Raw genomic sequence first — 121,896 nt, 5'->3', positions numbered from 1 at the left:
GCCCCAAAGACCCTCAGGTTGTTTCCCCTTTCAGGAGAATCAACTTCCCTTTAGAACCTCCTGGTAAGAGGTGGCATGCCCCAGGGTTGCAGATTCCGGACTCTGCTGTTTCACCTGTACAGGTGAGTGTTTGGGGGACTTCCGGTCTAGATGACTGTCCCTTTCTGTGACGTCGTCACCTTCCCCAGTCCCTCCTGGCCACGCCCAGTCCCTCACCCCTTCCACTCCCCCCTCCCTCAGGGTCCTATAAACAGGTGCTCAAACTGCACCTGTCCCATCCTCCTCGGAGCTTAGCTGCTATTCTGGACTGGATTGCTCTTGGAAGTGGATTGTGGCTCGGCAGCATTTCGAACTGACTGAAGGCTGGGGGCAGCTGTGGGAACTGCGCTTTTAGGGGGGCTAGTTTACGGGCTGGGTGACCTGAATTGGCCACTCCAGCCTGAATTCTCTAGAGATCTAGGATCCAACCCCAGGGTGCGGGCGGGATAGATTTGCCCACCTTTTGTTTGGTGGAGTAGGCTGCTGCTAGAACGCCCCTAGGAGCGCTAGGAGGCCCCTAAAACCAAAGTGTGGGCGGTGCAAGAGTTCCATCTTTTACCTTACAGTATCTTCTCTTTTGTCTGACCCGGGGTGGGGGGGGTCTGGGGAGGAAAGAGGAGCATTGACCTTTCTTTGTCTCCAGGTCTCTCCTCTCCACCTCCCCTGCTCACTTAGGGCCCCAGATCTGCCCCCCCCAGGGAGAAATCCCTTCTGAAAATTGTAAAAGTTGACCACAGAAGTACTTTTTCAGGGTTCTCTCAGAAAACGCGGCCAAGCAAGGGGGGGATTGAGTTGTACTTTTTAATAGAGTTGTCCCCAAGATTTTTTTTTTTATTGTAGGATCTACTTTTTTGGGGGGCAGAATGGCAAACTCAGGTCTTCAGCTGTTGGGGTTCACCATGGCTGCTCTGGGTTGGGTGGGACTGATTGCGTGCACCGCGATCCCGCAGTGGCAGGTCAGCTCCTATGCGGGGGACAACATCATTACAGCCCAGGCGATGTACAGGGGGCTATGGATGGAATGCATAAGCCAGAGCACGGGCCTCATCAGCTGCAAGATGTACGACTCGGTCCTCGCTCTGCCGGGTGAGGCTGGGGGGCACTGGTCTCTTGGGTCTCGATGGGAGATGAGGGGAGGGAAGGGCGGGAACTGCTGGAGCTGGGCTTGAGGGTGGCGGGATCCAGGTTCTGGGGGAGAGTCACAATGGGAGTTTACCAGTCCAGGGGGCGAAAGGCTCCCTAGGGGTCTTTGAGGAAGGAGTTGGAGGGAAGTTCAGAGTTATGTGAAGGAGGCAAATGGCTGAGGTGAGGAGGGAAGAAGCTGAGGCTGGTAGGGGTGGAAACCCTAGGTGGGCCTGGGTGGAGGCAAGTTCGGAAGCTCCTGTGTTCGAGGAGGAAATGAAATTATGTGAAATTATGAACAAAAGATATTTTTAATATACTCTCCCTTTCACTTCCGATTTCTCTTCATTCTGCTTACCTGCTATAAAACTTTAATTAGAGCTCGATACCCCTCCAATTCCTCACCTATCCAACCTCTAGTCTGTCTTCTCGGCTCTTTTCTCTTACCCTGAATTAGGGCCTTAGAAGGCACTGAGAGGAGTCAGAAAGTAGAGGGCTGAGGGTGGTTTAGGGCATGGGAAGCTCGGGTCCTTAAACATGGACGTGTGCTTGTGCGAGCCCTAGGTGGAAGCAGAAGGACGAAGGTGCAGGGGCCCAAAGTCTCGGTCCCCTGGGGCCTTCGGCGAATTCGAGAGCAACGGGAAAACCGGGGCCGAAATACTTGGGTTTCTGAGGGATTTGGCGCCCGTTGGCTGTGGCCTCTAATCTTATCTCCCCGATTAGCTATAGTAACTAGCACCCCAGGTTGGTGATAGCGAGGCCGGCGGGAGGTCACCGGGTGGGGCTCGGCACGCGGAGCCCGGGGCTTCGGGGGACCAGCTCTGCCCCCCGTAGCCGCTCCCCGGGGCAGTTTCACCGAAACTTGGGCGCCCCGGGCGTTGTCCGGGAGCTGAGGCGAGGCTGGCGGGCGGGGCGAGGCCGGGGCCCACGGGAAGGCTCAGGTGCGGGAGGAGGGAGCAGGGCTGCAGGGGGAGGGGAGGGGAAGGAGCCAGGCGCTGCTGGCCCAGCCCCAGCCAGCCAGGAGACTGGGGCCCGGGCCGAGTCTGAACACAACTGGGATGGCCCGGCCGCAGAGGATGGTTCAGCTATTGAAGTCAGGGCTAGGTGTGCGGGATTGCTGAAAGATGAGCCCCTCCCGGAGGGTCCGGGGGTCAGTGGGAGGGAAATGACTGACTGCTCGCTATGGCTATGGCGGAAGCCGGGACACTCACTTGGATCCCGAGAAGGTGCCCTTAGACTCCAAAGCCTTCGTCCTACTCGGTACAGCTCCTTAACTTGGGAGTAGTAAGGTCCAATAATAAGTCCAAGAAATAGAATTACAAAGACCTGTGAGAGATCTTGCCTTCGAAAACTTTGCATTAGGAACCTCAGGTAGTTGCTGTAAAATCAGTATTATATAAACTATAAATGTGAACTATTCAGTATAACCCAACAGGGAGGGGAAGACATGAACTCGATTCAAATTACACAACAGAGAACATATGTGTAAATAAAGAGATCTGGAAAAAGTGCTGTTGTGTAGGGAGAGCTTGCTTGAGGCCTTCTGAGCCACTATTGAAGAAAAATCTTTTTTTGAAGGGAAAAGAGGACAAATGGGAATCTATTTCAAATGTTGTCAAGGCAGTAGGGAGGAAAGCAAAGGTTCAGTCAGAAGACAGGGCAAAACTAAATGAATAAATGTACCTTTGGCAGTACATTTAGCATATATGAAATGTAATAAAGATTGGAGTCAGATATTACAGGTAATCTTGCATGGAAACAAGAATTTATTCAGTAGACAGAATAACTGATAATTTTTGAGGAGACAGGTAATGTGATCAGACTGGGTCATGAAAAATATTATTTTGGCATCTCAAAGAGGAAAAGATTAAAAGCAAAGACACTAGTAAGGCAGTAGATTACTAAATTGTCCAGGTGAAAGGTGAAGACTGCCTAAGACTGAGTGGGAGAAATATTGAAGAACTGTCAGAATTTGGCATGTTTGGGATGACAGAGTAAAATCTAAGATGACTATGGTTTGGGCAATGAGGATGCAGTAGACAAATAGGAAAGGGTCTTTTTAGGGGGGAAGGGGAGCATTTTAGGGGAAAGATGATGAATTTCAGTTTAAGTAGTTGCCAGTATTAATATCAGGTATAACTATCCAATAGATAGTTAGAAATGAGGAACTAGATCTCAAGGGAGCAATGAGTCTAGAGAAAACGTGAGACTCAAAAGTGTTAAGGTACAACATGTAGACATAACATAGACAATGGAAGCACTGGTCCTGGAGTCAGGAGTACCTGGGTTCAAATCTGGTCTCAGACACTTAATAATTACCTAACTACCTAGCTGTGTGGCCTTGGGCAAGCCAATTAACTCCATTTGCCTTGCAAAAAACCTAAAAAACTAAACAAAACAAAACAGACAATGGAACTTTGAGGAACTGGCTTTAAGATGTCTCTGGCATACCTAAAGAACTTAGAAAACTCATTTAAAGTTCTCAATGCTCTGGGAAACTCACTAAGAATGTTAGGTACAGAGAAGGCTAAATATTAGTACCTAGAATTTCCTTATGTGAGGAGTCCCTTCCCCTAACTGAAGGCAATAACAATAAAACTCCTTGCCCTTCCAGCTTTCTCGCAGGCCACCCGGGCCCTAATGGTGGTATCATTGGTTTTGGGCTTTCTGGCCATGTTGGTGGCTACCATGGGCATGAAGTGTACACAATGTGGGGGTGATGACAAGGTGAAGAAGGCACGAATTGCCATGACAGGCGGTATAATCTTCATTGTGGCTGGTGAGTAGTTCTCTTTCCCCATACCCCAAGACTCTTGCCTGAAGCCCTATCTCCCCTTTTCTATCTTGGTGAATTTAGTAATATTGCTTTAGACCTGGGACTTTGTCCAGGCTTCCCTTGGACAAATAACCTGCTTTTTAGACTCTTAAGGATTTGTAAAGTGTGGTTATAGGGATTCATAGGTTCTCTCTCTCTTTTTTTTTTTGCAAGGCAAATGGGGTTAAGTGGCTTGCCCAAGGCCACACAGCTAGGTAATTATTAAGTGTCTGAGACCAGATTTGAACCCAGGTACTCCTGATTCCAGAGTTGGTGCTTTATCCACTGCACCACCTAGCCATCCCCTTAGGTTCTCTTAACACATTATTCATTTCCTCTTTAGGTCTTGCTGCCCTCATTGCTTGTTCCTGGTATGGCCACCAGATTGTAACAGATTTTTATGATCCAATGGTCCCTATGAATATTAAGTAAGTATTGGATTCTATATGGGTACCTGAGGTCACAAATGGGAGCTGGGATTCATGGAGTGTTGCAGAAAGAATGCCAGAGAACTTAGGGCTTTTAGGCCAAATAATTGGGTACTTTTGATCATAACCTCCTGGATCTCTCTCCACAGGTATGAATTTGGCTCTGCTATTTTCATCGGCTGGGCAGGCTCTGCACTGGTTATTTTGGGAGGTGCACTCCTCTCTTGCTCTTGCCCAGGTAGTGAGGGCAAAGCAGGGTACAGGGCCCCACGCTCTTACCCCAAGCCCAATTCTGCCAAGGAATATGTGTGAAAGAGCTGGGTTTCCTATGCATCCCCCCTCATCCCAGCTCCAAAACATCAGGAGTTGGGGTGAGATGACCAGAAGTGAAATCTGAGCCATTGGGGAAGGGGGGAGGGCAGAGTTCTCCAGGCCCTTCTATTTACTTCTGATGTAGTCTACTGGAAGGCCAAGGGAATAGGGAAGGGGAGGTGGGAGATAAAGGGTAAGAGGTATTCTTTTTTGTATAATAAAGAAATTTGTGTTTTGGACTTGGCTGTTCTCTCCTGAGTCAGACTTCTGACACCTGCTCTCTCTCATTCACATCTTGATTTTCATCTGAGGTTCTTTACCTGTTTGCGTCCACTTCTTAAAATATGTATCTTACTTCCCAGTTATTTCAGTGCTTGCCTCATTTTTTTTTTAGGTTTTTGCAAGGCAAATGGGTTAAGTGGCTTGTCCAAGGCCACACAGCTAGGTAATTATTAAGTGTCTGAGGCCAGATTTGAACTCGGGAACTCCTGACTCCAGGGTCTGTGCTCTATCCACTGCGCCACCTAGCCACCCCTACTTGCCTCATTTTTACGTTGCCTTAGTGTACCTAATTCTTCCTAAGTTCTCCTTAGTTTTGTTTGACCCAGTTCCAATCCTAGGCTCTCATCTTCTCTGCAAGGGACAAGAGATTTAGCTCTATCTATCTATCTATCTATCTATCTATCTATCTATCTATCCATCCATCCTTGTTTCCTAGCTTTCCATAAAAATGCATTTTTAAATGAAATTTCCCACCATAAAAACAGCCCATTCTACCTCTCTCCCTATGGAAGAATTGTCTTACTGATGCAGGTCTGTGATATTTGAAAAAAGTAGATAATAAAAAGATGAGGGTAAAAAGCTATTAGAATGAGTATCTTTCAGTCTTAACAGGTCCCATGCAAATAGGCAGGTGCTATATGAGTTTCATCATATACAATTCTGTTTCAATTCAACTGTACTTTCTGGGGCCAAAAATGGGGTGAGAAGTAATTTAAATGGTACAGGTAGAATCTGTCATTCCACTTAGTGTACAAGCCATGGAATAAGGGTGACTTGTGGTTAATCATAACCACAGTCCCTTCTCTTGAACCTGGTAGAGCCAACCACACTTTTAATCTTTCCTAGATTTCTGGTCATTATTCCCTTGGGCTTCCTTGTGAAGAAGGAAAAGGCCCACCTTTATTAGAATAACACATATATACCCTTTCAAAAGTATGTCTTTCCCTCGTCACTGGTTTTCATTTTTTTAAATTTATTTTTATTAAAGATAATATTTGAGTTTTACAATTTCCCCCCAATCTTGCTTCCCTCCCCCCACCCCCACCCCCACCCCACAGATAGCACTGTCAGTCTTTACTTTGTTTCCATGTTGTACCTTGATCCAAATTGGGTGTGATGAGAGAGAAATCATATCCTTAAAGAGAACAGAATTCTCAGAGGTAACAAGATCAGACAATAAGATATCTGTTTTTTTTCTAAATTAAAGGGAATAGTCCTTCAACTTTGTTCAAACTCCACGGCCCTTTATCTGGATACAGATGGTACTCTCCTTTGCAGACAGCCCAGAATTGTTCCCAATTGTTGCACTGATGGAATGAGCAAGTCCTTCAAGGTTGAACATCACTCCCATGTTGCTGTTAGGGTATACAGTGTTTTTCTGGTTCTGCTCATCTCACTCAGCATCAGTTCATGCAAATCCCTCCAGGTTTCCCTGAAATCCCGTCCCTCCTGGTTTCTAATAGAACAATAGTGTTCCATGACATACATATACCACAGTTTGCTAAGCCATTCCCAATTGAAGGACATTTACTGGATTTCCAATTCTTTGCCACCACAAACAGGGCTACTATAAATATTTTTGTACAAGTAATGTTTTTACCCTTTTTTCTCATCTCTTCAGGGTATAGACCCAGTAGTGGTATTGCTGAGTCAAAGGGTATGCACATTTTTGTTGCCCTTTGGGCATAGTTCCAAATAGCTCTCCAGAAGGGTTGGATGAGTTCACAGCTCCACCAACAGTGTAATAGTGTCCCAGATTTTCCACATCCCTTCCAACAATGATCATTATCCTTCCTGGTCATACTGGCCAATCTGAGAGGTGTGAGGTGGTACCTCAGAGAAGCTTTAATTTGCATTTCTTTAATAATTAATGATTTAGAGCACTTTTTCATATGGCTATGGATTGCTTTGATCTCCTCATCTGTAAATTGCCTTTGCATATCCTTTGACCATTTGTCAATTGGGGAATGGCTTTTTGTTTTAAAAATATGACTCAGTTCTTTGTATATTTTAGAAACGAGTCCTTTGTCAGAATCATTAGTTGTAAAGATTGTTTCCCAATTTACTACATTTCTTTTGATCTTGATTACATTGGTTTTATCTGTGCAAAAGCTTTTTAATTTAATGTAATCGAAATCATCTAATTGGTTTTTGCACTGGTTTTCATTAAGAATTTTTTTTCTCTTTGGGAAGACTAGTTACTCTCCTGATCAATAGTGAAGTTTAGTATAATGAAAAATAAATTTTATTTTCAATTATTTCTATGGTAACAACTGCAGTTTCATCACTCATACAAGACTGCCTTCCTTCAAAGAGATCTTAGTCCTTTTCCAACTACAACTGTTTAAAGATATGAGTCACTTTGAGTCATTTCAAGGATAATTTTAAATATCATTTTGTGGCTTACATACTGATTTTAGAGCGTAATTTACAAGATGAAGTATGACTGTATACTATATAGCTAACAGGTTGTAGGTCAAGGTTAGTTAGGTCTCATTCAGTCCCTCAGTACCATCAGATATGCAGGTCATTGTCTGAATCTTCCAGGTAGGTAGTCATCAAAATTAGAGTCATAAAATATATGTATATATGGTTTGTAGAAGAGTCTAGGGCAGGATAAAGCAAGGATTGTTGCTTAGAGGAAAAAAGGCAGTGTTAGAATGAAGGGATGTCTTTACATAGTGTTCTCCTCCAAGGCTATTCCTTCAGTCCTTTCCAATCTGGTGGTACATGTGATATTTTTATGGGTATGTTTTATTCCCAAATATGAGTGGAGTAGTGGTTTTGCTAAAGCTTTTTTTCCTCTAATGGTCACATAATGCTACAGGTATTTATTTAATAAACACCTGTCAGTTTATTCAATCTCCACTCTACCTGGAGCTTCCCAAGAAGGTGGTCTAAGTGTTGTTATTGTATTTCTTTCCATGTGTCCCAGCCCAGGTTGCATTCCAAGAATTCTATGGTGGTGGGAGTGGGGGGTGGGTGGGGATGTTCAGAACAATGGAATTCTCATAAACACTGTAATCTTTTCCTCAGTTCTTGCTTACCCATCTCTGGACACTGAGGGAGCCACTCCCCAGACATGTCATCAGCTAGGGAAGGACTTTAGTCCCTACAGAAGCCTGAGAAGTTAATCAGTAACTTTTACTTTAGGGAGCTAGGTGGTTTCAATGGAGAATGTTGGATTTAGAAACAGGAAAGCCCGAGTTCAAGTAAGACTCTTGTGTCTTGTGTGATCTGGGCAAGTTACTTAACTCTCTCATCCTCATTGGGGATTATAATAGCACCCACCTAACAGGGTTGTTTTGAAGATCAAAGGAGCTAACAAATGAAAAGAATGTTGCAAAATGTAAAGTACTAGAGATGCTAGTAATTATTAATTTAATTCCTCCACCACTTGAGACCATATATCTATTCCTAACAGCCTCAATCTTACTTCCATGTTCTAATTATTAAAGAGCCTTACTTTTCCAAACTAAAGTGAAAGGGTAGGGCAGGATATCCCAGGTTTCCAGTTTCTTTTGGGACAGGCAGAGGTCAAAGGGCAAATCTTATGAAGTCCATACCTACAGAAGTAGAGGATAATGAAAACTTGTCCCATCCTTTAGATCCTTAGTTTAATGGAGCAGCTAGGTGGCATAGTGGATGTAGCACCTGCCCTGGAGTCAGGAGGACCTGAGTTCAAATCCGAACTCAAGACAACTTAATAATTGCCTACCCTGTGTGGGCCTTGGGCAAGTCACTTAAACCCATTGCCTAAAATAAACGAAATTAAAAAACAAAAACAAAAACTACACTAGATCCTTAGTTTAACTTGCCATCTCAAATTCTTTAATTCTCCAATTACTAGGACTTTACCCCTTAGCTCTCCAACTACCAGTCAAGGCTTTAAATTCTCCCAGATCAATTATATGAACTCGGATCAACATCCCATAGCTCCGTGGGGTGAGGCAGTTCTTCAAGAGGACTGAAGATTTCTATACTGAATAGCAGGATGGAGAAGGAATCTAAATGAAAAGAATTAGGAAAAAAAGGATTAAAAAGGAAGAGGGGAGGTATTTAGAACCAAAGTTTGACTGGCTGATTTCTAGCTCTGCCCTCTATCCTTTCTCAAGTTCACTAAATTCCCTTTATAACTACATGATTTCTAACACCTTTTCCATCTTTTATTCCTATTCCTAATAAACATTGGATTAACTTTTATCCTCATCCCCAGCTATCAGCTCCTCATCCCTTTTTCCTGTATTATCCTAAATATATTCTTTCTGGGGGCAGCTAGGTGGCGTAGTGGATAAAGCACTGGCCTTGGAGTCAGGAGTACCTGGGTTCAAATCCGGTCTCAGACACTTAATAATTAGCTAGCTGTGTGGCCTTGGGCAAGCCACTTAACCACATTTGCCTTGCCAAAAACCTAAAAAAAAAAATCTTTCTGCAGATACTGTTTTCCAGTTTTTCTCTTTTTGGTAAGCCTACGAAAGGCTGACCTTTATCTTGTCACTTCAAAGTAGGCCAGAATATTCTACCTAGTAGATCTGACTCACACATGTCCTCATGCAGCAGTCCTATCACACAAACTTGGCATATTTTGCAGAAAGGCAGGGGGAAAGGCAAACACAATAAGAGTGAACTGAGGGCATTATGTAAAGTAGACCATGTTAAGGCAAGGATTGGACTGAGAATAGGAGTAGAGAAAAACAGGGTGGACCAAGGCAGAAGAGGTTAAGAGGAAGAAACAGAAGAATCAACAAAAGAATGCAAAAAGTCTGTTGTACATGAAGAAAAGAGAACCTTTTCCAATATTGTTTTATTTCTTTAAATATTTTCCAATTACATTAAAGAGGTACCATTTTCATAGAAAACTGATAAAGTATATAAAGGACAAAGTATGGAGCGGTTTCTTACCCAAATGAGTATGAAGTTCCCATGGCCCAGAGACCACAGAATCTAGAAGAGAAATGAAGCTGCAAGAGAACAAGAAGCATAGCTGAATGCAGAGAGGTCCTTCAAAAAAATGCTCTTCATGTCTTATTCCCTGCTCAGCACAAGGGGTCTCTGAAGACATGTTGTAAAGAAGCTTTAAAAGGCAAGAGTAGAAAAGAACAAAAACCACTAAATTCTGAACTTAAACACTTAATGAGTATTTCAATACACAAGAAGATAGAATAATTCTTTATGAAACCCTGAATCTCCATTTAAACTTCTTGCTTAAAAAGAAAGCACATAAATACAATAATTTATTTTCAAAATTGTCCTGTGCTTTTTATAATAAACTTTTTTTTTTTGCAAGGCAATGGGGTTAAGTGATCTGCCCAGGTCACATAACTAGATAATTATTAAGTGTCTGAGGTCACATCTGAACTCAGGTCCTCTTGACTCTAAGGACTGGTCCTTTATCCCACTGTACTATCGAGCTGCCCTCTGAACTTTTTAATGATCTTTTTAATGTATTTTTAAAGTGTTACCATGGCCCTCTTTTGCATAGGCCCACTGTCTTCCAACCTAAAAAAATTTTAAGGAAAAAGCAAAAGAAAACAAAAGCAATCTATATATGCAGGGCCATGTGTGGAAAAAAAACATATCTTTGAACTCTGTATCCATCACCTCTCTCAGGAAGTAGGTAAAATATGCCTTAGTTTCTCTAGAAATGATTGACCATTGCTTTAATCAGAATTCTTAAGCATTTCAAAATTTTCTTTATAATTCTGTTGTCCTTGTAATGCTCACTCTGCAATCCTGCATAACCAGGATTAACTGAAATAATCTCAAAATTTCTTAGAATGTATTAAGATTCTCTTACATTTATGTATAATTTGTTCAGTCAGTTCCCAATTAATTGTCTAAGAGGCGATCTGAGATACTCTCTTATACTCTAATTCTCTTATCTATTCATTCTCTTTTATTCTCCCTTTAAGTATAACAATGTTAGTTATGCTTGTGACTGACTATTCTCCACCCTAGTCCCCACAGCCAATTGTAACTAGTCTGGAATCACCTTTCTATTTTACTCTTCCATACTTCTGTTAATCAAATCATAAATACCATGGCAGATTAAAAAAAAAGCTAACAACTAGAATTTGGTACGTACTATTAATGCAACAGAATGAAAAAGAGAGATCAGTGTAGGCTGGAAGCAACTTCATGGAAGGGGGTGCTTACTTGAAAAGACAGAATTTACCTCAACTTTTCTATATGTGTCTAGCAAGATACAGCAGGAAGAGCTAGAAAGAGAAATCTTATTCAAAGTATTCTCAGACAATACAAAATACCTGGGAGTCTATTTGCCAAGACAGACTCAGAAACTTTTTGAAAACAATTATAAAACACTTCTCACAACAAATTATATCAGATTTAAATAACTGGGCAAATATCAACTGCTCATGGATAGGTAGAGCTAATATAATAAAAATAACAATTCTACCAAAACTAAACTACCTTTTCAAAATTTCAAAAAATTATTTAATGAGTTAGAAAAAATTGTAAGTAAATTCATATTGAGAAATAAAAAGAATTTCCAGGAACTTAATGAAAAAAAGTACAAAAGAAGGGGGCTTAGCCCTACCTGATCTAAAATTATATTATAAAGCATCAGTCATCAAAACTGTTTGGTATTGGCTAAGAAATAGAATGGTGGACCAGTGGAATAGACTAGGTGTAAAAGCAGGGGCCAATTATAGTAATCTGCTGTTTGATAAACCCAAAGAATCCAGCTATTGGGATAAAAACTCTCTGTTTGATAAAACCTGCTGGGAAAATTGGAAGTTAGCATGGAAGAAACTTAGATTAGACCAACACCTAACACCCTATACCAAGATAAGATCCAAATGGTTACAATACTTAGACATAAAAAACAATACTACAAGCAAATCAGAAGATCAAGGACTAGTTTACCTGTCTGATCTATGGAAAGGGGAGCAATTTATGACTAAGGAAGAGTTGGAGAAGATCACCAAAAGCCAACTAGATGATTTCAATTACATTAAATTAAAAAGCTTTTGCACAGATAAAACCACTGTAACCAAGATCAAAAGGAATGTAGTAAACTGGGAAACAATCTTTACAACTAATGATTTTGACAAAGGACTCATTTGTAAAATATACAGAGAACTGAGTCATATTTTTAAAACAAAAAGCCATTCCCCAATTGACAAATGGTCAAAGGATATCCAAAGGCAATTTACAGATGAGATCAAAGCAATCCATAGCCATATGAAAAAATGCTCTAAATCATTATTAGAGAAATGCAAATTAAAGCTTCTCTGAGGTACCACCTCACACCTCTCAGACTGGACAATATGACCAGAAAGGATAATGATAATTGTTGGAAGGGTTGTGGGAAATCTGGGACACTACTACACTGTTGGTGGAGCTGTGAACTCATCCAACCCTTCTGGAGAGCTATTTGGAACTACACCCAAAGGGCAACAAAAATGTGCATACCCTTTGACCCAGCAATACCGCTACTGGGTCTATACCCCGAAGAGATCATGAAAAAGGGTAAACACATCACTTGTACAAAAATATTTATAGTAGCCCTGTTTGTGGTGGCAAAGAATTGGAAATCATGTAAATGCCCTTCAATTGGGGAATGGCTTAGCAAACTGTGGTATATGTATGTCACAGAACACTATCGTTCTATGAGAAACCAGGAGGCACAGGATTTCAGGGAAGCCTGGAGGGATTTGCAGGAACTGATGCTGAGTGAGATGAGCGGAACTAGAAAAACACTTATACCCTAACAGCAACATGGGAGTGATGATCAACCTTGAAGGACTTGCTCATTCCATCAGTGCAACAATGGGGAACAATTTTGGGCTGTCTGCAAAGGAGAGTGCCATCTGTATACAGATAAAGGGCCGTGGAGTTTGAACAAAGTTGAAGGAGTATTCCCTCTAATTTAGGAAAAAAACCAGATATCTTATTGCCGCATCTTGTTATTTCTTAGACTTTTTGTCTCTTCCTTAAGGCTACGATTTCTCTCTCATCACACTCAATCTGGATCAATGTACAACATGGAAACAAAGTAAAGACTGACAGATTGCTTTCAGTGGGGGGGGTGAGGGGAGGGAAATAAGATTGGGGGGAAAATTGTAAAACTCAAATAATATCTTTAATAAAAATAAATTAAAAAAAGAGATAGGCTTTAGACAGGGATTCCAGTGTGATCATGATTGAACTTTATGGGCATGGGGGAAATGGGGAAAAGAAGAGATGGAAAAGAACATTTACTAAGCATATCTACTCTGTTAGGCCCTGCAGTAAGTACTTTACAAATATAATCTCATTTGATTCTCACAACTCATTACGCAATGCTCTTATTGTCTCTTTTATAAACTGAATAAAATGAGGCAGACAGGAATTAATTGGGAATAATGCATAATATAAAATAAGAATACGAATATTAAATTGAATGAAATTGAGATTATCTGTCAGGGTACATAAGGTGAAGTCAATTATGCAGGAGTCAAAAGATCTGGGCATTGGGAGACTTAATTCAATGGATCCAATATAAATGTTTTAGTTGTTTGGTTTTGGTGTACAGATAGATTTTTAAAATTTGTCTCGGGGTACCTGTCAGATTCTACGTGCCTCTTATTGTTTTCCTCCTTCCTTGAATCGGATTTTTTTTTCAAATTCTCCTTTAATGAATGAACGGGAGGAGGGAGGGAGGAACAATGAATGAGAGGAGCATTACTCCCTCCACTTATGTACTGCTTTTTCTTTCATCGGCCAGTACCCGAGCCCAAATCCTTTCCCATCACCTCTCAGCCCAGGACATAAACCTAACTTTCCTCAGAAAAAGAGCCAGGGTGAGCGTTAGAGAGTTCCTTAAGCTGTCGGTGTGGAAGTCCAGGATCCTAAGTCCCCTCTCAAGTGGGTGAGGATGCGGGGACCGGAGGTCTTAACTATGTTTAGCTAAGCTGCAATTTCAAAGCTGCTTCCTAAAGCCTGCCCCCACAACCACACACTGCCCCGAATCCCCGATTTCTGGGCCCACTTTACCACTCCTTCCATCTCACTTCCTCATTGCTCTTTCGTCTGCACTAAGAGCCGGTGGAGGCCCCGGGGCGGCTGGCCGGGATCAGCCTCGGCATTTCTGTCTCCTCCTTGGCGTCCTTCCAGCGGGCCGGTCGCGCGTTGATGGCGTCACCCAATTCGGACTCCCGGAGGAACTCCCGTATTTCCTCCTTCCGCGCAGTGGCGAGGGGCCCGACTTCAGCCCGCATTGTGACGTCACCGGCGAGCCTCGGCGCCGGGGGCGCTGCCCTGGCAAGACTAGGCTCCGGAGCCGCGTTCAGGGATTCTTTTTAGCAATCTGAAATGGGGCTCAAGAATTAAAACTCAAGAGTGCAAGGTAGTGTTGGAGGGATCCTTGAGCCTCCTCCCGAATGTTCACGAACGGAAGTTACTACGCGATGGAGGAAAACCATAGAGAGACACAGACCGAAGGCGCCTAACTTTGCATAGACCTAGTTGCTTTTCTTGGGGGGAGGGTCACAGAGCAGTAGGTCACGCGGAAGGGCGTGAAATGTCGTTAGGGGCAGTTGAGGTTAAGGATGGGAGGAGGGCCGGCGCGTGCGCACCGCACTATTTTATGATTAAAAAAGCAAAGCTCTAGGCCACAGTCGGGCAATACGTCACTCCTCCAGTTCCGCGCGTTTCTCTGATTTCCAGCTCACTCCGGGACCAGGGTGGACGGGGGTGGGGAGGTGGTCGAGAAGGAGCCAATCCCCTTCCACCGGGATCCACACCCCACCCCCAGTTCCTTTCCGGGGCGTGACTTTGAAGCTTCCTTCTGGAGCTTGCGCAGTACCCCCGGATGGGAGGAGAGGCTAGAGGAGTCCGGATGTAGCCTAGACCACCGGAGCAGGACGTGGGTGGGTCGCCGGAAGTGATGTCAGAAGGGGAGGAAAGGGGGAGAGGGAGGACTCTCTGGGCGGTAAAATGGCGCCTGTCAGGCTGGGGGATGTGGCGGCAGAGGCAGCGGCCCTGCTTCCGAGCGGTTAAGGCATCCCCCGAGTGTGGGGGGGGGGAGACCAGCTTCAGGCCCGCGCCTCAGACTCCGTGGCTCCCCCTCCCCTCTTTCCGCCTTTTCGCTTTATCCTTCCTCATTCCCAGCCCCTCGCGCCCCACTCTCCTAGCGCTTCCCTTCCTCCCGCCGGCTTCCCTGCACTCAGCCACCTAGTGCGCCTGCGCCGCGGGCTTCCCTCCCCCCTTTCTGAACCCTCCCCCCCATCTGCCCCCTTCTCTCTCCGTCCAAGGACCCTACCCTGAAATCTCCGGCCCCCATTTAGGCGTATTTTCTTCTCTTTCAGGGTGCACTAACCGCAGGTCCCTTAGGACTTGCCCCATCTTCTTGCTTCCTTAGAGACATTTCTCCCTTTTGGGGGGGGGACCTTTTTTGAGCCGCACCCCCCCCCCCGCCCCTGTCCCAGCTGTAACTTTCTAGTGCTTGAACCCCGTACCTTTCCCCTCCCTATTGCGGGAGGGGGAAGGGGAGGCACTGCCCCCTGGGGGCCTGGCTGAGCCGGGCCCCGAGGCCCCCAGGGCCATAAGGGCCAGGGGCGTCGGGATGATGAGGACTCAATGTCTCCTGGGTCTGCGCACCTTCGTGGCCTTTGCTGCCAAGCTCTGGAGCTTCTGCCTGTACCTTCTGCGGAGACAGGTCCGAACGGTGAGACTGGGGTGTCAGCAAGCGGCTGGAGCTCTCTCCCCCCCTCGTTGGATTTGGGGGGGATCGGGAGAAGCAATCCGGAGTAATTGGTGGGCTACTCTCGTTGGGTCTAGGACAGGAGTTGGGTAAGCATGTATATTGTGAGATGTGGCCTGCTGGGGGAACCTCCACCCTTGAGCTGGTTGAGACTTTAGTAGGGCAGAGAGTTGAAGAAAGGGTTCTTCATAAGAAGTCCTGTTGACAAGGTCCCGAAATTTTGCTAAGGGGTAGGACTTGTTGGCCTGGGGGGAGGGTTTCTATAAACAAACTGATTAAGTTTTACTTAGGAATCTGAGTTGGTAGAAAAACTCTTCTGGGGACATTTTGTGTATATGTGTCCTTAAATTTCTACTAACCTTTTGTAGCAAGAATTGAGTCAGGTCTGCAAAGGGGTTAGATTTGAAGGAGACTGCTCTGGGAAAAGGCCTGGAGTTTAGGCAAGAATATGAGAGTATAAGAGAATTTAGATTAATGGGGGTTCTTGCCAGGAAAGACTTAAAAAACCTTTAGGAAAAATTTGAGATATGGAGTGTTAGTTTGTTTTATGTGGAAATCATATTTGGACAGAGTGATACTTAGAGTTGGATGTCTACTTGGTAAAGCATGAATGATCCGTGTGTGTGTGTGTGTGTTAGTGTTAGGAGATCCTAGTGATGCCCTATACTTCTATAGCCTTTCTCCTAAGGAGAGAATATTTTAACTTTTACTTTAGCTTATTATCTTCATGGGAGACAAATCCTCTTAATAAGGAACAATTTAGTTGCACAGAAGGCTGATGTAGAAAATTCCCAAAGTTCATCCACAACTTTAAATTAAATTCCAAGTAAAACAAAATATAGACTATTAGGGATGCCCCATTAATGAGAGGAAGATCAGATCCCCTGGATTGTAGGGAGTATTGATTACTTCTGTTTGACACTGTGGACTTCACCTTTGATTTCTTTTTTCTATCACAAGGTACTGACAGGGCTTCCACTATTATCCTTAAGGAAATAGAGGGCCTGAGCCCTTGATCTCTGAGAGGGAGAACTAAAATTGGGAAAATGAAGTAAGAGACAGGGAATTTTAGACTGGAGGAATTTCTGACTGACAAGTAATAGCTATATGGCTTCTCAGTATATCACTGTGCCTCAATTTCTATATCCTCTAAAATGGGGAGTTTTAAGACCCACCTCAAAAAATAGTGAAGTTATTTTCAAATAGGTGCTAGATAAATGTGAATTCTTACTAATTGTACTAGCACTAGATTTATTACCTGAGATGCCTTTCTGCTTGATCTTGCCTATATAATCGCTTTTTTTCTAAACTCATTCTTCATTCATTTTATCCCAGATATAGGAGAAAGAATTCCAGTCTCTTTTGGTACTGGGGATAGGGATCTTCTAAATTATCTCTTCTATTGGTCTATATCCAGAGTCAAACTTAGATTCTCAAGTCCTCCCATTTCCAGTTTCCTTCTCTTGGCAACTGCTTAGAGCATTTCCCTGCATGCTTAGCATATGAAGTCCAAGATACTGTAGGGAACCTTAACTGTCCTCTGCCCAATCAGACCTTTTCCTGGGGTAGGAGAATGAAAAGATACCATGGAAATAGGATAGTACACTTTGATTTTTAGAAAAGACCTCTTTGTTAAAAAGTCTAGGTTCCTGGGGTCAGGTAAATCTCACACTAGTTCTGTGAAGCAAGTCACTCAGGACCTTTGTTTCTGTTTTCTTTATATCTCTAAATCTATGGTCCTATGAGGACTAGGAATGAGAATAATTCTGAACAGGGGAGGGATAAAGATCAGGAAATTTGGGATTGGAGGGGGAGAAGAAATGTATCTGTCTCAACTTTCCTTGAAAAGTAATTCTTTGGACTTTCAGATAATCAGTCAAATTTTCCTAAAAGCTTGAGGCTTTAAGCAGTTAGACCGAACATCTAGGGAGAGTTGCTTTGGGGGCCAAGGTCCTATGTAACCCATGACTGCTAGTGATGATGGAAGTAGACAGGTGGCTGGTTAAAATAGGCTTCATGGCCCTTGGCCTGGAGAACTTAACTGACCTGACAGTCTGTGAATATGCATAGACCCAGGTGAGACAGACCCTAGGGACTGATCCTTCAGACCCCCACTCCCCCTCAGAGACCCAGGAATTTCTCCCAGTTCTCAGTTCTTTCACCTGACATTCAGAGATCAGAGACCCAAATAAATTAGTTCTATTGCAGTCTGCAAAAAGATAATGTTAAGAGCTGCTATAAAATATATTTGGGATATAGTGAGGGCTAGGGTAGAATTTTATAGGTGCCTGTCTCTTATTAGGAAAAGACTAATTCTAGTCAGAAGTCCTAATACTTCCTTCTTGTTGCCTCCAGATAATTCAGTATCAGACAGTTCGATATGACATCCTTCCTCTATCCCCTGTGTCCCGAAACCGGCTTGGTGAGTACCTAGAATCTTGGGAAACCATCAAAGGCTAAAAGTGAGAGTAGGATGGATGGAGCCTGAAGGTCAGCCACTAGTAAATGCCTTGGAGAAGCCAACAGACTCTGGAACAAGGTTCTCATCTCTTCATTTATTTATTTTTTCCTCTACATCTAGGCCAGGTGAAGCGAAAGATACTAGTGTTAGATTTGGATGAAACTCTTATTCACTCCCACCATGACGGGGTCCTGAGGCCTACTGTTCGACCAGGAACACCTCCTGATTTCATTCTCAAGGTCTGAGGGTGAATGGGATGGATGCATGTGCCACTACTCTACCCTCACCTCTCCATGTCCCTGTCACCCTTTATTCTCCTCCTTCTCCTGTGGTTTTCTGTTCCCTGCCCCTTGGGACTGGGGTAAAAGTGGGGCAAAAGTCTTTAGGGAGGGGATGATAGTAGGGATTCCCCCCCAGCCCCTCCTTGTCCCCCCCACAGGTCGTAATAGACAAACATCCTGTCCGTTTTTTTGTACATAAGAGGCCCCATGTGGACTTCTTCTTAGAAGTGGTAAGTTTTGGGGAGTTCAAGGGTATTGGGAGGGTATTTTAGAAAAGAAAAGTAATTTATGGAATCTAGGAGCTCTGTGAGGGATTGGGATTATGGAGTATATGTTGAGATTGGGGGGGAGTTTAGCTATATGTAGGAGACTTGAAAGAAGGGCACTGTAAGAGTGATGGGAAGAAGCACACTAGGAATGATGAGAATTAGCAAGGGTAGTTTTAATGTGATCTTATTCAACTCTAGCTTTGCCATAAGCATCTGTTTATTTTTGAGCCTTCTGTCCTTACTCTTGAATTTAGAGCCAGGATATATTAATGCTCAAAAAGAATGAAAAGTATAACAAGGGATTATGGGTTTGGTACCTGGTTCATAGAAGAGATGTGAGTCTCTCAGTCTATGATAACTTTCCATTTCCTTTTCCTTCAGGTGAGCCAGTGGTATGAGCTGGTTGTATTTACAGCAAGCATGGAGATTTACGGTTCAGCTGTGGCTGACAAGTTGGACAATAGCCGGAGCATACTTAAAAGACGATACTATAGACAGGTAAGGAGCCTGGATTCTGGATTTTTTGAAGAAAATAGGGGTTGGGAAGCCCAGATGTCTTAAAGGGGTGGGGGCACATTAAAGGTTTTCCGGCAAGGAGATAACATTGGTAACACAGCTCCTTTCATTAGGTTAAAGAACTAGGGAAGGTGGCTTCCTTTACTTTCTTTTTCCCTGTCCTTCCTTGTCATCTCTCTCATCTAAGAATATGAGAATAAGAGATTTGGGGCAGGTTGGGATTTGAGGAACCAGCCCCAGAGGGGATCTGTCTGCTTTTAGCTAATGCCTTTGTGTACACCATCTCCCAGCACTGCACTTTGGAGTTGGGCAGCTACATCAAGGACCTCTCTGTGGTCCACAGTGACCTTTCCAGCATTGTGATCCTGGATAACTCCCCAGGAGCGTATAGGAGCCATCCAGGTAGGGGTTGTTGAGGGAAGCCTAGAAAGTGGCCAAGGGAGGTGTGTGGGTGCTGTTTTCAGTCACTGATTGACTTGGGTGTGTGTAACCTTTGTAAAATGGGAAGACTTGTTCCTCCCTGCCTTTTTTCTCAGACTGCTGTTTTAGGAATAATTTAGAGTTGTGTGATATCTTTTTCTAAATATGGTATGTATTCTTACAAAGTTCCCAAGTCAAAATATTCTAAATGCAATCGAGGAGAACACTTTAAAAGAATACCATGACAAATTGTGTAAAATTTGTTTTACAAAGCTGGAATTTCAAGTATTGCAATTTAATAATTCATAATTATTCAATGACTTTCTATGATCACATTAAACTGAGCTATAAAATATATATTAATTTTTCTGTAGAGGAATATCGGATGTTCAGGAAAGAGGTATATTGGAAAGACTATTTGATTTGGAATATTAGACAACTCAATAGTTGAACAAAGCTAACCTTGGGTAAATCACTAAATTATTTGAGCCCTTTTTCTTATTTATAAAATATGTTGTAAGGTGAGTTCTTGGTAGTTATAGTTTATTTTTTCAGACTTGCTCAGTACTATTTTTTGATCCCTATTTTCCAGATAATGCTATTCCAATCAAGTCCTGGTTTAGTGACCCCAGTGACACAGCACTCCTCAACCTACTCCCTATGCTGGATGCTCTCAGGTGAGAAGGCTGGGATTGAATACTTGGGTCTGGATACTGGAGAGGTGTGTGTGGAATAAATTGCTGGGCTTAGAGTCAAGCAGATTTGGGTTTAAATCCTACCTCCATCACTTCTAGCTTTGTGACTTAAGGCAAATCCCTTAACCTGCCATCTGTAAAGTGAGGATATTATCTGTGGTACTTACATCACAGCATTGTTCTGTCATAATCAAATGAGAATATGTAAAACATTTTTGTAGACATTTAACATTATATATAAAATGTCTTTTGTTATTGCTGTTATGTTCTTGAGGAAATTAGGGGCTGGAGGAAAAGGAGACCTAGGGATCCTGGATCCTGTGTCAGTGGGTGAATGTTTATCCCCTACTATTCCCTTCTTCCCCTACCCCAGGTTCACTGCCGACGTCCGCTCTGTGCTGAGCCGAAATCTTCACCAACATCGGCTTTGGTGACATCCACTCCCCCTGCCCCCCCCCCCCCCCCACGCACACAAATGGAGCAGGGGAAGGGAGGGAGAGCCCTTGGGCTGCTTTCTCCATCCTCAGCCCATTTCTGAGGACTGCCTGGCCTGGGCCATCTACACTCCACTTGGAGGCCAGATGGACATACAAGCCCAGATACTGAAACAGCCTCACCATGTTCACACACTCCTGGAAACTCCAGGTTGGGATACAGACTGTGGCCTGGGAGGGCCAAAACAGCCCCCATGTCAGGGGTGAAAGACTGGTCAGAGAGGTAGGGAGAGACTGACCTGGGAGGGTCAGACAGATGCTAAACCAGCTCTGTTGTGATTTGATTTTTTTTTTTAAAAACTCTTGTAAAAAACAGATCTAATTCTTCACTGCTGCTCTAAGGGGTGGGTTTGGGAGGGGAACCTAGGGCTTCATATAGCCCACTGATTTCAATCCTCCCAACATCTTGCCAGCTCTTCCTCTCTTCCCTTTTTCCACTTGTAACCATCTTTTGCCTCTTCCCAAGTCAGGTCTTCTATCCCCATTGAACCATGCATTATAACTATGAAATTGAATCTGCCCAGGCCCATCTCTGGGATCTTGGGAAAGAGGGTGGGTGGGTCGCTGGGAAAGCTGTATTTATTGACCCATCCTCCCCTGCTTTCGGGAGAGGAAGTATAGATTTAGTGAAGACTAGTGATGAAGGGCAATGAGAAGGGAGATTTGCTTATCTGAGGGAGGCGCAAGGGTGCATCTGCGTTAGGAAGAGAGGCTGGTCAGATTTATAAATGGTGGAAAGGAAGGGGTAGTTACCGCTTATAAATGCCCTGCTTCCACTAAGAGAGTAAAAGGCGGACGGGGTCGGCACCACAGGTGGTAGGTGGGCCTCCAGTGTCTGACTTCTCCCTTCTTTTCGCTCTCATTGGCTCCCTTCCACATCAGTTCTGCACCGGATCTACTTCCACTTCCTTGTCACGTGATGCCCCACCATTTTTTTATGACGCCTCACGTAACCCTTATATTGACGTACTTCGCTTCCTTCCCTCTTCTACCTTTTGGGAACCTAGAGCCCCACCCGCTCAGAGATTATGCATTGTTTGCACTCCATGTTCACATCAGGTGCCTTTCTGGTTTCCGACCTCCATTTCCCTTTCCCACCTTGGCACTATTTTGTTTTGATGTCAGCAAAATGCCCTGTGTAGCAGCACGCTTTGTGAATCCGCTCGTCGTAATTGTCTCCATTTCCTTTCGGGATCCCTAGTGGTTAAAAAGTCTGCATCTGCTCACACCCCCATGGCGTCTGAAATCTGAAATATAGTCTGAGTCGCCTTCACCGTGCGCATCGGGACAGCGAATCCGTTGCCGTAATTTCGTAAATCCGTTCTGAAGCAGTTACTCCAGTGGCGTAAGAGGGAGGCCAGGTGGGCGGTTCTTGCGTCCGCCGCGTAGCAGGCCCCGCCCCCTGCGCCGTTGGCTCCTGCAGGGCGACTGGGCGGCTCCCGCCGGGGCCGGGGAAGCGGGGCGGAGTTGGTGAATAGGGAAGTGGCGCAGGTCGCAGAGATCGCTCCGCCGAGTGAGCTCACCCGGCCGCCCGTCTCCGTCGCCGCCGCCCCCCGCCCCGGCCCCGTCCGCCCCCCCTCCCCCGCTCCCCTCAGCCCATCCCGACCCGGTCCCTGGGAGGATGAAGTTCGTTTACAAGGAGGAGCACCCGTTCGAGAAGCGCCGCTCTGAAGGCGAGAAGATCCGAAAGAAGTATCCCGACCGGGTCCCGGTGAGGCGGGGCAGGGCGGACGTTACACTCCCCGCGGCGGAGCCAGCCTGTGCATGTGGGGACTGCGGCCGGAGCGGGGCACCCCGCAACTGCGTGGGCACCCCGCAACTGCGCAGGCTTCGGCTGCGGGGCCTTCCCGGGTCGGGAAGGGAATCCCCCCATCTGGAGAGCTGGGCACGGGGGCGGGGATGGCGTTAGTTTTGGGGTGTGGTTTAGGAGTCCAGAATGGGAATCGGAGGGATGAAAGCCGAGGTTTTGAGTCGGAAGCTAGCTATCAGGGAGACGCTGAAAGTCGGAGCTCCCCACTCTCAGTGCCAGCGGATGAGTTGAGGTCCTTAGCTATTTCCCAACAAATTTCCAGCCTGGGCTTGTGGACCACCGGGAATAGGAATGTCAGGATTTCTATTCATAGTTATACTTTATCGTAAGACAAATTGTTCTAGAGAGGATCTAGGTTCTAATAGTATTACCACAAGGGTTCCTGAAGAAGATTATTGGTATTGGACGGACATCTGGGATACAGAATCTCAGAGCTTAAAAGGGACCTCTTGTCTAATTTGCCCAGAAATTCCATTTCCAATCATATTTCTTACACATCTGTCATTTCCGACACTTGGTCATTTAACTCTTGCTCCTTCAAAGGGAGACTCACTAATTCCATTTCACTTTTGGTCGCTAAGCACTGGGAATTGTACAGAAAAAATGAGGTTAGAGAGTGTCCTTTTTAATTGGTAAGGCACCCCCCCCCCCATGTCAGGGTCTCTTAAGAATATAGCTCTTAGGGGAGGCAAGATCAGACTGCAGAATCAGTTTGTGCTAAAGCTGTGGAGCGAGGTCATATATAACCTACATACCCTCTTTTCCCCAGGTGATTGTGGAGAAGGCTCCTAAGGCCCGAATAGGTGACTTGGACAAGAAGAAGTACTTGGTGCCTTCTGATCTCACAGGTGAGAATGAGCAGATTCACAGTGACGGCATTGGTGGATGGGAAGATTGGTAGACTGGAGTGAATTTCGGTTGGAGGCACCAAGTAATCAGCACTTTTCTGTGATCTCTAGTGATTTTACATTTCTACAACTTCTCCCAACATTCCTTGCAGTTGGTCAGTTCTACTTCTTGATCCGGAAGCGAATTCACCTCCGAGCTGAGGATGCCCTATTTTTCTTTGTCAACAATGTCATTCCACCCACCAGCGCCACCATGGGTCAGCTTTACCAGGTATGAAATGGAGGTTAGTGGGAGGAAAAGCCCTGGAAGGACTTTGAATAGGTAAATGTGGTTCCTTGGGTTGGTAAAATTGCAGAGAAAGTACCAGCCTTGGTTGAGTAACTAACCTCTCACTTAGTTTGAGTGCCAAAAGGGTGGGCAAGAAAAGTTAATAGCTGGGGGCAGCCATTAGCTACCATTTTCCTGAGTCCTATATTTCAAGCAACTGTTATTATGACCAACTTTGCTGAAGCAAACTGTGATGAATGGGTCTCTTAACGAATTTGACCCACTGGTGGACAGGTTACCTCCAAATGCCAACTTTGTACCCCTATCCCTAGGAACATCATGAAGAAGACTTCTTTCTATACATTGCCTACAGCGATGAAAGTGTCTATGGTCTGTGAAGCTGCCTGCCCCCCCCAAGTGGGGGGGGCACCCTTCTCTAAGAAGAGTGAGGGTTCCCCTGTCTCCTCTCTCCTTATCCCCTACCTACCCCATTCTCCTTAGTTTCTTCACTCTGCTGGAAGACAAAACAACCAACCACTTCTTGTCAGGACCTGCAGTTTGCAATGTTTAAGACTCTTTCCCTCAGTCCATTCTGGCTGGAGTTGGGGAGGGCAAGGGTAGAGGAGACCCCCAATGTCTCTTTTGTTTTTTTCTCCCTTGGACCTAAACCTTTTTCTGCCCCTTCCCCTCTTCCCTTTCCCCCTTCCCCAATCTCTTCCTGGCTCTCAATTTCCTTTTTCTTTTTGTCTCACTCACTGATTGTTTTGGTTTCTGTTCCTTCCCGGACTTCAGTTCCTCCCCTCTCCTCTACCCCCTTCGTCTTCCCTCCCACAGGGTTGGAGTGGGTTGGAGTGGTTTGGAGTGGATTGGGGGTGGAGAAGATCAATAAAGAAACCACCAACTTAACTACTTTGCTTTCTGCCTTTTTATCTGCTCTTTTTCGTTGTCATGGGGTCCCTGAAGGGAGAAATGGGACTATCTTCGCCTGTTACAGTGGGATGGAAGGGTCAATTACAGTGGAATTGGTTCAGGGACGATATCGTCATTTACACATTTAATACAATTAGAATATCTCTCTGTGTGGAAAGGGGCCGTTGCCAATTTTACCTGAGCAAATGGGAAAGCGCTTTTAACTCGAGCTGAGACGGGAATCATGTCTCCCGGCAGTCTCTGCTTCCGCCCCATCTAAAGCGCCCTTGACTAGTGGTGAAGAAGTAGCTAAGAGGCGGTAAGGTGGCCGGAAGCTACGTTTCTCTCCTCCTTTCTCTTTGCGGTCCCGCCCAGCCTACAGTTCCCGGCAATCCATGCGGTCTTCCCTACTTTCCACCCCCTGGCTCCTCCTCTCCCCGCCACTGGAGGGGGAGGAGAAAGCGATGCGCCTGCGCAGAGACTAGGGCTGCAGGGAGTTGTAGTATCACTGGTCTTTGCGGTCCACGCACAGCTACTTAAACTAGGACTACGCGCCCCGTGGTGCATTGCGCGCTGGAGGCGGAGGGCGGAGAGGAAGGGGGGAGGGGAGGAGTAGGGAGCAGGCGGCAGGCGGCAGGCGACGCGGGGGGGGGGGGGGGGGGGTCCGGTCCGGGAGTGCGGGAGGCGGCAGGAGCCAGGCGGTTCAACCCCAGGGGAAAGAGGAGCTCGGGAGAAGACAGGAGAGTGGGACGGAACCCGAACTTGGGCTAGGGTTAGGGCTAAAACAGTCTCGGGAGGGTGGAAGATTGTAGAGGCACCGGAGACAGCACCGGGAGTCTGGGGGTGGGGGGTGGGGGGAGGGGCGGTGCGGTGGCGATGCTGGAAGCCATGGCGGAGCCCAGCCCCGAAGGTAAGCCTGGGGGCCCGGAGTTGGTGATTGGGAAACTTGGGGGGCGGGGAGCCCCGTGGGGGCCCGGGGGAGGGGGTGATGAGTTGGGATACCGGGACCGGGACGCGGAGGCTGAAGGGACTGGAGGGAGAGGGGTCGTACGTTCCGAGGGGGCGAGGGAGGGCCCGTGAACGGGGCCGGGACCGGAGAGCTGGGCAGCCTGTGGGGAACGGCCTTGCGGAGCTGCTTTTCGGGCAGGGAGGGGACCTGCTACGGATCTGAGTGCAGTGTGGGGTTCAAGAATGGGAAGTGTCTGCGGAACGGGGTAAAATTGGGGGAGCGGAGCCTGGTAATTTGGGGGGCCTTGTGGATCCAGGTTAGTTGGAGGGACGGCTGGGGAGAGAAAGGATGGGGAACTGCTGCGGGGGAGGGGTGCTTTGGAACTGGGTAACTGCTGGGGGGGTGTGGAGTCAGGGAGCTGCTGGGGGAGGGGAAGGGTGGCTGGAGAGTTGGAGCCGGGGAGTCGGTGGGAGCTGGAAGAGCCCTGAGCCCCAGCAACGGGAGACTTGGCCAGGACTTAGCAGAAAGGGGGCATTTTGGCCCGGAGAAAATGGGCTGGAGGGAGCGGTAGAAGAGGCTGGAAACCGAGGGGACTATCTCCCCACACCCCCCGACTGAGAAACCAGAGCCTGGGAGATGGTCGGAGGGAGTAGAGAGTTTTAGGCTATGAGGTATTCTGTTTGGGGCAAGTGGTCGAGTGTGAATCGAACAACTAAGCACAAGGTCTGCACATTAGAGAATAGGACCTGGGGAACCATCTGAGTTGGGGAGGTGAGCCACATGTCCAGGCCTGAGAACAAGGTCTTTGAGGACTGATGATGAGAAAGGAGTGGGAACAAGGGGATTATACAGGAACTGGTGTGAAAAGAGAACCCAGAGAACATAGTGGGGCTTGGGATTTAATGGTGTGTGCCCTAACCAAAGAACGGTGAGAGGGAGTTCAATGTAAAGGGAACCACGCAGGGTAAGGGGGAAGAAAATAAGGTAAAACCAGGAGAAATATCAACATGGGAGGGCAGATGCAAGCCAGTGCACTCTTAGAAGACTTGGGCAACGGAATAGGGAAGATTAGTTAGGAAGAAATTGGAAGCAGAATCACCCAGGTCTCCCTCCTGAGGGAGACAGGAAAGAGATGGGTTCTTTAAAGACTAATAATAATACAGAAAAGTTCTTGACTCAGCTGTGTTGTCAATTTTTCAGATCTTCCTCCAAACCTGAAGCCAGAGGCCCAGGTAAGCTTTTCCTTCCTACTCCAGACTAAGCTTCCCTTAGGGAACCAGACATAGAAGATTTTCCCAGATTTCCACCCAGTTCTTCCTCTCTTTAGGGGAACTTGGCTTCTGGTCCTGTTCCCTTTGACAATCAGACAAGTGTCTGATTCCTGCATTTACCCTGAAACCTTATTTTCTTTTTCTTTAGCCCCCTGAAAAACGAAGGCGAACAATTGAAGATTTCAACAAATTTTGCAGTTTTGTCTTGGCATATGCTGGCTACATTCCCTCCAGCAAAGAGGTAGGGGCAATGGTTTTATGGATGGGTATGGTTTGGATGTGGGGAAGAGAGAGAACGGGATCACGGGGAGTTAAGGGGTAGTTATAGAAATAAATCTGGAAGATTATAAGGAGTAAAAAAAATCTGGAATTGGGAGGTGTGGGAATTGAAGATGTTGAAAATGGAGAAGTCATGGAGGATTCAAAAGAATTAGAATTATTGGAGATAATGCTAATGTAGATAGTTGGGGGAGTGGGGACAGAAATACAGATTTAGGGAAGTAAGTCAGTTGATGAATGGTAGATTTGTTTGGGATTTGGGGTTTACCAGAAAAGTTTTGGAGGACCTTGGGGGGTGGGGTGGGGTGGAAGATACACTCTTGGAATCTCATGGAAGTGTAGGTAGGAAGTATATCCAGTGTTGCATTAAGTGTCTTGAGACCTTGGCTCAAATCTTGTCTTAGAAAACTTTTTAACATCAATCACACATATCTAAAAAATTGGGTTGATACTTAAACTTTTACTTGTAAGGTTATAAGGATGCAAGTCTTAAAGTTCTGTTTATTGTACATGGTTATTATTGCCATTATGATAGGGGATCAGGATAATGGATCATGGGGGAAGATAGGAGTTCTAGAGACAAAAAAGATTTCATAGTGTTTGAGGACTGAGGGTTTAGGGTCTGAATTGTTGGCATTTGCAGAGAAGGTAGATTAGATATGTGAATTGGTTGGAGAAGTTAACTGTACAAGAGGCCCAGGTTATTAGAAGGATGATCTAGGACCTGGTTATGGTTAAGTCTGATATCTGCTGGTGTGGGGAATGGAGCTGGAACTTTGTTGAAAAGGTGCACCAACAACTTATCCTCCCTTCCCACCCATCCCTAGGAAAGTGACTGGCCAGCCTCTGGCTCTAGTTCACCATTTCGGGGAGAGAGTGCTGCAGATAGTGATGGCTGGGATTCAGCCCCTTCAGACCTCCGAACCATCCAGACTTTTGTCAAAAAGGCTAAATCTTCCAAGAGGCGGGCTGCTCAAGCAGGTCCCCCTCCACCAGGTCCCACCTTTCCTCGACTGCAGGCCTCTGACAATGCTACACTCCTTGAGAAGATGAAGCTTAAGGACTCTCTCTTTGATCTGGATGGACCCAAAGTGGCACCCCCTCTGGTCCCCGCACCCCCAACACATGCCCCTCGGCCCCCTACTACCCTCACCCCTGTCATTGCTTCCCAGGAGGATCTCCCTCAACCCTCCCGGAAAAAGGACCGAAAGAACCGAAAGTTGGGGCCAGGTGGGGGAGGAAGCTTTGGAGTGCTTCGGAGACCCCGGTCAGCTCCTGCAGATGGTGAGAAGAGGTCGAGAATAAAGAAGAGTAAGAAACGAAAGTTGAAAAAACCAGAGAGGGGGGATCGACCCCCCCCTTCTGGGCCTCCTCGAGCTCTTCCCAGTGACACAGACTCTGAGGAAGAGGAAGAGGAAGAGGAGGAAGAAGAAGATGAAATGGTAGCAGTGACAACAGGAGTATCAAGCAGTTGTGGGGGTGAGGCCCCAGCTTCTGTACTTCCTTCACCCCCTGAGGCTCCCCGGCCCCTCACCTCAACCCCCCCAGGAAGTATCCCTACTGAGAATGAATCCAAGGAAGTGGGGAGCACAGAAACGAGCCAGGATGGGGATGGGAGCTCCAGTGAGGGTGAAATGCGGGTAATGGATGAGGACATCATGGTAGAATCAGGTAAGAAGGGTGAATGAGGGAAGTACACTGGGGAGAATGGGTGGGAATAGAGAAGGACATACACTTTTGTCCCTGAAGGGAGTGGGTTCTTTGGGATGGGGAAATAATTGAATTTCTGTAGAGGGAGTCCTCAGCAGAACCTGATCACAACCATCCCTTCTCCCAGGCGATGACTCATGGGACTTGATCACCTGTTATTGCCAGAAGCCCTTTGCAGGGAGGCCCATGATTGAGTGCAGTTTGTGTGGAACATGGATCCACCTTTCATGTGCTAAGATTAAGAAGACCAACGTCCCTGACATATTTTACTGCCAGAAGTGCAAGGAATTGCGGCCAGAGGCTCGTCGGTCTGGTGGTCTCTCGAAGCCTGGAGAGCCCTAGGACCCAACCAAACCTCTCCTAATTCAAGTTGGAATTCTTCACGGCGGCATCATCACTGAGATGGGGTCCCTATGTTGCCACTGATCCACTGGGATTTGAAAACTGTCCCATTATGGGGTGGGGATTCTCAAGGAAGGCTTGCTTGGGAATGAATGGGTCTTTCCCTAAAGCCTTTAGGACTTGAATTTTGACCCATTGAACAGGAAGGTGTCTCCCTATTCCCAAGATTCCCTATTTCATCCCTTCACTGTTCTGCCAGTTGACCCTGCTTACTCCCATATCCACCAGCCTAGACTAGGGTTGGAATCAGGGTGGGGTGAGGCAGTTGTCTATACCTCTAGTGTAATATAGCATTGTCCACCCCTTTCTTCCATCATTTGTTTGGACTCTTACCTTTTATTTTCTTGAACACCCTCTCCCATTTCTTTCCTTTTGAAACCCTTTTGGCTCAGGTGGCCTAAAGGAAGGTAACACATGGGTCTCTGTCTTTTGTGTGGGACAGGTGATATTTCTATCATCTACCCACTTCTTTGTTTTAATAATATTGGCCAGCTGCTTGTACATACAGCGTGTTTGTAAATAAAACCAAGTGGGCTCTTTTGTGTTTATAGCCCTGTGACCCTCGTCTTTCCTTTTTGGAAGATTTGTGTCTGATATAGAAGAGAAGGGAAACAGGGCAAGGGGTTCCTCCCTCCCTCCCCCCTCAGTACTGAGAGCTATATAAAATGAAAGCACTTAGATGCTCTCTTAAGGTTTCCTGGTGTGGACATTCACGTGAAATTCGGCGGACTGTTAAGTGGGCAAGTCCCTAGCAGCTGGCCTTCCAGGCGGAGCCGGGCGGGGGGTGTGCGGAGGGGCTGTGCGGTGGGCTGTAGGGGGAGATCCAAGTTGACTCGGTCCCTGGACTTTAATAGAGCTGAAGGTAATTTTAGGGGCGGACTCCTGACTGGGGATTGGGAGGCTGAAGATGAGGGAAGAGAGGGGGTGGGAGCTGGGAGGGGAAGGCACGGCCGCGCCGTGGGTGGGCAGAAGCTGGGGAGCACTCACGTGACTGGAGGGGAAACGGAGAAGCCGGAAGTGAGGTGCGCCGCGTCACGTGAGGGGGCGGCCGGTGGGAAGTGTGTGGCGTGGGGCTGGGCCGGGAGCGCCTCAGTGGGAGGGAGAAGAGGCCGGAGGGCGTCCGCGCCGAAGGTGTGAGCGGGGCCCGCGGTGGGGAGCGGGCCCGGGCTCCGCCCACTCCCCCCACTCCCCCCCTTCCCCTAGCCCGCTTGGGATCGCTCGGCTCGGCCCCGCGCCCGTGTGCGCAGGCGCAGCGGCCGCGGCTGGGCTCGGGCCGGGGAAGAGGGGAGAGACGAGGGGCTCCTGGAGGCGGGGAGGGCGGCGCGGGCGGGACCATGGCGGGCAGCGGCGCCGCTGGGCTCGGCGGGGCCGGCGAGACGAAGGTGATTTACCATCTGGACGAGGAGGAGACGCCGTACCTGGTCAAGATCCCGGTCCCGGCCGAGCGCATCACCTTGGGAGACTTTAAGAGCGTCCTGCAGCGCCCCGCCGGGGCCAAGTACTACTTCAAGTCAATGGACCAGGACTTCGGGTGAGCGCGGGGCCCAGGGCCCGCCTGAGCGGCCGGGAGGCGTGGCGGCGGGGCTGGCGCGGGGTCCGAGGGGCCGCTGCCTTGCCCTGGCGGGACGGGTCCTGTCCTTTCATCGCGGCTTTCCGCTTGGTCAAAATGGGGTTGGATTTAGCGCTTGGATTCCTGGGAGATGAGATCTAGAAATAATAGAGCGTGTCCCTGAAGTCTTAGTGCTATTCTGAAGGCTCTTAAAAGCAAATTAAACCTTCTTTTGCAAATGAGGAAACTGAGACAGTGAGAGGTGCCTTTGTCCAGAGTTACACAGACATTACATGTCAGAGCTGGAATTAGAACCCAGTTCTTTAGACTTGGAGTGTAATTCTCTTTCCACACTGGCTTCCTAGGTGATGATGTTTGCACTACTTGCACTTACTGCCCGGATCCTACTAGATCGTTTAAAACAAAATAAAAAACTATTTAAAGCTAAGGGATTATTCTGATGGAGAGTATGGGGTCATACTAGGGGTTATGCCAGAGAATGGCTCCTTATCCTGGTAGGAGACTAGACTTCAATGGGAGTTCCCTGGGGAGAGAATAGTCAAAAAAGGTAGTAGGGCTGTGAGTGAGGCTCCCAGAACGCAGCAGAAAGGCAAGTCGTGGAGGATATGCTGTGAGGAGACAAAGTTAGTGATGACCATTTAGGAGGTATGGTTCTCGGATCGTAGAGATCTTTGGAAGGAAGATAAAGAAAATTGGGCATTGTGATTAGGGGGTCTTACTCTGTTTGCTTAGGATCTTATAATGGGGAAAGCAAAAAAGGGAGAGTTGTCTTTCTTTTGGAGTTTAGATTCTAATGAGGAGATAGCTCCCATGTTGAAAGGAGAGACACCGTGTCCACCTTTGGGCGGTTTTGATAGGGTGCACTCCCACAGACAGAAAATCCACATATAGATGATATACATTTGGAAAGATTTCTAGACATGGGTCAGATGGGAAAAAAGGGAAAATATTCATTGACTGACATACAAGTGCCAGTAAGAAAATGGTGGAACAATAGATGAGGGTAAAAGGGATCAGTCAAGACTCCCATTGGAGCAGAACTAGGAAATTAGGGAGACTTGTAGATTTGGGAAGTAAGGGGGACACCTCTCTGCAAATGCTTGGTGTCTGAGGAGAGGACCAAAGGAAGAGGGACCATATTTATCTGACTGGGGTAGGCCAAACCTTGAGGCTAGGCAAAATTTAAGAAGATAGGGTGAACTTGGATTTGTGACCCTTAAAGGTTAAGCTAATGAGTTTCAAGTAGGCATAAGAAACATTTAGAACTCTTGCCACGTTCCTGACTGGTTAAAAAGAAAAGGAAGGTGGCGAAGAGGATAGAACAACCCAGTTCTGGAGTTGGGAGGACTGAGTTCAAATGTGGCCTCAGATACTTAATAATTACTTAGCTCTGTGACCTTGGACAAGTCACTTAACTCCATTGTCTTGCGTGTGGGGGTGTGGGGAGAAAAGAAAAGGAAAAGGAAGTAGGTAGGACAAATTACTAGGTAGGGGGATTCCTAGAAGGAGATGGGAAACTGAGCTGTTGTCAACTTGAGGGAATGGGGAAGAGAAATGACCACAGTCTTTAAAAGACTCCATCCCCAATTAAGAGGGGCTTAGAAAGAAATGTTGAGAGGTTGAATCTTGGAAAAGGCTGTTTCATTTCCCACTTTTGATTATTCCCATCTCCTTTCAGAGTGGTGAAGGAAGAGATTTCAGATGACAATGCCCGATTGCCCTGCTTCAATGGGAGGGTGGTCTCTTGGGTAAGGTGACTTGGATTGTGAGACGACTCTCTTGTTCTTTATATTACCAGCCCCACCAATTTCCTTAATGGGACCTCCTGCTCACCAATCTGCTTTTTTCCCCTGCCCTGCCTAGGGGGCTTTCAGACTTTCTTATTCCCTTCCCTCAAAACAACTTTTCAGTCTCACAAATCCTAGTTTACCATTCTGTGTGACTCAAGATTCTCTTTGTAAAGCTTCCAGGTTTTGTTTTTTACATCTTAGGTCTCCTTTCAGGTTCTCCCTGATCTTATCCCCCTCTCCCTCCTGCCTGTCATTTCCCCACCCGAACTTTTATCCTGTTCTTATCAAGCCCTTTTCATTCCTCTTCCCCACCTTTGTAGCTTGTGTCCTCAGATAACCCACAGCCAGAAAATGCCCCCCCAGCCCCTGAAGCTCGGGCAGAACCCTCATCTCCACCCCCACCATTGCCTCCCCTCCCTCCTGAGAGGACTAGCGGCATTGGGGACTCAAGACCTCCATCCTTCCAGTAAGTCCTGGGGAGTCTTGGTGATGGAAGTGGGAAGGAGGGAAAGAACAGATTGGTTTCTAATCAGATTCTGGGGCTTTTAGGAGATATCCTATCATCATTACCTTTCTCCCTGACCCCATTCCTTTTGTAGCCCTAATGTATCTAGCAGTCGAGAGAACCTGGAACCTGAGACAGAGACAGAGTCAGTGATATCTTTAAGGCGAGAGCGTTCCAGGAGGAGAGAGAGCATTGATCATGTTGGTGAGGATAATCACACTCCTAAATTCCAAGAAAAAAAGAAGACATAATATGTGATGTCTGCACATCTGGGTTCCTAAGGGGGATGAAAGATGAAAAATAGGGACCTGGAGACATAGGAAGCTAGACTTTGGACCTCCTGGAAACAGATTCCTAAATTCCTGTATCCCTCTAGGTGGAGGCCATCGACCTAGTGGTTCTTCCCGCCTGGAGCGACACCTGGCTGGTTATGAGAGTTCCTCTACTCTCCTAACTAGTGAGCTGGAGAACACCAGCCTGGGAGATTCAGATGAGGATGATACCATGAGCAGGTATGGCATATATCTCCCTTTCCTATTCTGTTCCCACATCTTAGGTCCCCTTCTCAACTTGCTTCCCTCCTCAACTGAGGCTGATGTGATTCCTCTCACTGCTTCCTTAGACCCCTGATCATTTTGCCCATGTTATCCCTATTAGATTCAGTAGCTCCACAGAACAGAGCAGTGCCTCCCGACTCCTCAAGAGACACCGTCGAAGGAGGAAACAGCGCCCACCTCGACTGGAGAGGGTGATGTGACCAAGACACCTGAGAGAGTCTCTGGGGAAAACTGATGGGTGGAACTGGGAAATACAGAAATTGGGTCTGCATAAAACTTGGTTGAAATGGAAGGGGAACAGAACATAGGGTTAAGGATTTTAGAGCTGGACACCTTAGTTCCAGAAAGGAATGAAACTTCCTCACTTCCTTCCTTATTTCCTCCCTACTACAGACTTCATCCTTCAGCAGTGTAACAGATTCTACCATGTCTCTCAACATCATCACAGTCACACTGAACATGGGTATGGGGGCATTGGAAGCCTGGGACCCTAGAATGGGAGGAGGTTGTGTATGAGAGGTAGATTGCTGGGACTTAAGTAGTGGCTGTTTATTGGGGTTTGTCTCTAGGGCGTGGGAAATCAAACTGCCAAACAAAATGCCTCCACAGAGAAGTACAATTTCCTGGGCATCTCCATTGTGGGCCAAAGCAATGAACGTGGCGATGGCGGCATCTACATTGGCTCCATCATGAAGGGTGGTGCTGTGGCTGCAGATGGGCGAATTGAACCAGGGGACATGCTACTGCAGGTGTGCATAGTAGCACAGGTTTTCCCCCTTCCTTGGGGCCCTCAGCCTCCCTCTCACCTTGATTCTCTTGACCTCCCCCCTTCCCCCAGGTGAATGACATGAACTTTGAGAACATGAGTAATGATGATGCTGTACGGGTGCTGAGAGAGATTGTGCACAAGCCTGGGTGAGGCGAAGAACCAGACTTCTCACTGTTTGTAGTCTCCTCAGCTCTTTTCTTGTGGTACTTCTTTTAGCTCTGACTCCATTCCCCTTTCTGCCTTCCTGGCCTTTTGCCCTCCCCCCCCTTCTGCTTTCTAGATCCCATTTGCCCTAAAGCCCTCCTTTCCTCCTTTACCCTTTTATTCTAATTTCCCATTCTAGCACCTCTCTCAACTGCCTTTTCCCATATTCTGTCTTTCCATGACGTTATCATCTAGTTTGCTGTTGACCAACCCTTCCTCCCTTACAGACCTATTGTGTTAACAGTGGCCAAGTGCTGGGATCCCTCTCCTCAGGCCTACTTCACACTCCCTCGAAGTGAGTGATCTCTTTTGTTTTGGGGGAAGGGGAGGGAATAAAAACCAGGGAGATATTTGGAGAAAAGGAAGCTGAGTTGTGGGATGCGTATGTGTGTACATACGTGTGTGTGTACATACATGTGTGTACATACGTGTGTGTATATATATATATAAAATCAAAGGAGAGGTGGGTCAAATGCCTGGGTTTGGAGAATGAAGTGATTCAATTCTGATCTTCTGTTGTTTTCTTCATTCTCTCCCCCTTCTCCCTAGATGAACCAATCCAGCCAATTGACCCTGCTGCCTGGGTGTCTCATTCAGCAGCTCTTACTGGTGCCTTCCCCGCCTACCCAGGTTCTTCTTCCATGAGCACCATAACCTCAGGCTCCTCCCTGCCGGATGGTAAGGCTCTACTCTGTGGTTCTGTCCTCCTCAGCAAGGGAGGACAAGGCCCTGATCCCAGAACTTCCTGAAGGATAGATGGCTCTTGGTTTAACAAGGCCATCTTATGTTCTTCTGACTCTTTTCTCCTCAGGTTGTGAAGGGCGTAGCCTCTCTATACACACAGACATGGCATCTGTGACCAAGGCCATGGCAGCCCCTGAGTCTGGGTTGGAGGTCCGGGACCGTATGTGGCTCAAGATAACTATCCCCAATGCCTTTCTGGGTAAGGAGGGCTAACCCAAGATGGTAAAACTGAGAACAGTTGTGGTCTGTGTAGCCCTGTGTGATACCCTTTTACATCTTTGTCTGCAACAGGCTCAGATGTAGTGGACTGGCTTTATCACCATGTGGAGGGATTCCCTGAGCGTCGGGAGGCAAGGAAATATGCCAGTGGGTTACTCAAGGCAGGCCTCATCCGACACACAGTCAACAAGATCACCTTTTCTGAACAGTGTTACTATGTCTTCGGGGACCTCAGTGGGGGCTGTGAAAGTTGTAAGACATTTCTTCCTTTCCCACTTCCCAACTTGGGAACCTTTAAACCTCCTTGATGGAGAAGTCCTGACTCAACTTTTATCCCTCACAGACCACAATCCTCACTCTCTGATTCAAGGTTGGGAGGAGATAATACAATGTATAGGGCAAATGGAATAATAGACATCCCAGTTCTGCTAAGTCAAACCTGTCTTGACTGTGGGTAAATTTTATTAGACCAGTTTACTTGTTTCTAAAAATAAGATCCTTTCCAGCTCTAAACCCTATGAAAACTGTTTCTTCTCCTGGTTGACAAACTTGGACGTGCAAAACAGTCCTTCTTCCTTGGTCCCAACCATCCCATTTCTAAGATGCCCCTGAAAAAATATCTCTCCCTAGCACAGAGGCTGAAGATCTTAAATTGTTGAACCAGAGTGTTCTCTCCCTCCCTTTAGACCTTGTGAACCTGTCTCTGAATGATAATGATGGATCAAGTGGAGCTTCTGACCAAGACACACTGGCTCCCCTGCCTGGGGCCACACCCTGGCCTCTGTTGCCTACATTCTCCTACCAGTACCCAGCCCCACATCCCTACAGTCCCCAGCCTCCCCCTTATCATGAACTCTCATCCTACAGCTATGGAGGGGGCAGTGCTGGTAGCCAGCATAGTGAGGGTAAGTTGCATGTCAGGTGGATTTGGGGTGGCTGGGCAGATAGAACCAAGGAAACTAGGTAGCAAGTTTACATGGGACTAGAATGGAAACAGCCCACAGTATTTTCTGTGATTGTTCCAAGTACTCCCACCCTCTCTTCCCAGGAAGCCGGAGCAGTGGGTCTACACGAAGTGATGGGGGAATAGGACGGACTGGGAGACCGGAAGAACGGGGCCCGGAGTCCAAGTCAGGCAGTGGTAGTGAATCAGAGCCATCCAGTCGTGGTGGCAGCCTCCACTGGGGTGGAGATTCTGGTGATGCCACCCCTCCTCCACCCAGGGGATTAGGGGGGGGTGGAAGTAGCCTTCGTTCCCATCCTAATCTCCATCCCTATGGGCCACCTCCTGGTGGCCACCCCCTCCCTTATAACCCCATGATGGTGGTTATGATGCCTCCTCCACCGCCCCCAGCAATTCAGCCTCCTGGGGCACCTCCTGTTCGTGACCTGGGCTCTGTACCACCTGAGTTAACTGCTAGTCGACAGAGCTTCCACCTGGCCATGGGCAACCCCAGTGAGTTTTTTGTGGATGTCATGTAGGACTTTTTCTATCACTTGACCAGAGTTTTCTTGTATTATTTGTGTCTTGATTTTAATTCCTAGCATGTGAGTAGCCCTTCCCCCTCACATTTCTGTAGCCAAGACTCATTTTTACACCATCAGTCCAACGTGTTTTTTTTTTGTTTGTTTTTTTTTGGTGACTTAATCCAGCCAAGAAATTGCTACTACCTTTAGTGCCTGATTTGACTCTTTTCATTAGGGTTACAGGAGATTTTATATAATAAACGTTTTTTAGGGGAGGAAAGGGGAAAAGATACATTTTTCTTATACTTTTTGGTACTTAAAAAAGATATTTTTCTCAAATGAAGTAGCCCTGTAACAGTCCCTTCCCATCTTCTTTGTCTTTACACAAATGGTTGGGGAGTAATAAAGGGTTGGGGATGATGTTGTGGGGACCCTTATTTCCACCTGGCTTTAGAATTCAAGAGCCCCAAAGCAAGGGCTTCATAGCTGCCTATATTGCTATTTATTTTAGATTTTTGTGTATAAAACCCTAAATAAAGCAATAGATGGGAATTTCCTATTGAGTCTGGCTATTTTCTTGGTAAGAAAGATCTCTACCTCTAAGAAGGCAATGGAATTTAGAGAGACATTTCACACAAGATAGTCCATGTTAAAAATCTTTATTTTTTTGTGGCAGAGAAACCCATTGACAAGGCAGAAGTAAAGATATTTAAGCCTGTCCCCAATAAGAGGAGATAAATAGTCCTGGCCACTTCAGGTTCCTCAAAGCCATCCCCCTCTCAAGAGCTAGAGTGAGCTAAGCATGAAATAAGAACCCTGACTTTGGCCAAAAAAAAGGCACATGGGGTAGTAGCAAGAGAATACTCAGAAGCCAAGGGGGTTATTGGTAACCACACCTCCTTTTTCCACCATTGCCTGAGAGATGCCCTTAAAGTTTCTAAAGAGCTGGTGCTGTTGGGGGTCTGACTGCAGGCTGGCCATGGTCTCCCGAATCCGGGCTGCTGCCTAAAGGAAAACATAGCAATGAAGAGGAAGGGTTATTGTATCTTCCCTAACCCATTCCCTTGCAACACTCAACCCATACCTCTATACACCAAGTGTCACAGAGCATCTTCTCATGTTGGGCTGTGGGGTGGCCCTCACTCAGAGATCGGGAAGCCCTGAAATGTGAGAAAGATGATAAGAAAAAATGAAATTAGGTCCATCTTACACCATGCCTCAGACCTGACTGGCCTCTTCTTACCTGGAAAGTACTACTACCATGGCATAGAGGTCAATGGCGCTGTCTGCCAATCGATGTAGGAGGAACTGCTCATCTATAGGAGACAGAGGGAGTCTGCTCATGGAAATATAAAGGCAATTAGAGGGGTTGGGGAAATAGTCTTGGTGTCTTACTTACTGACAATCTCCTTCTTGTACTTTATCAACTTGGCCTCTACTACTGTGGCAAACTGTTCCAGAGCTCCTATTGCCTAGAGGAGGGGGAGGAGACATAAGGAATGAAAGGGGTCCACACATATCCCCAAACTCCCCACCATCCCTCGACCTTAGGTCCCTTACCAGTTCACCACTCCGATTTAGATCTGGGTGGACAATTCCTTTCAGGCTCAGGCCCCTGCCTAGACCTGTCCGGCTGGAGAAGAGATGCTGTAAGGCAACTTAACCTCTCAAAAGTCCCTAATCTCCCCTATTTCCTTCAGCCGAGTCCCACCTCCTTACCGCCTGAGCTGCTTTCCTGCTTCTCCTAGCAGAAGGCCAGCATTTTCAAAAGGATTTTTCAGAGCCTTACCAAGACCAGTGAGTTCCTTTCCCTTGTCCTGTTTGGGGTGGAGGGGGAAATAAAATATCAAGATCCTACATTCACACCACTGTCTCCTTCCCAATTCTTCCCTCTCTTACCATACAGCCCTGAAGGGCCACAAACAGCCTCAAAATGTCATTTGTCCCTTCAAAGATTCGGAAGATACGAAGATCTCGAAGCACCTTTTCCACACCTGGTTCCTAGGGGCAAGAAAAGGGGCAGTATCAGAACATGGGACCATTCCCTCACACTTGTAGAATCATCTTATTTGTCCAGAATCAGGGCCTGGTCATGGTTTCAGGCCATCTCCACCCATAGACCCCCTATGGCATGAGGGGATGTCCACCTTCATAAAGCCCATGCCACCCATGATCTGGATACACTCATCTGTCACTGTCCATGCTGCTTCCTGAGGAAAGAGAGAGGACAGAGATGGGGTCAGAGCCAGTTAGAGTCTACTCAGGTTCATTCTATTCTTTAGCCCTAATTAACCCATCCTCTAAACCCATCTCAGCCCTTACACCCTAGTGAACCCGCTTTTGCCCTCCCATTTCTCCTCAACCAGCACATCTTAGAGCCTCACCGAGCCAAAGATTTTGCTGATGGCCGCCTCTATCTGGAAGTCCTTAAATCCCTGGTCCATGTTGGAGCTCACCATATAAGCCATAGACTGAGACACAAGGTTGGGGACAAGGAAGAGACTAAGTTCCTTTCTGAAATCTCCCTAACCAAAGAATATTTAACCCACTTACTCCCCTCAAAAAAAAAATAAGTCTTTCCCATGTCTGGGGATGTCAAATTATAATTCCCAGGGAATAGTAAGGAATCTTGGACCCATATAAATCAATATAACAGGGTTTATTGAGAATTGTACTTAACTTCCAAAGGAAGAAAACCAAGGCTCAAGTGAAAGGCACACCCCTCTTAGGTACCCTTCTAACCCTGGAGAGGGTCACAGGGTCACCATCTCGTCAGTCTGTACATTAGAATAACCAGAATACAAGTTTTACAGAATCAAGACCTCTCTCACCTTTTCAAAAGGTCCCTCTTAAATTCTTGTCCATGGCTTTCCAAAGTGGAAGGGGATCCATGAAGGACAATCTCATCTACCTTTAATCTCTCTATCTTTAGCAAACCCAATTCTAATCCTTGGCATATTGCAGGATGTTGATCTAAGGGGGTTGCTAAGGCTGACTACCCCACAGGGTCCCAGGAAGGGAAGAAGAGAGAGAGAGAGAGAGAGAGAGAGAGAGAGAGAGAGAGAGAGATTCTCACCTCAGTCACATACTGCAGTACAGCCATCCGAGCCAGTTTCTCCTGGATCAACCCAAAGTTATGGATTTTATCCCCAAACTGTGTGCGATTGGCAGCATGGTCCACCTGCAGCAAAGACATGGTACACTAGAATCTTTTTTTTTTAAGGTTTTTGCAAGGCTAATGGGGTTAAGTGGCTTGCCCAAGGCCACACAGCTAGGTAATTATTAAGTGTCTGAGAGCGGATTTGAACCCAGGTACTCCTGACTCCAAGGCTGGTGCTTTATCCACTGCGCCACCTAGCTGCCCCCACACTAGAATCTTAAGAAAATGATTCTATACGCTCACCCAAGAACATTATTCCCTGATCCAAGTCTCACCCTGACCCTTCTCTGGACCTGTCCACTCATTCCTCCAAGCCAGAAGATTAAGGGATGAGATCTTATGAATAGAAAGCTCATTATGGGAGGTCAGTTGGTGACATGATGGGTGGAATACTGGACCTGAAGTCAGGAAGATCTGAATTCAAATCCAACTTCAGATATACTTTTTTTTAAAGAGAAATCTAATTTATTATTGTTATTATTATTATTTTAGGTTTTTGCAAGGCAAATGGGGTTAAGTGGCTTGCCCAAGCTCACACAGCTAGATAATTATTAAATGTCTGAGCCCAGATTTGAACTCAGGTACTCCTGACTCCAGGGCTAGTGCTTTATCCACTGCACCACCTAGCTGCCCTCAGATTATCTTTTGCTCTGTGATCTCAGGCAAGTCAGTTAAATTGCCTTGCTTTCCTTCAAATTAAATGGAGATCAATAGCATCTACCTCTCAGGTTTCTTGTGAGGATCAAATGGGATGATAGGGTCATTGCTATATAAATACCTATTATTTCCCTTTCCTTTTCATGCTAAAGCTGTAGCCAAGGAATCACACACAAGAAAGTTAGAGCTGGTTCCAGGCATGTGACTCCATGAGGCTGGACAGCATTGGAGGAAAGGACCAATAGGATTATTAGGAAAATCCATTCAAGTTGGGCCTAAAAGGGACATTTTGAAAGATTTTAAGTGACAAAACTTGGCCAAACTGGCAAATCAGATGGGACTTACAGCTTTGGCAATGATGCTCTTCATGGTGCCAGCAAGGGCAGCAGCCATGCCAAACCTTCCATTGTTGAGGATATGCATTGCAACCTTGAAGCCACCTCCAACTTCCCCCAGCACATTCTCAGCAGGCACCTGCACCCCATCAAAGTACACCTCCGATGTGTTGGAAGCTTTGATCCCCATCTTCTTCTCACCAGGACCACTACATGGGTATGGAATGGGAAAATGAGAAGTAACAGACCAAAAAAAGCAGGAACACCATCTTGTGAGGACAAAGCTATATATTGTCTATTGCATAAAAGGGACTGAACTCTATAATTCCCAGAATGAAATTGGTGATAAACCTGGGTGAGCAACTAAGACAGTATTGGTTCTATTGTGCTAGAACTACAATTTTCAGTATTCTTGAAAAGAGAAACTGATCCTGTATCCCTAGGGTCCTGTTAAGTTTTATTCACTCCCTCTCCACATCCTCCCCCCCCCCCATCCCCACTCACTTAGTGACTCCTCCAAAGCTCCTTTCTACCACAAAAGCTGTGATCTTTTCCTTCATTGCCCCACCAGCCGCATCCTTCATGGGTGTCTTGGCAAATACTGTGAAGATCTCTGCCAGACCCCCATTACTGTGGAAAAGTGGGATGGCATAGGATCAGGATAAAAGGAGTAGAGAGAGAGAGATGAAGTAGAAGGGGAGAGGGAAGTCAGGTACAGGATAAGAGAATAAGATATAGGCCCCAGATGGGGTAAATGACCTGATCCAGAGTTTACTGCCATTTAGGGTATAGTACTTTCCACAGGAGCTAGGCACAGCAGTGGTTCGAATGGAAGCTGCATCAGATCCACTCGAGGGTTCTGTCAGGCAAAAAGCTGCCAAGTTCTCACCTGTCAGGGAGGAGGAGAGAGGTCATTATGGAAAGAGGATCATGCCAGCCTACTCCAAACCCCATATGCCCTTAGTACCCAGCCCCAACTTCCAATAATTCCTTCAGCAGGTCCCTCATCCTTCCACAAGCACCTCAGTTCATCCTAGTAATAACCAATAGTTTAGCATTACCCCCAAACTGTACTCTCTCTCTACCTAGAGCTTATCCTCCAGTAATATGCAACCTTTGATCCCTTCAAATCGCACTGACTCCCCCTGCACTCCACCCCAAAGCTGAGTCCTGAGATGTCTGTGGCAGCTAGTTCTGGGAAAGGCTATTAAAAGTCTGATTCCAACTGAAGAAATTTTGAATCTTTCTGCTGACCTCACTTACCAGATGCCAGTTTGGGGAGATATTTCTTCTTCTGTGCATCATTGCCAAAGAGCAGAATACCTTTGAAACCAATGGACTGATGGGCTCCCAGAACAATGCCCACAGCAAGGTCATGCATCCCCACAATCTCCACAAGGCGAGCATACTGGTAGGAAAGTGACTGGACCTTAGTTTAGGTTTGGCTGGAGCCAGCAACCAAAGATTGTCCTGGCCCCCAACCCAGAGTAGCCAAGAAAGGAACACATGACAGATAGTCACAAGGGATAGGTAGAAGATGAATCTGATTTAGCCCAAACTTGTGAAAGTATGTTTAAAGTGAGTCAGAGGAGCCAGGAGAGGAGAGATGAGACTTCTGAAAAAAATCTCAATCTTTATCTAGAGGCCTGGGAACACCTGGAAAGGGTTGGGAAAAGGGACCTTAAGTCCTTCCTAGCTCAAAACTTATGATCCTATGATTTTAGCTGAAATAGAGAAAGGACTGAGATTCTAGGCTAAGAAGGAGCTTATGGAAAAGATAGGATAAGAGTACTGAGGAGAGCAGAGAGGGAAGAGCAACTATGGGAGGCACCCTATCCCTCTGTATTAGTGAATCATTTCTAGGGACCATACCCCCTATTAACCATCCTCTCACAGTATCTGGTCTCAGGAGTAAAAGAAGCTCAAGACTCCAAAGTCCCTTCCTGAAGAAAGTCTCCCCTTAGGAAATATGGAAGGCATATGAACAGAACATCTGTCTGTAAGACTGTATAACGATCTTTGGAGGCTTAGAAAAAAAGAGGTTATAGCCATAGAGAATAATGTAGAGATATGAAGGAGTTAGGAAATGGGAGATGCTGACATAAAGTTGGGTTAGAGATAGAGTAGAAGTCTTACCTGGGTGTTACAAAGACCCACACCCCCCAGCTCAGAGGGTACTTGGAGCCCAAAGGCTCCCAATTCTTTTAGCCCCTGCATGGTAGAGTCCTCCACCTTTTCTAGACTATCATTCTTGGCAGGATCATTTACCTCCTAAATATATGAGGGAAAACCACAAGATCACAAAATCTTAAACAGTGGAGAAGGTCTCAAAAACTATCTAGGATAACCCAGACTTATATATCCCCTTAACAACATCCCTGGTATATATAACATATTGCATTTTCTACAGACTTATAAAAACAAGCTATATGTAATAGAGATTTTCAGTTTTATGTATAAATCCTTTTCTTATATTCTATATATATATATATATGGAACTATTTATGTTTGTTGATACTTGTCAAGTTTTGTATAATGACAAATTGAAGACAGTCATCATGTGTCCCTCTGCCCCCTCAAAGAAATCTATTTTGGAAGCTAATCATCCCTATATTTCCTTTAACCATATTTATATGACATGGTTTTCTGTCCTCTAACACCTCTGTTCTTCCCTTCCCCACCTCCCAGTTCAACTATCCTCTGGTTATACTTTAGCTTGTCAATGTCCTTCTGAAAACACAGTATTTTAGGATCAAACACCAAATTTCAGATGTGGGTTCACTTAGGCTGGCGCACTACAAAGTTTCTCTGGTTCTGGACATTATGTTTCCTATTCTATCTTATGATCAGATTTGGCTTTGGTCACCATAGTCCCCTGGTGACTAGTACAGAATATGTAATTGACTAAAAATCTCAGGTCTTTTACACACAAATTGTTTCTAGACTATCTTCCTCCGGCCTATCTTCATAAAGCGGACTCTTTAAACCTAAGTGTGGGACTTAACAAATTTCTCTATTAGATATCATCCCAGACTTACTCCCTCTTTCCAGCCTGATGAGAATGTTCTAGATCTTCATTTTATTATTCTACATGTTAGCTGTACCTCTTTGATTCAGTTTATCCGCAAATTAGGTAGGCATGCTATCTCTGCTTTTGTGGAAGTCACTAATAAAATATAACTCTCCCTTCAACTGACTCAACCATCACCTAATCACCCTCATCCATAGCCCTCACCTCAAAGAATCGAGACACAGGCCCCACCAACTCCTTCAGGAACTGCATCTGCTCCTCATTCAGCACTATAAAGGTCAAGGGGTCAGTTAGATTGGAGATCACCTTAAGAAAGCTGGTCTTCTTCCTCTATCCCCCTTCTATCAGAGGAATATAATCTGACCTGAAGGGTATGGAAACACCTGCTCCGTAGTAAGTTGTCCTTTAAACATCCCTACAGCAAATGACTTGGACTCCTAGGGCAGAAGGAAAAGGAAATGCCAGGAAGTTGAATGAAAGAAAGGGAAATATTCCCTGAGTACTAACCCCAATCTTCCCACATCACTCAACTCAGGTGGTACTTACCACCTCACTGTGGGTAGCTTTGTCCTTTGCTGAGGCTGTTGAGGGAACAGGACCCACTTTGTCCAGTACCACCTATGGAGAAAGGAAAGATGAATAAAATACTGGAAGTTGTGGGAGTGGGAATGGGAGATGGAGGTAAAGGCCTCTGAGAATTCTTCTAACTCTAGATCTCTGGGATCTAAAGGGAGAACTTAGAAGATTTGAGGTTTCCAAAGGCAAGGGAGGGATTTCTAAGAAAGGATAGGTGAGGCAACACAGATTCTGTAACCTTTATCCTGATTTCTCCCCATGACCTTTCCCCCAGTTCAGGGCCACAAACAAGAGCAGGTGACTCGGAAGAACAGTTGGATCCCAGCAGGCAGCCAGGGGGAGTCCCCAGCCTCACCCAGCCCGGCCTAGCCCACACACCCTCCACGCTTACCTCCGTGGCCTGATTAGCGTAGTTACGAGCCACCTTCGTGCCCAAAAGTGAACAACAGTTCTGGGGGCTAAGTGAGGGGCAGGGTAATTAGTCTTAGAGCCTCTTTAACCCTAACTCCCCCCCCAAATCCCCCGCTGCCACCCTTGCCCCATGCCAACTCTTCACTCCCCCGCCCCGAAGCTCCTCAGAACCAGGGGTCATGAGGACTTTAGATGGAGGAGACCTGCCTTTTTGTTGCTTGTTTCCTGCCCCACTTCCCCAATCCCAACCCCCTTGCCATCCCCCATCTTTCACCTGGCTCTCCCCTGCCTTAGCAGCTGGAACCCCACTCTGTGGACCATTCTTGAAGCCTGCATCTTAATCTCCTGCTCAGGGTCTCCTGCCTGACTGGTGCCTCCCAAACGCAACTCCTCTCTTGACTCTGACCTTCCACTTCTCCTCCCCCTTCCAGTTACATAGACTTGCCCAGCCCCTGCCCTGCCCTACCCCTGACTCATCATCCATAATACATCTGGGGAAGTAGGTGGGGCTTATTGCACCCACAGCATGATGGGAGATGTAGTACATAGGTCCTTTCTCCATTCCCCTGTGCTCAAGTGGACCCCTTGGTCCCCTTCTCTCAGCTTTCCATTAAGGCCCAGATCTATGCCTTATAAGGGCAAGAGAGAATGAGATGGAATGGGAAGGGATGAGGGTAAGAGAGAAGGGGGAAAAATTAAAATTAGAGGGATATAGTTTAGAATGGAAAAGGACATTCTTGCTGGTTGAGGCTCAGAGTGATCTTATCTGAGAGGATTGGTCAGATGTGCTTTTGTCTGTTGTCTTGAAACAACCCTATTTATATCCAAGACTGACAGACAGAAACACACACACACACACACACACACACACACACACACAAATGGGAATTAGTGGAATTATAAATGTGTTTGTATGGTTGCTCCAAGTATTTCCTTTTTACCTTTCAGGAACTTCAGATATAGGAAGTCCCTATGGCTTTTAGACTTGCAATCTAAAACTCTTTGGGTTGAAAGAAACACCAAGAGGTCATTTCAGCAATGCTACTAATTTGCTCTGGACACATCATTTTAAGGATTAGGGTCATTTTAGTACAATTTGTAGAGGTCATCTTTTCTACTGAGAAGGACCACTCTTCCCAAGGCTGGGAACTGGAAATGGAAATGAGTGTAAGGAAGTTGCCATAAGCAATACCTACTCCTCACTGAGCAACCCTTTTTCATCCAATCCTAAATTAATGTCTTTCCTGAATCTAATTTGAATCCCTTTTACAGTGGTTTTCATATGGCAGGCCTAAGGAAAAAGTCATTTATTGTTTCTGCTGCAACCTCCTCCAAAAAAAGATCCTTTTTCCCATTAAGGGGGACATCCACAATATCACAAATATATCTGGTTAGGGGTTAGATAGCCTGAAAGAGCACCTAAAAACAAGGGAGTTGGTATGCCTAAGGATTTGAGAAAGTAATTATTTAATAATCTGGGTGGGTGGAGAAGGCAGTTTAACTCATAAATCCTCATGGATTAAGGAGATTAAAAAAGGCATAGAGAGAGATGCCAAGGGAACTAAGAGGTTAGAGACAAGGGTTCCAGAGGGGAACTTTTAGATTTCTAGGGGTCGTTAACAGCTTGGAACATGGTATTCCTCTATAGATGCCTGGAGTGAGGGGGAGAGAGGGATGGAGGATTGTGAAGGGATTCACATACATTTCTCTAGGTCATACCCTGTCTCTGTTTCAGTGTCTTTGTGTTTCACCCCAATAATCCCTGTTTTCATCTTTCCAGTACCTAGATTGGCCCTTTGGCTTCTGGCTCCCCCACTATTGCAATGGGCACCCCACCTTCTCGCCGTGCTGCACAGTGACCTCTTCCAGGCTCTGCTGGGTGAGTAGCAGAGAGGCTAAAACTACTGGATCCCTGAGAGGGTTGACGTGGGGGGGGGGGGGGAGTAATGATCATAGTGGTGTTATTCAGGATAGTATCTAGGGAAAACCCGAGTATGTAGAAATAGATGTCTGGGCAACTCACACTTGTTCCTCATGACAGATATCCTGGATTATTATGAAGCTGCTGTCTGTGATAGTCTGGTAAGGGCCTTGGGATAAGGATCTAAATACCTTTACCCTAAGGGAAATCTTTCTTTGAGGGAAGTTGGGTGTGGCAACAGAAGGAAAGAAATAGTTAATTCTGGGGCAAAATACTTAAATTCTAGGGTAGGTGTGCTGAGCTCTTGAGTCCTGGAAGATAATAGAAGCCAGAAATGCCATTGGCTGAATATCTGTGTTCCATCCTTACAGTAGCCACTTTTCTTTACATTCCTCCTTTATTTTTTCTGCTTTTCACATTTCTGGTTCTATTGAGTTCTGGATAGAGTCACATTTCATTAGTGCCTCCTAAAAACCATCCTAAAGGGAAGTCAAGGCCATCAGTTCCCCCATGCAGACGGCCAGGGATTCAAAATCCGGTCTCCTAATCCCTCTTTATCTCCCTCCCCCCCCCCATTCTGTCTTTGCCTCAAGAATATTTTCAGGGTGCCCTCCTCCTCACAGGTGCTCCCCACCATACCATTACCCCTGCCAAGAAATCCAGTCAGTTACATTATTTTTCCCCCATGCCTTCCTTTTTTTCTCGATATCGCTATTTTTTTCTCCTTGGGTCTCCCTGACTGTTTTTCTGGCTGTGACTGTGTATCTTTCTCTCTTTGTCCTCATCTGTATGTGTATGTCTGTGACTCTGCCTTCATCTCCGCCTTCATCTCCATCCTCATCCCCGTGTATCCGGGCTCCCCCAAGCACTGAAGGAGTTAACCTCCATTCCTCCCCCCCTCATCCCTTGCTCCCTCCCTTCCTCCCCCCTCTTCCTCTCTCCTCTCTCGCCTTCCCTTCTCAGCTCCTTGCTCCCTTGGCCGTGGCTGCCGCCTCCAGCCCCCCCTTCCCCATTCCCCATTCCCCAGCTGCCAGGAGAGACCCTCCCCAGCCCCTTTCTCAAGACCCCCCCCCATCCCAGTCTCTCCCATCCCTTCTCCCCCTCCCCCACCCACCTCAGCTCATGTCTCAGCCTCCGGCTCCTGGGGCTTCAAGCCCCTTGCGCCCCCACCCTTCCTGAGATTGGGGTGGGTACTCCCCAAGCTCTGTCTTCTATTCGGGGGACCACCTTTTGGGGCCCCTCTTCCCCTCCCTCCCACGCTTCCCCTTCTTTCCTCTTCTTCTTCCCCCTCCCTCCCCTCCTCACCCCTCCCCCCACCCGGCCCCCCCAAAAAAGTGGGGTACGGAGGGGGGAGGGGGGAGAGCTGGCTGAGGGGGGAATGAGACCCTAATGAAGTCAGAGTCCCCTACACGCTACAGCGTCCAGCCCCCCAAACATGGACTGTCTCTGTATCGTGACAACCAAGGTAAGCAGGATATTGGGGGGAGTGGAAAAAGGGGTGTCAAAAGGCTGGCCTGATATCCAGAGGGAACAGAGTTTGTAGAGAGGTACTAAGTAGGCCTTATCTGGGGCCTAGGACCCATCAGGGAAAACTCAGTAAAAAAGAGGTGCTTAGGATCTGTTCTCCCTGGATTAGGGAAATATGGGGCCATAAGATAATACAGGGAAGGCTAGAGGCAGCCATGGGGTACCCCAGAGTGATTCCCCAAGTGTCTATATGGAGCACAAGTGTGTGTGGGGTTATGGTTTGGGGGGGGGTCTGGCACTTTGGAATTTGGGGGAACGTGAGGGAATGCTTGTCTTGGCTCATATTAGGAAATTAGTTCATATGTTTTAGGGGTCAGAGGTCTTCCTGGGTAGGAAAGGCTTGATTTTTGGGACTACAGGTCAATTTGGGGAAAATTAAGAGGTCTTGAAGGATTCTCTTCGGTTTGGGGGGAATTGCTTAAAGCCTATTTGGAGGAATATAACCACAGTTTAGGGACCATACTTATTTTGGAGAGAGTGACTAAGAATAGAAAAGGTTCAGTGGGTCAAGGCCTGAGACAGGGAACCATTTTAAAGAACCAATCCAGATGAGGTTAAGCTTTGGGGTACTTTAGCATTGGGAATCTCCAACTCTAGCAAAAGAGAAATCTAAGAATCTGATATGGGTTTAGCTGATTTGGGGTGTCTTGTAGGTGGTGAATTTAGGAGAACCCCCCCCAAGCAGGTGTTTTCATTTTTGCTCCTTTGCCTGTGATCATTCACTTTGCTCGGGCTCTCACTCCTGCCCCAGCAGGATAGAGAGGGAAGGATAGAAAAATCAGATAGAAAGACAAGCTCCAACCTTGCTCAACCAGGCTCTTAAGGGGGTGGGAGGTGAATGACACCCTGGATTTGGAGGGTGACCCCCAGACCCAAGAAAGGATCTAGGCCTTATGAGTTGGATGGAGCTCAGGATGGAGGCAATTGAAGGTAGGCAGAATGAGGGGGAGTAGTTGAATGGAAGGGGACTGGGGGCGTTGGGGGAAATTGGGGGAGTCAAAAAGAACACTGAGATTGGAGGGGCAAGCCTGTGAAAGGCAGAAGGGCCTGGGTGGTGATGATGGGGAAGGACACCTGGTTCCCTTATGGGAGAATCTGAGATTTGGGGGTTAGATGCCTCTGTAGAGGATTAGGCAGGTGACAAGCTGGGAGGGTGGGGAAGAATAGGAGGGACAGGAAGTGGCGGCTGGGAGAAGCAGGGTCTGGGTGAGTCATAGGATGGGGAAGGGGTTATATTTAGTGGGAGCTACAGCATCTGGGGGGAAGGCTACTCACATATCCCACCATGCACATTGAATGTTCAATATGCACACGTGGGCATAGAGTTGGGTCTCAGGAAGACAGAGGCTATGGGAAGGACTTAGAGGCAGGATTCATGGAAACTAAGCCCAGATGCATTTTAGTCTTAGCATCTGCTATCCTACCTCACAGCTCTACCTTGCTCCACAGATATTTGGGCCTTTTCCTTAGGCTCTTATACCTTATTCCGTCTTCCTTTTTCTACCACATTTTTTTCCTGTTTGATCTGCTTTTGTTGTTCTATCTCTGAGCCATGTAATATCTTTCATGCTTCCCTCCCCTCATCTTCTCATGTTTCTTCTGTTTTTTTTTCCTTCTATGTGTCTCATTTTTTCCCCTTCCTCCCACTGCCCTTTCCCAAAGCCATCACATTGCTAAAATAAGGAAAGGCCTGAGCAAATCAGGGACACTTGAGGACATGATTCCTTCTCTTTTCCCCTCCCCCCCCCCCCCCCCCCCGCCCATGCCTCCCCTGGTCGTGTTTTGCATAGATCTTTGCAATGGGAAAGACCCCCTTTGAGGTACTAGGTACAATCTTTCCAAGAACATGTGAAAACAAGCATGTCAGGAGAGAGAGGGGAAGAAATCTGGGCTTGTAAGACGTTCACTAAGTTCTGAGAAATAGTCTCTCTTTATTCTGATATAGAAGCCCAGGGACCCTGCAGGGAAGAGGAAGGAAAGATAGGATAGAGACTTGACACATAGGTGGCTTTGGGAAAGACTGTAGATTTCTTTGCCCTGAAAACTTTTCAGCACTGATGAAAGTGGGACTGCAACTCCCATGAGGCCTTGGGGGTAGAGGGCCCCTGAGTACGCTAGAACTGTTGCCCTAAGACTTCTTGGGAGTCGTAGTCCTGCCCAGTCTGCAGGCGGGGGTGGGGGGAGGGGTCGAGCGTTGGAGGCCGGCAGGGGACGCTCTGGCCCAGCACTCCCCGGCGGGTGTTGGTGCTCTTCGCCCCGCGGAGGCCCTTGCCTCTCGGCCTGTCCTGGGGTCCATTTACCCTGACTTCGGCTTCCATCCCTGGTTTCCATCGCCTAGTCTGTCTGTCTCTCCCGCCCCCGCCCCCAACCCACTTGCCTCCCCCTTCCACCTCCTATTTCCACCTCCTATTTCCCTGCGCTGGCGCCATTACCATGGTAACCGGCGACGACTAGAGCGGCTTGGCAGGCTGGCAGGCGGGGCCTGCTGTGGTTGGGGGTGCGAGCACGGGGGCGGGGCCTGGGGGGAGGGGGTGGTTGGTTTGGCCCGGAGTTCCGAGCTCGAAGCAGTTAAATCCTCCAGGCAATCCTAATTGGGCAATTCGGGGACGCCGGGGGGCGGAGTCGGGCTGGCCACCGACCCGAGCTTATTGGCTGAGACGGGCGGGGCGGGGTTGGAGCGGGGGACAATGGGGGTGAGGCCGTGGGAGCGAATGGGAAGGGAGGCGTGGCCTCATGCGGGGCGGTGGGCGGGGCCTTGGGACCGAGCTATCCGCCTAAAGGGCGGGGTTGGTCCAGGAGCAGGCGTGGCTGGGCCCCAGTTAGAGAAGCCGGGAGGCGGTGGTCTTCTGGGCCCCCGAGGGGAGTAGGGTCTTCGAGAGCGGGGATCTGGCGGTGGGATTCCTCACGCTTCCGACACCTAAGATGGAGGTCTGTTCAGATCGAATCTGACACCCCTCCCACCCATCTCGTGTCCCTGGGAGACCGTTGTCAAGGCAATGGCAAAGTCCTTGATTGCCGTGTTGCTAGGCAACAGGAAACGGAAAATGGAGGGAAAAAAGGAAATGGGGGTGGGGTGGGAGGCTGAATAGAATGTCGCCCCCTGCCGGAGACCTGGGGAGCTTGTATAATTCTCCCCCACCCTCTCCCTTTCACCCCCAGTTTCAGGGTCCAAAGAGCCTGATTTCCCCCAGCATCCTTCAAGGATTCATACCCTCACTTATTCAGAAATCTTTCTCTTTCAGGGAAGGAAGGAAGGAAATTGGGACCAGGGTTGATACTTTAGTCCGTGAGGGAAGATGAATAAGGTGTGTGGGAGGGAGTATGACTGGCCGCAGTATATCTTGGGCAGATTAACTGGAAGCCTGAATATTCTCTGTAAATTTAGTAGTTCGTTTTATAAGGTGAGGACATGTTCTTTAGGAAAATCCAAAATAGGGTAGGAACCCTAGAATCCAGGAGGGGATTCTCTCCCTTTTTTCCCCTGACTTGAGTGGGTCAGCAATGAAGTTTAGGGACCTCTATTAGATCAAAAAAAGTCATCTAGATCAACATAGGAAGTTTAAGGTTAATAATGGAAGCCCTGGGTGTCATTTTGGGTCTTTGAATATATGAATGATGTGACATGGTGAATGAAAAATTGATACGGCTAAGTTAGATTTTGACAGATACCTATGCTCTGAAGCATAGAGGTATCAGAAAGTCATTTTTAAAACCAGAAAGCTAATTTAAGGTTATTAAATTTAGGGGACCTGGAAAATTAGGGGATTAAATGGGAATTGTTTTGGATAGCTCCCTTGAAACCTGATGACAGAGTTGGGAATTTTGAAAGGCTTGGAGAAATAAGAGCAATCCATTTTAGGCATTCACTAAAGGTGATTTGATAGCAAATTTGTGGTCAGCAGTTTTTGGTTACTAAAGTTGAGGTAGGGGGCTTTAAGCATGTTTTCTTTTAGGGAACTAGTTCATGGAAAAGTGTTGAAACTAATCAGAGGCAAATATAACATCACCTTCTCCCCTCCCTTATCTCACATATGGAGCAGAATTATATAAGACAGGGTATGTCTATAGCAGTTTAGGAAACATAGGGAAGAATTGGGAAACGGCTCTGAAATACAGTTTTGAGGAAATCAAGGGGGAGGAGCAACTGGATTCCAGGTGTAAAGGTGAAGCACCTCGGACAGGTGGTATCCCTGTATTAGAGAAAAGTTAAGTCTCTTTGTTCCCTGAGTTCCCTACTTTAGGAGGGTAATGGTGTATTAGAAAATAGGAAGTGGACCATTTCTAAGAATTAAGATATGGAATCCCAAATACCTGGATGTCCCTAATTTGGGATTTACAAGGATCATTGATTAAATTAAAATGTAATTTCTATGAGTATATGGAGTGACTCTCATGTTGTGTTAATCGGGGAGGGAAGACCTTCAGATCCTAAGAAAGCTGGGGGAAGATTGATGGGAACGGGTGAGTGGAGAACTGGAGGTTTTTTGAGGGAAGCTGAACGCGGAGGATTAGGACTTGCTACCGGCCCTCTGATTCCATTGCTGTAGGGAACTTGTGGAGGAAGCATCCCGACCCTTCCTGCACCGGACACTGCCTGCAGAGCAGAAACGTGCGGATGGTTCATTTGAGGCCACTGCCCGGGTCCCTAGGACGTCTGATTTATCCAGGGTCACACGGCTTATGCCCGGGGCCGGTCATTCATTGACTCTGCCCCTCGGCAGTTTGGAGGCCACTGGCCATCGGAGGGCTCCTGGGCAGAAAGCCCTCTGTCGGGCACGGTGGGCGGCGGGATCCGGGGCCCCGCGGCGCTGCGGGCCGGACAGAGCCTGCTCCAGGACCGGGGACCAGCTGTGCGCGGGAGGGAGGGCTCTGGAGGGATGGGGGGAGGGAGCGGGCCGGAGAGGGACTGCGGGGGCCAGCGTGGAGGCTGTGTTTGAGGACTTGGGGCGGAGTTGGGCAGCCTGGGGGACCCGCAGCCGAGGGAGCAGGAGCGGGGCGCTTGGCTCCTGGGGGGGGGTCTTTCCTCACTCCTCTCCCTCCCCCCCCATGACGCTCTCCCGCACTGCGCAGGCGCTGCTCTCCCCCCTCCTCTCCGGCCGCAGCCTTCAGTTGCCGGCGCCGCAGCCCCCGCCCCTCCCCCTACCCTGGGACCCCCTAATATCCCATTCCCCCTTCCCCCCATTATCCCCCTCCCCTCCTCCATGTCGGCTCGGAACAGATTCGCCTCCATGTGTCTCTGCGTGGTACGTGCGGCGGGGTACGGGCCCCCGGCCCCCCTCCCATTTTCACAACCCCTCCGAATCTCGGGGTACAAGCTTCAAGAGCATTCCCTCTACTGGGCATAGGGTCCGAGGGTGGAGATTCCTTGGGGATACTGTCCTCATTTGCTTTCCTTTCAGGCCTGGGGGGCTGGGGAGGAGGGTCCCAAAGGATGTGAGCTGCAGAGCCCCCTTCTCACTTTCTTTTCAGTTTTATCTAGAATCTAATATGGGGGAGGGGACTGTAAACATCTGTACCAGCTTCTTTCATTTGTCTTGGGCCTCAGACATGGTGAACCCCAATGGGATTAGAGCAATTGCTCTCACCCCATCTTGTATTTTTTTGGGTACAAACCATAGACCCAGATTCATATGCAAGGCCTCAGAGGTGAAGGGTCCCAAAATCAGAGCAACAGGATCCTTTCTTCCACTTTTGTTGTTCTATACTCCAATAATTTGAGAATTCATGCCAGCCCCTCTCTGCCTCTTGGTAAGGATGAGTTTCAGAGGAATGAGAGCAATATCCATGTTTTTAAACTGTTTCCTGATATTGGGGGCATGAAAGCTTCCATTCTAGTCTTCTATTCATTGCACCTCATTGAGGTTTCTGGAAAGGACTTCATCTTTCTCTTCTCTTCACCTCAGAGGAATAGGCTTTTTTTTTTCTTTCCGCTCCCCCCCCCTATTTTTTAGCCCAATGTATCTGAAAATTCTCAGGATACTGAATGTTTTCACCAACCTCCATTCCCCATTTATCTCCAGTGTTGACATTTTGAAGGGTAGTTCAGTTCTGGAACCTTTTTTCCCCTCAGACTGTTCTGTTTCTGGGGTTGAGAGGAGGACTGCAGAGATAAAAGTTTCTAATCCCTTCTCTCCCCCTCTCCCCACAATCAACTGCTCCTTACAAGCATCATTTGGAATATCGTTCTCATACCCAATATATAAGATTTAAGACTAAGATCCTTTTGTTTTTGGAGTATCAATGATGAATGGAGATTAATTAATCTTATCCTATGAAGCTTCTTCCCTTTATCTGTTCTCATTTTATCTAACTGTACCCCAAATATTTTCTTAGGAGAGGTATATTATCAAACCCAGCCCATTAGGGATAGTTAAGGTTAATAACTTGGAGGGAATATTTTTAAGATGACTTGAGAGATTTGTTACCCACATCTTTCTGTTCACTTACCTCAAAAATTCTGGTGTATGGAACTGAAGCTTGAGTATTTTCTTGGAGTTAAGTACCCCTCCTTAGTCTCAGTCTGTGATCCAGACTATCCTGAGCTTTTATGATCAGAACTTTTCTGCAAGTCTTCCCCAAATTATTGGAATGTTGCCTATACCTAATTTGTCAGAGGAGTGACATCCTTCCTTGTTCTTTGCAATACCTTCATGGTATGCCCCCAGATTTGGTGCTCAATCCCTTAAATTCTCAAAACCATATGTGATATACTGAGGTATGTTTAAACTGAGTAAGGGGACTTTAACTTTCTCATTCTCATGACTGTCTAAAAAATCATGAACAACTTCTCAATAGGAACTGAATGACATTCTATCCCTTTTTCTTTTCTAAATGTATCTCCTAAACTTTATCAAGGTTCAGCTTTTCTTTATCATTTCCTGAAACCTTCTCCCAGTAAGAGGTTGCTTTGTCCTCCAAACACACTTACTCTCTGATTTACTCAGGAACCTTAAACTTCAGAGTTGAAGAGTATTTGAACTAGGGAGTCAAAGGACTTGGGGAGGCTTCTTCTTAAGAAGAGAAATTAGTCCAATCCAATGGAATAATTCACCCAATTCATCTAATATTGAACGACCTAGAGGATACTTCAGAATTAGGGAGTGCCAGGTAGAATTGCCCTTTTTGAGTGGAATCAAATACTGGAAACTACAGTGAGGGAATGGGGAATAGAATAGAAAGAAAGAAGATTGTGGGGGGCAGAGTTAGGGCAAGGGAAAATGGGGAAAGAAAATAGATATATTCTCCACCTCCACCCCCATCCACATATATACTTATTTCCAACTTTCCTTCTCCCTCTACCTTTCCCAGTCTCTACCTCAGTTAATTTGGTGTCCTCTTTGAACTAGAGACAATGGAAAAAAGTATTAGAGGTTGATGGGAGGAGGATTCCTCTCAAAGACTATACCCAATCTGTTCCCCCAACCTTCCTACTCCTAGCTCAGTCAGTGACCTAAGCTGAGTCGAATTGTCCCAACCCATTCATTAAGCAAAGATCTGTCTTCCCTGTTCACTTTTACCATCTGTCTCTTAACCCTGTCCCAGGAATATCAGAATTAGTTGATAATCAGAATTAGTTGGGGGTGGGGGTAAAGAGGAACAGTAAAGTGTGTTGTTGTGAAGGGGCAGAATTGTAATGCCTGGGTCTGACCTTTGTAATTGAAGAGTAGAAGTGATGCTGGCTGGGAATATGCTATTGCATACTTCCTGCCTGGGATGTGGGTGTCTTGAAGCTGTGAATGACTAACTCCCTCTTCAAACTTTGGGGATACAAAACAGGCAAGGAAATGTTAGTGTGATCTGAGAATGGAGAGGTTTTTTTGAGCTATAGGTAATGGAGGCAGAAAGGAGAGAACAAAGGTTGGAGAAGATGGAGGGGCAGAGATGGGATTAGGTAATAAACCTTGTGTCTGCAAGGCATGGGTGACTGAAAGCATTAGGGGATGGGGACTGAGAACAGGATAGGGGCAAAATTGAAGACTGACTTGAAAGAGGGCAATGTGAGAACTGAGAAGATGGGGACTGAGGACTGAAAAGGTGGTGGCATGAGTTTAGGAGGATTGAAGGCCAGAAAGGTTGAGGGACTGGGGACTGAAAATATGATTTAGGAAGTGGTAGATTTAGAGAGGAAATGTGAGAATTGGAGACAGAGACTTAACAAGGATTGAGGGAGTAGGGTCTAAGGAGAAGTTGGAGAATTAAAGGGTCACTGAGATGAGGAAAAGAATTCAATTCAGTAATCATTTAAGTGCCTACTGTGTACCAGACACATACTAAAGTGATGGAAGATTGAAAGAATGGAAAACTGGAGTCTTGAATATTGAATATTGAGATGAGGAATCTGAGCACTAAGGAAATGAGAGAACTGTAAGGATGGGGGAAATAGAGGAATAAAAATAGAGGGAATGAAGGTTGAAGTATTGAAGGACTGGAAAACTAGGAATTGAGGGAATGGGAAATAGGACTTTAGGGATTAAAGATAGGGCAACAGGGGGGCGCTAGGTGGCGCAGTGGATAAAGCACCGGCCCTGGAGTCAGTAGTACCAGGGTTCAAATCCGGTCTCAGACACTTAATAATTACCTAGCTGTGTGGCCTTGGGCAAGCCACTTAACCCCGTTTGCCTTGCAAAAACCTAAAAAAAAAAAAGATAGGGCAACAGGGAACTAAGAAGATGAGAAACTGAAGTTGGGAGACTATGTAGAACTGATAAAGGAATGACTAGGCAGAGGATTGAAAACTAGAAGAGAAGGATGATGAGATGGGGAGAGGCTGTGGGAGAACAAATAGTTTGGGGAGCTGGAAAAATAGTGGGGGAATGTAGACAGTGGAGCTGAAAATTGTGAGGGGCAGAACATTGTGAAGCGGGAACAGAGGGAAAGGTGGCTAATGTTTGAGGGAGGATGCTGAAGGAAGGGTTAGGGTGTGGATGATTGTAGTTGGATAGGTTTTAGATGGAATTGGATTGGATCTGATCTGGGTGAGGGAATCAGGCAAAAGTGGGTGAGATGAGGAAAGACTGAGGAAACTCTGGTGTCTGAAGCTTCTCCTTACCTGGCTTTCATTCCCAGAAATACCGCTATCAAGATGAAGACACGCCCCCTCTGGAACACAGCCCGGCCCACCTTCCCAACCAGGTAAACGCCCCCGAGCTGGTGCACGTGTCGGAGAGGAACTTGTCCCATCTCGAGGCCGTCAGTGGGGTCGTGGGCCACGCCCACCTCTCCCCGCTCAAGGTAGGAGACCCAGGTGGCCCCCTCCCCCGTCCCTTGGAGCTTTGGAGCCGCTGCCACCCCCCCAAGGGCCGGTACGGGGGAAGAGAGCAGGGTGGAGTTCGGGGGATGGGGGAGGCGGCTTCCTGGGTCATGGGGAGAAGGAAAAGAAAGGAAAGTTAGGGCTTCTGATCCCCCCCAAGGGGAGAACCCTTACAAGTGAGTAGAAGAGGTGCCCATATTACTTCTTTCCCTGCTACAACCTCCACCAACACACACAGAATCAGCACAGACTCTTCAATCATTTATTAATGCTTTCATTAATGCTTCATTAACTCCAATTCAGTTTGTGGAGCACTTCCTTCCTTCCTTCCTTCCTTCCTTCCTTCCTTCCTTCCTTCCTTCCTTCCTTCCTTCCTTCCTAACTTCCTTCCTTTCTTCCTAACTTCCTCCCTCCCTTCCTTCCTTCCTAACTTCCTTCCCACTGTGTTCTTGGTCTTAAAATATATGCCTCTCTCTGTCTCTGGTGTACATCCTGTATCTTTGTCTGTCTGTCTGCCTCTGTCTCTGTCTCTCATTTTTAGCCTGTTTATGTCACTCTCCATCATTGTCTTAGTTTTGTAAGCTTTTTCTGTCTCTGTCTCTTTCTTTCTGTTTTACCCAAACTTCCTGCCCTGTTTTTCCTCCATTCATGATACTTTCCATTTCTCACTGCCCTACTAGATGCCTGCTTCTATCTCTCCCTCTCCCTCCCACAAAGTGTCCCTCCACTTTTCTGATCTACATTTCCCAGTTTCTCAGACAGACCTCAACTCCCCTGAACACCCATTCTTTGCATAAGCCAGGCTAGGAGCATTGGAGATAGGATCCAAACAGCCCTACTCCCTTTTCCAGCCTTTTCTATCTACTTGTATTTTTGTTTCAAAAAAGGAAGGAATCTCATAATTACTGTACTCTATCCCCTCTCCTGCTGAAATTGTACTGTGTGTCTTTTTCACAGATACTTTCATCTTACTTCCAATTTCTCCATCTCTCTCTTATCTGCCTATATCGAGATGACAAAGAGGAGTAGTGGGTTTTTGAAGTTTCATGTTAATGTATTCCAGTGAGTTGGCTGTTAGGGGAAAGAAGGTACTGGGGATTGGGAGGAGGCTGTTGGTATCAGTATTGTATGTCAAGTAGATAGGAATGAGGTTTCTAGACAGCATTTGAGGGAACTGAAGCTGAAGTAGGGGAACCTGGAAAAAGAATAATTTACAGTTTCACTTTACAGATAAGGAAACCGAAGTTAAGTGACTTGCCTAACAATGTCCTGTTATCCCAAACCCTTATCCCAATCTCTTACCCATATCATCTATATGGGTCATACATATAAGATCACACAGCTAGCAAATTCAAATCATAGTCAGGATTTGAACCTAGTTTTTCTTTTTTTTTTTAATCACTGAAGATGTGTTTATTTTTTTTAGAAAGATTTTATTTATTTTGAGTTTTACAATTTTCCCCCCATTCTTGCTTCCCTCTTCTCACCCCCCATAGAAGGCATTCTGTTAGTCTTTACATTGTTTCCATGGTATATATTGATCTCATTTGAATATGATGATAGAGAAATCATATCCTTAAGGAAGAAAAATAAAGTATAAGAGATAACAAAATTACATAATAAGATAAAGGGTTTTTTTTTTTTCTAAATTGAAGGTAATAGTCTTTGGTCTTTGTTCAAACTCCACAATTCTTTCTCTGGATACAGATGGTATTCTCCTTTGCAGATAGCCCAAAATTGTCAAGGCTGATCATCATCCCCATGTTGCTGTTAGGGTGTACAGTGTTTTTCTGGGTCTGCTCATCTCACTCAGCATCAGTTCATGAAAATCCCTCCAGGCTTCCCTGAATTCCCGTCCCTCCTGGTTTCTAATAGAACAATAACGTTCCATGACATACATATACCATAGTTTGTTCAGCCATTCCCCAATTGAAGGACCTTCACTTAATTTCCAATTCTTTGTCACCACAAACAGGGTTGCTATGAATATTTTTGTACAAGTGATTGTACCAATATCCTTTCCTACCTTGCTGTCTAGAGTGTTAAGGGGCAAGATGTGGCAAAGGTCAGGAAGACAGGGAATGGTAGAGTGTAGAGTTTCAAATCTTTGGTATTGGAAGGTCAGAGACAAGAGTAGTAGGGAAGGGAAAGAGCAAAGATAATTGGGGTGCTATGTGAAGATTGAGGGTGAGGTAATTGCAGAATCTGCTACTGTTGAAAATTGCTAGAATTAACAATAGCCAACTGGTAAAGGAAATTGGAAAGATTTAGCTGGGAGATGAAATGCTGCATGTTGCTTTTCTTCTTTCACATTATTATTATAAAAGGAGGTTTTGGGGGGGGGTCTTGCCAGAAGTCATATAGAAGGGCATGGAAATAGGATGGGGGTGCTTGAATGAATGGTGTCAATTAGGTAACTAAGAAGGAGTTCTGTATTATTGGAAGGTGTATGTAAAAGGCTAAAGGGTTAGAGGGAAGTTGGGGTTGGGAGTGCAGGTTAGATGGTATGGGTAAGATGTTGGGATAAAGGTTTGGGATAACAGGATATTGGGATAACTAAGGAGCAAGTATATTAGGACACATGTATACAGGAGATTCAAGAGTCTGGTTCTCCTCCCCCCTTAAAAGCTACTTCTGATAAGTCATTGTTTCTCTTCATTAATCAACAGCCACACCCAAACAAGATACACATTATACAGATGCACACACAGGTGCACAAACTACTTTAAGAGTTGGGGTGAGAGAACCAAGGATCCTTTGACACCCTCCCATCTCTCTAACCTTTTCAGAGTTCAGACATTAAAGGACTTGTAGAACCTGTCATCTAGATGGACAGTTCTTAAAGATCCCTGAGGGAAGTGGGGAAATGAGAGCTTAGAAACCAATAGAGGGAAAAAGTATGAGCAGATCTGAAACTGGAAGAGGAGCTAGGCTAGTGGGGACCTTCTCTACTCCAACACAAGCTCTCTCTGGGGTAAAAGCTCATAAGAAAACAAAAGATAGATCAGAGGGGAGAAAGGGATTTAGAGTAAGGGAGCCAATGGCCTGGAGAACTTGAGAGAGGTTGGAAATGGAGTACAGCAAAAGGTGGGAAGGTGGATGTGTTTGTACAGGGGATTAGAAAGACATTTGGAACAGATGATAAGATAGGAAAATGGAATAAGAAATGGGGAATGGCAGGGAGGGATTATGAAATGAGAGATTGGGAGTAGAGAGAGCATGAGATGTGGGATGAGAAGGGAATGAGTGTGGGATAGAGGTATGAATTGGAAATGGATGGGAGAGGGAAGATGATAGGGGATGAAGAGTGGGGATGAATGGTGGATCAAAGGAAATGGTGATGGGTGGGGGAACTCTGTAGATGGACATTAGGTGGAGTTTATAAAGACTGGACAATAAATGGGGGAGGAGTCAGCTTGGAGAGGGCCAGAAGAATTGAATCAGAATTTGGGCATAGAGCAGTCTGAGGAGCATTCTAAGTCTTTGTATTTCCTTCCTCTCAGTTGTGGGTGCAGCTCCCCCCCCCCCCATCCCCATAACAGCCCCAGACCTTACTTTGGTGAAGAGTGACATCAGGAAGAAGTGTCTGAGCAAGTTTTTCATCATCCTTCCTATTCCATAGGAGTGGGGAGGAAGGCACGAGTCAAAGGAGGGACTGAGGAAAATTCAGGATGTACTTTTTAGGTCCTGGTAATGAAAGGTAGAGCTGTGGAAGGGAGAGGGCACTCAAAAGAACCTCCTTTGAGTCTAGAAATTTGTTTCCTCATGTTTATCACTTTGATAACAATTAGTTATCAAATTGGCTACTATTGCTAAACAACAGGGAGAAGAGGTGACCCTGAGTCCCAGAAGGGAAAGATCATGACTTAGTGAAAGATTTGGAGAAATTGAGAATTTAGGGGAAGACACCTGGAAATCTTTGGGAGATTCTTGAGAGATGGTAGGGAAGAGGAAAATGTAGATAATGCTTTATCCCTACAACCTCTGTGTGTATTTGTGTGTGTGTGTGTGTGTGTGTGTGTGTGTGTGTATATATGTGTGTGTGTGTGCAACATGTGTAAGTCATATGTAGTGAGAAACTCTTTACAGCCCCTCCATGCTTGTTCAACCTTTATCTTGTGTTCCCCTTGTCTGTCTCTTCCCTTTTGTCTCTCTCAAAAGCTACTTCTTATAATACATAGTCTCTTTTCATTAGCCAACAGCCACACACAAACAACACACACAGGTGTTCAAATTACTTTAAGTATTGGGATGAAAGATTCCCTCGATACCCTCCAATCTCCCTCACCCTTTTCAGAGTTTTTAGACATGCAAGGACTTCTAGGCTCGTCATCCAGATAGATAGTTCTTGAAGATCCCTGAGGGAAATGGGGAAATGAGAGCTTAGAAACCAATGGAGGGAAAAAGGCCTGGGTCCATGAGCAGATCCAAAGCTGTGGAAACTGGAAGAGGAGCTGGGCTAGTGGGGACCCTTCCCTCTACCCCAGCACAAACTCTCTCTGGAGTCAAAGCTTATAGTATTTTCTTCTCTCTCTCTCTACCATAGGCCAATTCTCCCCCCGTGATTGTGAATACAGATACTCTTGAAGCTCCTGGATATGTGAGTTGGTCAGATTTGGGGGACAGGGAACCTGGGAGGATTAGGATTGGAGGATATATAGGTAGAGAGGAGAACTAAGGAGTGGAGAAAACCAAATGATTAGGTGCAAGTAGAGCGGGAAAGAAAGAGGAGGTTTGAAGATTACTAAGATAGGAATGTCCATCTCACTATTTTTGTGTTTCTGGCCTGTGTTGGAGCTGCAGGTGAATGGAACAGAAGGGGAGATGGAGTATGAGGAAATTACATTGGAGCGGGTAAGTAAGTGCCCCCTATTCTCTCAAGCTCCCATCTTCTTCATTCTTTTCAGGCCCCATCTTTACTTTTTTCTCTGATTTCACTATTTCAACCCTCTAATTCTCTAACTTCCACTTCCCTTATCTGCTAATAGCTTCTCATCTTCTAGCTCTTGTACCTTCTCCCTTCCCCAAATCCCTTGCTCTAGCCACCACCCCCTTTTTTTGCCTCTATGTCTTTATTCCTGTTGATTTTTTTGGAGAGGACACTACCAGTGGAAACAAGACAGAGGTAGGAGCTGCTGATTCTTTTTCCCCCCACTCCCCTCCACCCAGGGTAACTCAGGCCTGGGCTTCAGCATCGCAGGTGGCACCGACAACCCACACATTGGCGATGACCCATCCATTTTCATCACCAAGATCATTCCTGGGGGGGCTGCAGCACAGGATGGCCGACTCAGGTGTGGGAGCCTGGATATCTGGGTCCCTGAGGGAGAGGGGACTGGGGACTGGGGAGCTAAGATCCTGAGAGGAACAATATAATTGCGGGGAATGGGAGGGAGAATCACAAAGTTTGAGTCCCTAAGGAGAATAGCGGAACTAATGGGAGGGGGAAAATAAAAGTTTTAAGATACCTGCTTTGCTGTCCCTTCAGGGTCAATGATAGTATCCTGTTTGTCAATGAGGTGGATGTAAGGGAGGTGACACACTCAGCTGCAGTGGAAGCCCTGAAGGAAGCAGGTTCAATTGTTCGTCTGTATGTTATGCGGCGGAAACCTCCTGCTGAGAAGCTCATGGAGATCAAACTCATCAAGGGACCTAAAGGTAACCATGAACTTCAAGCTCTGGCTCTCTTTAAAGATCCAGGCCCCTAGGTTCTTTTGTCTTGGCTCTCTCCTGTTCCTGAACTCTCAGTCCCAGCTGCTGGCTTTCCCTCTTTCCCTCTCTCTCTCTCTCTCTCTCTCTCTCTCTCTCTAGGGCTCGGTTTCAGTATTGCAGGTGGTGTGGGGAACCAGCACATCCCAGGGGATAATAGCATCTATGTGACAAAGATCATTGAGGGCGGGGCTGCCCACAAAGATGGACGGCTACAGATTGGGGACAAGATCCTCGCTGTGAGTTACCCAGAACCCTAACTATGATCAGACAGACCTCCCTGTCTCCCTGGCTCAGGGCCTTATGTCCTCTGATCTGGTTTCTCCCTTTATTCTCCCCTTTCCAGGTGAACAGTGTTGGGCTGGAGGATGTTATGCATGAGGATGCTGTGGCTGCCCTGAAGAACACATATGATGTTGTCTATTTGAAAGTGGCCAAACCCAGCAATACATATCTGAGTGATAGCTATGCCCCACCTGACATTACCACTTGTGAGAGCCCCCCTCAACCCCCGACATTACTCCTTATGAGTCTCTTCTATGTCCCAGCATCACCCCCTGTGAAACCCCTCATGCCCCTTCTACTCTACACTCTCTCTCCCTCTCTACTATACCAGCTTTTACCAGTAAAAATCTTCCAGACCCTGACATCATTCCCTGGGAAGTCGCCCAACATGACTGTGAATGCACACTTTTCAATTCCCTTGACACCACCCTTTATGAGATACTCTTGATGCTCTCTCTTTCCTAGTCCCTTGATAACACAGCTTGTTAAACTCCTCCTCAAAGTCCATAGTCTAAATACCAGGATGCTCCCCAGGGTGGTGAGGTGGGAGAGTGGGCTTCCTTTCCCTGAACCGTCTGCCAGTTCTCACTTCTATGTCTCTCCCCAGCCTATTCCCAGCACTTGGACAATGAGATCAGCCACAGTAGTTACCTGGGCACTGATTATCCACCAGCCATGACACCCACCTCCCCCCGTCGATACTCCCCAGTGGCCAAAGAGCTGCTGGGAGAGGAGGACATTCCTAGGTGGGGAAAGACCAGATACCTGGAACCCTGAGTGAAACTCAATTTGGGAGGTGGGGAGAAAAGAGGAAGGATCTTGGGGCCAGAACTTGGAGACCCTAGAGTAGGGAATTGGGATGGGCTCTGAAGATTGAGAAGTCCTAGGAGATGACTAGGTTGTGTGGTAGTGACTCTTTCACCCTCCATTTCCACAGGGAGCCACGCCGGATTGTGATCCATCGGGGCTCCACAGGCTTAGGGTTCAATATCGTGGGGGGTGAAGATGGTGAAGGCATCTTCATCTCCTTCATTCTTGCTGGGGGTCCAGCCGACCTCAGTGGAGAGCTACGCAAGGGGGACCAAATTCTCTCGGTGAGGGCATCAGCTTCCCCCATCCCAGGAAGCTCTTGTCTCCCAGTCCTGGTTGTTGAAGAAGTACTTTATGAACCCATAAATTCTGTAGTCTTTCACGCTCTGTAGCAGAGACATAAGACTGTACCTTTCATCTCAGTTTGACAGCAGGGTTCCCTGGTAATAGAGCCTAAAAATCCAGTCCTATCCCTAGACCAAACTCTGAGGTCCATAGGGACCTAGTTAGATTCAGGGTGACCTCCATCCAATCCCTCTCTCTCTCCTCAGGTCAATGGTGTGGATCTTCGAAATGCTACCCATGAACAAGCTGCTATTGCACTGAAGAATGCTGGCCAGACTGTCACTATTATTGCTCAGTATAAGCCAGAAGGTAATCGTGTGTGAGTGAGGCAGAGACATGGAGGTGACTTTGGTCATAGCTGCCAATGAAAGTAATGGGAAAACAAGAACTGGGGTGGATGGGAATGTGTTAATGTGGGTGAAGTCTTTGGATGGGATCATAAGGACATCAGGCTATGATGGGGAGTATTATTTTTTTACGCAGAGTACAGTCGATTTGAGGCCAAAATCCATGACTTGCGAGAACAGCTGATGAACAGCAGCTTGGGTTCTGGGACTGCCTCTTTGCGGAGTAACCCTAAACGAGGTTTTTATATCAGGTCAGTGTTCAGTCCTCTTTTTTCATCTACATGCTCCTCTATCCATTCCTTTTCATGTACCAAAACTTCATATCATTGTTTCCTATGCCCTAGTTATTTTCTTATATCTCTATCTTCACAATTCTTCATACCTCCCTCTACATCTTTATTGGTATTCATTTCCCTTTAATGACTGGGCTTTTAAGGGTAGCATTCCAAGAAAAGGAAACCTTCTGACCAGAGGCTTAGAATGACTGGCAAGCTCACTTTAGTCAAGGAAACATGAGAACTGGAATATCTGAGAGGGTCCTTCTACCTACAAGACTGCCTCTGACTTCCTCTCATTTGTACAGTGCTTTGCAGTTTAAAATGTATCTTCATTTCATTGAATCCTCACAATAATCCTGTGAGTTAGGTAGTAGAGAATTTATTATTCTCATTTTGTAGATGGGGAAATTAAGAACTTAAAAGATGATGTGACTTGACCAGAGTCATGTAACTATAGTCCTTCCTTCATCCAAGCCTCTTTCCATTCCTCCAGGACATTGCCACTCCATACACCTTTCTGTCCCAATAACCAGATTATAGCCCAGATTCCATTTTCTTTTTCTAGTTACCCTTTTTTCTCCTTTTGCAATTTATTTTCCCATTCCTTTGTTAAATGAAATTTCAATTCCTCTCATCACCTTGATAATTCTTTCTGCTCTCTTCATCACTGTCAATTTTTCAGGAACTCTCTTGGGTCTTCTTTCTCTTACCATTCTCTTATATTGCCCTTGTTATTCTACCTCAACACTAGTCCTTTATATTATCATGCCCCCAAATATATCTCCTTATGATCATCTACCTTTCTATTCAAATATTTGCAGGTTGATGGGAAGCTAGATGGTATAATAGATACCAGATTTCATTGAGGAAGAGCTGGGTTCAATCCTGCTTTACTTATTGAGCATATCCACTTCTAGGCTTAGTTTTCTCATCTGTAAAATGGGGATAATAAAGGGCTTCATAGGGTTGCTTTGAGAATCAAATGATATAATATGTATAAAGAACATTGTAAACCATAAAACATTGATATGTGTTACATGTTATTATAATTGTTGTTGGCCTCGTTCCCCAAAATCTGTTGATTGGTATTATAAATGTCATGCCAAACTCTATGCTTATTTTTCAGGGTTGGTAGATATATGGTAGGACCATGACATCTCTTCCAATCTTCTCCAAACCCAAACAGGGCCCTGTTTGACTATGACAAAACCAAGGACTGTGGCTTCCTGAGCCAGGCCCTTAGTTTCCGTTTTGGGGATGTATTGCATGTGATCGATGCGGGCGATGAAGAATGGTGGCAGGCACGACGCGTCCAGCCAGATGGTGAGACCGATGACATTGGCTTCATTCCTAGTAAACGGAGGTGAGTGGAGGTACTCAACTGAACTCAGCCAATCTGAGAATGCAACTCATGGGTTAGAAAAGCAAAAAGTGGGGTAGATAGCTCTCTAAAAAAAAGAGAGTATAGAATTGTGTGGCCTATTGGGACTCTTGAAAGTTGAATTCTTCCAAGCTTCTCTGTGGCACCATAGCATCCATAAGTCTTAAAAGCAGGCAGTTTCTCATTCAGAAGAGCATAGGCTTCAGGGATTGCTTGGGTGTTGCAGTTCCTTGGAACCTGAAAAGGGGTCAAGAGAGTAGAGGCCAGAAGGACCAATCTTCACTGCTTTAGAGTCTCCCCAGGACTTTTGGAAATTGGGAACCTAAGAAAAGGGGGTAGTTCTTTACCATTGAAGGTCAGAGGTCTGGGAAATTATTTAAAGGGAGGGATTAAAGTATTTACATATTCCCTTAACTGCCATTATGCCCCACAGGGTCGAGCGTCGGGAATGGTCAAGGTTAAAGGCCAAGGTGAGCTTGGAGAAAGGATGCTGAACCTGTAGTTTAAGGAAATAAAACCTTTGGGGAGAGGAGGAGCTAAGGGGGGGTAGAACCCAGTGACTTCTCTCCCATTTTTTCCCTTAGGATTGGGGTTCTAGCTCAGGATCTCAAGGTGGGTATGTCAACAAGGATGGGCTTAAATAAGGTCAAGGGTTCTAATGGGGGTGGCACTGGGGATGGTGAAGAGTTAGAAAGATTATATCAGATCTATCTCCCTTTTTTTTTAGGTCGAGAAGACACCGTGCTGAGCTATGAGACAGTGACACAGATGGAAGGTGAAACTCCATGCCTGCTTATATTCTGCCCCATAGTCTCCTTTGACTTTATTCCTCTGGTCTCTCCCATCCCAACAACTTTTCTTTTCACCCATTGTTCTGATTCTGTCCCCTTCTCCTACCCTAAGTTCTCTTTTAATGCTGATTTCACTGTCTCCTTCCCTAGTACACTATGCTCGCCCCATTATCATTCTTGGACCAACCAAGGATAGGGCCAATGATGACCTCCTCTCTGAATTCCCTGACAAATTTGGATCCTGTGTTCCCCGTGAGTTGGGGTATTGGAAGTGGGGAGGCAGTATGGTATATCCTCCAGATATTTCCTGTCCAAATGAGTCAGTATGCCACATAATCCTTTGCCCAAAAAACAGGTTTCCCCAAAGGTTGTTGGGAATTATAGAGACAATAATCATCTGGTAGCTAGGGACCAGGAAGGGCTGGAGATCATATTTCCCCAAACCTTTGAATAGTAGCAACATTGCCAGTGTGTTCGTTGCTCTAAGAAGTGTTGGGAATAATAGTTCCCTTCCCAAGCCAATACTTTCCTTATTGTCACCCCTCCTTAGAAGAACTGACTATACAGTCAGACCTCAAAGGGTTTGGATTTTTAAGTTCCATGAAGGCAGGCCATGCAGTGGGAGGGATGGTAACTAGATTTCAGGTTGGGGTGGGGGCCTTCCTGGCAGATACAACGCGGCCAAAGCGGGAGTATGAGGTGGATGGTCGGGATTACCACTTTGTGTCATCGAGAGAGAAAATGGAGAAGGACATTCAGGCTCACAAGTTCATTGAAGCTGGCCAATACAACAGCCACCTCTATGGAACCAGTGTCCAGTCTGTACGAGAGGTGGCTGAACAGGTACCGCCCTGGGGCCTGGGCTCCGGAAGTGTCCTTTTCCCCTCTCCCTCCTTCTCCCTCCCTTCCCCACTTCTCCCCCCAACCCTTCTTTCCCCCCTTCCCCCACCCCCCAGTCCATTGCCTTCCTCTAGCTCTCTTGCTCTAACTTTTCTCTTTCTGTCTCTTTCCCCTACTGGGTCTTGACTCCGTATCCTGCTTGTCTGTCTGATCCCACCCCCACCTGCTTTTTACCTCTCTCATCTTTTGCTCTCCTTCAACTTCTTTGGTATGTTTTTGCTTGCTTCTCTTTCTATGTCTCTCCCTTACCCCTCCTCCTTTCTTTGTGCCCCATTTCCTTTCTCCATCTGGTTGGTCTCTGCTTTGTTTTCTCCCATTCCTGGCTTTGCAACCTAACTCTCTCCTACATCTGCCCTCATTCTCTCTGACTGGCTGGCCTTTCTCCCTCTCAATCTCTCTGTTTTTACCTTTGTCTTTCCTTTTTCTGCAACTTTTGGGGTCTCTGCCTCTTTTTTTCCTGTGTGTTTGTATAACACGTTCCCATTATTTTATTCCCTCTCTGTTACTTTTGCCTTCTCTCTCTCCTTTTGGCATTGTGTGGATACCTGTCTATGGTTCTTCCCTCCCCCATCTGCCCTCCTGTTCCCATTCCTCCTCCCTCCCTTCTCTGCTCCTCCTCTCCCCATCTGCCTCCCTCTCTTGCCGTCTGTCTCTTCTTGTTTCTCCATCTGTCTGTCCTGTCTATTCTCCCTCTTCTTTGTCTCCTTCCCCTTCACTTTGCCTGCATACCTGTTCTATCCATCCATCTGTTCTATCTCCTTTCTTCCATTTCTATTCTCTCATCTTCCTCCCTCCTTCCTATTCCCTGGCCCTGTCTTTCTGCCCTCCCCTCCTCTGTCTCTTTGTCATTCTGTCTCCTTTCTTTCTCCATTCTTCTTCTGTTTTCTCTATTTCGGTTTCTTTCTCTTCTTACTTGCTTCATCTATTTGTCCTTTTTCCTCTCCTCTCTTTATTCTTCTAATTTAATCTATTGTTGTCTTTCCTCTTTTCTCTTCAAACTTTCTCTATGCCCATTTATCTTTCTTCTTTCTTCATGCTCTCTCCCCTTCCATACTTGGGTCTTCCGTCTGTCTTCTCCTGCCCTACTCTCTCTGTCCCCACCTATGTACCCTCCTGTCCTCCCCGCCTCCCCTGTTGCCCCCCAGGGAAAGCACTGTATCCTTGACGTCTCGGCCAATGCCGTGCGGCGGCTGCAGGCGGCCCACCTGCACCCTATTGCCATCTTCATCAGACCTCGATCCCTGGAGAATATTCTGTGAGTACTGTCCAAATCTCTAAGGGACAAGGGGGAGGGGTGTTAATCAGGGCCTCCCCACATACCTCATCACAAATGCCTCATTCCTTGTCCTGTCTTTATCACAGCCTGGTTCCTACTTCAGTATCCCACCACACAGACACAAACGCACACCAAATAAATAGTCCCAAGATGATTCAAGTCAATGTCAAGTTTCCAGGGAGCTTTTTTTTGAGGATCATTGTTGTCAGAGTTGTGGACTCTTTCTCCATCTCATTCAGTTCCATGAAATTCACCCTTCTTAACCTTCCTAGACTCAAAGGATGGATGGCCTCAAGGATGGGAGAACCAGGGTCGCAAATGTTACTAAGAGTTATAGTTCTTTATGTAACTCCCTGGTTACTCCCTGTACCTTTCAACTTCTTTCCTGTTTTGTTCACCTGTAGAGGGAGCTAGGGCAACTCTCAAGGCTGCTAGTTACAGATAAATTGTTTATCTGCTCTAGTCCAGGGAGTTTCCACACTGGGAAGTCCCCATATTGATGAAATCACAGGTCCAGAATAATTTTTTAATTGAGGGAGTCAAGATGACAATTTATAAGTAACAACTTCAAGTTAGGGGAGTCCGGACTTAAGTACTTCTGGAATTATTAAACCCACAGTGAAGACTGACTCCAGAGAGATGAGATTCTGGAAGGATTTTTGTTTGTTTGGTTTGGAGAGTGTTCCTTGGATGTAGGGGCCCTGACTCCAGGGCTTGCTGACTGTAGCTTTTATTCATGACTTGTCCTTTTTTTCCCCAGACACATTCCAGAAGCACCTCCATTTCTTACCCCCTGATTTATGCTTTTTACATTGAGAGGGAATGGAAGAAAAGAGGTCTGGGGACTATATTGTCTCATTTGTCTTGCCCATCTTCTCTCCCTAGAGAAATAAACAAACGGATAACAGAGGATCAGGCCCGCAAAGCCTTTGACAGAGCCACCAAGCTGGAGCAGGAATTCACAGAGTGTTTCTCAGGTATATGAGGAAATGGGAAGGAGATTGGAAATTTTGTGGGGAGAGTCAAAGACATTAAGAAACTGCTAGGTGGTGCAGTGGATAGAGCACCGGCCCTGGAGTCAGGAGTACCTGAGTTCAAATCTGGCCTCAGACACTTAATTACCTAGCTGTGTGGCCTTGGGCAGGCCACTTAACCCCATTTGCCTTGCAAAAACCTTAAAAAAAGAAAAAAAGTAAAAAGAAGAAACTTGTAACAAGTCTTTACCTCTTTCCTTTCTTTTTACCCTTACAGCCATTGTGGAAGGTGAAACCTTTGAGGAGATCTACCACAAAGTAAAACGTATCATTGAGGAGCTTTCAGGGCCATATATTTGGGTCCCAGCCCGAGAGAGACTCTGATCCCCTGTATACCACTGCAGCCTGGACTCACCTGCCCTCCAAGGCCCTGCAGCCTGGACTCACCTGTCCAAGCCCTTCTCCTCTTATTTATTTCCTTTATGACCCAATCCATCTGGGGGGGACTTCTCTGCATGTGCCCCGCCCCCCTGAGCTGGATGCCTGGGTTCCAGGAGCACAGAGAAGCTGGGGAGCTGGACACTTGGATTCCTGATCCAGGAACCTCTCTCCTAAAAATTCCTCTCCCTTCACCCCACCCCACACCCCTAGGATCTGGGACACCTCAGCCATCCCTTCCTGCTGCTTCTCCCCCCTTCACATTCCAGAATGCAAGGGGACTAGCACTTGCTGGAGCTACCAGGCTTTGGGGCCTGAGGGGTCACTGGGCTCGGCTTCTTAGTTGAGGGAGAGGCCTGAGCTCACCAACATCCCAACTCCCCACATCCCCTTGATTTCTCTCAAGTTTCTTTTTTTCTGTTCTCCATTTTTTTCTTCTCAAAGGTGGTTTATTTTTTCGGGAGGGGTGTTGGGGCAGTCACACAGACCCCCCCACCTTCCCCATGAATTTCCCCCTTTTTCTTGCTGGTTTGCATGAGTGGAAGGTCTAAATGTGGCTTTTTTTCTGGGATTTTTTGGGGAAGGGGGAGGGACAGGGTCTGGGGAGTAGGGGATATGGGAGGGGGTGGGGAGAGGGAAAGGGGAGGGGTGGGCCTTGGGGAGCTGGGGGAGATTAGATATGCTGCCGCCTTCTGCAATTTATTTTTTTTTTGAGAGAGCGAAAGGAAGAGACAGATACTTGAAAATGCTTGTGGCCTGATTATTTGGGAGTAGAGGGAGGGAAAGGGGGGGGTAAATAAGGTGGATCTGGAAATGTCCAAATTTAATTAAGACATTTGTCATTGGAAAGGTAGAAAACTGATAGAAATAGGATATGAATCTGCTGAGGGATAGACATGAGTCAGATGGGTTGGTGTTAAAATGACCAGAAGTGGAACCCTAAACTAATATGAGGTTGGATGTCCATCAAGAAGAGTGTGAACTTCTGGAGGATAGGAGCCAGTTTGTCCATTCTAGCCCATATATACTGTGATATTGGTGACATGATTCCTGTAAGAAGCCTGGAGCAGTGCATCCTGGGGATTGCTAAAATCTGGGCAGATCATTTGACAGGGTTACTACGATTAATTTTCATACCATATGAAGGAGGTATCCCTAGCCAAATGGCACATTTAAGGCCAGCTAAAAGATCTGTCACCTCATTCCTCCCTCTTTTCCCTCCTGTCCTCAAATCCTATAGGAGCCAAGGCCTTTCTCCCAAAGGCAGGTCATCCTGCAAAAGGTAGAACTCAACATCCTTTCCCATGGCATCTTTTCCCAGAGATCCTAATATCTGGGTCTTACATTGAAAACTTGGTCAGCCTAATATTTACATGGAGGCATACATGCAAATCTCTTCTGGGATTCCATTCCCCACTTCCTCTGGAGTCCTCCATTTAATTTAAGACCTACTCTCTTACTTTTCACCTCCAAATCTCCCATTTCTTTGTGTCATAGTGAGAGGAAGACATTAAAAAAATGCCATTTTTAGGTCCTTTTAAATTTGTTCTTTGATGTACTCTAGACCATATTTCATCTGGCACCTTAATCAGGCTACTAATAGAACTTACTGTCAAGTCTAAAAAATCTCTAGTAAAGAGATAAAGGTTTTCTAATGATCTTTTTTTTTTTTTTATTGACTGGGTTTTCTGGTGACCTAGGATTGATATTAAACCTTCTGGGGTATGAAGAGGCAAGTGAGAGATGGGGAAGCTTAATGTCTTGAGTTCTCAAGAAGATAGTCCTGAGGCAGGCAGCTTCTATGCACTAATTAAGGACATTTGAAGAAACCAGTTATGGGAAATTTAAAATTGAGTAGTGGAAAGGAGAAATGGCCCAAGGTCCATGGAATACCTTCATCCTGAGCCAACCACCTCCCTATTACCTATCCCCAATCAAACTAATGGTCTGAAAAGAATTGTAATTCCTGGATTTCAGGTACAAAACTTTGTCCCCCATTTTTGGGGAGAAGGGACAGGGAGTCCTCTTTTAATAGATGTAGGTTTAGGGATTAGGGGGAATTGTGTCTCACCCCTTTTAACCTCTGATTCAGTTTGATTCCTATTTCTGTTTATCTACCAAAGTCCATGTAGTCAGGGATGCTGAGGGAGGGACAGTGGAACACTGGGCATTCTTTAGGACTCTGCCCCTAAGGGATACCTTCCCCCCACCTCTACTCCCTTCATATAGACCTCTGCTATTCACCCCCTAGTTCACTCCCTGATACTGGGGGCTTGCCCCCAAGCTACCCAAGTGTCCAAGATCCCAAATCCTGGTAGGTTACAATACTGTGGAGGTGTGGGAAGTGTGGAAAACTTATCCTGGGGTTCAGGGAGAGGTGGGCTGGGCAGAATCAAGCATGGGTAATGGATCTGGGGAGTGAAGAAGGCTGAGTCGTCCTTCTACCCTTCACCCCAGCGGAATCCGGATTAGGGGACAAACATGGCAAAGGATTATCAAGACCTTCAGCACCTGGAAAGTGAAGACAATGGTCAGCAGTTCAGTAAAGGTAACAATAAGGTTGGGGAGGAGGAAGGAGGGGAATGAGGAAACCTTAAAAAATAGTCACCCCCAAAATGTCCCTTGCTTTTCATCTTTTTTTTTTTATGTCTGCCTCATTCTATGCCTTTGTCCTCCTGTCTTACTTTCACTTAAACTTTATTAAGCATATACTCCCATGTAAAGTTTTTTCCTTAGGAGAAATCTATGTCCCAACGCAAACCCCACACCCCTGGCTATACAGGTAGCAAAATTCTACTGACACAAGATGATGTGACCGAGTCACCTCTTGGGAAGGAATCATATCCTGTCCGTTTCTCATACCTTTCACTAGATCCTTCATCTTGTGCTGGGGCTAGAGGCATGAGTCAGAGAAACTATGCTCTTGTCCTCAACCTCGCCCTCACCAGCCAGTTCATTTACTCTTGACTTTTTTCCCTCACCTTTCAAATTAGATGACTGTACCAGAGGACCCTTCGAGCTCTGAAGTCTTGTGATGACAGACATTCTCAGTAACTCCTAGGCTGATGGGGAAACAAGACTCTGATGCAGAGACACTGAGGCAACATTATGTAGAAATAAAACGACTTGTTTTTCAAGAATTGGGTTCAATCTGAGCTTTCCCCTCTTATATTTGATCATTTAACCTTCTGGGCTTTAGTTTCCTCAACTGTGAAATGACTGGGCTGGCCAAGATAATCCCTGATGTTTCTTCCAGCCCTGATATTCCTACTGTACTTAAAAGGAGAGAAACAATTCAGATACTGACCCTATCTCTTAGAACCAATTTGACTTGGCAAGTCTCTTGATCTCTCTAGACCTCAGTTTTCTTTGTAAAATGAGTGTGTTAGACTGAATGGTCTCTTCTAATTCTAAATCTACCAATGCTTTGTCAAAGTCTCTGTCTCCTATTTTTCCAAGGTGTGAAGATTTATGGTACCAAACCTTTTTATTTTTTTTTAAACTATTCGTTTAAGGAATTTGCTATTTGTGTGCTCAGATAATAAATTTCTCTCTTAGGAAGTAAAATCAGCCATGACTCAGCAGTCTGAGAGCAGGAAAGTGATTGGAACACACAGCTGGATCAGGACCAGGGCCAGGTGTCCAGTGTTCATTGGCTTAGGGCAAGTCTTTCATTTGAGTTCTGACCTGAGTTTGAAGTCAGGCAAGTCCATCAGTCCAGTGTCAGAATAAGAAAATAATCAGCTGGCAAGTTAGTAGCTGATTGACCAGGGGAAGGCATCATGAAACCTAAACCCTAGGGTAGCTAGGTGGTACATTGGATAGAATACTGGCTATGAAGTCGAGGACTTGAATTCAAACCCAGTCTCAGACACTTACTAGCTCTGTGATCCTGGGCAAGTCACTTAATCTGGATTACCTGCAAAAGAAAAAGTCCCAAGTCTCTGAACCATGTAGGCCTCCAGAGATCAGAATTAAAGTAAATGAGTCTGGGAAGGGACCCCAGAGGTCACGTGTTACAACTCAAGTGATTTTGGCAATTTTTGCTCCTGGGATAAGTGGCATAAGAAGATTCTCCAAATTCAACTGGGGAAGGGCAACATGAGATATTTGGGACATTGCAAAGCAGCTACTAGGGAACTCCCTGTGGTAGACTAAGAGGTGAGACAGGGCCAAGAAAAGGCCTACTAGCACTTTGGTCAGAGGTGTGAATAGTAGTAATAGCTTCCTATTTTAATCATGCCAGTTTGGGTGTGTCTATGTTTCTAAAGGTCCAGCTAGAACAAAACCCCATTTACTCAATACCCCAATAAGAATCTATAATTTCTTACACAAACCATTCAGACTATTGAAACCCTCTAGGTAGAATAGCAAATTCCATGTGTGTAGCTTAATGGTTAGGAAGATTTTCCTGGCTTCAAATCCAAGTCGGCCTCTCTGCACCTTCTATCTCATGACCCTGCCCCCCACCCCCACCCCGGGGCCAAGAAGAACAAGGCTAAGAACAAAGGACAGTCATCACCATGAATAAAGCATCGAATCTGATGTCAGAACAACTTGACTTTTAGCCTAGTTTCTGACACTTCTTAACTGTGTGACTGTGGGCAAATGCTTTCAGTTTCCTAATCTGTAATAGCACCTCTCTCCCAGGATGGTTGTAAGTATCAAATGAGATACCATATGAAGCACTTAGCAAAACTTAAAGGGCGATAAATGCTATTTCCCACATGACAGCTCTTCAATTATTTGAGAACAAATTTAATTTTCCCCAAAATTTCTTCTCCAGGATAAACATCTCTTTCAGTTGGTCCATATGTGGCACGACTCAAAAGAAATGAGTTACACAAATTTAGGGAATCACCCCAGATGTTCACATGGCCTATTTGTGTCCTACCTGTGGCAGACCATCTTAAGCTTTATTTGGTCTGATCAGTCACAGACTCAACTGTAACTTGACTCACATAGTGATGTAATTTTGATCCACTTCAAGAAAAGACAGCAACCAACCATGTACCATGAACTTGGAAGTCCTTTACTATTCTGCTTACCTTCAACCATGTGCCATGAACTTGAAATCCTTTACTATTCTGCTTACCTTTCTCTGGAAGCCCTCCAATGTGGCTTCCTATACTCTAGATGTGATCTAATGAGGATAGTAGAATACAGAGAGGCACCATCTTCTCCTCAGGCAACCTAAGATCATACTGTTGACCCCTATGAAGCTATCAGTCTGCTAAAATACCCAAACTGAATTGTTGCTTATCTATGTCTTTCTCATCTTGTATTTGTGAAGCTTATTTCTGAATCCAAGTAAAAAATGTTACATGAGTGCCATCTATGAGATCTCATCTCATAGAGCATGCATGAGGTTGGACTTGGGGGAGCATGCTTTATGACATGTCCCTGCACAGGCCTACTCTGATATACCCCTTTTAGTTCTATTAAATTTCATCTTACTGAATTTAGCTCAAAGTTCTAAATGAATTCTTTTTTTTTGATTCTTATTCTCTCAACCAATATGTTAATTATCCTTTAACAGCACTTGAAGGAGCAGCTAGATGGCTCTATCCACTGATAGAGCACTGGCCTTGGAATTAGGACAGGAGTTCAAATCCAGCCTCAGACACTTGGTAATTACTAGCTGTGTGACTTTGAGCAAGTCACTTAACCAAATTTTTACTTGTCTCTACTTTTGAAAATCAGGACAATACTCATCCTGCAGTTTTATGGCGTCTTTTCCTATAGCACCATGGGATGTAGTTTGTGACAAGCAACTTGAATTCAATCAAGGGCAACTAGATTTTTTTTCTTTTTTAGTTTTTGCAAGGCAATGGGGTTGTTATTTGCCCAAGATCACATAGTCTGGAATCTAGGGCCATCTCCAGTTCTGATTCATATCTGGCCACTGGACTTAGATGGCTCTGGAGGACAAAGTGAGACTGGTGACTTAGTATGGCACCCTCTTACTCATGTGTTTGTCATGGCATCACCTCCCTAATATCGTGGTCTTCTTCAAGAAAGAAGGACAAACATTATGAAGGTACATTAGAAGTCATCTAGTCCAACTCCCCATTTTGTAGAAGAGGAAACTGAGCCCCAGAAAGGTTATCCAGACACTAAATGGCAGTACTTTTAATCATGTGAAAGCATACCATATCTTTTTAAAAAAAATTTTTTTATTTAAGGCAATGGGGTTAAGAGTGACTTGCCCATGGTTACACAGCTAGGCATTAAAAGTCTGAGGCTGGGTTTGAACACTGCACCACCTAGCTGCCCCCCATGCCATTATATTTTTATCCAATTCATTGATAATGGCAAATAGCACCAGACAAACACAAATTCCTGGGGCATTCCATAGTTACAATTATTGCCTTACTTTTTTCCAAGTTAAAAGTGAATCATTACTAATTATGTTTTTGGGTCCAGCCATTCAACCAATTATGAATACACCAAACTTACTTTGGTTTAACCCATATCACCCATCTTGATCATTAGAGTGAGAAACTTTGTCAAATGTTTCACTGAAACCTAGGTAAATCATATTTAGAGTGTTCCTATGATCTACCAGTCTAGTGACTCTGTCAACAAAGGACTCTGATTAAGTCTTGACTTGTTTTTGAAGATGTCACACAGGCTCTATGTGATCATTGCTTTCTTTTCACTAAATCCATCCTTTCATTAATACATCCTAAACTCTTGTCAGGAAATGCTGTAAAGTCCCTGACCAAATTTTTATTTGTCTCTACTTTTGAAAATCAGGACAATACTCATCCTCCAGTTCTATGGTGCCTTTTCCTGTAGCACCATGGGATGTAGTTTGTGACAAGCAACTTGAATTCAGTCAAGGGCAACTAGATGCTTTTTTTTTTTCCTTTTTTAGTTTTTGCAAGGCAATGGGGTTAAGTTATTTGCCCAAGATCACATAGCTAGGTAATTATTAAGTGTCTGAGGTTGGATTTGAACTCAGGTCCTCCTGACTCCACTGCACCACTTAGCTGCCCCTATCTAGACACTTTCTTACTATTCTTACATTTATGGTGGTTGGGACTCTTTAATAGGTAAACATTTTCATTATAAAAGAGTAGCAAAGCTACCTTTCCTCCTTTGTCCCTTTGCTCCATCCATCTAGAATAGTAATATTTTTTTTGATTCCTAGGAAGATAGAATGGTGTAAATGGACTCAGAGTCTTATTCAAATCCTACTTTAGACACTAGCTGTAAGGTGGTCTTAGAATTAACTATTATCATCTTAACTACTGTACATTACAGTTCTGTTTCTTATTTCTTTTCTATTCCCTATTCTAGTTTCTATTCCTATTTTATTCCTTTTCTCCCATGTAGCTTTAAAAAATCTTTCCCTTTTTCTGTTTTATATTACCTTTATTTTTTTTTTGAGGTTTTTTTGCAAGGCAAATAGGGTTAAGTGGCTTGCCTAGGGCCACACAGCTCGGTAATTATTAAGTGTCTGAGACCAGATTTGAATCCAAGTACTCCTGACTCCAAGGCTGGTGCTTTATCCACTACGCCACTTAGCCGCCCCATATTACCTTTTTTTTTTTAACCAACCAAGGCTCACATTCTTAGCTTTGATGCTCCTGACTACTTACACAGAACTTTTACTGCTCTATTTTCTGTACATGCTTTTTTTGTTGATAATTTTTCTGTGCATCCCCATTGGTCTCTTTAGACAACTCTCCCTTTTCTTTCTTATCAGAATTTTTTTTATGTAGATCTTTAGAATTTCATAGCTAACTTGCTCTGTAGAATTGTAGGCCATGGAATCATACCTATACTCAATTCAATTCAATTCTACCTGTCATTTCTCTGAACTCTTTGAAATTTGCTCTCCTCAAATCTTAGATACATGTCAGATTATATTTGATTTGATTTTCCTTTGTTATTACAAATGACTTGGAGTAGACACTTCCTTTTTTTTTTGCAAGGCAGTGGGGTTAAGTGACTTGTCTAAGGTCACACAGCTAGGCAATTATTAAGTATCTGAGGCTGGACTTGAACTCAAGTCCTCCTGACTCCAGGGCCAGTGCTCTATCCATTGCACCACCTAGCTGCCCCTAGACACTTCCTCCAAAGATTTCCTTTCATTTCTATTTCAGCAATGAGTTTAAGACATTATTGGGAAGATATAGTTTCACCAAGGGCAGAGCCAGTCACTGCCATCTGGCTAAAGGATTTGCTTTAGGCAATCAACTAACATAGAAAAGATGGGTCAAGGTTGAAAGGCAGAGAGGAAGAGGGAGAGGGAGAAGGAGAAGAACAGAGAAGAAAAGGAAGAGGGAAAAGGAGAGAGAGAGAGAGAGAGAGAGAGAGAGAGAGAGAGAAAGAGAGAGAAAGAGAGTGAATCAGAACCCTTTAACCCAAGAGAGTGCTGCTAGAGTTTGGGAAGCAGGGAAACCTGAAGACCAAAGAAAGAAATCTTTTAAGATAAAAATCTTTCCAAAATAGGGAACCACTATAGGACTTATGAAGGTCCATGACAAGAGAGGAGATGATAAATTTGTTGTATATCAGAAACCAAGAAGAAGGATTTGGAAGGAGTAAACAAGCATACAAAGCAAATTACTGACATGGATCCATAGCTAAGAGTCCCCCCACATTCTGGAACAGTCTGAGACACCTAAAAGCCAAACCAAATATGCTCCTGTAATGTAGAATGAGTATAATTTCCATCTCAGATAGACTTGAGGTAAGGTATAGAATCTGAAAGAAATGAGGTAAACAAGGTAAGAGAGAGGAAACTTAGGCTTAATTTTACGACATTTCTATGAAGGGTCCAATGAAGAGAGGAGGCCTTTCTAAACTTTAGCATTTCTTCCTTAGTTATTTTTATCCCTGTGGTGTTTACTATGGAAACCTTTTAAAATACTCCACAATGACCACTACCACCACCACCACTACACACAAAAAAAAGTCCATGTATTTTTTCTAGAAAATAGGACAAGAGAAAAGGGGTGAACTTGCTTCCTCTTTCAAAGGCTAAACTGGGTTGTTGAAGGTACCATAGAGAGAAGAGCTAATATCAGTGTGAAACTAGTAGTATAGGATAGTAAAAAGAAAGGTGGCTTTTTTTTGCAAGACAAATGGGGTTAAGTGGCTTGCCCAAGGCCACACAGCTAGGTAATTATTAAGTGTCTGAGACTGGATTTGAACCCAGGTACTCCTGACTCCAAGCCTGGTGCTTTATCCACTACACCACCTAGCCACCCCTAAGAAGGGTGTTTTAAGAGACATATTCTATTCCTTCTGGACTAACTTCCCCTGTAGAATTTCAAGCCATGGGATCATTCCAATTCGCAGTTCAATTTAATCTAACTCAGTAGGTTCATAGCCTTATGAGGTTGAAAGAGGAAGAGTTAGAAAGAGGAGATTCTGAGTTTACTTTCCTCTGGTTCACTTGCCTTTGTTTTCCCTCACATTAGATCCCAATCCAGGTTCTTTCATATTACTACTCTTCTGTTACACAGGACCTCTCATTCCCCCATTTTTCCAGGGTTCTTTGAATTAACTTCCTTACTAATATGTCCTCTCGCATTTTAGGTTCCCCTTTACCCCAACCCATCTACCAGCGTCTCTGCCCTCTTAATCGCCTCCTCCTGGTCTCCCTGGGAATCAGCTTCCTATTGGTAGTGATCATCTCTGTTTTGGGATCTAAAAGTGAGTGATGATGGGAAAGTGAAGTTGGGACACAGCTGGGAGTAGGTAGAGAGAAACTTGAGGGAAGCAAGATCCCAGAGGATAGCCCAGGAGAACAAGAATAAAGCAGCTAAAGTAGATGGCGGGATTGGGACTGATGGGATGACACAAAAGGGAAAGAAGTAGAGCAATGTATGGGAAGTGTCTAAAATAAAGAGGAAGAAGGGCACCTGACATCAACTTCACCTCTTCATTCCTAAACACTTTAACAGATACACAGCTTCGGGGAGATCTACAGACACTGAAAGAAACTTTCACCAACTTCTCAGAGAAGATGGTGTCAGAGATCCAAGCACTAAATAGCCAGGGTAAGGATGGATTGTTGGTTGCAGTCCCTGGGACAAGATGTAGATCTCATGTCCTAGGATCCTGAATTTATATCTTCAACAGGAAACAGTATGAGTGAAAAGGTGAAATCTCTGGAGGCTAAGCTACAGAAGCATCAAAAAGACAGGGATACAGGTTAGAAAAAGGTGATGGGTTGGGCAGGACAGCAGATCAAGGGGAGGAGGAGGACCTCTTAGCTCAAAGATTGGGGTTCTTATTGGGTTTGGGAATTATTAATTTCTTGTTGTTCCAGAGACAGAAAATTGGGCCATATATTTACTCACTTTCTATCTGCTTCTCTTACACATCCTAGATCTCTCTAGTTTCCTTCTCCATGAACAACACATTTCAGCAATTCTCCGAACTTTGAATTGTCAGATGATAGTACTTCAAAGCAATGGTAAGAAGAGAGAGGACTTTAATGGCCTTTGACCTCTGTACCTTTCCCATGTTTCCTCCCTTGGCTGGATCCCCTGCCTGGGTCCTCTGCTCTGCTCTTCTCTTTTGCTCAGGTACCAGCCACAAGATCTGTTGTCCTCTTGACTGGTTAGAGTTTGAGGAGAACTGTTATTGGTTTTCTCGAACTGGGAAATCTTGGACGGAGGCTGAGAAATACTGTGAGATGGAGAATTCACACCTGGTTGTCATAAACTCTTGGAATGAACAGGTGAGGGCTAGGGTTCCCCACATCCCCAGATTAAATTCACTCATTCCATTTTCAGATAGTTGAGTGTCTGCTATGTGCTGGAAAGAATGCTGGATAATAAGAATACAAAGAATGAAACAGTCCTTGCTCTCATGGGATTTATATTATAGGAGAATGGCACTGAGGATACAACCCAGATAAGTACAATCAACGTCATTTAGAGGAAGAAGACTTCTAGGCACCAGGGAGGGGATGGGCCTGGACAAAAGTTTATTGCCTTAACCTTCTAACCCCCCCCACTCCCTCCATCCCAGAACTTTGTTAGTCATCACACCTCACCTGCATTTGCCTGGATAGGCCTCACTGATGCAGAAGGCACCTGGAAATGGGTGGATGGGACAAGCTATGACTCTAACATCAAGTGAGTATCTCCTTATTCCTTCTCTGAAATGAAAGAGTTGAGCTAGATAAGTCTGATGTTCCACTTACTTCTATATGTCCAAGTCTCTTTATATAGACTCAGTTTCAGGCCAATCCCATAGATTACTCATTAAATTTGAGTGTCTAATCCTTAGGCTTCTAGTCTTTATCTCCCTCAGAGACCAATTCCCTCTACTCCCTCTTTCTCAACAACTCCCTTTTCAAATGTTCTTTTCTTATTCTCTATAACTCAGGGGGACATCTACCCTCGTCTCTTTCAGAGTTTGGTTATTCTTGACTGGGAACTTCCCAGGGATCAATGGGTCTTGAAATCCTGGGGTACCTGGGGTTGTTTCTATCTCCTTTAGGAATTGGATGCCATCTCAACCAGACAACTGGTATGGGCATGGGCTAGGAGGAGGCGAGGACTGTGCCCACTTACACTCTGATGGAGGCTGGAATGATGACGTCTGCCAGCGTCCCTATCGTTGGGTCTGTGAGATGGAACTCAAAAAGGCTGCCTAGTAGCCCTGCAGGAAAAATACACCATTTCCATTCAGGAATCTCCTTGGAGCAGCCTAGAAAAGGAGGGAAATAATCCAGAATTTCTGACATCTTCTAGAATCACTCTTAGAAGTGATTGTGTTTTAAGTAGTCCTGTAGTATCAGGTTGCCTAGAGTTCATGTGTTGAAGGTCAAACAGAAATTAAAGTGAACTCCCCAAACTTCTTTTCTGTGTGTGATTGGGGGAAGGGAGGATGGGAAGGGCAGAAAAATAGAGGGTGGAGAATCCCAAGGCTAGGATAAATTTGGGAGACAACAGAAAGCAGTCAATTGTAGACTTCTTAAACAATTTGAAACCCTGTAAAAACAACCTAGATATAGCATCATAAAATGCTTGAGTTTTTAGACTCTTATAGATCAGCTCCCTCATTTTTCAGATTTGGAAACTGAGGTTCAGAGAGTGTAATGAATTTTCTGAGGTCGCATAGCAAGTTGGTGATCAAATTTCCAACCCAAGTCATCTGATTTCAAATCCATGCCTTTTCCAAACAGAAACCTGTAAGTACATATCTCTTGTATCAGTTACACTTTGTTTCATACCCTCTTAACTCACTGGGTACAGAGAGAGAGTCAGAATACTCCTTGTCCCAAATTACTATTCTCCCTCTACCTGTTCTATCAACAACTTCTTCTTTAAAGTTCATCTATCCAAATTTATCACTCAATCTGGATTGTTTTAACTGTTATTTATTGACATCTAAAACATTTTCCTTCTTTTTCCATGAGTTCCAGTCTTTATCTCCCTCAGAGACCAATTCCCTCTACTCCCTCTTTCTCAACAGCTCCCTTCTCAAATGTTCTTTTCTTATTCTCTATAACTCAGGGGGACATCTACCCTTTTCTCTTTCAGAGTTGGGTTATCCTTGACTGGGGACTTCCCAGGGATCAATGGGTCTTGAAATCCTGGGGTACTTGGGGTTGTTTCTATTTCCTTTAGGAATTGAATGCCATCTCAACCAGACAACTGGTATGGGCATAGGCCACAGTGCCTAGCTCATAGTCTTTCCAGTTTCATGCCTTCTTTCAACTTTTAAGTTCAGTCATTTTTTTCAGTTGTGTCCAACTCTTTTGTAACCTTGTTTTCTTGGCAAAGTGGTTTGTCATGTCATTCTCCAGTTCATTTTACAGATGTGGAATCTGAGACAAACAGTGTAAAGTTACTTCCCCAGGATCACATACCTAGTAAATGTCTGAGATCAGATTTGAACTCAGGAAGGAGTCTTCCAGTCCCAGCACTCTATCCACCAAGTAGTGGTATTACTGGATCAAAGGATATGCACAGTTTGCTTGCCCTTTGGGCATATCAACTGCTTTTCAGATATCTCAAATTAGATATCTTATAAGGCATCTCAAATACAGCATGAAATCATCTGCTCCCTCTACCTGTCCCCCTATACGTTTCCAGGAAAACATTACTCTATTCAATGGCCAAAGTGATTTCTGTAATTTTTTAACAGCATTTTTCACTGTAACTCATTTTACAGTTGAAGAAACTGAGGCAGACAAAGGTTGAGTGACTTGTCCAGAGATACACAGTTACTGTATTTAAGACTGGACTGGAACTCAGGTTCTTCCCATCTCACTTCCTTGCCCCAACTTAATTAGCCCTAAGATTCCCTGTTACCTCTGGAGTCAGATAAAGTGTCTTCTGTCTGGTATTTCTGCCACTTTGGTTACTTCACAGTTTATTCCCCTCCATGCACAGGATGCTCCAGCTACCCTGGACAAGTCAAATCAGATTCTATTTGTAAAAGCCCTTAGAATAGTGCCTAGCACATAGTAGAAGCTTCATAAATGATCTGCACCACTACCCCCAAGTTGCCCTTAATTGCACACAACCCTCTGTCTCCTGACCCTGCCTTCACATTGTGGCCTGGAGTTTTCTGCCCTCTCCCTTCATTGCCCTCCTGGGCTTTCTAGACCCTCCACCTTGGTTCAGGTTTAGGCAGCCCAATTATTTTTTTTAATTGATGTTTTATTTTTCCAATTACATGTTATGAAAGTTTTTCAACATTCATCCACTTGCAAATTTATGGCACACAATTTTTTCCACCCTCACCGCCCCCCCCCCATGGCAGTCTAGTGAACATTGTACATGTACATTTGTGTTTAACATGTTTATATATTAGTCATTTTGTAGACCACTACTTGGTTTGAATGTTTACAATTAGTCATTGAGGAATTAGTACTAAGGGAAAAGAAAGAAAACCATGGGATAGGAAGGAAAAACATGAGAAATTTTAAAAACTGTTCATTCAGATTCTGTGGTTTTTGGTCCCCCCCACCCCCGATGTAGATGGTGTTGTCCATAACAGGTCTCTCAGGGTTGTTCTAGCTCTCTGAACTGCTAAGAGCTGCATCTATCATAGTTGATCAGCTTACTTAAATATTCTCTTGGTTCTTAGACAGTATAGCCTTACCTCTGGGCTAAACACTAGTTGAATTCTCTCTAGTCTCCATAGGCCAATACCAACTTTTCTCTTAGTCTCCAGAATGAGACTCTTTAACCTCCTGAGGTTAAACAATGGGGAAATAAGGAAGCTTCCTTATTTCTGAAATCTGCCTGAACATCATTTCTTATTGCACAATATAATTCCATTACATTCATTTACCTTGTTCAGTCATTCCTCAGTTGATAGGCGGACTAGTCTCTTTTCCTTATGGAGACTTTCATTCTTTTTGACCAGGTTAATCCATGAGGTCCAGATTTCCATGTTTTTTGGGGGAGGGCATCATACAACTTAACAAAATTGCTTTGGTTCTTAAATTCTCAACTGGACACACCTTTGATTAGGATAAAGAAGAATGCTCTATCTCTCTCTCTGACACCACAGTCCCTCCATTTACAGATACTTGTTTCTTTTTGAGAATACTTGGCTAATGAGGTGATAGCTAAGTGACACAGTGAATAGTGCACTGACCCTAGAGTCAGGAGGACCAGAGTTCAAATTTGACCTCAGACACTTAATACTTAGCTGTGTGACCTGGGGCAAGTCACTTAATCTCATTTCCTTGCCAGACACACACACACACACACACACACACACACACACACACACACACACACGGCAGACAGACAGACAGACAATACTTGACTGACACAGAGATCTGATACAATTGGGTTTTTTTTAGGTTTTTTTTGCAAGGCAATGGGGTTAAGTGACTTGCCCAAGGCCACACAGCTAGGTAATTATTAAGTGTCTGAGACCAGATTTGAAACCAGGTACTCCTGACTCCAGGGCTGGTGCTTTGTCCACTATACCACCTAGCTGCCCCCTGATCTGATACAATTGTAAAGAAAAAAGGAAAGGGAAACAGGTTTAGTGAATACCAGTTTGGAGAAGGAGATAGGGGTATATGTATAGGATTTTAACCACTGGTTCTTGGCAGACAGGTAGCAACTGCAACTTCTTTGCTCTTGTTCTTGCCCCTCTTATTCATAGCCAGGGTGATTAGTTCTCCACCTTCTTCTCTCCCTGTCATAGGCACTGCTACAGTGAAGAAAATCCATCTGACTTCAGTGCATTGCTTGCCTCTTACTTCTCCCAGTATTTCACTTGTCACGCTTGTTTCGTCTCTGAGGTTAGAAATTTTGCTGTACCTTGCAAAACTGGCTACAGGGACCCTAATGTGGAATTATACAGCACAGATCAAAATAAGCATCATTACTTAAAAGTACAAAGATGCAGAATGCTAGGCAATGATCTCAAGGAACCATTAATAGCAAAGAGGTGGTATTTCAAAGAGACATGTAATATATAGAGCATAGTGTCAAACATTGACTGTTTCAATAACTAACAGGTTTAAATTACATGGAGGATATATTATGTGTACATGTCATAGCCAGAAAAGCACAAATAGTCCGCAGAATAACAAAATCTGTAAAGAACCAAGAAAACCAAACCACTGTAAGTGTACAAATAAATATCAAGTCTATGCACAATACTACCACATAATTAAGTAAATATGAATTTAAAATAATAAAACTTTTTCAAAATTTTTGATGATAATGTGATACATTCATCCACATCTAATAAACATTCAAAGCACATATTACATAAGAAAAGATAATCATTGTCTTAAGGCTCCATATGAAATAATTTCCCCAATTTTCCCTGTAACATTGTCTACCCAGGCATTTATTGAAGAGATCTGCTCTCTTGGGTTCTGAGAACTATCTCCTTCCCCTCAGCTAGTTAAGGACTTGGGCTAATTAGACCTGATTTAGAATTCTAATTAGAATAAGATTAAGAATTAGAATTAAAATTAGATCAATCATTAGAATTATAGACTTGTATTCTTAAATCTATACTTAAATCTATACCTAATTGTTAGCCCAGATTGGCTAACAATTATGTTACTATGTTCTATGGGTTATTTGTACAATGAGAGTCCCTACTACTGAAGTTCTAGGTAGAAAAAGCCCATACTTTTTCTATGGTTCTTATGCTCCCACCCAATTTGAATTGATCATTGAGTCAATTGAACCCATCTTCACTTGTATCTGAAATGACTGATTTGGAAAATCTTTGCCTTATTGGTAGGTTGTGGCGGGAGCATTATCTGCTATGGAGGTTCATGCTTGTTTTTCCTTAAAGGGGATTCAAGCTGTCCTTAAGAATTAATTGGCAGGCATCTAGGTGGCGAGGTGGATAGAACACCAGCCCTGGAGTCAGGAGGACCTGCTTCAAATCTGGCCTCAGACACTTAATAATTACTTAGTTTTGTGACCTTGGGCAAGTCACTTAACCCTGTTGCCTTGAATAAATAAAATAAAAAAAAAGAATTATTTGACTAAGGGGAGTAAGATTTAGGTCTCTAAGCACAAAAGCACTAAGTATAAAAGAAGACAGGAGTAGTTCCTCCCTTAGTCCCATCTGCATAGCCAGTAGAAGGGTAGGGGAAACTCTATTCAACTGAATCAATGCTGTAGCCTTTTTGAGTATGTCTTCCATATTAACTGTTAAATTAGGGGTTGGCAAACATTGACATGCTTGAAGTAGCCTTCAGCCTGCCAGTGTGAAGGGGGGAAAAAAGGCAGAAAGAGCAAGATTTGGCCCTCTGCCCAACTGTGGTAAGTGAATCAGGCCTGGCTTCTAACTGATAATAGTTTGAAGTGTTGGATTGGAATAGCCTCGTGAAAGAAAGAAAAAAAGAAGTAAAAATCTGGTCTCCATGCTTCTAGTGGTGTTTTTGGCAATGCTTGCCAAAACCGTGAGGTGTCTATTTAGCAGTTAGTGATACTCAATAAACCAATCAATCAGCTGAGCAAAAGCACTTCTTAATTGCCTATTATGTGCCAGGCACTATGTTAAACACTGGAAATATGAAGAAAGGCAAAAACAGTTCCTGTTTTTAAATTTTAATTTCATAGGTTTTTCCAATGAATCCATTTCCAATAAATCCATTTTTTTCTTTCCTATCCTTCTTCCTCTGCAGCAAGCATTAAAAAAGAAAGAAAATCCTTTGCATAGTCAAGCGAAATCAATCACAACATTGACCACATTCAAAAATTTATCTCATTTTGCATTTTATTTATTTTTTTAAAGAAAGATTTTATTTATTTTGAGTTTTACAATTTTTCTCCCATTCTTGCTTCCCTCCCTCCACCCCTCACAGAAGGCTGTCTATACATTGATCTAAGTTGAATGTGACAAGAGAGAAATCATATCCTTAAGGAAGAAAAATAAAGTATAAGAGATAGTAAAATTACATAATAAGATAACAGGTTTTTTTTTCTCCTAAATTTAAGGTAATAGTCTTTGGTCATTGTTCAAACTCAAAAATTCTTTCTCTGGATACAGATAGTATTCTCCATCACAGATTCCCAAAATTGTCCCTGATTGTTGCAGTGATAGAATGAACAAGTCCATCAAGATTGATCATCATTCCCGTGTTGCTGTTAGGGTATATAATGTTTTCCTGCTTCTGCTCATCTTGCTCAGCACCAGTTCATGCAAATCCTTCCATACTTCCCTGAATTCCCATCCCTCCTGGTTTCTAATAGAAAAATAGTGTTCTATGACATACATATACCACAGTTTGTTAAGCCATTCCTCAATTGAATGACATTGACTTAATTTCCAATTCTTTGTCACTACAAACAGGGCTGTTATGAATATTTTTGTACAAATGATGCTTTTACCCTTTTTCATCATCTCTTCAGGGTATAGACCCAGTAGTGGTATTGCTGCATCAAAGGGTATGTATATTTTTGTTGCCCTTTGGGCATAATTCCAAATTGCTCTCCAGAAGGGTTGGATGAATTCACAACTCCACCAACAATGCATTAGTGTCCCAGATTTCCCACATCCCTTCCAACATTGGTCATTGTCCTTTCTGGTCTTGGCCAGTCTGAGAGGTGTGAGGTGGTACTGTAGAGATGCTTTAATTTGCATTTCTCTAATAAATAGTGATTTAGACCGATTTTTCATTTAACTATGTATCGCTTTGATTTCTTCATCTATAAATTGTCTTTGCATATCCTTTGACCATTTGTCAAAAGGAGAATGGCTTTTTTTTTTGAAAATTTGACTCAGTTCTCTATATAATTTAGAAATGAATCCTTTGTCAGAAATACTAGTTGTCAAAATTGTTTCCCAATTTAGTACATCTCTTTTGATCTTAGTTATAGTGGTTTTGTCTGTGCAAAAGCTTTTTTAATTTAATGTAATGTGGCTAGGTGGTGCAATGGCTCAAACACTGGTCTTGGAGTCAGGAGTACCTGAGTTCAAATCCAGCCTCAGACACTTAATAATTACCTAGCTGTGTGGCCTTGGGCAAGCCACTTAACCCCATTGCCTTGCAAAAAAACCTAAAAAAATAAAAAATAAAAAATAAATCCATCTCCTCTCTGTCAGGAAGTAGAGAATATTATTCATCTTTTGATCCTCTGTTATCTTGGTTTCTCATTGCACTGGTTAGAGTTCTAAAATCTTTAGACTTGCATTCACAGACCATAATTTGTTTATCCATTTCTCAGTAGTTGGATATCCCTTAATTTCCAGTTCTTTTCTACTACAAAAGACCTGCTTTATATATTTTCATACATATGGATTTTTTTTCTCTCTTTTCATTGATCTCTATGAAGTTTATGGCTGGGAAGTAGTATCACTGGATCAAAGAGTATGTCATGAGTTAATGACTTTTGGGACAGAGTTTCAAATTGCTTTCTAAAACCCTTTGACAAATTAGCACCTCTATCATTTCTTACTTGCTTTTTCTGGGGGTCAGATTTAACAATCTAATAACTGTGAGGTGGAAGCTTAGAGTTGCTTTAATTTGTAGTTCTCTAATTCTTATTGATTGGTTGATTTTCTTCCTTTTTAAATACCTGTTCATATCTATTGGAGAATGGTTCTTGTTCTTACAAATTTGAATCAGTTCCTTTTATATATCTTGAATATGAGATCTTTATCAGAATAACTAACTGCAAATATTCCTTTCAGTTAAATTATGTAATTTCAATTTTATGCAGATCTCATCTGCTGGTTCAGCTGATGTAACTTCTTTATGTAGAAGATGCTTCTGGGAGAACTGCGATGTTTTGTAAAGGGAAACTCCTTATCGAGACTTACCAGGGACATTTTGCATTTGGTTTCCTTTAGCTAACCACAGGTTGGAAGAGCCTCTTTAATTGATTATCAACAAAGCATCTTCAAAAAGCTCATTAGTCACCTCCTCTTTTGACTCAATTGCTCTTAGGGGAGATTTCAGGATTTTGATGACTCTTTCACTCAGAACATCCAATGAGAGAACATGTTGTAAGGAGAGCGTCCTAGGGACCTTCTGATATCATTCGGCCCCTGGTTCTCTGGCTTTGAGTGTATACTTTCCTGTACTAGGTAGAGGGAATTGAACACAACGTTGTGAATTCCAAAGGTCTGAAGGGGCCTCTGCATCCCAGAAGTCCAGAGTCCATGAGTTTTGCAGCCAAACTAGCACTGATGCCCCAGAGAGCAAAGAGAAAAAAAAAGTAACCTTCTGATCTAATTTTAGTGAAAGCTGAAACAAGGATTCATCTGGTAGTAATGCTGCTTCTGAGCATGAACTAAGAGGAATGTTATGCAGGAACTGAGCTAAGTTTTAAGGCCATTATCCTAGAAGGAAAACTCAGAATGATGTAGGGGAGAGTATTCCTTGGGAGTATTGGCAGAAATGTTTGTACTCTGTTCTTGCTATATTTTTGAGGTGAATATACTGTGCCCCTTTAAATTAATTAATTAATTATTTAATATTTATTAATAATATTTATTATTTAATATTTTTACATTACTACAATAGTCTAGATGTAAAAGTAAACATAATCCCCCCTCCCCCACAAAGAGAAACCTCAAGAAAAATAAAGTGAGAGAAAAAAAAAGCAGTGTGCTTCAGTTTATATTCAGATACGCTCAATATATTATGCCTCTTTAAAAGCTAATTGATATTAAGTGGTTACATGGAAGTGGGGTGCTAGTCACAAGTCCTTAATAATGGGGAGAACACAGTTGGGGTCATAATACCACCACATAGTTTGGTTTCCTGAATCCCTGAGAGGAGATGCAGCAGGCCCAGGTCTAGGAAAATGAACCAGAGCATATTCAATACATTTATGTAAGAAAAGCTGTCCATTTTTATTAACCTCTCTGTCCCTTATTTGCTCATGAACATGAACACTTCCCTATCCATAGAATAAAAAAAATTTTTTTTCTTGCTTCTTTAATTGGCTTGGGATGTAATCTTTTCTAAGGCATATATCCATTTGAAATTTATCTTGATATAATTAGGGCTGTGCCTAATTTTTTTTTTTAGGTTTTTGCAAGGCAAATGGAGTTAAGTGGTTTGCCCAAGGCCACACAGCTAGGTAATTATTAAGTGTCTGAGACCATATTTGAACTCAGGTCCTCCTGACTCCAGGGCTGGTGCTCTATCCACTCCACCACCTAGCTGCCCCTGGGGTTGTAACTAATTTTTGCTAGACTGTTGTTCAGTTTTTCCAGCAATTTTCATCTGTACACTCTTGAGGTGTCTTGAATACTATGGAACTATGTTTGTTTTCTTTTGTATGTTTTTATACCTAATCTTTTCTTTTGAATTTTTTGTTAAAAATTCTTCATTAAGATTTTTTTTAACATTCATATTTTAAAATTTTGGGTCCCAAATTCTTCCTCTTTTTCCAGCACCTTCCCTTCCCTTTGCCTTGGAGAAGGCAAACAATATGATATCCATTATATATGTGAAGTTATGAACAACATGTTTCTATATTAACTGTTTTTGGGGGGGGAAAGAGAAGAGAAATAAAGTGATATAAAAGTTTCATTTTGCACTCAGAGTTCATCAATTCTCTGGAAGTAGATAGCATTTTATTTTATCATGGGTCCTTTGGAATTGTTGTGAATCATTGTATTGCTCAGAGTAGTTAAATCTATTGCTGTTACTGTTATTCATTACAATATTCTCTAGGTTTTGCTCACTTATTTGCATCAGTTCATACAGGTTTTTCTGAAATCATTCCTGTTATTGTTTCTTATACTACAATAATATTCCATCACAATCATTTACTTCAATTTGCTCAATCATTCCCCTATTAATGTGATCTGCTACTACTCTCTTCTCCTTCTCTTCCTTTTGCCTTGCCCCTATATGAGATTTTTAGCCTTTCTTCCTTTACTTCTCTACATACTACCCATTCTGTCTTTGGAGTTTGCTTTTTACTATCTACCCTGCCTTTCCTCTTAAAATCTTCCTCTCCTCTCCTAGTTTCGTTCTATTTCCCTTTTGAGGTTAATATATTTCTATAACCCAATGTTTGTGTATATGTAGGTGTATATAGGTAATTGTGTTCAATTTACCTTTGTTTTTTTTTATTATATATCATATATATATGTATAAAATATATATGTAACTCTGTATGTGTGTAAATGTATATAAATGATTTCCTGTCTTTTCCCCTCCTTTCCTCTCTAATAGAGTCCCCTGTCCCTCCCATTTATTTCTTGTCTAAGGTCATCAAAACAGACCAAAATCATCTCTCAGATAACTATTTTATTTTATTATCTGTTTTATTTATTTTTATCTGTGTACTGAGAAGGCAATGGTTCTTCTTCCCCTATTAGCATGTGAGCAATTCATTCCCATATAGTCTCTTAAGTAATAGGCACTTGATAAATGTTTACTGACGGGTTGGTTACAGGCTTCTGTAGCATCTAACTCCCTCTCCATTTCCCACCAAACTCTGCACTCTAATTGAACTTTGGATTCCTCCGTTATATCCCCTAATCCCACTCCTTTGGACTTCTCCACCATACCCTAGATCTTCTTCCCCTTGCCTTTTTTGGGCTTTTGTTTACGTGTTGTCTTCTCCCATAAGAATATAAGCTCCTTGAAGTCAAGAGCTATCTTTCTCTTCTGTATAATATCTCTAGGAATTAGCATACTGCCTGACAAGTAATATGCACTTAATAAATATTTATTGTTTGACTTATTAAATGGGAACCACAGCATTATCAGAGATAGATTGAGCTGATGTTAGACTGGTTTTGTTGAACTATTTTTCTTTGCCTTTTAAAATTTTTGTTACAAGATTATGAACAAATGAGAAACAGTAGTGTGCAGGAGGTAAAATAAACAATTTTGATCACAAAATTAAAAAAGGTTTTTGCATAGCAAAACCAATGTAGCTAAAACTAGAAAAGAATCAGGAAACTTTGTAGCAAGTTTCTCTAATGAAGAGAATGTCATTTCTAAGATATACAGGGAACTGAGTCAACTTTATAAGAATAAGAGCCATTTCCCATTTGATAAATGTTAACCATTTATCATTTTTAGAGGAAATCCATACTATCAATAACTCTATGAAAAATGCTCCCGATCATTAATAATTAGAAAAATGCAAGTTAAAACAACTTTAAGATATCAATTTATATTCATCAGATTGACCAAACTAGCAAAAAAGAAGAAATGACAAATCTTGAAGGAACTTTGGGAAAACAAATACTTTAACACACTATTGGTAGAGCTGTGAGCTAGATCAACTAACTGTTCTGGAAAGCAATATAGAATTATGCTCCATAAGCATTTTAAACTACATAGTCTTTGATTCAGTAAGACTTCTACTACTATGTCTATTGACCTAAAGAGATTGAAGAAAGAGGTAAAAGACCCATATGTATTAAAAATTTTTGGCATCTCTTTTTGAAGTGGCAAAGAATTGGAAACTGGGGAGATGCCCATCAGTTGAGGAATGACTTAACAAATTATGGTATATGAATGTGATGGAAGATGTGCTATAAGTAATAATAGACTGTAGTTAGGACAACCCTAGGAGACAGGTTATGGACAAGACTATCCACATTCAAAGAAAGAAAAACAAAGCAAAAAAAATAAAGAAAAAGAATCTGAATGAACATTACATTCATTTTTTAAAAATTTCTCTTAAAAATTTAAATAAACTAGGGGCAGCTAGGTGGCACAGTGAATAGAGCACTGACCCTGGAGTCAGGAGTACGTGGGTTCAAATCTGACCTCAGACACTTAATAATTACCTAGTCGTGTGGCCTTGGGCAAGCCACTTAATCCCATTGCCTTGAAAAATCTAAAAAAAAAAATTAAAAAAAACTTTTCTTATGTTTCTCTTTCCTATTCTCCTTCTTTCTTTACCCTTAATCCTAATTCCTCATACACAAAATTACTAATATGTAAACATGTTAAACAGAAATGTACATGTAAAATGTTCACTAGACTGTTTGCCACTGAGGGGAGGGAGTGGGCCAGGAAGGTGGAAGGAAATTATGCAACTTGTAAATATGCATATGCTTGTAGATGAATGTTGAAAAACTTTTATAACATTTAATTGGAAAAATAAAATAAAATATCAATTGTGAAAAAAAGATTATAAAGAGAATGACTTCAGAAAAACCTGGGGAACTTGTATAAAGTGAAGTGAGCAGATCCAAGAAAACAATTTATGAAACATTAACATTATTGCAAAAATAATCAAATTTGAAAGACTTAAAAACTCTGATCAATACAACCAGGATTCCAAAGGACTTGGGATGAAATATGCTATCCACCCACAGATAAGAGTGAAATGGAGGGGCAGCTAGGTCTGGAGTCAGGAGGACCTGAGTTCAATTTTATCCTCAGATACTTGATACTGTCACTAGCTATGTGACCTTGGGCAAGTCACTTAACCTCATTGCCTCACAACCCCCCCCCCCAAATAAAAGAAGGAATGGACTTTTTTTCTTTTGACATAGCTAATTTGGGGATTTGTTTTACAAGACTCTCTATATTTTAATGGGTTTATTTTTCTTGCCTTTTTAATGGGTGGGGGAGAGGCAGGAGGGAGGAAGAGGGTTTGGAAATGAAAAAAAATTAAATTAAAAAATATTTGTTACAAGGGTAAGTTCACTATGTGGAGGAGGGAAAGAGATGGATTCCAAAATGATATAAAAATAAAAGGTATAAATAAAACAAAGGAAAAAATAAACTATTCCTGTATATAGGTAGTGGCAAGATCCTTATATGGCATCAGGAAGATAACAAAACCCAAAGATTATGTTGGGCAAACAATAATTGGACTTCTTTTTTTCCTGCAATATTTGGAAATAATATTTTTATTTTAATCTAATGACCTTGGTCTAATCTGAATGAAAAATCTTAGTATATTTTTAAAAAATTAGTGTTGCAAAGGAGAAAATGTTATATTCTGTAGTTTTTTAATTTTGTGCTTATCAAAAGTCTAAAAGTTCCTGAACTCATTCAAGGTTAGGAAGGCATTTTCTCTGCAATTGGATGAGAATCAGATGGAGCTAAACTTCATTTAAAGTGAAAAAAATTTAAAATTAAAATTTTATTTTATTTTAATTCAGTCAAGAAAATTGTCTTTTGAATTTGAGGGAATGTTCCCTTGTTGGCCCCTTTCACATCATCTCTCTCTCTCTCTCTCTCTTTTTTCAAGGCAAATGGGGTTAAGTGGCTTGCCCAAGGCCACACAGCTAGGTGATTATTAAATGTCTGAGGTCAGATTTGAACTGAGGTACTCCTGACTCCAGGGCCAGTGCTTTATCCACTGCACCACCTAGCCACCCCCACATCATCTCTTGATCACAAACTAACTTCTTGAATCTGACCTTAGTCTTTCTGGAAGACATCTTTTCAAAGGTTCTGTTAGGTGTATCAAAAAATCTTTTTGTGCTTTTGTTTTAATCTTTCTGTAGAGTTTTTTCTTTCCTGGTCACTATAAAATATAAGAATATAGATTGTAAGAAATTGTCTCTGACAGACAGATTACTGAATTACTTCCTCACCTCAAATGAAGTTGTTGGGGTTTTTTTTTTTTTTTTGGTCTTTTTCATTACCAGTGTAGCATGACTTTAAGAAAAAGACACAAATACCTTAAGACTATCTCAATAGATACCATGTTGTTAGACTTGCCAACTTGAGTTAGAATCATGGCATACTAGAGTGGAAACAAGTTCCTTTCCACTCCTTTTTCTCCCCAACCCCTTCCTGTCAACAGTAAGTCACTTTCTTCTTTAACAGATAGATAAATCATTGCAGGGCCTTGAGTCCCTACTGAGAAATCAACCAGGATAAATTCAAAGGTGTAAAGGAAATAACACTGAATTTAGAAAGTTAGCTCAAGCTGGTTTCAAATTCTGATCCTGTTACTTATTGCCTGTGTGATTTTGGGCAATTTGCTTAACTTGACTGAAGCTAAGCTTCTTAACTAGAAAAATAAGAGCCCTGGTCTAGATCAGTGGTGACAAACTCAAATAGAAACAGGGGGATACTAAACCATACATAAAGATCCTGTAGGTTGCTTATTGACACATATGTCTTATGCATTATGTACAAATGTATATGTATGTATATATTTATTAACACACCAATACATTAAAATCAGATATGAATTAAATGGGTGCAAATTGCCCACTAGAGAGTACTACATGTAGAAATAGACTCCATGACACCTCCAGGCTAGCTGATCTCTAAGGTCCTGCTTCAGATCTAAAATCTGTGATTTTGTGATCTTCAGCCTTTCTGGTAAGGAGAAATATCCCATGTACATGAACCAGGACAGCTGTTAACTCACATCTTATGAACTTGTAACATGAGCCACTAACCAGTATATTTATTTGCTGTGATTCTGAAACTGCTGCCAAAAGATTAAGATTACATTCAAGTGTTTTTTTCCCATTTCACTGATTTAGAAACATATGCTAATATTTTGTAAATAAAATACTGGAACATGGATAGGGAATCAGCCTGCCCAAACATTGTTCAATAACATTCCCTATGCCTGGACTAGGTACAGAGGGAGGTCTTCCAAACTTCTTTGTGCTGTTGTAGATTCCATTTTTATGAAATGGTGTTTTTGTGTGTCTATGTATGTGTGTGTGTGTGTATGTGTTCCCTGGACTGTTAACAAGATGTCATTATCAGTGGTGTTGGGTGCAAATTCTGTTTTTTCATTTTATCAATGCTTCTACTCTTCTTTCTAAGTTGTGTACAATACACACACTCATACATACACATTCATACAAAACAAAGCAAAATCACAAATACACAACATGGATAAGCTAGAAGGCACTTAAAGCTCAGTCAACCCTCTTTGTCATAAATCTTTTCAGGTTGTTCTGGTAGCACAGGTTAGATGATAATGATGATGATGATGATGATGATGATGATGATGATGATGATGATGATGATGATAACTGACATTTATATAGAATCTACTGCAAGCCAGACACTATTTAACATATTTGTTGTTCATTTTATCAGTTGTGTCCAATTTTTCCTGACCCAGTGGACCACAGCACACCAATGCAGCTCATGATTTTTTTTTTTGGCAAAAATACTTGTCATTTCCTTCTTTTTTTTTTTAAGGTTTTTGCAAGGCAAATGGGGTTAAATGGCTTGCCCAAGGCCACACAGACCAGATTTGGGCCGGTGCTTTATCCACTGCACCACCTAGCCACCCCATTGTCAGTTCCTTCTCTAGGCAAACAGAGGTTAAGTGACTTGCCCAGAGTCATATAATTATTAAGTGTTTGAGGCTGGATTTGAACTCAGGTCTTCCGGACTCTCACCCCACTGAATCTCCTAAAAGCCTGCATTTAGCTCATCTTAGATGCTTAATAAATTGCCTTATTGGAAGAGAGGGAAGAAAGAAAAAACTGAAACAGAAAGATATAAAAAGAAGGCAAGCAATATAATCACTCTGAAGGAGTGATCAAATGTCATGTCCAATCCTGGCATTTCATAGTGGATCTTGAGAGGTAGTAAAGAAGGAACTATAATGAAATAGAGAATTAAGAACAGTAACAGGGACATTGGGGATGTAGGGTGGAGTATGTCACATATAGCACAGTCACTAATGCTCATCATGGGTCAGGGTCATTTGTAGTCAATAACTAAGAAGTCATTGCCCTCTCACATATTGTCTGTTCTAGTGCCAGGGTCAACACTGCCCAATACCACTGCCCCCTCAATGTTCCCTGCTACACCCCTCCTCCTTCAGAGAGTCACAAGGGGAAAGAAAAGAGGAAGATTAGCAAGTGTTTTTCTCTTTAGAAACCTCTACTAATCTCTCTTCTCTGAGGTTTAGGTCCTCTCCTATTCTCCCTACCAGAAAGCAAGGCACTTTCAAAAGCCGTCTCTTTGTCCAAGGTCTCCCTAGGAAGAAATTATTCTAGGTACTACCTAGTTACCAATGTAAAGTGGTATGATAGGACACTGAAGTAACTTCTTTCCTCCTACCCACAAACATGAGAAGCTTTACTTAAAGGAAGATAAAACTACTCCTGGGATTTGAATAGCCCTATGATGCAGTTATCTGATCTGTCATCCTGATCCATATCTGACCACCAGACCCAGATGACTCTGGAGGAGAAAGTGACCTAGCATAGCACCCTTCACTCAAATCCAATTAACATGCATGTCACAGCATCACTTCTGTGATGTCATGGGCTTAAGAACAAAGGACAAACAACCATAACCTGATCCTAGCTTCATGAAGTCTGGATTTCTCAAACTTGGTGGGTGCTTAACATCACTAAGTAGCAATACCCTCTTGACCTTGTGCATAAATGGATTTCTAATGGGAAGAAGAGGAAGCTAAATGTCTCTGTATGCTTATTACATGTCCTTGACATGCTAGGGCAAAGTAATCCAAAGGTTAAACATAAGGTTTACTTCAAAGTTAAATGTTCAGTAATTTACCATGGCATCATTTCATCTCATTATCTAACCTGAATGAAGACATATTGGAAACTTGCCTCCTACACAGGGTTCTCCCAGTTCCAGCTTACAATAAGCAAAAGATTATTCTGGGTTTCCCTTTGATTCTGCCCACTCCTCTTCCTCTGAGACCTTCATTGCCATCTACTCTGCTGCCTGCCTGGAATCCATATTCTGCCCATTCTGCTGCTATATGAGGCTTCTGCCCATTCTGTCACTTAATATCATTGCTAAAGCCCACTACTACTCCTAATCAGCTAGGATGAAGCAGGAGGGCTACTGGGGCACTGCCACAGCTGGGGTCTGAATATGACCCTTTGTATTGGGGTCTATGGATGGCCTCCTGTACCAGAAAAAGTACTGTCTCCCCAAGGCAGGGTCTGAGTACTGGGTGGACTGCTCCTGGTTTTTAAGCTCTGACCTCTATGCCAGAGCTCAAGCGCTTCCCCCTCCTGTACTCAATACTATCCCACTTTGCCAGAACCTGAACCCCACTAGGGCCACTGCTAGTGACATCCTGGGTCCTGATTCTGAATCCCTATTCTGTATAGGTAATTGCATGTGGTAGTAGAACAAATTCTGTCCTCTTTCTCCCATCCCCACTTCCCTCAGCCCCCAGTGATGTCCCTTTATCCCAGGACCTGAAGCACTGTCACCTTATATCTAACTGAATACTGTTCCACTCTACTGGGGTCTTAGTAGTGCCAAAAGTGCTTGGCACTGTCTTTTATCATCTGAGCTCTGCTCCCCTCCCCCCTCCCACATCCTGTCACAGGTATAGTCACTGAAACTAGGGTTTGAGCACTGCCTCCTTAAGCAGGATTTTGAACTCTTCTCCCTTATGTTAGGAACAGTAATGTCTCCCTATGGCGGTCCAGGTGTCCCTTTCCTCCACCCAGGGATACAGGCAAGGATGTCATTGCCTATTGCTGGTCCAACAAGTTTTTCTTTTCTTTTTTTTTTCTTAGGTTTTTGCAAGGCAATGGGGTTAAGTGGCTTGCCCAAGGCTACACGGCTAGGTAATTATTAAGTATCTGAGGCCACATTTGAACTCAGGTACTCCTGACTCCAGGGCTGGTGCTCTATCCACTGTGCCACCTAGTCACCTCGCTGGTCTACCGAGTTAGGAATGGCTGGTCACATGAGAATCCCTCTAAGGGACCAGATGACTTGGGCTTCAGCCTGCATTCAAATCCTATTATGTTTTTTCTTTGGAGGTGGATAACATTTTTCATCATGAATCTTTTGGTATTGTCTTGTATCAATAGCTAAGTCATTAAGAGATGATTATCCTACAGTATTACTGTTACTACGCGTAGTGTTTTGGTTCTACTCACTTCCCTCTTCATTATTTATATTTTTTTTAGGTTTTTTGGAAAGCTTGCTCATCAGTAAGTTTTGTCCCAAAACCTGAGGTCTTTGAGTTTACCAAACACTAGATAAATATGATTATTTACTATTGAGTCTTGTGTACCTAATATTCCACTAGTCCACCTCTTTATTGCTTAGCTAGTATTAAATTGTGCTGATGAGTACCACTTTATATGATTTTTTGAGATCTGATACAGCTAAACTACCTTCCTTTACATTTGTTTTCATGAATTCTTTTGATGTTCTTAACCTTTTGTTCTTCCAGATGAAATTTATTATGATTTTTTTCTAGTGCTATAAAATAATTTTTAGAGGTTTGATTAGTATGACATTGTATAAGTAGTTTAATTTAGGTAGAATTGTTACTTTTATTGCATTGATTCAGTCTACCTATGAGCAATTGATATTTTTCCAATTGCTTAGATCTGACTTTATTTGTGTAAAAAGAATTTTGTGACTGTTCATTTAGGTTCTTGGCTTGTCTTGGCAGGTAGAATCCCAAATATTTTATATTGTCTATGATTATTTTAAGTGGAACTTCTCTTTCTATCTCTTGCTGCTGGGCTTTGTTAGTCATATATAGAAATGCAGATATTTATGTTGGTTTATTTTAAATCCTGAAATGTTGCTAAAGTTGCTACTTATTTCAAGTAGGTTTTTAATTTATTTTCTAGGATTCTCTAAGTATACCATAATATCTTCTACAAAGAGTGATAGTTTTGTTTTTTCGTTGCCAATTCTAATTCCTTTAATTTCTTTTTTTTCTCTTATTGCTATAGCTAACATTTCTAGTACAGTATTGAATAATTGTGATAATGGATATCCTTGTCAGCAGATTTTCTTGAGAAGATTTCCCCATTTAGAGTGTAAACTCAGAACCTTAACTAAGGCAGGACAATTGGAGCTTTTCTCTAAGAAGATTGTCAAGTCCTAGAAACATTTGAAACTTCTTTAGCCTTATGCAATCCTTCCATAAGGACTTTTTAGGAGCATTCCCAGGAATTCAGTGACTCTGATGCAATTCCTGGGTGTGGTAGACAAGTTTCTGAGTCAGAACTGCCTGCATCCAAAAGACTCAACTATATACAAAAAAGTTGGTGGTGTCAAGGCAAAGACTTCTCTGGCACTGAGATAAGTAAGTGAGATTAATCGACAGCTGTACCAGGAGCCTCTGAGGTGGAGTGGAATTAGTCACTCAAAAAGTAAAATCAACCACGAGGGGGTGATATTAGCTCAAGTTCAAGAATCAGGCAATCTTAACAGGAAAAGCTAATATATAGATCTCTTTTTGTTCATGAACATGGATTTAGAGTTAGAAGAGAATCTAGAGACCTTCTAGTTAATTACTTTTACTTTACATATGAGGAAAATAAATTTTACACAGATTAAGTAAATTATTGAAGGTCATCCAGGTTGGAAGCTTCAGAAGTGGAATTTGAACCCCATTCCAGAGTCTTTTTCTTGTTGTTCAGTCATTTTTCAGTTATGATCTGATTCTTTGTGACTCCCTTTGAGGTTTTCTTGGTAAAGATGCTGGAATGATTTTCTTCCTGAACTCATTTCAAAGATGAGGAAACTGAGACAAACAGGGTCAAATGATTTGCCCAGGACAAATGAATGAGTGTCTGAAGCCAGATTTGAACTCAGGAAGAAAAATCTTTCTGACTCCAAGCCCAGAACCATCCCCTGCTCTAATTTTTCTCTAGGCTGCCAAAATTTAGAGTGTGCCTGTTAGTGTGATGCCTACTATCATCCCAGGGCTCTCCTAGGTTCTATGACCAGCTCCCCCTCCTGCCTCTGCCTCCTTCTTTCCTTCAGGTTTTGGCTAATGCAAAGAAAGTATTATCAAGTCCCATTTAAGGTTAATGCCTTCCCTCTGAAATTATCTCCAAGTTAACCTGTTTATATTTATTTGTTGTTTTTGCATATTGTCTACACCACTAGATTGGGAGCTCCTTAAGTCAGGAGCTGTTTTTGCCTTTTTTTTTTTAAACTTTCAATATTTAGCAGGGTAAATGGCACATCATAGATTGCTTAATAAATATTTCTTGACTTGACTTTGGACCATTTGGTCCAGTTGCTCCATCCCACCCCACTCTACTTTAGGAGCTGTTTTATGGCTAATTGGTTGTTAGTTTTTTTGTTGTTGTTTTTTCTGGAACTAGATTATTTAGATTGTTGTTCTGTTAGCCTAGGTATTTCATATTTTTGTAAATATTCATCCATTTCATTTATCATCAGTTTTGTTGTCATATAATTGGGCAAAATAATTTCTTTTTTTTTTTTTTTTAGTTTTTCCAAGGCAAATGGGGTTAAGTGGCTTGCCCAAGGCCACACAGCTGGGTAATTATTAAGTGTCTGCAACCAGATTTGAACCCAGGTACTCCTGACTCCAGGGCTGGTGCTTTATCCACTGCGCCACCTAGCCACCCCATGAAATAATTTCTAAAAATGTTCTTTATTTAATGCATTTATTGTGAATCTCCTTTTCCATTTTTTGATTTTGGCAATTTTATTTTATTTTCTCTTAAAAAAATCAAATCAGTCCTAGCTGTGTGGCCTTGGGCAAGCCACTTAACCCCGTTTGCCTTGCAAAAACTTAACCCCCCAAAAAATCAAATCAGCTAATATTTTGTCTATTTTATTACTGCTGTTATTATTTTAAAAATAGTTCCTAGTTTTAATAGGCAACTAGCTGGCACTGTGGAGCCCTGGGTCTGGAGTCAGGAAGATCTGAATTTAAATTCAGGCTTTGACATTTATTAGTTGTGTGACCCTGCATAAGTCACTTAACTTCTCTTTTCTTCTATTTCCTCAACTATAAAGTGAGAATAATATTAGCATTTATTGCCAAAAGTTGTTGTGAGGGTAGAATGAGATAATTTTTGTAAAGTGATTAACACAATGTCCTGCACAATATATGACCCATATCAGATAGTTTGCTGTCATGGGGAGGAGGGACAGAAGGGAAGGAGGGAGAAAAATTTGGAACTTGAAATTTACAAATATGAATGTTGCAAACTATTTTTACATGTAATTGGAAAAATATTAAGATAAAAAGATAGCATGTAGTAGGAGCTAGATAAATGCTATTATTATTACATATTATAAATTTATCAAAATTAACTCATGTCTTCATTTGACCATTAAGATTCTTATCTTAGAGGTGGCTTAGTGGATAAAACACCGGCCTTGGAGTCAGGAGTACCTGGGTTCAAATCTGGTCTCAGACACTTAATAATTACCTAGCTGTGTGGCCTTGGGCAAGCCACTTAACCCGGTTTGCCTTGCAAAAACCTATTAAAAAAATTAAGATTCTTATCTCATTTCTAATTTTTCATGAACCAAAGAAAAACAGATGTATACCAGGAATGAAAACCTTAGAATATTAAAACTCCAAGAAACTGTTGATCCCTGACTTCTAGTGATATTAGAACTCCCAACTCAGTTCACAATTTAATTTTCTTAAACACTCACAGAGACAGGTTATTGAAAAAAGTAATCAGTTATTCTTCATTTCAATATCACAAATGGGGAAATAGTACAAACATATGTTTGAGGCTGTTTCCTATTTTAACTACTGAAGAGGTAGCCATCACTTCCTAAATGATGGTTAGATGAACTCTGGAGTTAAAAATCAATGGTTGACCCTCAGATATCACTGACTTCACCCTGATTCTTATCCTTTGTTATCAGAGAAGACCAAAATGACATCACCATATTAGAGACAAATTACAGTGTGTCTGACTATGGCTGATCAGTCCAACATGAGCTCTGAATGCTGTACCACAGGTCAGGCACAAATAGTCCATGTGAACACCTGAGGTGGGTTCTCTAAATTTATGTAAGTCACATTTCCTTTGAGCTGCTTCAATTCTGCCCTTCTTAAAGAGTGCAGCACCCTCACTGATGAGAGCATGCCATGCTAGACAGTCCTGTGCTAGTAGTGTCTTCCATGTTGCACAATCAATTCCAAAGTTCTTTTTTTTAAAATGACTTTTTGCAAGGTAATGGGGTTAAGTGACTTGCCCAAGATCACACAGCTAAGTGTCTGAGACTTCAGTTCCAAAGTTCTTCAGAGAGATCTTCAGGGAGTCCTGGAGTCACATCTTCTGACCTCTTTGTGAGTACTTGCCCTGTGTGAGTTCTCCATAGAATAGTTTTTTGGCAAGTGTACTTTTGGAATTCTTACAACTTGACCAGTCCATCATAGTCTCACTCTCTGTAGTAATGTGGAAATACTAGGCAATTTAGTTTGAGAAAGGACTTCAATGTCTGGTATCTTCTCCTGCCAGGTGATCTTCAGAATCCTCCTAGGACAATTTAAATGGAAGCAATTCAGTTTCCTGACATGGTGCTGGTAGACTGTCCTGGCATATATCAATGAGGTCAGTGCAATGGCTCTGTAGTTTGGTAGTTAGTCTAATATTTCTTTTCTCCCATGCTTTCTTTCAGAGACTTCCAAATACTGTGCTATCTTTGACAATGTGCATCAAACTCATTGCCAATGTGTACCTCCTTGGAAAGAATACTGCCAAGGTAGGTGAACTTATCCACAGTATTCAAAATATCTCCATTTTCTATAATTGATGGTTCCACATATGGATGGTGTGGTGCTGGTTGATGGAGTACCGTTATTTTCTTGGTGTTGATTGTTCAACCAAAATTAGCATAAGCAGCAGAGAACTGATCCATATTCTGTTGTGTCTAAGCTTCAGGAGCTTCATTGAGTACATAATCATCTGCAAATAGGAGATCATGCAACATCTATTTTGGTCTTGACTTTTAGCCTTTTCAAGTTGAAGAATATACCATCAGTGTGGTAGCTGATCTCAAAGCCATGTTCATTCTCAGTGAAGGCATTTGATAATATGGCTGAAAACATCATGCTAAAAAGCATAGGAGCAAGGACACATCCTTGTTTCACTCCCTTGGTGATTGAGAAATTTCCAGAGCAATGTCCACTATCCAGAACCCATTTCATGCTATCATGAAATTGATGTATAATACTGATGAATTTCTATGGGCAACCAAATTTTGACATAATTTTCCATAAATCCTCATGAGTGACAATATCAAAGGCCTTGGTCAGATCTAGAAATGTTGTATACAGACCTCTGTTTTGTTTCTGACATTTTTCCTGGAGTTGTTGGGCAGCAAACAACATATCAACACTTCACTTTCTCTACACTTTCTGAAACCACATTCACTCTCAGGGAGGAGATCATCTTCCAGGTGAAGGATCAGCCTATTGAGAAGGACTCTGGTAAGAAACTTACCAGCAATGACTAAAAGAGAAATACCCCTGTGATTGTCAAAGGACAATCTATTCCCTTTATCTTTAGAGATAACGATGGAGGCATCCTTGAATTCTTGGGAGGCAATCTCTTCATGCCATATAATCTGGAAAATTTCAGTCAGTGTTTGGATGAGCAATGGAACCCCCACCTTGTAGATCTCAGCTGGAATAGGATCAGCATCAGTGCTTTGCCACTTTGAAAGGAGCCTAATGACATTCAAAATCTCTTCTTCAGTTGAAACTTCAGCTAGGTAGGGATTGACTTCAACTAGCTGTACAAAGTCATCTGCTTCACTCTTTTCCAAAGTCATCATGTTTCAGCATGGCAAGACAGAGTCAAGAAACTGGTGATGGCTCTAGATGCAGTGGATGATCTTGGCATCTTCTATGTCTTACCAAACTCTAAGCACTCTATTTTCATGCTGCTTTCATGGCTGTGAGAATGAAGTGTTCCCCTTTGCCCCATTCTACCAGTGGAAGACTTCACATGTTTGGGCTATACATCCCCTTCTACTACTATGAGACTCCCACACTTACCCTCAACTTGATTTAGACAGCTGACTGAAAGGGTTTACTGGAGTGTGGCTACTGTAATGATACAGCTTCTTGGAAACACAGGTGAGGGTTAGGTGGCTCAGGTGGACATCGAAGGTGGAAAGCATCCCTGAAAAGGGCTCAGCAACCCTCATACCAAGGTACTAGTCTTTGTTGAACACCCCCCACACCCCTACACTATGCAGACAGTCCAGGGTCCATTGAACTAATGCTGCAAGATTACTGTCCTCATCATGTCTGTGACCACAAAAAACTCCATTTTTTGTTCCTTTTCTGGTAAGTTTTTCTCTGGGTAGTCATAGCCTGTCCAGAAGTTGGAGGACTGTCAACTATAGCAGATGCCCAAGAAACAGGGAGAAAGAATGTCCTACTTAATAGTCATATTTCTACTCTCCAAAGAAACTCTCTGGTATGGCTAGTTTGCATAGTATCCTGACAAGATGCCTTTTAAGTAATACAGACCCTTAGATTTTTAAAGAAATCATGAGCAGGGGTAATTGGCCCTAGAGTCAGGAGGACCTAAGTTTAAATCTGACCTCAGACACTTAATAATTGACTAGCGGTGTGACCTTGGGCAAGTCACTCTTTTTAAAAATTTTAATTAATTTTTGAATTTTATAGTTTTTCCCCCCTAATCTTGCTTCCCTCCCCCCACCCCCCATAGAAGGCAGTCTGTTAGTCTTTACACTGTTTCTTTTGATCAAAATTGAATATGTTGAGAGAGAAATCATATCCTTAAGGGAAAAAGTAATAAGAGATAGCAAAATTATATAATAAGATAACAGGGGAGTTTTTGTGTTTTTTTTTAATTAGAGGCAATAGTCTTTGGTCTTTGTTCAAATTTCACAATTATTTCTCTGGATATAGGTGGTATTCTCCATCACAGATACCCCCAAATTGTCCCTGATTGTTGCATTGATGGAATGAACAAGTCCATTAAGATTGATCATCAACCCCATGTTGCTGTTGTGGTATACAATATTCTTCTGATTCTGCGTATCTAGTTCAGCATCAGTTCATGCAAATCCTTCCAGGCTTCTCTGAATTCCCATCCCTCCTGGTTTCTAATAGAACAATAGTGTTTACCACAATTTGTTCAGCCATTCATTCCCCAGCTGATGGACATTTACTCAATTTCCAATTCTTTGCCATCACAAACAAAGCTGCTATGAATATTTTTGTACAAGTGATGTTTTTACCCTTTTTCATGATCTCTTCAGAGTATAGATGCAGTAGTGGTATTGCTGGATCAAAGGGTATGCACATTTTTATTGTCCTTTGGGCATAGATTCAGACTGCTCTCTAGAAAGGTTGGATGAGTTCACAGCTCCACCAATAATGTATTAGTATCCCAGATTTCCCACATTCCTTCCAATATTGATCATTGTCCTTTCTGGTCATATTGGCCAGTCTGAGAGGTGTGAGGTGGTACCTCAGAGAAGCTTTATTTTGCATTTCTCTAATAAGTAATGATTTAGAGCAATTTTTCATATGACTATGAATGTTTTGATTTCCTCCTCTTTAAATTGCGTCTATCCTTTGAACATTTCTCAATTGGGGAATGGCTTGGTTTTTTTTTTTTTTTGTAAATTTGACTCAGTTCTATATTTTTGAAATGAGTCCTTTGTCAGAAATACTAGTTGTAAAAATTATTTCCCAATTTACTACATTTCTTTTTATCTTGGTTATAGTGGTTTTGTCTGTGCAAAAGCCTTTTAATTTAATGTAATCAAAATTATCTGGTTTGTTTTTAATGATGTTCTCCATCTCTTCCTTGGTCATAAGCTGCTTCCCTTTCCATAGATCAGACAGGTAAACTATTCCTTGATCTCCTAGTTTGCTTATAATGTTGTCTTTTATGTCTAAATCCTGTATCCATTTTGATCTTATCTTGGTATAGTGTGAGAGGTATTAGTCTAATCCAAGTTTCTGCCATACTGACTTCCAATTTTCCCAACAGGGACAAGTCCCTCTTTACCCCACTGCCTTAAGTAAATAAATTTTTTTTTTAATCATGAGTGAGCAGAAATAGTACTCCATCATATTCTGGATAGTGGACAATACCCTCATGATTTCTCATTTACCAATGGAGTGAAATAAGGCCATGTTCTTGCTCCCATGCTTTTAGCATTATGTTTTCAGTCATGTTATCAAATGCCTTCACTGAGGATGAATTCAGTATCAAGGTCAACTACTGAACTGCTAGTAAATTCTTCAACATGAAAAGGCTACAAGCCAAGACCAAAGTGGAGGATGCGTGATTTTCTGTTTGCAGTTGATTATGAGATGTACCAAAGTATGGATTGATTCTCTGCTGCTTGTGCTAACTTTGGCCTAACAGTTAACACCAAGAAAACAGGTGTTCAGCAACATACCATCAATATGTGGAGCCATTGATTGTAGCAAATGGAAAAGTTTTGAGTACTGTGGATAAGTTCACTTACCTTGGCAGTGTACTTCCCAGGAAGGTACACATTGACAATGAGTTTGACACATGCATTGCCAGACCTAGCTCAGTATTTGAGAGGCTCTGAAAGAAAGTACGGGAGAGAAGAGGTATTAGACTGAAGGTCTGCAGAGTCACTGTGCCTAACTCATTGGTATATATGCCTTTTTTTTTTTTAGGCTTTTGCAAGGCAAAGGGGGTTAAATGGCTTGCCCAAAGCCACACAGTTAGGTAATTATTAAGTGTCTGAGACCAGATTTGAACCCAGGTACTCCTGACTCCAAGGCTGGTGCTTTATCCACTATGCCACCTAGCCACCCCTTATATATGCCTTTGAAACCTGGACAGTCTATCAGTGACTAGTCAGGAACCTGAATCACTTCCATTTAAATTGTCTTAGGAAGATTTTTAAGATCACCTGGCAGGACAAGATATCAGTCCTTTCCTGAGATAAACTGTCAAGTACTCAAATGTTGCTATAGAAAGCCAGGTGTACACTTGCCAAAAAGATTATTTTACAGAGAACTCACACAAGGAAAGCAAAGGCAGTAGTAGCTCAAAGGAAACATGAGATATATAAGGTAAGAATAAACCACCTCAGGTATTCACAAGGACTATATGTGCCCAGCCTGTGGTGGAGCATTCCAAGCTCATATTGGTCTGATTTGTCACAGTTGGACATACTATAGCTTATCTCTAATATAGTGAAGTCATATTGATTTTCTCTAATAACATAGGACAAAAACCAATATCATAATTTATTCAGTCATTCCCCAATTGATGGGCATCCTCACATTTTCAAATCTTTGCCACTACAAAAAGAGCTGTTATAAATAGTTTTGTTCATATGAGTATTTTTTCCCTTTTTAATGATCTCTTTGGGAAATAAACCTAGTGGTTGTATTACTGGATCAAAGCATATGCACCATTTTATTGCCCTTTGGGCATAGTTCCAAATTGCTCTCAAAAATGGTTGAATCAGTTCACAACTCCACCAATACTGCATTAGTGGGGGTGCTTGTGTTTCAATAGCTATTATTTATCAAATTAAATAAAGGAACACAAATTTCTAGTATTTTTTCTTTTTTTTTAGGTTTTTTTTTTGGTGAGGCAAATGGGGTTAAGTGGCTTGCCCAAGGCCACACAGCTAGGTAATTATTAAGTGTCTGTGACCGGATTTGAACCCAGGTACTCCGGAGTCCAGGGCCAGTGCTTTATCCACTGAGCCACCTAGCCGCCCCTCTAGTATTTTTTTAACAGAATTTTTTTGTTTTTAACAGAAATAGATGTAGTATTTTGTCAAAAACTTTAAAAAAACATGTGTTATGTTTGAACTTGTTTTATGAGACAGAGGGAGTTGCGTATTCATGGGCTTCCCACAGGTTTAGGGAGTGAAATTTACTATCTTGTGGTTCCAGCTGCATCTGGGGAAGGGGAGGCAGTCCTGGAATTTAACAGATACAGCAAGATAGTTAGGCTAACAAGGGTCTTTGTAAATCTTTAGACAATTTTTATGGTATATCCATGACCCCTTGGGTCCTATTCAGAATATTTTCAGACCCAAAGGTGCCTAGTCAAAGTTATATTTCCTAAGGAATTTCTCAGGGTCCAGTAGGATGTCAGGGACACCTTCCTATAAAGGAATTTTTTTTTAGGTTTTTTTTGTAAGGCAAACGAGGTTAAGTGGCTTGCCCAAGGCCACACGGCTAGGTAATTATTAAGTGTCTGTGACCAGATTTGAACCCAGGTACTCCTGACTCCAGGGCTAGTGCTTTATCCACTATGCCACCTAGCCGCCCCCTCTATAAAGGAATTTCACAAACATTGATATTGTACTTCATTCCCCACTTTTTTTTTCAAAATAACTGAAACCCTTGATTTATCATCTTCATAACCTGGATGAGCATGAACTACAAGAATCTTTACAAAGGATACAGGTATCATCATTACATCTCAATCCACCTATCTCTTTAAGTTGTACATGCCAGCTAAATCAGAGATAAGACTCTCCTTAGAATATAAACATACCACCTAATAGTCTCCCTCCTTTTCTTTCAATGGAGAACATCTGCACCCTGCCTCTCCTCCTTTTCTTAAGGAGAAGGACATAAGTAGAGGTGTCACACTTACATTATCAGGGGGAGGTTACAAAAACAGATCCCTTGACTATACAATGTAAACATTGGTGAGAAATGGTAGAGATGAACTAGTCCAGTGTCTCTCCTCTCTTCTCTTCTCTCCTGGAGACCTCCGATGTCCTTCTGCATCTTCTGAATCTCTTCCAAAAAAGTCCTCTCCAACTCAGGTGACTAGTTGAGACTTTGTCTTCTGGTAAAGAAACTGCTTAACACTTTACTCAGATCAAAACACATATTTTCATCACAAGACAATGAGATTTTGGAGCTTATTGCAATTTACATTTTGCCTTATTGCCACATTGATGCACATACTTAACTTTAACACAATAAACTTTCATTAGTGTTTTACTATATGAGAAAACTCCCAATGAGAATTGTCATACTGTCTTAAGCTTGTAACATACATTCAACAATCATCTTAGTTCAGAGTACCCAGTGTATGGTTTAAAAAATAAAACAATCTTAGCCTTTGCTCTTATTACAGTAATGTCTCAAACATCCTTAACCAAAATGAAATTTTTCAAAATATTCTCAAATATACCATTGATTTTCCTTTTCCTGATATACTTATCTGACTCACATTCCTTTCCTTAAGCTAGGCCTTAAAACTATAATTATCCTAAGAATTTGCCATTCTTCTTCTTACCTAAATATCCCTTCTAAAAATTAAAGAAACTTAATTCCTATCTTAACATGTAGCTGTTAGCAAGTGTCAGAACCACACACCTAATGCACCTAACCTATCTCTGGCTATTAGATCCAATTTACCTAAAACTTCTTTTTCATATTTGCTTAGTAACTAACTTTAAAGATCCAGGACATTAAAGGAAAATTCCTTTACAGATATAAATATTGTATATCAGTGTTCAGGCAAAGGTCATGTGGGTAAGTCAAATGTCTTAGGCCAGATTTATTCTTCCAGGTGAGATATTATCCAAATGTCATTTTGGGGAAATCAAGTCAAAGGGGTCCAACCTCAGCCACACTGAGAAGTTGCCCCTTTGGCTGTCTATCCCAGTCATCTGACATCTTGGCTTCCTTGGTTGCAAGAATATGACATTTACCCAGTAGTATTTCCTTTTGCTGACCATCCTGGTATCTGATATAAAAAGAAATTGATTAAAAGTCCTGTGATCTAAAATAGTTGTTTTACCTAATTAGATCTCCAAGTGAATCCACTTCATAATTTAGATGGGGGGGGTCACAATCAATCAGCTCCCTTCCTCATATACATATATAACATATATCTACTCTGAGTGTCCCTGTCATCAGAATACATTAAATATGTTTCTAAACATTCAAAAAGCAGTCAAGTTCTCCCAGTATCTGCAGTATTCCTTGAGAGATTTTAGCTGTAAAGGCAGGGAAATTATCTGACCTGATTCCTAGCAGGAGGTCAAATCTCTGAGGGGCGTCATTCAAAATTTTTAAACTACTTCCAAGTCTGTTTCATTAGCTTTTACCCATTCTGAAAATGTGTCAACAAGAGCCAAGAGATACTCAAAACCTGCTGCAGGTGTTTTTACTGTCTCTCTCTTTCTATTATTTTTCAGATAAGAATTTTTCTGCCAGTTCCCCACCATCCTTCTGCTACCTTTTTCTCCCCTTTTTATTCAGCGAAGGAATCTTCTGAGGGGGGAGTAGGCTGGTTCAGGGGAAAGGGGAGACAGAACAGGATTTTTTTGTCTAGAAATGTTCATTACCTTCCCTGCTCCTGTATTCCCTCCCTTTGATCTAGTGAAGGAATCTTCCAAGGGGGAACAGATGGGACCTGGTGACAGGAATGGGGGGATAGGGTTTGGAAATTCAGGGGCTGAGGTCTCTAAATTTAATAAAACACTAATAAGTGTAACACATTGAGAACTAGATTTCACAAAATATTTTTTCCATTATTACATTTATTACCTGGACCTACAGATCTAGAGCAAGGTCCAACACGTCCTTTAAAATTTCAGGAAACCCAGAGGATCATGCTTTGATGATTTCCCTCATTAACAATCATTAATTCCAGCTTTGACATCATTACAGTAAAATAGTTTACATTTCCAAAAGCAGATCACATGTTTGACAACACCCTTCAATCTTACTTATTGATAAGTCATCTAATTCGGGTTACATAATTTTTAATTTCCTAATTATTTACCAAAGCCTGTCACATTTATTCAATATCATTGGAAAGGGTATTTTGCAGTTAAGATATAATGTAAACATTAAATTCTTAACCTACATGAAACATAACATGCTGATGTCTCATTCTCTTAAAGCAACATAAAACAACAGGTTCTCTTAAAGTTAACCTTATAATTATCTTTTACAAACAAACCTCTTCTGAAGTTTTGCTTTATAACTTATGCTATCTCTTCTTCTAAATATACTTTTATTTTTTTTGCAAGGCAATGGGAGTTAAGTGTCTGAGGTCGAATTTGAACTCAGGTCCTCCTGACTCCAAGGCCGGTGCTCTATCCACTGCACCACCTAGCTGCCCCTACACTTCTATTTTCAAAGAAAATAAGATCCTCTATTAATGTTAGTTTTATACAATAATTTCAAAAGTCCAATTTACACTTATTATCCATGACAGTGTTACAGTTATATGTATAATTTCTTCTTTTTAACAGGTAATAAATAAGCTACATTGACCTCACATATAAATATTCCCTTTCATAAACATGAGGTGAAAAACAAAACCTTTTACAAATTTTCTGGGCCCAAAAGACCTTGAGAACTACAACCCATCAGCAAGGTATTCTCTAGCTTTTTTTTCTCATAACAAAATCTTTACAAATGTGATAAATGAAACTTCAATTCATTTGTTATTACAAAACAATTTTAAAATCTCAAAAAGTATAGCTTAAATTTGTTCTTATATAAAGTTTACTAATTACTCCCTAAAACAATTAAGACCAATTGTTGCTAAAAAAAATCCCTTTTTATGACAAGATTTTCTCCATACTTCTTTTAGATTCCAAAAGTCATATTCAAATTAGCCTTAAATCATTTTCTTTTCAAAAGCCTAAAGAGTTTTTATCTTTATCAGTGCAATTCTAACTTCTCAATGCTCTCATAAGAACTTTCTATCCTCACTGACCAACATTTCTTAATATTAGAACATTCTGTGTTCTGGGAATTGGAGATTCCCCACAATTTGAGACATCAAAGTGATATGTACTAATTCTTTACCTTTACTGTTTATCATTATTCACTCACTCCATATTTTTCCCAAAGACATGAACTACATCCCAATTAGTGTAAAATATTACCTTCCCCTTGTTTAGTTATTCTAAAGCTTAAGAACACATAACTCACAAGTCTGTCCTGACTCCCATGACTCTGGAGGGGCCATAAAACATCAGAATACAAACTCAAACATATTCTTTATAAACCCCTTAATTCAAATTATATGTATCTTTAGATTAGCACATTATAGGATCAATAATAGCATAATAAATTAACATTTACCTAGCAATTGCTTTCATATCAAACTTTTCACCATATGGGGTTTATTACTTTTCAATCAATTCATTGCCAAACATTGCACAAAGTACCAATTTAATGCAATTTTAAATCACCCCAACCTCATATAAACACATATCTCCCTATAGACTTACAGTTCTATACTTTCTTCTTTTCTTGTAATGATTTGTACATCATTTTCCAAAGTTCCCAAAATCCATCTTTGGTGTACAAAGTCAACCTTGCTCAAACCTTCTGTCTACATACTTTTACCATTTTCCATACTTAACAAATGTTTCAAAAAATCCCAATTGTCTCTATGTCTGGATTTTCTTTCCAGTACGTACTCAAACTACACAACTCACATTTTCCACCATTCCTTTTCATTAGCTCTTCTTGACTTTATTTCATACTATTCTGAACTAGAATCATATAGCTTATACAGTTATATAAACTACAGATATGATTCCACTTTTCACAATACATTTTCCATTCCAAGGTTTTAATATTTAACATTTTTTTATTATAACTGCTAAAATCCTGGAGAAGGCAGTCATTCAAAAATCCCTCAGCCTAATTAGAATATTCCCTGCCCCCCCTTTTTCAAATAGAGTAAACTGAATAACTTTTATAGAGAGACCATCCTAGATTCTTTCTGGAGGGGTTGGTCTTTTATTCTTCAATCCTTACATGTCCCATAATTTTCTGTAATAACTAATATCTGAATCTATATTGATAAACTCATGAAGCACTAATGATGCCATATCACTCTGAAAAAAGATTAACTATTTAGTTTCCCCTATTACAGGCATATATTGGTAACCACATTATAACACTTAAACACATTATGCATTTTAATTTTCTTGTCTTTCTGAAATTTATTTCCCCTATTTTCAAATTAAAATAGCATTCCTTTCTATGATTTCTTTGTTTAACATATTTGGTAATATTCTCTGTCTCTTTTACTGTTTCTTTAACTTCAGAATAAGGTCCCTTTTACCACTTACTTTACTAATTCTCCCTGAAGTAACTCTCTCTTCTGAAAGGGGGAGGGAAGGGAAACACTCTGGCAGCATAGAATCAAGGAGAATGAGAAAGAGAAGGGAACATAAACAGGGAATGGGGGGAGGGAGGCCCTTCTCATAATAGTAAAATAGCAGGGTGAGTAGTTTGGCCTCAGGCAATTTAACACCAAAATCCATTCCTTTTTTAAATAAAAATAAAAAATCCCTCTTGGAAGTGCTCAAGAGACAATGCAGGGGTGAGGAGGGAGGGATCATATTACCCACTGTAACACAGGCAGAAAGCAGGCTCAAGGGGAGAGCCAGTGAGGGCATTAGATGAATACTGTCCAGAAATAAAGAGCAGCAATTTAAATGAGGCAACCCAAGGAAATTTTTAGGGGAACTTTTCTCCCTATCTAAGAAATCAATAGAAGAACCCAAATACACATGTAAATAAACAATCTAAACACATAAAGACAGATGAGGCACAAGCACAGATCACACAAATGCAACAGAATTTTCCAAACTGACAATCTCAGCACATATCACCAAACACAGGCTAATGATGAATTCCTGACATCTCAGGAATGCTGTGAGGGGAGATTTCAGTGTCCCATTCCGACCATCTCTCCCTCCCAAAGGCCGACCAAATGTGTTCCCTACTATTGCAAGGAGCACCCAAAAGAGGGGACCTGGGCATCACGTCTGATAGGGAACTCCCCTGCAACCAAATGTCTAGACCCAGAACCAGAACAAGCTTACCTTCGGAGATGTAACAGGATCTCCACTTAGGCTGAATAGGGGATTGCAGTAGAGGAGAGGTCTATACTAAGACTATTTCTACCCAGTCCTGGGGCCCTGGAACATCATCACAGGTCGGCTCCCCAGGAAAGGGAGAGATAGTACATTCAAACCTAAACTCGAGGCTCCCGTGGTCTTCTTTGGTGACACAAAACACCAAGATCTCCCTGGGGCCTCCAAATGTTGTACCCAAAGAGCTAGACGGAGACCAGAATTTGATAAGTTTGGAGATCTTTAATATTCCCGGGGACTGTCTAGGGATAAAGAATACTGAAATCAGACAGTCCCTGAGTGTTCAGGGGATAGGATTTTTATAATGTTTTGAGGGGAGGGGGTACTGAGAGCAAGCAGGATATAGAAGCAAAGACAGCAGTTAGATATATTGTCTTGTTATAGTAATACAAACATGTAAACATATGGCTCAGTATAGATAGGGGGCTGGATAGATCAGGAAAAGGGTCAGGGTCTTTGCGTTATGTTTGAACTTGTTTCATGAGACAGAGGGAGTTGCGTATTCATGGGCTTCCCACAGGTTTGAGGGAGTAAAATTTACTCTCTTATGGTTCCAGCTGCATCTGGGGAAGGGGGAGGCAGTCTTGGAATTTAACAGATACAGCAAGATAATTAGGCTAACAAGGGTCTTTGTAAATCTTTAGACAATTTTATGGTATATCCATGACCCCTTGGGTCCTATTCAGACTATTTTCAGACCCAAAGGTGCCTAGCCAAAGTTATATTTCTAAGGAATTTCTCAGGGCCCAGAAGGATGTCAGGGACCCCTTTCTATACAGGAATTTCACAAACATTGATATTGTACTTCAATATTCACTAGGAATATAGGCATATAGATTCTTTTTTGATTTGTCTTTCTTTGGCTTAGATATAAAAATAGATTTTTATGGATTTTTGGGGGGTTTATTTTACAATCAAAATTTTTTTTCTAGTATTTCTCCTCCTCCCATCTACCAAAGAGACATCTCATAGAACAAATAATATATAAATTTTTAGTGTTTTGCAAGGCAAATGGGGTTAAGTGGCTTGCCCAAGGCCACACAGCTAGGTAATTATTAAATGTCTGAGATCAGATTTGAACCAAGGTACTCCTGACTCCAGGGCTGGTGCTCTATCCACTGCACCACCTAGCCACCCCACAAATATTTTTAAAAGAAAAAAGAGAAAGAGAAAAAATTAGCAAAGCCAATTTAAAAAAGTATGAAAATACATGTATCACACCTGGAGACCTACCACCTCTGCAAAGGAAAGAGCAGGGGCAGGGGGAACAGTATTTTCTCATGTCTCTTGTTTAGGACTACATTTGTTCCTTGTAATTTTGAAACATTCAGATTTGATCATTTTGTGACTGTTCTTTCCATTTATATTGTTGTAAGCAATGTACATATTAATTTCTTGGCTACTTCACTCTGCATTAAACATTGTAAATCTTTCAAAACTTTCCTATATTAATCATATTAGTTATTTCTTCAATTATTTAGTCATTCAGGAATTTCATAATATTAACTCCCCCCCATTTTATCAAAAAATCTCTAATATTGGTATTAACTGTCCTTTGAAAAGTTTGATAGAATTCACTTGCAAATCCATCTTTTCCTGGTTTGGGAAACCAATTTCTTTTTCTAAGATTTGGTTATTTAAATTCTCTCTTACTTGTCTGTTAATCTGAGTATATGTCTGTAAATATTCATCCATTTTATTTATGACTTTTGTTGGCATATAGTTGGGTAAAGTTGTTCTTCATAATTTATTCTGTATTTATTGTGAATTCTCCTTTTTCATTTTTGATAATGGATATTCAGTTTTTCTTTCTGGTATGGTGAGTGCATGTTGGGAAACTAGGTGGCTCAGCTTGGATTCAAATCTGGTCTCAAACACTTAGTAGCTATGTAAATCTGAGCAAGTCACTTTCTTGCTTCAGGTTCCACATCTGTAAAATGAGCTGGAGAATGAAATGACAAATTACTCCAGTATCTTTGCCAAGAAAATCCAAATGGGGTCATGACGAGTCAGACTTGATTAAAAAATGATTGCACAATAAAAATGGTGAGTGGCCTCTTTAAGAAACTTGCAGCACTAAAAACTTAATAGCTGCTTGCTTTGACCACACATTAGTGCTTAAAACCTTCACTCAGTTTGGTTTTTATGGACAGAGACCCCACCCCAATGCCCCTACCTCATCCCCACCAAACTTGGATCCTTCAATGTCCTCCTGGCCCCAAGGGAGAGACAGTTGGATAACTGCACTGCCTTAAATGAACAAAATTTTTTAAAAAAAGAGATGGGGAGGATGGAGGAGATTGGATGGGGTAATTCACATTACATGAAGAAGTACATAGGGCCTATTGCAATAGAGAGGAATAAGGGAGGAGGTGGAAACTGCCTGAATCTTTCTCTCATCAGATTTGGCTCAAAGAAGGATTAACATGCCCATACTCAGTTAAGTTAAGAAACAATAACCTTTCAAATATTAAAAGGGGAAAGGGGGAGGGGGGGGAAGGAGAACTAACAGAAGGAAGGGAAGGAAGAAGGGGCAAAGGGAAAGGGGAAAGATAGGGGAGGGGAGGATATAAAGGGACAAACACATTGAAGGAGGTAGTATGCAGAATATGGGAATATGGATAAAGTAGAAAAAAGAGAAAAAATACAAATAGAGGGAAGATAACATGGAGGGCAATAAAGAGTTAGTAATGTGAATGGGATGAACTCTCCCATAAAATATAAGCAAATAGCAGAGTGAATTAAAAACCAGAATTCTACAATATGCTACTTACAAGAAACTCACTTGAAGCAGAGAGATACATATGGCGTAAAGATAAAAGATTAGAGCAGAATATATTTTGCTTCAGCCAAAGTGAAAAAGGCATGGGTAACAATCCTTATCTCAGACAAAGCAGCTGCTAAAATAGTTCTCATTAAAAGAGATAAGGAAAGAAATTATATCCTCTTAAAAGGTACCACAGACAATGAAGCAATTTCAATACTAAATATGTATGCACCAAGTGGTATAACATCCACATTCTTAGAGAAGAAGCTGAATGAGTTACAGGAAGACATAAGCAAAATTTTACTGTTGGGAGATCTCAACCTCTCAGATTTAGATAAATCTAACCATAAAATAAATAAGAAGGAAGTTAAGGAGGTAAAAAGAAAGTTAGAAAATCTAGACATGATAGACCTTTGGAGAAGATTGAATGTGGATAGAAAGGAATATACTTTTTATTTTCTTCAGTACATGTCACTTACACAAAAATTGACCATGTACTAGGGCATAAAATCCTTATAATCAAATACAGAAAGGCAGAAATAGTGAATAATTCCTTCTCAGATCATAATGCAATAAAAAAATTGTGTGCAATGATGAGCCATAGAGAGACAGACCTAAAACTAATTGGAAACTAAATAACTTCATTTTAAAGAATGAGTGAATCAAACAACAAATTATAGAGAGAATTAATGATTTCATCCTTGATAATGACAATAACAAGACAACATATCAAAACTTATGGCATATAGCCATGGCAGTTATTAGGGGATATATAATTTCTTTAACTGCTTACATGAATAAAATAGAGAAAGAAGAAATCAATAAACTAAGGATGCAACTAAAAAAATAGAGAAAAAACAAATCAAAACCCCCAATTAAATATCAAATAAAAAATTCTAAAAATTAAAGTAGAGATTAATAAAATTGAAAGCAAGAAAATTACTGAACTAATAAATAAAACCAAGAGTTGGTTTTATGAAAAAAACCAATAAAATTGATAGACTTTTGGATAATTGGATTAAAAAAAGAAAGAAGAAAACCAAATTACTAGTACCATAAATGAAAAAGGTGAACTCAACACTAATGAGGAAGAAATTAAAATAATAATTCAGAATTACTTTGCCCAACTGTATACCAATAAATTTGATAATGAAAGTGAAATGGATGAATATTTACAAAACTATAAGTTGCTCAGGTTAAATAAAGAGGAAATTAAATACATAAATAACCCTATCTCAGAAAAAGAAATTCAACAAGCAATCATTGAACTCCCTAAGAAAAGATCTCCAGGGCCAGATGGATTCAATAGTGAATTCTATCAAGCATTTAAGGTTCCAATTTTTCTGGAGGTGATGGCAATTTTGGTAGAGTAGGAATCGAGGGAGCCAAATTGAAAGGTGATGAAAAGTGAGTGAGTTACAAATTTGAACCTACATTATATTGGAGTTATGGACTGTGGAAATTGAATTCTCTGGGGTGGTGATGAAATCAAGGGTATGATCATCCCTATCTATGACTGAGGAGAAGTGAAGGCATAGAACATTGGAGCCGAGAAGACTGATTATCACCCAACAAGTTATTTGAAGGGATGCTGATATGGAAGTACAATAAAGATAATGGTTTTGGTAGGAAAGAAGACTAGAAGTTAGATACTGAACTCCTTGATAATGGAGAGAGTGTGACCTGGGAGGGAGGAGTCAGTGAATAATAGCCACCAGGGCATTCTCCTTCTATCTGATTAGGAAAAGATATTCAGCCAATCTCTAACCTGGGAGAAACAACTCAGAGACAGAGTGCCAGTAATCAGGTAGGGGTTTAATTAGCTACTTTTTTTTTTTTTTTTTTTTTAGATTTTTTCAAGGCAATGGGGTTAAGTGGTTTGCCCAAGGCCACATGGCTAGGTAATTATTAAGTGTGTGAGCTCAGATTTGAACTCAGGTACTCTTGACTCCAAGGCCGGTGCTCTATTCACTGTGCCACCTAGCCACCCCAATTAGCTACTTTCATTGTAAGGAACTGATTTGCAAATCATGGGATTTCTCCTTGCTGTGGAACTATCTGTTTGGGAGCTTGAGTGATCTTCCCAGGACAAGCCCACCATGCAGAACAAAACAATTACAACAATGGCTAATTTGATTGTATAGTCTTGGGTGTACATATTGCTTTCTCTTGGGTATAGTACACAGATCTAAGGTCACTTCACTTGACACAGACAAGTACAATTCAGAGAAAGAATACAGACCTATCATGATTGATGAATGAACTCCAGTTACTTTGTTTTTACTGTTTTCCTAGGCTCAGAGTTTGTTTGTGAAAAGATTTCTAGAAACTAGATTATTATTAGTAAATTCATTATACATATCATATTAATATGAAAATCATAACTTTATTGATAAAATATACATATGCATACATATATGTGTGTACATTATATATATATATTTGAATGGAATGAACCTCAAAGGAAGTAATGTTTGTTGTCTGGGAAAGGCTTAGCAGGAGTGGCGAGTGTAGAGAAACATGCCTACTGTTATAAATGAATGAAAAGAAAAATGCTAGAGTGAGAGAAAATTGTACATTTTATTCACGAACTTTGCAAGATACACCTTAAAAGGTACGGGTACTTCACCTAGGCGTGAA

The 121,896-nt window shown here is 43.0% G+C and overlaps 8 protein-coding genes and 1 long non-coding RNA gene across 22 annotated transcripts; 7 read left to right on the top strand and 2 right to left on the bottom strand.

Annotated features, from left to right (window-relative positions):
* Positions 1–227: 227 nt before the first annotated feature.
* On the top strand, positions 228–4,955 carry CLDN7 (claudin 7). The gene is made up of 4 exons (XM_074225454.1): positions 228–1,125; positions 3,776–3,940; positions 4,320–4,404; positions 4,554–4,955. The coding sequence occupies exons 1-4, from the start codon at positions 903–905 to the stop codon at positions 4,714–4,716; spliced, it is 636 nt and encodes a 211-aa protein (XP_074081555.1). The 5' UTR covers positions 228–902; the 3' UTR covers positions 4,717–4,955.
* A 1,839-nt stretch (positions 4,956–6,794) lies between these two features.
* LOC141514544 (uncharacterized) lies at positions 6,795–15,107 on the bottom strand. 4 transcript variants are annotated; one of them, XR_012476053.1, is made up of 3 exons: positions 13,999–15,107; positions 9,901–10,072; positions 6,795–9,005 (listed from the first exon to the last, which is right to left on the bottom strand). It is a non-coding gene; the product is annotated as an uncharacterized LOC141514544 (long non-coding RNA). The 4 variants fall into 4 exon arrangements; XR_012476056.1 differs by having other exon boundaries at positions 14,016–15,104; XR_012476054.1 differs by having other exon boundaries at positions 9,901–9,959; positions 13,999–15,087.
* CTDNEP1 (CTD nuclear envelope phosphatase 1) lies at positions 14,786–23,498 on the top strand. 3 transcript variants are annotated; one of them, XR_012476052.1, is made up of 10 exons: positions 14,899–15,670; positions 18,062–18,128; positions 18,288–18,406; positions 18,607–18,678; positions 19,099–19,215; positions 19,524–19,635; positions 20,246–20,330; positions 20,722–21,065; positions 22,044–22,203; positions 23,422–23,498. XR_012476052.1 is itself a non-coding variant. In XM_074225455.1 (9 exons), the coding sequence occupies exons 2-9, from the start codon at positions 15,569–15,571 to the stop codon at positions 20,780–20,782; spliced, it is 735 nt and encodes a 244-aa protein (XP_074081556.1). In that variant the 5' UTR covers positions 14,786–14,873; positions 15,312–15,568; the 3' UTR covers positions 20,783–21,357. The 3 variants fall into 3 exon arrangements, 2 of the variants coding, with proteins under 2 accessions (XP_074081556.1, XP_074081557.1); XM_074225455.1 differs by lacking the exons at positions 22,044–22,203; positions 23,422–23,498 and adding an exon at positions 14,786–14,873 and having other exon boundaries at positions 15,312–15,670; positions 20,722–21,357; XM_074225456.1 differs by lacking the exons at positions 18,607–18,678; positions 22,044–22,203; positions 23,422–23,498 and having other exon boundaries at positions 14,897–15,670; positions 20,722–21,357.
* On the top strand, positions 22,213–24,674 carry GABARAP (GABA type A receptor-associated protein). The gene is made up of 4 exons (XM_074225458.1): positions 22,213–22,553; positions 23,422–23,500; positions 23,653–23,771; positions 24,101–24,674. Exons 1-4 carry the CDS (start codon positions 22,464–22,466, stop codon positions 24,164–24,166), a joined length of 354 nt encoding a protein of 117 aa, XP_074081559.1. The 5' UTR covers positions 22,213–22,463; the 3' UTR covers positions 24,167–24,674.
* Positions 24,675–25,339: 665 nt separating this feature from the next.
* PHF23 (PHD finger protein 23) lies at positions 25,340–29,983 on the top strand. Its single transcript, XM_074225453.1, has 5 exons — positions 25,340–25,587; positions 26,827–26,858; positions 27,046–27,138; positions 28,004–28,847; positions 29,014–29,983. Exons 1-5 carry the CDS (start codon positions 25,554–25,556, stop codon positions 29,226–29,228), a joined length of 1,218 nt encoding a protein of 405 aa, XP_074081554.1. The 5' UTR covers positions 25,340–25,553; the 3' UTR covers positions 29,229–29,983.
* A 615-nt stretch (positions 29,984–30,598) lies between these two features.
* On the top strand, positions 30,599–37,163 carry DVL2 (dishevelled segment polarity protein 2). The gene is made up of 15 exons (XM_074225452.1): positions 30,599–30,819; positions 32,537–32,606; positions 32,969–33,114; positions 33,248–33,357; positions 33,530–33,665; positions 33,811–33,901; positions 34,104–34,173; positions 34,320–34,459; positions 34,549–34,625; positions 34,911–34,978; positions 35,233–35,361; positions 35,495–35,626; positions 35,719–35,898; positions 36,333–36,551; positions 36,695–37,163. The coding sequence occupies exons 1-15, from the start codon at positions 30,623–30,625 to the stop codon at positions 37,126–37,128; spliced, it is 2,199 nt and encodes a 732-aa protein (XP_074081553.1). The 5' UTR covers positions 30,599–30,622; the 3' UTR covers positions 37,129–37,163.
* Positions 37,164–37,756: 593 nt separating this feature from the next.
* On the bottom strand, positions 37,757–45,721 carry ACADVL (acyl-CoA dehydrogenase very long chain). Its single transcript, XM_074225451.1, has 20 exons — positions 45,558–45,721; positions 45,264–45,330; positions 44,843–44,914; positions 44,661–44,733; positions 44,501–44,565; positions 43,402–43,536; positions 42,529–42,673; positions 42,025–42,154; positions 41,770–41,895; positions 41,276–41,474; positions 40,190–40,294; positions 39,498–39,584; positions 39,261–39,323; positions 39,013–39,114; positions 38,833–38,930; positions 38,674–38,746; positions 38,513–38,585; positions 38,357–38,429; positions 38,198–38,273; positions 37,757–38,118 (listed from the first exon to the last, which is right to left on the bottom strand). The coding sequence occupies exons 1-20, from the start codon at positions 45,617–45,619 to the stop codon at positions 37,978–37,980; spliced, it is 1,965 nt and encodes a 654-aa protein (XP_074081552.1). The 5' UTR covers positions 45,620–45,721; the 3' UTR covers positions 37,757–37,977.
* Positions 45,722–48,210: 2,489 nt separating this feature from the next.
* On the top strand, positions 48,211–72,112 carry DLG4 (discs large MAGUK scaffold protein 4). 9 transcript variants are annotated; one of them, XM_074225449.1, is made up of 21 exons: positions 48,211–48,669; positions 57,798–57,863; positions 62,528–62,581; positions 62,785–62,835; positions 63,151–63,275; positions 63,470–63,639; positions 63,793–63,929; positions 64,037–64,181; positions 64,583–64,721; positions 64,913–65,069; positions 65,337–65,439; positions 65,614–65,728; positions 66,942–67,118; positions 67,570–67,606; positions 67,721–67,748; positions 67,864–67,911; positions 68,078–68,179; positions 68,598–68,770; positions 69,973–70,082; positions 70,989–71,080; positions 71,355–72,112. In XM_074225449.1, exons 1-21 carry the CDS (start codon positions 48,640–48,642, stop codon positions 71,459–71,461), a joined length of 2,166 nt encoding a protein of 721 aa, XP_074081550.1. In that variant the 5' UTR covers positions 48,211–48,639; the 3' UTR covers positions 71,462–72,112. The 9 variants fall into 9 exon arrangements, with proteins under 9 accessions (XP_074081550.1, XP_074081549.1, XP_074081546.1 ...); XM_074225448.1 differs by having other exon boundaries at positions 62,528–62,582; positions 62,777–62,835; XM_074225445.1 differs by having other exon boundaries at positions 57,798–57,962.
* Positions 72,113–73,551: 1,439 nt separating this feature from the next.
* Positions 73,552–83,377, top strand: ASGR1 (asialoglycoprotein receptor 1). Its single transcript, XM_074225441.1, has 9 exons — positions 73,552–73,829; positions 73,973–74,063; positions 81,071–81,187; positions 81,439–81,534; positions 81,617–81,688; positions 81,867–81,953; positions 82,066–82,220; positions 82,514–82,620; positions 82,988–83,377. The coding sequence occupies exons 2-9, from the start codon at positions 73,997–73,999 to the stop codon at positions 83,142–83,144; spliced, it is 858 nt and encodes a 285-aa protein (XP_074081542.1). The 5' UTR covers positions 73,552–73,829; positions 73,973–73,996; the 3' UTR covers positions 83,145–83,377.
* Positions 83,378–121,896: the final 38,519 nt, after the last annotated feature.

Source organism: Macrotis lagotis, chromosome 2 (genome assembly GCF_037893015.1).
Source record: "Macrotis lagotis isolate mMagLag1 chromosome 2, bilby.v1.9.chrom.fasta, whole genome shotgun sequence".
In the NCBI taxonomy this organism is placed as follows: domain Eukaryota; kingdom Metazoa; phylum Chordata; class Mammalia; order Peramelemorphia; family Peramelidae; genus Macrotis; species Macrotis lagotis.
The sequence above is the reverse complement of the archived record's forward strand: the minus strand, read 5'-3'. Positions and strand labels throughout refer to the sequence as shown.

Excerpts from the sequence above, each read along its gene's own strand:
- GABARAP (XM_074225458.1), top strand. The coding sequence starts at position 22,464 with ATGAAGTTCGTTTACAAGGAGGAGCACCCGTTCGAGAAGCGCCGCTCT. Across the intron at positions 23,501-23,652 it reads GGTGCCTTCTGATCTCACAG|TTGGTCAGTTCTACTTCTTG; the intron begins GTGAGAATGAGC and ends CATTCCTTGCAG. Across the intron at positions 23,772-24,100 it reads CCATGGGTCAGCTTTACCAG|GAACATCATGAAGAAGACTT; the intron begins GTATGAAATGGA and ends CCCTATCCCTAG.
- DLG4 (XM_074225442.1), top strand. The coding sequence starts at position 53,933 with ATGTCGGCTCGGAACAGATTCGCCTCCATGTGTCTCTGCGTG. Across the intron at positions 65,729-66,941 it reads AAACGAGGTTTTTATATCAG|GGCCCTGTTTGACTATGACA; the intron begins GTCAGTGTTCAG and ends AAACCCAAACAG. Across the intron at positions 70,083-70,988 it reads CGATCCCTGGAGAATATTCT|AGAAATAAACAAACGGATAA; the intron begins GTGAGTACTGTC and ends TTCTCTCCCTAG.
- ACADVL (XM_074225451.1), bottom strand. The coding sequence starts at position 45,619 with ATGCAGGCTTCAAGAATGGTCCACAGAGTGGGGTTCCAGCTGCTAAGG. Across the intron at positions 39,115-39,260 it reads GTGGCATGGGCTTTATGAAG|GAACCAGGTGTGGAAAAGGT; the intron begins GTGGACATCCCC and ends TCTTGCCCCTAG. Across the intron at positions 38,274-38,356 it reads ATGGTAGTAGTACTTTCCAG|GGCTTCCCGATCTCTGAGTG; the intron begins GTAAGAAGAGGC and ends CTCACATTTCAG.
- CLDN7 (XM_074225454.1), top strand. The coding sequence starts at position 903 with ATGGCAAACTCAGGTCTTCAGCTGTTGGGGTTCACCATGGCTGCTCTG. Across the intron at positions 1,126-3,775 it reads CTCGGTCCTCGCTCTGCCGG|CTTTCTCGCAGGCCACCCGG; the intron begins GTGAGGCTGGGG and ends TTGCCCTTCCAG. Across the intron at positions 4,405-4,553 it reads ATGGTCCCTATGAATATTAA|GTATGAATTTGGCTCTGCTA; the intron begins GTAAGTATTGGA and ends CTCTCTCCACAG.
- ASGR1 (XM_074225441.1), top strand. The coding sequence starts at position 73,997 with ATGGCAAAGGATTATCAAGACCTTCAGCACCTGGAAAGTGAAGACAAT. Across the intron at positions 74,064-81,070 it reads TGGTCAGCAGTTCAGTAAAG|GTTCCCCTTTACCCCAACCC; the intron begins GTAACAATAAGG and ends CTCGCATTTTAG. Across the intron at positions 81,535-81,616 it reads CCAAGCACTAAATAGCCAGG|GAAACAGTATGAGTGAAAAG; the intron begins GTAAGGATGGAT and ends TATCTTCAACAG.
- PHF23 (XM_074225453.1), top strand. The coding sequence starts at position 25,554 with ATGCTGGAAGCCATGGCGGAGCCCAGCCCCGAAG. Across the intron at positions 25,588-26,826 it reads GGCGGAGCCCAGCCCCGAAG|ATCTTCCTCCAAACCTGAAG; the intron begins GTAAGCCTGGGG and ends TCAATTTTTCAG. Across the intron at positions 27,139-28,003 it reads ACATTCCCTCCAGCAAAGAG|GAAAGTGACTGGCCAGCCTC; the intron begins GTAGGGGCAATG and ends ACCCATCCCTAG.
- CTDNEP1 (XM_074225455.1), top strand. The coding sequence starts at position 15,569 with ATGATGAGGACTCAATGTCTCCTGGGTCTGCGCACCTTCGTGGCCTTT. Across the intron at positions 15,671-18,061 it reads TGCGGAGACAGGTCCGAACG|ATAATTCAGTATCAGACAGT; the intron begins GTGAGACTGGGG and ends TGTTGCCTCCAG. Across the intron at positions 20,331-20,721 it reads CCTATGCTGGATGCTCTCAG|GTTCACTGCCGACGTCCGCT; the intron begins GTGAGAAGGCTG and ends CCCCTACCCCAG.
- DVL2 (XM_074225452.1), top strand. The coding sequence starts at position 30,623 with ATGGCGGGCAGCGGCGCCGCTGGGCTCGGCGGGGCCGGCGAGACGAAG. Across the intron at positions 34,460-34,548 it reads CAGGGGACATGCTACTGCAG|GTGAATGACATGAACTTTGA; the intron begins GTGTGCATAGTA and ends CCCTTCCCCCAG. Across the intron at positions 35,627-35,718 it reads TATCCCCAATGCCTTTCTGG|GCTCAGATGTAGTGGACTGG; the intron begins GTAAGGAGGGCT and ends TGTCTGCAACAG.